The sequence below is a fragment of the Osmerus eperlanus genome, chromosome 22 (genome assembly GCF_963692335.1).
Source record: "Osmerus eperlanus chromosome 22, fOsmEpe2.1, whole genome shotgun sequence".
Lineage (NCBI taxonomy): Eukaryota > Metazoa > Chordata > Actinopteri > Osmeriformes > Osmeridae > Osmerus > Osmerus eperlanus.
The window spans coordinates 5,161,073-5,305,251 of record NC_085039.1 but is presented as its reverse complement, the minus strand read 5'-3'; the positions used below and the strand labels follow the sequence as shown (position 1 = coordinate 5,305,251).

General features: G+C 41.8%; 5 protein-coding genes across 9 annotated transcripts in view; 2 read left to right on the top strand and 3 right to left on the bottom strand.

Moving 5' to 3' along the window:
- LOC134008710 (heterogeneous nuclear ribonucleoprotein L-like) overlaps positions 1-31,197 on the top strand; it is a 56,912-nt gene extending 25,715 nt beyond the window's left edge. Inside the window, exons 2-13 of the mRNA XM_062448213.1 lie at positions 8,866-8,984; positions 11,648-11,885; positions 12,274-12,359; positions 16,285-16,381; positions 16,527-16,599; positions 23,358-23,429; positions 24,283-24,497; positions 25,919-26,040; positions 28,162-28,363; positions 28,644-28,701; positions 28,862-28,960; positions 29,874-31,197. Of these exons, the coding sequence (XP_062304197.1) occupies positions 8,866-8,984; positions 11,648-11,885; positions 12,274-12,359; positions 16,285-16,381; positions 16,527-16,599; positions 23,358-23,429; positions 24,283-24,497; positions 25,919-26,040; positions 28,162-28,363; positions 28,644-28,701; positions 28,862-28,960; positions 29,874-29,929 (1,437 nt within the window). The 3' untranslated portion in view covers positions 29,930-31,197. The remainder of the gene's footprint in view (positions 1-8,865; positions 8,985-11,647; positions 11,886-12,273; positions 12,360-16,284; positions 16,382-16,526; positions 16,600-23,357; positions 23,430-24,282; positions 24,498-25,918; positions 26,041-28,161; positions 28,364-28,643; positions 28,702-28,861; positions 28,961-29,873) is intronic.
- Positions 31,198-39,388: 8,191 nt separating this feature from the next.
- Positions 39,389-69,258, top strand: LOC134008647 (atlastin-2-like). Of its 3 annotated transcripts, XM_062448128.1 has the most exons (14): positions 39,389-39,505; positions 55,460-55,761; positions 57,884-58,018; positions 58,200-58,304; positions 58,387-58,437; positions 60,212-60,268; positions 60,413-60,505; positions 62,541-62,679; positions 62,759-62,886; positions 65,252-65,308; positions 65,499-65,570; positions 66,365-66,796; positions 67,237-67,251; positions 67,384-69,258. In XM_062448128.1, the coding sequence occupies exons 1-14, from the start codon at positions 39,433-39,435 to the stop codon at positions 67,492-67,494; spliced, it is 1,770 nt and encodes a 589-aa protein (XP_062304112.1). In that variant the 5' UTR covers positions 39,389-39,432; the 3' UTR covers positions 67,495-69,258. The 3 variants fall into 3 exon arrangements, with proteins under 3 accessions (XP_062304112.1, XP_062304114.1, XP_062304113.1); XM_062448130.1 differs by lacking the exon at positions 67,237-67,251 and having other exon boundaries at positions 68,019-69,258; XM_062448129.1 differs by lacking the exon at positions 67,237-67,251.
- Positions 69,259-72,453: 3,195 nt separating this feature from the next.
- Positions 72,454-81,212, bottom strand: eif4a3 (eukaryotic translation initiation factor 4A3). The gene is made up of 12 exons (XM_062448253.1): positions 80,930-81,212; positions 80,306-80,378; positions 80,136-80,202; positions 79,965-80,027; positions 79,726-79,858; positions 74,997-75,077; positions 74,726-74,867; positions 73,712-73,850; positions 73,342-73,457; positions 73,070-73,177; positions 72,805-72,932; positions 72,454-72,661 (listed from the first exon to the last, which is right to left on the bottom strand). Exons 1-12 carry the CDS (start codon positions 81,081-81,083, stop codon positions 72,645-72,647), a joined length of 1,221 nt encoding a protein of 406 aa, XP_062304237.1. The 5' UTR covers positions 81,084-81,212; the 3' UTR covers positions 72,454-72,644.
- A 919-nt stretch (positions 81,213-82,131) lies between these two features.
- srfa (serum response factor a) lies at positions 82,132-101,756 on the bottom strand. 3 transcript variants are annotated; one of them, XM_062448048.1, is made up of 8 exons: positions 100,885-101,756; positions 98,507-98,776; positions 86,923-87,175; positions 85,863-86,015; positions 84,536-84,646; positions 83,751-83,927; positions 83,236-83,291; positions 82,132-82,948 (listed from the first exon to the last, which is right to left on the bottom strand). In XM_062448048.1, the coding sequence occupies exons 1-8, from the start codon at positions 101,323-101,325 to the stop codon at positions 82,859-82,861; spliced, it is 1,551 nt and encodes a 516-aa protein (XP_062304032.1). In that variant the 5' UTR covers positions 101,326-101,756; the 3' UTR covers positions 82,132-82,858. The 3 variants fall into 3 exon arrangements, with proteins under 3 accessions (XP_062304032.1, XP_062304033.1, XP_062304034.1); XM_062448049.1 differs by having other exon boundaries at positions 83,751-83,947; positions 84,562-84,646; XM_062448050.1 differs by lacking the exon at positions 85,863-86,015.
- A 7,646-nt stretch (positions 101,757-109,402) lies between these two features.
- Positions 109,403-123,099, bottom strand: si:ch73-173h19.3 (uncharacterized protein LOC563864 homolog). The gene is made up of 10 exons (XM_062448247.1): positions 122,887-123,099; positions 122,178-122,268; positions 121,104-121,149; positions 120,667-120,990; positions 117,108-117,227; positions 116,794-116,913; positions 116,500-116,623; positions 115,783-115,975; positions 111,530-112,685; positions 109,403-109,854 (listed from the first exon to the last, which is right to left on the bottom strand). The coding sequence occupies exons 2-9, from the start codon at positions 122,256-122,258 to the stop codon at positions 112,524-112,526; spliced, it is 1,170 nt and encodes a 389-aa protein (XP_062304231.1). The 5' UTR covers positions 122,259-122,268; positions 122,887-123,099; the 3' UTR covers positions 109,403-109,854; positions 111,530-112,523.
- Positions 123,100-144,179: the final 21,080 nt, after the last annotated feature.

Sequence of the window (144,179 nt, the reverse complement as noted above, 5' to 3'; positions counted from 1 at the left end):
GGCTCCGAAATCAACATATGCACCTAATATCACTCGTCAGAGAATGACAGTTTACCCATGTATTAGCATTCTGGTTGGACAAAGCTTCAACTTCAAGTCCATTTAAATAGGTAAATATGAATACCACCAAACCCAACACATTTCAACAAATCATCTCAGCAGCAATAAACACACATATGTAGTACCTTTGCCCTTGACAACAATCGCAATTCAGTCTCTCTAACTAGTTCCCCTTGTATACACTTAAGTCCCTCGGACTGGCTCAATCTTTCTAATCACTTCTTCATAACCCTTTACATATTTCTTTAAACAACAGTAACATCTGTGAACTCCCACAAAATTAAAAATAAAACCATCGAACATTTCCAGACATAAACAAAAATATTCCTTAAACAACATAACATTTCCGTTTGAACACATAACTTTCTATAAAAGTTTCAATAACCCCGGGATTGTAATTCTTCAAATGAATACCGCTTTTATTGCCAAAACTGGCCTTTTACCAATTATCCTACCCAAACACTAAATTTCCAGCGCGTTATTCAACAACGAATCAAGCTCATAATATAGAAAATCGGTCTGTACCTAATTTCCAAATCAAGAGTATGGCAACTCACAATATTTTCTTAAGTTCGACAAAGAAACAGAAACACACATCTGTTTTCCCAAACAATATACTTCACAATTCAACGTCAAATTCTCAATAAAATGAGTGAATTTTTTTTTTTGCACTCACGTGTGGGCACTGCACGCAGAATGAGCTTCACTGAAAGAATCAACTTCCGCTAGGCTCAAGCGCATGCGCCTCTTTTCAAGTGGAGAATTCAGTCAAAGAATTAACATTTGCATTTTCAAAACAGAATGTCTCCGTCTTCAAAAACAAATGCCTTCTGGCGGTAATCAGACCGATGTAAAGTCTAACATCAAACATATAACGGTTAACACAGAGTTGTAAAACAATCGTCTCTCCTCTACCAACAGTGTCAACCGATAAACATTGTACGCCACCATTTCGAAACTCAACTTCCGGTCACGAACCCCTCTGATTTTGCGAGAGTTCGCTCACAATTTCCAGAAAACTTTCAACAAAGATGACACATCTCCGGACATTCACGTACATTTTGCTCAAATTCCCACAATTAAAGCACGCATTTTGGATTGACCTAGCAATTCGTGTTGGCCTACATGTTTTTTCAACAGCATGTCAACACGCTCTGCATCAGCTTTGACCATAGCCCACAACACGCTTATTCCAAACACAACAGGGACTCAAACCCTATGTTCCGGAGAGGACTTTAACCTTTCCTTCTTTAAAACACAATGGCAATTGCAAGTCAAGGCACAAACTTCAATCTTTGCGGGAATCCAAAGCAAATCTATAAAGATGGCAGATGTCAGAAGATATCTGACCTATCTCCATCCAATCAGAAAAAGCTCTCCAATCAGGCTAAAATCTATTCTTTTCTCCACCTAAAAAAAAATTGTGTATCTATTTCTCTCCACGAACCCATTTCGCAATACAATAAGGTCCTTAAAACAAAACGACTCCACACTCGAAAATCCACATTTATCAATCCATATTTGCATTTGCAATAAACTATCGTTACCATACTTTTGCTTCATGTAATCGATGTTTGGACAGGTCAATTCTGTCTCCAGACCATTCATTTTCAGAATTACAATCCATAAACGATAACCAACAACGGAAAATAAAGACACAATTACTCCTTTTCGTTTCTAAAAACAATTAAATTCCGACTTCCCAACTTTCAATGAAAATAACTGCACAATCTTAAAGTACAAATATTCAAACCGAAAAAAATAATTAAAATTTCGAAAAGTAATTAAAATTTTGATTTTTGTAATTTGTATATAGCTTGAATAATAGACACCATTAGTTACTCATACTTCTTTTAACCTCAAAAAACATATAAAACAAAAATGAACACGCGTGTTGCAAACTTAAAACCTCTACTTTGAAATTTCACAGGCCTATACTTCCTAAACTTTTTCTTTTCTTTGTTCTCCACCTTCAGGGACTCAAACCCTTTGTAAACACTCTCACTCACACAGCTGACTAGTATACTTTTCTCTCGGGACTTAGAATCACGTTTTGGCCGTAAATAAATAAGAACTGTTATGACCACCAAAGCCAATACAATTTCTCAAACTATCACTAACCCAACATATTCTAATCCTAGGGTCTCAAAAGACACATAACACGATATAACATGTGAATTTATCACCCTTTTGTGCGCTCGTCAGCACACTTTCCCTGCATGCTTTTTTACGACTTTCACGTAAAGGATAAGTTCTCCGGCCTTATCCGATTAATTTGTACGACTTGCACGTACAGGACGAAAGATCTTCTCCGGTCTCCGCCCTATTAATTTCGTACGACTTGCACGTACAGGACAAAGCTCTTCTCCAGTCTCCGCCCTATTACTAACTAAACCGAATTATTGACCATAGTCTAAACAACACACATTTAGACAACTCAAATTACACAGAAGCCACAAAAGAATATTTACCGGTTCTTTCAGGATCCCGCGTCAGTCAAAGCGCAACCAGTCAAGCACCCCCTCGAATCGGCCCCGCTTTCTCTGAAAATTTTGGATAGAGGTAAAGGCGGCAATGCCGGATTGATCAGATCACCTTTTCTAAGGGAGTCCTTGTCCGTGATACGCCGAGCAGGCGAGGATCCCCTTACGGGCCACCAAGTGATATGGAAAAATTCTAGCGGCACTGTGTAGATTTGAATAGTCAAGAGATGGCGGTTACAATAAATTTATTTTGCTTATACAGATCATGATTTAACAAAGTACTTTGTGATCAGTCATAACGAAGGAGGTGCTAGCCACAGGTCGTTCGCCAGAGTGATACAGAACAACCCCAAAACCCTGCCTTATATAAACTTTAGATCAAATGGTTATTCTGAACTCTGTGATTGGTCAGCACTGCTCAGTGACAGTGACTTCATATCAAGTTCCCACGGTTCTTTATTGTGGCCTCTCTCCCCAAACCAGTAGATAGTAAAACCACAGGGGTTCACCAGTCAAATGGTCAACTGTCCTTTGTGTGGGCCACTTCAAATAAGTCTACAGGAAGGGTCAGAGCAGCAGATCACAATAACAATACAGTTGAATCCACATTTGTCTCCAGACCAACTGTCTCTTCCTCCCCAGGTGACAAGAACTCTCTCAGGTCACCCAGACTTCCCGTCTCCTAGTTATAAAACTGCAAATGGCATCTCTACCAAATGTAGTTGACTCTTAATCAACTTTAGACTTCCGTTAAAACACATTCCTCATATATGAAACACACACATTATAACTGTATTCCAAAATTTCCATGACACTCCACAAAACACTTTTAACGACAGAGCGGCTTGCTTCTACCAGGTGTAGTAGTACACAAACTGGAGAGACTTGTGAAATTGCTCTCCTTCTCTCTCACACACATGTAAAATTACCACTGTCATATTTACAAACCTAAATTATAAATGCAACCAAGCTCAGAACCAATGTGCCTACAGGGCCATACTACTTTTTAGGGATACAGATCCATTCTATGACAACAACCTTAATAGATAAGTATGGACACACTGACACTCGTCACCATCTATATCTATCGATCCAGACCAAAAATATGTCCAAAGCACGGACCAGCACCACAAAGGCAGGATGATTTTGATGAGAATATGCTTTCACTCAACAAGGCTGAGAGCTCACTTGAAGAGAAAGGTGCCTTCTTTTGTATGCTAACTGTTAGCCACGGTTTCTTCAAAAACCACTCCACGTTAAACCTGCGGTTACTTTTATCAGCAGTTTGAGCGATGAGAATATCATGGCTGATGGGCACCACCAAGTCTCTTTACCTTTCTCCTCCAAATTAAGGGTTAATAGGGTATATATAAGTGTATATAACCGGTGCTCAAGTATGAAATCCACTTCATTCATTTTCTCAAGTTGTCTGGCGTTTGTGAAGCTAACAAGCTAGCTAAGACAATCTACCCTCCTCGCTCTTCTTGTCGACTAATGTTGGCGCCAGACAGACAGACAGCCAATCATGTCTGAAATACAAAATGACGCTGTAGTGGGGCTACCCATAGATATATATATCTATGGGGCTACCGGCTCTCAGCCCCACTTGGCATTACATTTGTGTGATCCACATTACATTACATTCTGAGCATGCGTATTAATACTTTCCCACATCCAATGTACATTGCATTGTGAGAGAGGAGCTAGCCCCACCAGAGCCCCACCTTCACGATTAGCCTACTACTGCGAACTAGTGATGTGTCGTTCGTGAACGATTCGTTCATTTTGAACGAATCCTTACAAGGACTCGGGAGTAACGAGTCCTCTCAAAGAGTGATTCGTTCATTTTCTCGTGGCCTCGCATCGGGACTGTTGCATAGGCTCGTCCAAGTAAACAGAAATGATTTGTTAATTTCCCAACTCGGTCTTCGGGTACGAGTCTTTGGATCATTTTTCACGTGACCTGCATAGGCTCTGTACTGGTAGCTAGAGGAAACAAACGATTCGTTCATTTCCCGACTCGGTCTTTCTACGAGTCTTTGGATCCTTTTTTTCACGTGACCCGCATTGTATTTTTTAGTAGAGGAAACAGTTTCCTCATTCCCTTGGAATGGCCGCTGTTTTAGTAAGACGTGAATGATATTCGCTCAAGTCATCATATTGACTGGTTTTGTGATTTTCACTTTACATTTACTGTTTAGTGCAGTGTAATTGTTTGCCGTGATAATTAAATGCTAGTGTGATAATAAATGACTCCCCCGTTGAAATGAACGAACGACTCGAAAAAAGATTCGTTCATTTTACTGAACGAGATTCAAAGAACCGAATCAATGGCCAATCTGAGTGTTTTCTTGTTTCTCGTAACGTAGCAACCATGGTAAACATTTCTAGCTTTCAGTTTCAATATGGAGGAGAAACTAATCGCCTGTGTGGCTGCATATCCAGTCCTGTACGATACGTCTCTGTATTTGTACAGAGACATTAATAAAAAGAATGAGGCCTGGCGCAAGGGTTGCCAATGTTGTCGGTGCTCCTGGTGTTTTTTTTGTACTTTCAAATTCAGTCTCGTCACATTACGTAACTTCGTTCTGTGGTAACAAGCTAGCTAGCCCGGCTGGGACTCCCTAGTCGTATCGCCAGATTAGCAGAGACTTCGAGTAATATAATTAAATGTTTTTACACATGTCAACGTGTATGTCTATTAAAAAACTTTTTTATAGGCTACAAGTTGTTTTTTGATCGATATTGCGAGTACGTAAACCCAAGTCTGCACACTTTGCCATGACGTTATATGAACTACAACAGTGACTTTAGAGAGCTACAACTCTGCATTAATCTGTCTGACACGCCCTTGAGTGTGCTGCACTTTGGTAAGGCAAGCGATGGCAAGCGATTTGCGTCGCTCCAGTGTGAACGCACCGTTAAAGTGTCAACGGAAAAAATTTGCTTTGTGATTAGCTTTGTGAGGGCCGCTATTTACCTCAAGCTGGCTTTGGTGCATTGCTGTCAAGGGTGGAGTTGACTGGTGCCGTTTTTAAGGCTGAGACCTGGCCTTAATAACGCTTTGAAGAAGGGACTCCCACACAATGCCCCACATAGGAACACCAAGTCCTGGAAGAGTAGATATTTCTTAAAATTGCAGTTGACATATTTAAGAAGGGATAAAAAAAGAGATACATAAGAGAAAGTGAGACAAATGAAAAGGATGGAGCGTTAGAGAGTGTTAGAGAATTATAACAAAGGAAAACGACAGTCCAGTGAGAGGAAGTGGAAAGAAAATGGGAAGTTAGAATTATAGATGTAGAGAATGGAAAGCCAAGGATATGAAAGTTCTGTGTGGTCAGAGAATGTTAGACATTGTTCTAGGCCAGGCATCAAATGGAGACAGCTCAGATATTTAGTGGAAAGCAACTTTGGGATTCAAGGAGTGCCTCCTGGTAATTTTATCCCTACAAAGAAGCACCCAAGTTCTTTCTTTATTCATGTTGTGCTTTCTGCTTCTGTGCCTGTCAGAGATTTACACCATAGATACATGTTTCACTTCCTGTCATTCTGGCAAGCAACATTATGATGTTTTTTTTCTGTTTTCGCTCTCCCTCTTCCTGAGGAAGATATTTGATTGAAAAGGTCTCACTTCATAAATATGTTCAACACTGAATTAAATTTGTCTCTAACAAAAGCTCTTCTCCCAAAATTGTTTTTATTTAGTACAACAACACTTTATTTTAACTCCGTAATTCCATAAATATTATTTCTTCACAGAATGGGGGATGGGGGGATGGGGGGGGCAAGAGAAAGAATGCGGTTGATTGAAAAAAACGAAAGAAAAAAAAAAACATCTCGCTTCAAGCACAGTTCCTGTCAGCAGGGATTCAATTTGTCTCTGTGTCAGAAGTGGAGCAATGTAGACTGGCATTGTTTTAGGGAGGAGAAGGGGGGGAGGCAGAAAGGATTGATAGGGGAAAGACAGAAGAAAGGTTTAGGCACTACAGACAGCTCTTGTAATGGACTGATCAGGGGGGTACGGGGGCCTCAAGCTAACGCTGCTGAAAAAAAGCAGGCCAAGTAATTGCTTGCTGAAAGTCCCTAGCCAGGCTTTGAGGAAATGAGGCAGTCGAACACCAAGTATGAGTTAAAGGAACTGAAGGCTTGATTGGAACTCAAGTCAACATAGTAACGCACCTTTTGTTTTGTTCTTGAAGAGCCTACTTAAAATAAAAATAACAATTTATCCCACCTCAAATTCTGTTTTTAAATAAATGGTTTATATCATTATATAGCTTATATTAAGTATACAATTTACTTTAACTACTCCCCTGGGGAGGACAAATAAATCCTAAATGTAGGGGGGTCAGTCTTTGAGAATAGCCAAATTAACCCTCGTGCTGCCTTCGGGTCACATGACCCAAAGGTTCATAACGAACCATCGTTGTGTTTACCCAATTTTACCCAATACAAAAACAAATTAAAATAATTTTCTTTTAACCTTTGCAATGTGGGGGGTCTGAGACAGCCCGACGGTTAAAAGAAAATGCTTCACTTTGTCTTTGTATGCGGTAAATCTGTCGCAATACGACGGTGGGTCACATTGACTGATGGGTCAGAATGACCCGAAGATAACACAAGGGTTAACAATGCGTGTAGTCTACCCTCCTCAAGCAAAAATATTGAGGAAATATTTTTACTGAAAATGTGGAAAGATGAATTCATCAAATCTTCTGACATTGCTTTATTTATTTGAATTGGTTGTGCACTGGTTGTGCAAATGTACATGTAATCACTATTTGCAATACTTTTTTGCAATATAATTTCAATTAAAGTTCCCATTTACAACATCTACCGTATTTTTTGAAAAACAAGTCACATTTTCTATAACCCGCACTCCACCAGAATGGGAGCTTTGTGTTTGTAAATCGGATTATAACCCGCACTGAAATATATGCCGCACTTGATATGGGAACAATGATACCAAGCAAAGCACAATATAAGTTTTTTTTGCTGATATAAGTGTTGAAAACTGGTCAACAAGGGCTTGTAAATGTGCTGCTACTTGAAAACTCTCACACACTTATTATTTAGTGCTTCCTTTTTCCTCCTTTTCTATCAGCGTCCCTTAGGGCTTTTAACTATTAGCATCCTTTTTTCACCTTGACAAAACTGTGACAGCAGTGTGAAGTCACTGCGATGTGGTGCGAAGAGCTACGATTTTGCAATCTGCTCTCTTAGCAGTACGTCACTTACAATGATATTGATTTTAGGTTGCAAAAACATTGTTACAAAGGCACCAAACCACTAAATGTAGTAGTTTAACTTTTGGCTTATCAACAGACTACCAATGCTCAAACCCCTGGCATTTATTTGTGGCTTGCATCTCAAAATAAGTTTGATGATTTTGTCCACTACGACATATCTCTCTAATAATGCCAGGAATCTGTTTGTGTTTTTTTTTTTTTTCTTATTCTATTTAGCATAGAATCTATTTCATAATTCTGTTTCGTTATTTAGAAGCAAATTCACTTTTACAACCGATATTCAGCTGCTTTCAAAGGGGCTGGCTAGCTAAAAGAACGACAAGATAAAGTGGATGTACTTTCAGTGTAGATCTGTGAATTTTGTTACGTTGATTTATGTGTTTACTGATGTCAAAACTGCCTGCACATTGCAAATGTACAAGCGCTGTATGGTAAATTAGGCCTACAATTATGACAACTGGCTCAAACATTGTGCATGTAATGACTTGTGTTATGAACTAAATGTGTAGATGTTTGTGGTGGTAAGACAATTTAACAGAGAACCAATATAGTACTGTGTGATAAACATAACATAAGCAATTTATAAAGTACGAAACAGCAGACAAACGAAGTTTACAAAATCATTTGCATGAATGTAGACTACCACAGCATTGGCAATTTGACTAGAATAGATGTGGAGGTTGAACAAGTACTTGAGAGATGACAGAGCATTTAAATTGTGATCTGAGAAATATAGGTACCAAAACCACTGAGAAGGACTGTCATCACCAGCGGCATCACAGGCACTGCACTATCTATCTATAATTTCAGAAATCTATGTGTCACACTGACATCATCGCGGACACTGTGCCCTATCTTTAATTCTAGGAATCTGTGTGTGTGTGTGCCATCACGGGCACCATGCACTATCTATAGTTCAAGGAAGCCGTAGTTGTGTTGTGTAGTTGTTTCACTGACATGTTAATCACCGACTGCATCACGGGCACAGTGCACGGTCTGTTAATTTTTATGTATTTATTATTTGCGTTTGTCCTATGACTGCAATGACTTAAATGCCCTCTGTCCTCTAGGACAATGGGGAGGATGCCCACAGGATTGCCCCCTCTTCAGTGGTCCACGTCCGGGGCCTCTGTGAGTCTGTTGTGGAGGCGGACCTGGTGGAGGCTCTGGAGAAATTCGGCAACATCTGGTAAACAATGTTTTGCCTCTTTTTTTGATATTCAGAGTCAAAAATCAAACATAGAAAAAGCCTCTGCTGGGAATCTTTGTATATCTGTATGTTTGAGTGTTTTTGAAGGGTCTATATTGTGTGTGTCTTATGGAATTTTCGCACTGTTTATACCAACATACTCACATGTGGTATACACATTTGAACATTAAAGATAGAATATGAGAACTACTCCATGACTTTACATTCACTTACCCTAACCCTTATTTTCTAATTTCTGCTTTAGTAAACCAGATACAAACTGTAACCAAAAACTCAATGTACTGATAAGAAATGTTATTCTACGCAGTCTCATCACCCTTTTATGGGTTTGATCAATGTTTGGACTATAAAATGGGATACGAGTGTTTGGTCTACTAGAATTACAAATATTTCTGGAGTATTTTTGTCTCCCATCAGCGAATGTTTATTTATCTTCTGAGAATGTTGGGAATCCATGTCAGTGCTATAAATGTCCCAAATACTTATTGAAAAACAACCCTTGGCCATCAACGACCATTAAGGGCTTTTAAATCAGTATCCTGTATGTCATGTAGAGAGGAACTTCACTTAAAGCGATGCATTTTATTTTCAGCCCATGTCCACTCACTAAATGTATTGCTTTTAACATCAGACTACCCATTTACCAAAGGGTAAACTGGTCAAGGTAGGGTATGTACATTTTGCAAACTTAACTATTTTACCATTTAAACCGTACTTTTGGCTTAAGTTTGAAAGGATATACCCCCCCCCCCCCCCCCCCCTTTAAAAGCCGCTCCTCCAAAACACATGAATGTGCTGCCTGTCTACTGCTGGGAGGTAGGTAGACAGACAAGTAGCCCACTCAATCATTGCATGCCGTCCATTCACTTTGTTCAGTCCAAATTAAATGATTGGTTGTGTTTATTACAGTCCTGTGACGCCCACAGATATCAGATTTATTAAATTTCACTGTCAAACCTTTAGATATTTTGGTTGCTATCAGGATTTGTAGTTTATTTCAGCAAATATGACAAAAAGTGCTTCTCAACAACATTACATACCCTGCCTTTAGCACCTTTAAACATATTCTTCATTTATTGAATAGGCCTATGTTAGAGAATACAAATGGAATGTGCAAAAACAATATGCGCACAAATATCCAACGACATCTCCCTCCCTCGTTTGTCCAACGTCACCTGATATTTCTATAACTCGGAGGTCACGGCTTTGAGGATAGAATGGCAGTTTGATTGCAGGGGGACTTGACAGTGTGGTGCTTAAATACCAGTCGTTTCCCGTTGCTGTAGTCAGAAATGGAGATCAGGCGAGTGTATTTTTAGGCCTGGTGCAATATCGATGAAGGTCCTTTTGAGTGCGCTGGGGGGTGACATAGTTTGACACACTGTACGTGAGCTGTCAGTTCAACTCAAGCAGATTAGGAGAGAGTGTTACCAGTGAGTAAGTGAGAGAGTTAATGAAATGCATACTATTTTGTTAACCATACAGAAAGGATTGCACTGGGCAATGAGTTACAGAGTTATTGAATGTTTTACAAACTACATTTGAAGTATAAGAGATTTTCAAGTCTATTGTTTATGCCAACACCAGGCATTGTAGACATCAGATTGTATGTTCAAATAAAGTCTTGTACCATCTAATTACTTTCCAGCAATTAGATGGTACGCTGTACTTCACTGTTAAACAAATACAGTTGATGAAGCGCAGGCATCTTGCCAGAGACTAGAGTACAGAAATATGATATTGCATTCTGCTTTCTCTAATCTTTCCCCCTAAATCGATGGGGTTTGGAGTTTGGTTGGGTGAAACTAATTCTCATACAAGCAAACACTTTTAATTTACCACCCCTGCTTTCAGTCTATAAGAAAAACATTAGGCAATTCAATGAGGGAATCAGGGATCTGAAATTGGAAATGGGCCACTGTGAGATACCGGCTGGGGTATTCAGTGTGCAGATAGTTGCTCGCTGTGTGTGAATGCTCTCTCTGTTTGCTGTGTTGAAAGCCGCAGATTGAATCTGAATACAGATTTTTTTTTCTGCTCTTCCAAATGTACGTTGCAAAATGAAGGCTGTAATTCCACAGTGAATAGATATTGTAGTATACAATTTGACGCAGGCTTGTTTAGTATAATTTATCCAATGCTTCAGTTGCAGGGCTGAAATTCAATGTAACTGATATGGAGGCATGGAAACTGTACATAGAGCACGCCCAACTCTGCATACAAAATATCAAGGTCAAAGGAGATTTTATTATTCTATGCGTATGTGGTCATGTGCATATAGTGTTAAACTCTACCGAAACATAAAAATGAAGATGTACTGTAGGCCTGCATCCAAAATACTAGATATTTTCAGTTACAATCAGTTACTGAACAGTGATGAAATATGTCTGACTAAGGTTTGATGTGTGCTGGGTGGTGATTCTGGAGCCAGAAAGTCAGAGCATGATAGATATGCATCTGCAGACAGTTTGTCCATTGCCATTTTGCAGTATAAGGATACTGGCATGAAGAAATTGGAAACAGAAATCAAGCACAGTTTGGAGCTTTGATATTACAATGGGACAGTAGGCCAGCCAGCCCACTCTTTGTGTTCACTCTTTATTCGCTTTCGCTGTCTTGATTTCCACCTTTCTTTCCGGCAGCTATGTGATGATGATGCCCTTCAAACGCCAGGCCCTGGTTGAGTTTGAGGGTATGGAAAGTGCTGACAAGTGCGTAGCGTGTGGTGCTAACGAGGCTGTCTACATTGCTGGCCAGCAGGCCTTTTTCAACTACTCCACCAGCAAGAGAATCACCAGGCCTACCAACTCAGACGACCCCAACAGTGGCAACAAAGTCCTGCTCCTGTCAATTCAGAACCCACTCTACCCAATCACTACTGTAAGTTGAATTTGTCTTCCTGGTTTGCATTCGGAGTACTTACAAAGTAGGGAAATGTGTAGAGGAGAAAATATAGCAGTTGATTATTTCATGGAGCGTTACGCTCGGTGGTTCTCATGATGAATGTGAAGCAACCTTTCCTCAAATGAGCAATGTTCACAGAAGAATGGGTTTTTAAGCGTATTTCAATTGGAGCGAGCCCTCTTGTTGCAAAATGTAAAAATGCACTTTTAAGTTTTTTGTGCAACTTATCATTCCGTCATGCTTGTTTTTGCGACAAAATCCTCTCTGATGTTGTTGTCCTTTAAGCATGGCATACTTTTCATTGTGCTTGTACAGCTGTCACTCACTTTGTGTGCATGTTTGTGTGTGTGTGTGTGTCTTCCAGGACGTTCTGTACACAGTCTGCAATCCCATAGGCAACGTGCTACGCATCGTCATTTTCAAACGCAACGGAATCCAGGCCATGGTGGAATATCCTTTACTGGAGTCAAGCTGGGTTGCATCAGGGAGGGGAAGTGTGTGTTTGTGGGGGTGTTTGGATGTGTGTATGTGTTTGTTTGTGTGTGCGTCAAAGGTATACAGGCACAGAATTTTAAGTGTCTGTGCTTCTTTGTGTTGGTCTGCTCGTCTTTGTATGAAAGTATGTGTGTGAACAAGGAGATGTCTGTCTTTGTGTATATTCTTGTGTATGAGTACAGCCTAAATATGTCAGCATGTGGTATTTGTCACCGGTGAGTTCGAGGGGCAGGGTGTCAGTCCACACGCACACACACACATACTCACAATAATAACACATTCTCTCTCAGGCAGTACAAGGCTGTTGAGAGGAGATGGGTTAGAGTTCCTCACTCCCACTCGACCCGGCCCTCGAGAGCTGGATCAGGAGTAGCAACACACTCCGGCCCTCTCATTCTCAGAGCTCCCTCATCAAATATGGATGTGCCTCGGCAACACACACACTTTCGGGGGGCGGGCGTGTGACACTGACAAAATGGGCCGATGATTCGGAGGACGCTCTTGAAGGGGTAAACACACCTGAAACGCCAGTGCCAACTCTCTCATCTCTCCCGGCCCCTGGAGGAGGTGCTCAGTCCATTACGGTACCTGAATCTGAACACTGTGTCACACTTACAGATGATTTAGTACACACTAACCCCTATGACAATTCTCGGTTGTGTGTTTGAACAGCTAAACAGTTCACCCTGTGTCTGACTCATTGTAAGAAGTGTATATGTGACTCTTAATAGTACTGTAATGTTGGGATGTACCTGAGTTGAAAATATGCATTTGATCAGATTAGCTGTAGCAACTAATGTACACATAGTACTGTAGGTACCGTGTTCTAGTTCAGACAAGGCAAGTTAGTGAGCACACCATATAGTGTGCGATCTCATGTAAAGTCTTTGCGTTCCACAGTCTTCCGACATTAAAATAATGTTAGACGATGGATCATTTTTTCATGTTTTATAGACGTTTAGCAAAGAGAGTTAGAGCGGTCTTTATTGACTGGATCTTTTTAGATGTTTCACTTCAGCCCAGAGGCAGCTAATTATCAACACTACGGTTGTACACCCCCAAACACACACTGTTCATCTCACTAATGGGACGATTTCAACCCCCAAGTGCCAGAATCGTCCAATAAGATGCGAGGAGGGGGGGTAAACTAAATAAAAGGATGCTTGAATCCCATAGTTCGTGCCCTTCGGATGTGTTCACCATGGCAATCTAGGTTACCAAGGGAGACCGTGCTGCATGCATCTGTAAATATGGCCAATTATGAGAACAATGGTGGTTTCATCTACTCCTGGTTCTCATGTATGCAAGACAATGTCCACAAAACACTTTCAGGTATAGTGCTTATCGGGTTCATTATTTATCTGACCTTATACACAGTGTAAATCTTAAAGCTTCAAAGCAACCAGGATTAGCTTCTCCATAATTTTTTACCAATTAACTTTCTCTCTTTTTTTCTCTCTCTCTTGGCATACTGTATCATTAGGACAACATGCAATTCTAGATTCATTCTGACATAGGATGAGCATACAGTAACATACTGCAGAATATAGGATGGCTCACCCAATACAGCGCGTACCACATGGACTGAGACCTTCCTGGATTCGATACCAGCCTGGGCCATTTCCTGTCGACTCTCTATCCCTGCCTCTCCTGTCAATCTCTAACTGTCCCTATCTAATTAGCAGTAAAATGCCAATAACGTCTTGAAGAAAGAAAACATACTATTTAGTGGCAAAATATTAAGGAGGAAAACCTGCTTGTGGCTGTACTAAATCATTTTACCAAGATAGTCTACAATGGAGCAGAATGAGCTAGTTGCATGCAATCTAAATATATCATAATGACAACAAAATGACAGCAATGATTAATTATTGAACTTCTTTATTGTTTGTAAATATGAGCTCACTCACAACATTTGTTTGTGTGTAAGCCTACAATAGCTTCAGGAATCTACAACCCCAATTCCAAAAAAGTTGGAACGTTGTGTAAAATAAAAAACAGAATACAATGATTTACAAATCTCATAAACCCATTACGTTATTCACAATAGAACATATAAAAACATGTCAAATGTTTAAACTGATGAAATGTACAATTTTAAGGAAAAAATAAGGAATTTGAATTTGATGGCAGCAACACGTCTCAAAACAGTTGGGACGGGGGCAATAAAAGGCTGGAAAAAGTATGTGTTACAAAAAAAACAGCTGGAGGAACATTTTGCAACTAACTAGATTAATTGCAACAGGTCAGTAACATGATTGGGTATAAAAAAAACTTAGAGAGGCAGAGTCTCTCAGAAGTAACAATGAGCAGAGGTTCACCAATCTGCGAAAACCTGCATCTACATATTATGGAACCATTTCAGAATAATGTTCCCCATCGTAAAATTGTGAAGACTTTGAATATATAATCATCTATAGTACATAATATAATACAATTATTCAGAGAATCTGGAGAAATCTCAGTGTGTAAATAAATTCTGCATGGCTGTGATCTTCAGGCACTACTGCATAAAAAACAGGCATGATTCTGTAATGGAAATCATTGCATGTGCTCAGAAACACCCTCCAGAACTCATTGTCTGTGAACACAGTTTGCTGTGCCATCCTCAAATGCAGGTTAAAGCTCTATCATGCAAAGAAGAAGCCACATGTGAACATGATCCAGAAACACTGCCATTTTCTCTGGGCTAAAGCTAATTTAAAATGGACTGCCAAAGTGGGAAAACTGTTCTGTGGTCAGACAAATTGAAATTTAATTTTGGAAACCTTGGACGCTGCGTACTCCAGACTAAAGAGGAGAGGGACCAACCGGCTTGTTATCGGAACTCTGTTCAAAAACTGCTTTTCTGATGGTATGGGGGTGCATTAGTGCCTAGTGGTCAGCTTGCACATCTGGAAAGGCAACATCAATGCTGAAAGGAATATACAGGTTTTAGAGCAACATTGCATTTGCTTGCATCCAGGCATCATCTTTTTCAGGGAAGGCCTTGCATATTTTAGGAAGACAATGTTAAACCACATCCTGCATCTGTTACAATTGCATGACTTCGTAATAGAAGAGTCCGGGTACTGAACTGGCCTGCCTGCAGTCCAGACCTTTCACCAGTTAAAACCATTTGGTGGATCATGAAACAAAAAATATGACAAAGAAGACCCAGGATCGTTGAGCAGCAAGAATCCTGTATCAGACACAAAAGGGACAACAGTCCTGTCCCACAACTACAGCAACTGGTTTCCTTAGTTCCCAGACAGATACAGACTGTTGTTAAAAGAAGAGGGGATGCTACACAGTGGTGAACATGGCCTTCTCCCAACTTTTTTGAGACACGTTGCTGCCATTAATTTCAAAATGACCTTTTTCTTTTATTGTACATTTCATCAGTTTAAACATTTGACATGTTTTATGTGTTCTATTGTGAATAACATCATGGGTTTATAAGATTTGTAAATCATTGTATTCAGTTTTGTTTGTTTTTTTACACAATGTCCCAATTTTTCTGGAATTGGGGTTGTATTCCAGCTCCCTACCATGAAATGAATAGGGCACTTTAAGTAGTATTCGTTAGACTATTACTTCATTTAGTCTACTAGAGATGCAATTTTGTAATTCTTATGCTTCATAGATGTCATAGTTGTATTGTATTACCTTATTTGCATAGCATTTTAATCTCCCTGCGATTATTTTGCGTAGCCACAAGCTAATCAGCTCAGTCACTGTAAACAGGTTATAGTTGTGTGCCTTTGTGGTGCCCTGCGCTGTCCTATTTCTCCCTTGATATTTACTTTGTCATTGTGACAACATGCTTGCCCTACTTTGTTCAGCGTATTTGAATTCCATTGAGAATCCCCCGCTTGCTCTTCCTTAATGGTGTCGCAACGTTTGAAACGGTTCAAAATGCCCAGAAGGCCAAAGCTGCTCTCAACGGAGCCGACATATACGCCGGCTGCTGCACCCTCAAGATTGAATACGCTCGGGTAAACATACACACCCATACACACGCTGCTCATACACACACACACAAGACGTGCTCTTACACACATACACACTCCACCAGGTTCCTTCCCTGTGGACCCCTAACACACATGCACTGTTGCTCTGCTCTCTCTCCTCCCCACGCAGCCCACGCGACTCAACGTCATACGTAACGACAACGATAGCTGGGACTACACCAAACCCTTTCTTGTCAGACGAGGTAGGACTTCTCCCTCTCTTACCAGAGTGTCAGAATGCAAGGATTCCATCAAAATTGTAAATGAGATAACCCTCTCAGGGAGTGTCATAAGAATAGTGTGTGGATAAAGCCATATACAAAACGCTCATTTTCAGAAATTCAACTCAATATGAGTACATTGTAGTGTGTATTTCTACATAATGTGCTATTTTGAATATATTTTCGAATCCTAGCCTAAGTTTTTTTTTTTGTGTATTTATTATGAGGAACTAGTATGGAAAGAAAAACCCAGCCGACCCCCTCATACCCTGGTTTGGTTGTCATTGTTGAATCGCAGTCAAAACCATTTCTAAACTCCTCCAACCTTCACACTTCTACAGAGGCATTATCAGTTGAAATGGGCTGTGACAAGAAATGAGTTACGCCACCGTGGTTTTACACGTTGCTTAAAGAGCTGCAATGAATCACAATTTAGCAGACTGTCTGTTAAGTTCAATTCACATCTACCTTTCCATCTTTCCTTTTTTTTTTTTTAGCTCTTTTAAATGAAACGTTACAAATAAACACTTGGGGTGTCATTCATTTAAATTTATATTACTGTACATTAATTGGAGGAGAGTGGATATATATATAGACAGTGTATTTTGTGGTTTCTATTCATACTCACACATTACCTTCTATTTAGTTTACCACTTCCTGTGCTTGACAACGCTGTAATTCGACAATTCTCTTTACATTGTCTGTCATTCACTATATATTGAGGGAACTTCACCAGCAACGGTGTGAAGGACAATTGTCTCTTAGAAGGGCTCTCGAGTAGCCTAACATATACAAATTCAACCTGACCTTAACCTTCCTCTTCAGACAATGCCTTAGCGTTTTAGTCTTCATTTAAAGGTGACATGACATGCTGTTTTTGGATGCTTTTATATAGGCCTTAGTGGTCCCCTAATACTGTATCAGAAGTCTCTTTCCCGAAATTCAGCCTTGGTGCAGAATTACAGCCACTACTAGCAGTCCCACAAGGAGCTTTCCTCAGAACACGCTGTTTTGGTGTCTGTAGCTTTAAATGCTAATGAGAAGCGGAGGGGCGGCACCATGCGCTAATGTTTACAATAGGTGCGTTCGACATGGACTGCAGCTGCATGAAACGACCGGCGAGAGTAGCCGCTTGCAGTCGGGGAGGAGTTGAAAACGGCTCTGTAAAGTCGGACATTCCAGCTTCTCGTGGTTTGCTGCGTTGACGTCAGTCATGGCCGATCAAGCGCTGTTTGCTTACTTTACTTTATTTATAATTAAACTTAGTCTTTCCGTTAGTGAAGAGGCGGACTAAAACCCTTTCTTCAACACATTTTTTATTCAATTAAACTGTTTGGTCCGGATTTGAGCGTTGGCGAAACTGAAGGTGTCAGAATAATTACAAAACACGAGTCAAAGTTGTCGTGTGTGAGTCTGGCCAATCATGAAATAGCTGTGTCGTCATTTGAACCCGTGCAGTTGCTCTTGAGAAAATGCGCTCGGCTACACAGCCGGCAGTTCTCGAATCGATCTCACGGTACTTTGATGGCTACGTCACAGTGACCTAGCCTCGGCGCCGTCTCAAGTCGGACAAAAAGTCTAACCAGAATTCACTGTTTCAAGTAAGCCGCCTGCAGCCGGCTGCAGCGCTGCATGAAGTCAGGTCATGTCGAACGCACCTAATGGATGTATCGCAATGGCTGTAGCCCCGTTGCTGTAAGATGCCTCGTATTTGCCCATTCTCATCTGATAACCCTGGTTTGCAGAGGTACACACTCATTTCAATGAGGGGAAAGGCGGATATCGCGCACGCCATAACACCAACAGCAGAACGGTTATCCAAATAACAAAGAAGTGTACAACACTCACGTTACAGCATGTGTATTCACACACATACTTGATGCTATCTACCTTTCCATTAGCGACACTAACTCAGCTGTTAGCTGCAGAGCTAATGTTACAGCCACATTCTAAGGGTAGCAAGCTAGGTAACCATATACAGTAAAGCTACAAAATGATATAGCGTTAGTTAACTTACTTGTCCGAGGTTAGTAGCTGGACGAAGGAGAGTTAGTACTGATCCAGAATTTAATTTCAGCAAGGCCAGTTTTGTATTGGCTCAAATTGAAGAAACAGTCGTGGCTGAAGTGTTTGGCGCACATACAAAACAAATGCGCCTACAACAGAAGTTGTGCAGGCGCATTTCCAGAGAAAATAAAATTAAGACACTGGGTCTTCAGAGGCTCGGATGAAGGAACTGTAAAAAGATTTTTGTTTTCCTTTGTACACCCAAACTGAGCAAATGTAATGTTTCGTTCGTTTGCAAGCCATGATGTCTCTCGAGGATAAAAATACTTGCACGGTCTTAGCTCAGTTTCTTATGGGCGGGTCAGATTCTCTGGGTGGGCAAAGCAGAGAGGGGAGGTAACCTTCCTCCTTGTGACGTCACAAAGAGGAGATTTTCAAACAGAGCAATTGAGCCTTCATTTTCTCAAAGGCGGAGAAGAACACCCGGGGCTTGGTTTACACCTATCAAAAATTCTAGCCACTGGGGGACCAAAGGCAGGCTAGAGGAACTTATATTAATGTTAAATAACCTCCTAAAGTGAAGTTTTCATGTCATGTCACCTTTAAAATACTTTGTCCATGTGCAAGCTGATTTTGATGTCAGTAACTTGTTTTTTCAGCACTCAGTTCTCCTGGTCTTTTGACCTCAATACTATACTAGACATACAGCACCGTCATGTGAAAACTATTATATATATTTTTATTTTATTCAGTCAGACAAACTGTTAAAAAAACATGAATTCCTTTAGACATGTCTAAGGAAGTCCCTCTGAGTGCACCAATGAACGAACATGCACACATCCAATCACATCCTTACAATTGGTCCTTTTGATCTCCTGATATCAGGCTACCTTTTAAGTGCTGTGAAAAGACTATGTTGAAAGACCCAAGATCCAATACCAATTTTCCTCCAGGTGGCTGCATTGCAACGGTTTTCCGAATGGTTTGCAGTTCGACCATTTTGAATGGACAACAGGAGCTTTTCGAAGCAGTCCGAGGCGCTTTAATCACAGAAATAAATAAACTCTGTGGCTATAATGATATTCATATGAATGGGGAGTGTGGGGGTCTTAATCAAGCATAAAACCGCATGAGGCTTCACCTTGATTAAACAGTGCTCAAACAGTGTGATTGACCAAATTCCCATTCTCTCCCCCCACAAATGGAGGGTAAACAGAGTCTTATCACCCGCAAGCCAGGGCTGCTTTCCAATCGATTGCTTTCCACCTCGCACTGGATATGAAGGTCTGTTTGACTTTGACGGCATTGAGGATTGCTCAAGTCCAGGTGGAAGATCTGCAAAGTGGCTTGACCGTTGTATGTGGGGTTTTCTTTATTGACAGTTGTTGAAGAAGACCAATGTAGCAGGCCAAATGCAAAAAGAATTACACAGTGTTGATACAACACTGAGTGTTAGTGTACCATCTCGCCGAGGATCGTGAACACATTTTCATTAATGTCTGTGTCAGTCAGGGCCGATATCATTGCTATAATATCAGCAAAGCTCTCAACATGTAAAAAAAGTGATGTAAAAAAAGTGAATTGGCAGTTTCCTCCTTCTCTTCAGCTACCGCCAACATTTCGACACTGTAGCATGCAATATTTCATTCATAGGTGCTGCCTATGAATGAATTAGTCAAAAGCAGTCGATTCAAGTTGAACCACCAATCAGAGGCTTTAACCCGCCCCCTGACTTGGTGACGGGTGACGAAAGATTTATTTTGCTGCAGCAAACACCGTGGATACTATGGAACGCCGAGTTAGTCCAAATTAAATATATACATAGTTAAATAAATACATAAATAAATATGGCTATGAAATAAACCCTGAAATGTATGGAACGCCGAGTTTGTTTAAATTAAATAGGTAAATAAATAGATAAATACATACATAAATAAATATGACTATGAAATAAACCCTGAAATTACAAAAGATGGCAATAAATATATAAATATAGCATCATATAATTATATAGCTGAATCCATTTACCTACATCAATAAATAAATACATTTATTTATTTCAAAATGAAGTTTTTGAAAAAACAAAATGTATTTATTTCATGGGACTTTTATTTCCTAATGCCACATTTATTTATTTTTTGAGACTTTTATTTCCTAATGCCACATATTTCCGAGCACCACATTTATTTCTGTGCTGTATTTATTTCCAGTCTCACATGCAAACTAGAGGGGCGTGGTTATCTTCAGACCAACGCAGCTGCAGAAGATCGAAGGCAGATAGGGACACCTAGATTCGGTATATGATGGAAGACATTAGTCGTGTCAGAGATTGCATGCTGGCCTTATAGATCAAATTGATCAGCATGGCTTGTCAGGAGATATTATTTTGGCACACATTGTAGATTTTGTAGAGGTACTTGGGCGGATAAGTGCTCTACAGAACATAGATATTGAAGTCTTAAATAGTTTGAGACTTATTGAGCACCGTGTTTGTGTGCAAGACGGCAAGTGTAGAAAGCCACAACAAGAATCTTGTGGCTATAGCCTATCATTTTATTTTGACTAATTAAACTAATTCAAGTCTGGTTTGGGACTTTAAGTCCAGCTTTTTTGAGCGGCCTTTATGGAACAGGCCTCAGACTCCTAAACTGCTCAAAATTGTCGTGCTGGTCATGTTTCCGTCACGACAGCCACTAAAAACACCTCAGCGCATTCGGTAATTCCTAAGTCAACCTCCCTAAGTGACCAGAAATTCTTGCAGTGACGTCACCTCAACATTTTCGAACGCGCTGAGAAGGTGTTTTTAGTGCCTATCATGTTGGAAACATGTCAACTGCCATTATTGGACCCTCTATATCCTTTTTTTCTTTTGGTACACTACCACTGGCCATCATGCCCTTATTGACATCAATTGGGGTGACCTTTCTATTTATTTTGGAGTGCTACAGTATGTCCTGCTGCAACAGTTTATTCAGCTTTTTAACATCTTATTCCAGGTTATGTAAACAAACTTAAACTGGTTATAAACTAGGTTTTGAAAGTAATTCAAAAGTAATGGAAAGTAATCAGATGACATTACTGAGTCTGGGTAATCCAAAAGTTACTGATTACAATTGTGGATGGGTAACTAGTAACTGTAACGGATTACATTTAAAAAGTAACCTACCCAACCCTGGTTGACGTTGTGACGTTAGCTTGTTAAAGCTCAGGTTAAAGCATGTTATTGTTCTATATTTTCTCTCTCAACTTTCTCTCCATAATTCTCTCTCTCTCTCCCTTTATCTTTTATCTCTCTTACATGTCCTCTTTTCTCTCGCGCACTCCCTTTTCTTCCTTCCTCTCTTCCTCCGCCACTCTGTCAGGTAAAATGAAGACACAACCTGCTGGCTCTGTTCGAGCTTCAAGGTTACATTGCGTTTAATCCCTTCCCCTCTCCTCCCTCCACCAATATATAATTTTTTGTACAAATATGGCAACCCACTAAGGCCCACCGGTTCCAGCCTGCCTTACTGCTCGTTTTGTAGCAATTAGCATGGCTCTGCATGAGCTCCCTCCCCCGTGCGCTGTCGTAGCCAGCGAAAGGGGGAGAGTCTGTTCTTTTAACTCAGCGATGTATCTTCAGTTCGTGTCGGCGTACCGGTGCACTTGTTCTCCGCATTGTTCCTTTCCGTCAGACGAATTCGAAATGATGTAGCGCCGACGGTTTGAGGCGTTGTGCTCGCGGGCTTAATGCTACACACACAGACGCACGCATGGACACATTATACACACACACACACAATTCACAAGGAGGCTTGTTCCATATCTAAAATCCCTATTTCAAGCCCAATGTTGAATGACCTAACGGCATAATTTTCCTTTTGTATCTTACTGCAGTTAAGAATATGATAGAAAAGCAGCAAAATGGAACATTATGAATAGCCTACTGTGCTTCAATCCACCTCCAACACCACCCACCCCTTTTTAAAAGGGGTGGGTGGTTTAAAACTCCTTCATTTTAGATTATGTTTATTTGATGAATAAGCAATGCCAATGTGGTAAGAGATTTTACAGTGTACAAAACGTGGCCTCCACATTTCTGAAACCATAGTCTATAGAGCAACATTAGGGAGCCTGACATAAAAGCAATCACTTCACTCTGGATGACTACATCATAGTTGGATAGCATGTATTTTTTTTCATTGTTAATTGTCTTTTTTCTTGGTCACCCTAAGCGGATTACTGTACATTGAAAGGAGTGATTAATATACCTTTTTCCAATCCCCCTCACCCCCCTCGTCTGGTCAAGGTTTCTTCCCCAGGCCATTGAACTGCAACCGTGACATTTTAACAGTCTCACATGGCCTTCTTGAAACCTTTGCTGTTTGCTCCTAAATCACTCAACTCAACTGAGGGAGTCATTTGCGTTTTTGTAGTGATTTGTGGGGCACAAAGTCAAATCCCAGTCTTGAACTGAATGTCATTAGTGTCATCAATAGCTTGAAAATATTGTTTGGAATGGGGTTGTGTGTCTCTCGTTTGTTTTATGATTCTTGTGTGTGTGCATATGTGTGTAGGTGGGTGTGTGTGTGTTAGTTTTTCTGACATCACCAAGTGTGTGCTAATAAAAAAAATTGTGCAGCCATTGTGTGTGCGTGTGTTTATGGATGGATGGAGGTAGTTGTGCCAATGGCACCAGCAGCAGTCAGCTCTCATTTGCCTGATTGTGCTGTGCTGGGTACTTTGTGTTGCAGAGCGAGGAAAAGGGAGGCAGCGACAGGCCATACTAGGGGAACACCCTTCCTCCTACAATGACAACGGCTATGGTCAGTGTATCTTTTCCTCTTTTTTATGTCCCCCCGCCCCCTCCCATCCTACCCCCACCCCCCTGGCCATGAATGCCGTTTTGCAGCTGGGCGGTGGCGTAGCACGGTAATTAAACTCCATCACCCAGAGACACTTGCATCTGGATGAAGAGGTTGGACAGAGGATAAAACAGAAGGAGAGAGAGAGAGAGCGGGAGGGTTACAGTCTGGAGGGAGACAGTGGGGAATAAATCGAGTGGATTAGATAGTAGCAAGGGGAGGAGAGGGCACAATGTAATGCTCACCGCCTGGTCTTGTTAAAATGAGCAAAACCTGCATGTGAAGAGTTGTGTGATATCAAAAAAAAGAACTGAAAGGGAAAACAGCCCTGTGATTTGACATTGGCCTACACATGTGGAAATGTGTTTCTCTTTTACTGAGGGTTTGTGTGAGTTGTTGGCATTGTCATCTGCATCCTACCTGTGTTTGCCTCTGCCTTTCATTCCATTTATCTTTTCCACAATCTCTTGACTTGCCTTTCTGTGTCTCTCACTATTAGTCTCCTCCACCTTTTCACGCCCACCCTCTCATCACATCCCTGCTTTGTCAAATCCTCCCCCGCTATTTCTTCTGCTGTCTCCCTCAGTCTTACAGTCTTTCCTTGCTGTCTTTCTGTCTTTCTGCCTTTCTCTCCCTGTCTCCCTGTCTTTCTCTGTGTCCCTGTCTTTCTCTGTCCCTCTCTCTCTCCCTGTCTCTTCTCTCTGTTTCCCTGACTCTGTCTCTCTTTCTCATGTGTTTCTCTGTATATATATATATATGTATGTATATAAGTCCCTAGCTCACGCTCTGCCTTGCTCTCCTCGTCTTGACCCAGGATCACACTGCCCCCTACTGCCCTTGCCAAGCAACAACAGGTACAAGAGGAGCTCCCACGACATGCCCGAAGTGGTGGCCTACCCGCTGCCCCAGACCTCGTCTTACATGAGCCACACCTCCAGCTCCGTCGCCATGGTGAGCGGCCTGCATGCAGCCAAGATGAACTGCACGCGCATCTTCAACCTCTTCTGCTTGTATGGGAACATCGAAAAGGTCAGTGGCAAGGAATTAATTAAATAACCTTTGAGACTATTACGTTGAATTTCAAAATCTATCACAGTAAGCTTTGTTTACAAACGCCCAATTGAAATCAAAATTTGATTGTGTTGTTTTTGGATGAACGGTTGTTGGAGCTGTTTGAACATGTCAGAGAACAAAACTAGAGATGTGAAGTCTTTATTTATATCCTTATTTAAATAAGGATATGGGGGTTACATTTGACATTTTCTTCATTTAGCAGATGCTTTTATCCAAAGCGACATACAAATAGTACAAGTAGTGCACAAATAGTGCGCCACACAAATAGTTATAAAGCTTTGATTGAGGATGCAGTGGCACCACCAGGGGGGGGGGCCAGAGGGGGCCACGGCCACCCTGATACAATCGCTGGACCCTCCACTGCCCCCCCCCCCCTTTTACTACTCAAAATATTAACTGTACCGGTATCAGTCTATGATCTCAGATAATTTGTACCATTAATTGTAAAATAAGAAACCAAAGTATATCCGTAAGCAATTCCTTAACTCTCAACAGCATAATAGAATTTCTGAAATTCAGATATGGCTTTTGATTTTGGTGTGCCACCCAGGGGCGTCGTTAGACCCTTTTTACTGGGGCACATGCCCCAGTATAAATCTGCTGTGCCCCAGTAAAATCCAAAGTTTGAGTTTTAACAATTTTCTTTATTAGTAAGTGCATCAATTTAGATTGGTAATAATAATCCCGGAAAAAATAAATGCAGTATCCCAATCAACGCTTGTAAAAGTGTTGATTGGAAAAGATTGTAAAAGTTTTTGAAAACAAAAACCGATGCACAAAGAATTCCATGGCAGCGCGCTCTTCTGAGCTTGCCAAATAGCCACTGCAGCACGCACACAGAAGTCAAGGTGTCGGTCTCGTCACACAAGTCATAATTGAGGTAGGCTAAGAAAACATTACAAAACTAAAGATAGTTTCTAAATAGTAGGCCTACTGCCTCATCTTATCTTTACTAAAACATAAAAACAATATTACATGAAGCTCAAAAAAACAGTATTTGCGCTCAAATGAATGCGGAAAAAATGTGCGCTCGCATTAGATATTTATGTCCCTGCCAAAGCTGATATCAAACTTGCGTCCCTGAACTGTTGTATAGTGGTAAGCAAGGGGAGTTTCTGTAGCCTAGTAGTGCATTGTGCACAGCAAGCTTGAAAGAAAAAAAAGGGATATGAATAGGGTCCTGTGCCCCAGTAGAGGTTTATGTCTAACAACGCCTCTGGTGCCACCCCAAGATTTTCAGTGGCGCCCTCCTGCCTACCCCTATGAAAGATTTCTGGGGACGCCACTGTGAGCGAGGCCCTAAGCACAGTAGAAGTGTTTCCTTTTTGACAGATTTGAACTGATGCCTTGGTTGGGGGGGTTACGCTTCTCCACAGGTTAAGTTCATGAAGAGCGTGCCCGGCACGGCGCTGGTGGAGATGGGAGATGAGTATGCGGTGGACCGAGCCATCACACACCTCAACAGCATCAAGGTGTTTACCAAGAGGCTGAACGTCTGGTGAGTGGAGCCGTGCAACTTTACGTGTGCTCCCCATGCCTCCATACACACACCTTCACAAACACAGGCCTTCACACACACGCAAACAGAAAATGTTTACTCCTCGACAGGTCTGCAAACACCTTTGTAAACCGAGATTTGTTAAAATGTTTGTTAACCGAGACCGCAGGTCGAGGTTTACAAACAAATCGTTTTAACAAATCGAGGCGACAAAGCGTTTGCTGACCTGTCGAGGAGTAAACATTTGGTTTCTTATATACTACAACAATACGTGGGAAGATCACAAATCAAACAGGTCGAATCTGGAGCAGACGCCATGTTGTCAGAGCAATCAGCTGCACTTGCACTGGTGACGTCACTACATCTCCAAGGCAAAATATCAACAACATCTATTCGTCTTCTGTCTGCTTCAGATACTTCTTTAAAACGGGAAGCGATTGCGGGGCGTTTGCGGACCTGTGCAAAAAACATATATATATTTTTTTTTTTTGCAATTTAGGCTACTTTGTTGCCGAGCAGATGCCACGTTGTTAAGGTCAATGGCTACATCTCCAAGGCAACCGCTTGTTGCTAGGTCCGTAAAAACGTTTATTTACCTCTGCAAACTTTCAGGAGGTATATAAACGGATTTATTAAATTTTAAGGACGTCTTCTGGACCAATAGGAACAGCGTATTGGTCCAATTATTACACTAGTATATAAGAAACAGACGTACACACACACGCAAACATACATACACATACACATGCCTCCATAGACACACACGCAAACGTAAATACACACACGCAAACGTAAATACACACACGCAAACATACACACAAATACGCACACTCCTCCCTACACAGAGAGGGATTTTTGAAGCTAGAAATACAGATGAGACAACAAGACCGCAAAATCCCACTGGCCTCCCCAGACTGGGCTTTTCAAAGGCTCGACGAGTGCGCTGTCCTTTGGAAATAGAAAGCTTCATCCATCAGAATAATTCATTGGTTTCAGCCGCGCATTTGGTTGAGTCGGGGTACGTCCACAACTGAAAAAACCCTGCCTCAAGGATTTCAAACAGCATTTCATTACAGCTGTGATAGGCTTGCATAGGCATACACACACGCAGACTTGCAAATACACTAAAATAGTTGTACACACATTCAATCCCACAATCCCACAGACATGTGAATACACACACATATAACACATGCCCCCTCCCGAACTTTGTCCTTGAGTATTTTATACACACATTATCTTCAGGGCCCTGCAGTAATCCATGTCTTATTTTGGTGTGAATGAAAAAGCCAGAAGGACATTTCTTAAATCTCCTGCCCCAAGGGGTGTTAGCTCAGTGTCTCAGTGTGAACACACACTCTCACTATTACACAGGGCATCTTTCTCCCTCTCTCTTTCACTCTCACTGTCTCTCTTTTTCTCTCTTTCTATCTTCCCCTCGCGAGACAATTTGTTTAATGAAGCTACCTAAGTATACCTACACCCTTCCCTCTTTTTGTATCTCCTTTCTATCACTCTCAGCCTGCTCATTCATCCATCCCCACCACCGTGTTATTTTCCCTTCCTTCCTTACGTCCTTCTTCTCTCCCTCTTTCTTTCTTTCTTTCTTTTTTCCTTCCTTCCTTCCTTCTCTTCCTTTCCTTTCCTTTCCTTCCTTCCTTCCTTTGCTCTCTCTCACTCTCCCCCCATCCCTCCCTCCCCCCTTCCTTCCTTCCTTCCTTAATCCCTCCCTCCCTACTTCCTTCCTTCCATCCTTCCTTTGTCAGGAAACCAAGTGTGGACCCAAAAGCAGACTCCTCTGATGCTCAAAATATGTGTCTTTCCTTTTTTTATTGGCAGTAGAAAATATACAAAAAGCAGAATGCAAAAGCATAACCGAGGAACTCTAATGTACACTGTGGCATGTGAGAAAAACTAAGCACAGAACTAAGAAACCAAGTGCCACTGAAAAAGCACAAACAACAAACAAGGCACAGGTGAAAACTATATGTCCTAAGGAGAACAGATTAACAGAACCAAAACCAATAAAACACAGCGAGGGCCTCTGGTGGCCAACAAAGGGTCACAACCCTGACATCCTTCCTTCCTTCTCTCCCTCCATCCCTCCCTCTCTCCCCCCAGTGTGTCCAAGCAGCATGCGGTCATCCCCAGCCAGGTGTTTGAGCTGGAGGATGGCAGCAGTAGCTACAAGGACTTCGCCATGACGCGCAACAACCGCTTCAGCAGTGCCGGCCAGGCGTCCAAGAACATCATCCAGCCCCCTGCTGCCGTGCTACACTTCTACAATGTCCCACCCTGCGTCACACAGGACCAGCTGCAGAGGGTGAGGCAGCTGTGTGTGTGTGTGAGTGTGTGTGAGTTTGGAACCAGAGCTGTTGAGGTGTGGCTCTGTGGCTCTCCAAACCAGTTTCATAAGTTGAGGGTTGACTAAAAATATATTTGGCATTATGGGGAATGGTGTGTATGCGTGTTCTACAAACCCAATTCAGAAAGCCACACTGCCCCTTTTGTTTGACATTTATAATAAATGTTGCCATCTAGTACCATTGTTATATATCTGCAATACTGATTAAACAATGTATGTATCCCCCCCCCTCCCCCAGTTATGTACAGAACATGATGTACCAGCATTCATCAAATTCAAAGTGTTCGACGCAAAACGTAAGAGCAAACTTTAATCTTATTTATGTCAAATGTTATTGAATCAAAGTATTATTGTGCTTGTGCCTGTAATAATGTGTCATTGGTACATTTTGAGGTCCTGTTGTGAAAAAAATCCTTATGTTCAAGAAAATGTGACAGATTTGGTCTTTCCTTGCAGCCAGCTCCAAAACCATCTCAGGATTATTAGAATTTGACAACAAGACGCATGCAGTGGAAGTTCTAACAGTCCTAAACCACCACCAGATCAGAATACCAAGTAAGTAGAATTGTCTGTGAATAAACACATTGTTTATTAATAATTTAACTTATTTTGCTGTCTCTGTCTGTTTTTTGTGTCTTTTTGTCACTTAAGAGGGTATAAAAGCAGGACATCCTTTGCATAAAGTTATTTTTAAATCCTCTGCTGAAGAAAGAAATTGGGTTGTGATGTTGATAAGTAATAATATTAGATGGATAGTTGAAATAAAGTGTAAAGTGTAGAGAATTCATGTCATCAGACTAACCTAACAAGTTTGGATGGTGAACAAAAGCCATAACAATGAAAGAAACATTGGAATTCAACACAGCACTGCTTTAAAATACCCCTACTGTAAAACGACTATTTCCACAAAGAGAAAGTGTTTCTTTAGCACAAAAAGACAAAGCCTTTAAAAGTCTTTCTAACAAACTATTGTGTGTTTTCAGTGTATTTGTTTGCTGAGAGGGGTGGAAATTAGGGTTTTTTGTTTCGAGTTTGTTTTCTCAAATAATAATGCCTTCTATATTACGTTTGTACCAAGCTCCTTGGTGGTAGACATGAGTTCAACTTAAAAGAAGAGGAAGTTGTGATTTTCAGGGGGGAAATATATATTTTATTAGCACAAACACCTTACTTATGCCTATTCCTATTTGGGTATAGGCTAAGTAGGCTGTGTGAAATAACAAATGTCTTCAAATACAGTATTAAAAAAGATAAGACCAGACTGAAATATTGACTCATAGCTTTTTTCTATTGCTATTTTTCCATTTCATTTGAGTGCATAGGTAGGCTATTCCTTGAGGGAAAAGGATTTTCATTTGAGTTTCATGGAAATGTAATTTGTTCAAGCTGTGGTGTTTACACTGTATCTCACTGGTTTCATCATCTCTTTTGCTCCATTTCCTTTTCATGTACCCTTGATCACCCTCAGATGGCTCAAATCCATACACCCTCAAGCTCTGCTTCTCCACCTCTTCACATCTTTGAGGCCACACATCCTAAACTGCCACCGTGCTATCCTGCTGTTTGCCAGAAACACGTGGAAAGGAGAATCAAAAAAAGAGGGGGACACCATAAAAAGGGATAGGAAGCAAGTCAGGACAGAATTTCGTTAAACCAAGAATGCCAAGGCAAACAAAAAAAAAGATGTAAGATCATTTTTTGGTTCCTACATCTGAACAATGTCAATGGATTATAGTTTTTTGTGTTTAGTTTTTTCCCAACTTGTTTACATGGACTACTCTGAGTAGTGGTTGAACTGATGGTTGTGTTCAAGAGGAAAGACTGAAAAGAGAACAAAAAAAGCCCCATAAGGCGGCGCCGTTGGACGCTACAGTGGATCTGATGTTGTTTTTGTTTTGTTGTGCTGACCTGACAAGAACCGAATAAAGACCTCTATCTTTTTTGTGCCCTACTCCACTGATAAAAGACAAAGTGACTTACCTACATTTCATTTTTCATTCCTAAGATGATGTCAATGGCTGGTGGCCAGTGGTGCAACTTTCAGAGCATTCTCAAAGTTGAATCTTGTGATGAGCGACCAGCGTTTTTTCTGGATAGTTTTCCTCTGGTGGTGGTGTGCCACTATCTACAAAACAGCTTCCACATTTGCTAATTTTAGCTTGGTCAGCTAAATCCAAAACAGGCCAAATGTATTTTCAAGTGGTGGAAATATCACTTCGGAAAACACTGGTACATTATGAAGATGCGTGTGCCTAACTCTGCAATAGAAGAGATTACTCAGTGCTTGTTAAAGACAAACCTGTGTTTTAGATCACAGTATATTGTGTATATATATGTATAGCAACTTGACTTTTTAAGGTGCACTTAAACAGAATTCAAAAGCTCATTTGCAGTTGAAACACGCGCTGTGAACGAGCAGAACATTTAAGGCCTCACCAAGTGCATCCGTAATCTCTATTTGTGTCTACGGTGAGCTGTGCCACTTAACAGTCTCATCCACAGGCCAGTATGAAACTGTGTTCAGGACTGAATAGAACATAGAAGGTTTTCAACAGAGATTTGCTCTGTCAGCAGAAGTGTACCATGTCAACAGAAGTGTACTCTTATCAAACAAGAGTGTGCGTGCTAAGTCTCACACTGACCTCCGTTACAAGCCATTTCTTACGAGGGTTGTGTGTTGTGTGTTCCCACTTGTCCGTGTTCCTATGTTTGTACTAGGCACATGACCAAACCACATCTGAAAGTCCACTGTGAGCATGTTCAGTCATTAAAACATTTGACAGTCAATAGACCATCTATCTAATCTATCTACATTCTTCATTCTTTCTATGAAAGGTTTAGGATGTTTTTTTGCTGTTGTTAAATTGAAGAAAATAATATATATACAGCTATGTATTAGTATGTAATACACAGTTGTTGGAGATGGTTCATAGCCCAACGAATAGACACATTTGTTGAAGAGCAGACATCTTCAGTGCTTTTGGTTGAAAAAAAATCTCCATTTATGGCTTAAAGGATAGGGTATATAAATGTCAACCATGCGTATATCTGCTGCTCTCCACCACTTGGAGCAACGTCACTTTGATGATCCAGGCCTCCGACTCACGCCTCTCTGGTCTTGACGGTCTGCTTGAGGAGTCTGTGGGGGTAAACACAGCTGTGTCATTGGAGGACGGAACTCCCTCAGCATGGTGGCTCGGTTCAGTGAAGCACAGGGGGCCAAGCAACAGACCCACATCTTTTTGTCAGTCAGTTAGAATACGCATGCTCTTTAACTCTTTAGCTCTATCAACCAACATGAGTCTTTGTCCCGTACTGTCTGGTATGGTTTAACTTGGTAAGTAAGGTTTAGCTTGGTAACCATAATTTGCAGGTTCTCATTCTGTCTCTTTCCAAGATCAGTCTAGCTTTCTGTCGATGATATTTTGTCTGTTGGCGACCATGAATTGTTTAAATGGCACATGCTTTTGTCCATACATTGTGAACGATCTTGTCATCACCTAAGTGGGCCAGTCACTGGGGCAACAGCCAGCCTGAAAGGCATGTTGGTATGCTCTAAAATGTGGAGGATGGATCTAGCTTGATCTTGCTTTCTCACCTAAGAAAGTTACTACAAAACATCTTGGGACAGGTATATCCTGCATGGTTATCATATCTGATCAAACTAAGAATGCAAGGGTTTTCAAGAATATTGAAATGCCTGTACTGAAAAAACTAAGTAGCAGCCAAATAGCACAATTTGCTATTACTTGCTATTACAATTTTCCACACTTCCTTGACTCTAAAAGAAAACCCATACCCATGTGGCTGCTGTCAGACACAGAGCTTCCTGCTGATACTTGAGATCCAGAGTACATCTAGAGGTTCCTGGTTCCTACCAAGGCCAAGTTCTGTGATGGACAACTTTACGTCGGTATGTGTGAGTGAGAGTATGAATGGGTGAATGAGAGGCAAACATTGTAAAGCGCTTTGAGTGCCGCTAAGGTAGAAAAGCGCTATATAAATGCAGTCCATTTACCATTTACATTGTGTTATTTGTTGTTCCGATTGATTTGGAAGTTGATGTGAAGCATTTGGTCAAATCTACCAAGCAACATTATTGTACAGTACTGCACAATTGAAATATACTCAAAAAATGCCTTCAATGAATGACATTTGACATAATATTTTATTTGTTATTATTTTAATTATCTGTATTCTTGTGACTTAACTCAACTAGTCTTTATTCAGGTTTTATACATATTGAAGACAAATATCCACAAAAACAATGCTATGTTTCTCTGTTTCTAGACAGACTTTTACCCTCCATTCCAATATTTCTACACTGCCTTGACCAGGGGGCTCAACATTTTTTTATTTCTGTGACACCATGAACTTAGTTGACCCATATTTTTTTACCACTTATATCTATTCACCATCATCACAGATGCTTCACATTACAATTCCTAAAATTAGAAATGCTGGCAAAAACCTTTATGACATATTTATTTATAGTTTGTAATTATTTACATTATGCCTTATCTCCCTGGAACTATCCCCTTCCAACAGAGATTCCAAAGTAAGCCTATCTTTAGCAACAGCCAGGGTCATGGGAGGTGAAACTCCTACAGGTTGATTTACATGTGGGCCACGAGCCAGACAATGTTTGTGACATGACTTGTCATTGGTGTTTACATTCCGTTGTTGCTGTTGAGATCCCTTCGCAGCGGAAGAGTGTCACACAACCCAAGTGTGTGCCTCCTCAAAGACCCTGCATCTGAAATAAGATTGGATTCACATGTGTACATTTCTCTGATATTTTTAAACGGCAACCCCATGTCACTTTGGATAATTGTATTTTGACAACCCATCATCTGCTGTATACTGCTGATAGTGTGTAGCATGGATGACGGCTGAGTATTTTAATTACAGTTTTGTTGTTTCGGGGTGGACCTCAAAGAAGATAAACGCAAAAGTGTTGGTTAGGTATTATGCAGCAAAGCTGATCTATTAAATGAGCTTATACATTCTAGAAAAGAAGGGTTAGGGTTATCAGCTTCACACGTTTGCAGCAATCATTTCAAATGTAAAAATGTTAATTGAAGAGGGGATGAATCTGAGTAGAATTTGTGTACTGTAGCTAGGAAAGAAAGAGAGAATGAGAGAGAGAAAAGAGGGATTTTGGCTCAGTCACCCGTGTCACAGAAACTCTCTCAGCTGTGGAACGCTGTGCCCTAGTTTTGTCAAAGTTGATTTTCTCCTGAGGGACATCATTTGGTAATCAAAGCAGAGACAGGAGGCTGACTACAGAGACAGGTAAAGAAGACAAAACATGTACTCTCTATTGCTCTCTTACTTGTGGCTCCTAACTAACAACAGATAAAAACAATGCTTTTTCAAATTTTAAATAACTATTGAATCACAATTTTTTAATGGTTGTCATAACAGATTTTAAGAGCTGTTGCTTTAGGTCTTTCTTTTAAAAGTGGAGTACATTCTCTGTAGCAACAATTCCCAGAGGCATCTTCACTCTACATATTGATTTGTAAGAAGTACACCTCACCAATTGGTTGTTTCTACTAAGCTCTCACATCCTTTTTCACATGTTGACTGCGCATGTAATTAACTTTTTTTTGCTTACTGTACACGTTTGGCACTGACCTTTCTCTCTCCTCATCCCTCAAACAATGTTCATGTAGCAACGCCATTAAAATTGACCAAGGCCAAAATACACTCCTCTGACCTACTTGAGCCATCCTAGCATATCTCCACCCTCGTTTTGTAATTAGGTCATTTTTTACTTCAACTCCAGGAGGTTAAAATAGTATGCTTTTGGTTTCCCGGTATATGTTTTATTGGGGATTTTTGGGGGGGATTTATTTCATTTTTATTTTATTATTATTATTATTATTTTATTTGTATCAAATAGCCCTATTATATTCCAAGAAGGTTTCAGAAGGTCTTATACATGGAACTTTCAAGATTAGTTTTTATGCAAACACAGTAGTAAGTGGACCGTGGAAATAGTTTACCTGTAGGAAATGTGTTGAAACACTGAACCCCTGGTCCATCATACTACTGTGTTCACTAGGATTATCTTGTTTTAAGCACGGTGTTACTCATGGGTAGGGCATTAGACTAATCTGACATTATACAAAACCCCTTTAAAACAATGATTTTGACGCTAGAGCAAGATACATTATGTATGAACAGGGCTCTCAAGTTTTATCAAAAGTTTGGGTACTAAAACCTTAGAAAACTTACCTCCGAATGACTGCGCCTCCTCCATTAATTATAGCGGGAAAAGTTATCCCTTACTTCTCAGCGTGAGAAATAACTTCTCAGCGTGAGAAATGCAAATTGTTGCGTAAGAGATATGGAATGCCGTTTGATTCCAAATTAAATAAATGAATAGATAGGTAGATAAATACATAAATAAATATGGCTATGAAATAAACCCTGAAATTAAAAAAAGATGGCAATAAATATAGAAATATAGCATCATATAATTTAGCTGAATCCATTTACCTATATCAATAAATAAATACATTTACTTATTTCAAAATGACGTTTTTGTAAAGACGACATTTATTTTATTTATTTATTTAAGACTTTGTTATCAATGTCTATGTTCTGTAGAGCAGTTTATCCGCCCAAGTACCTCTACAAAATCTTCAATGTGTGCCAAAATGATATCCCCTGACAAGCCATGCTGATCAATTTGATCTGCTAAGACCAGCATGCCATCTCTAACACTACTTATGTCTTCCATCATCTCTCGAATCTAGGTGTCCCGATCTGCCTTAGCTCTTGTGCAGCTGCTTTGTTCTGAAGATAACCATGCCCCTCGATCGCTTGCATGTAGGATTGGAAATAAATACAGCACAGAAATGAATGTGGTGTTCGGAAATATATGTGGTGTTAGGAAATAAAAGTCCCATTAAATAAATAAATGTTGTATTTACAAAAAAGTCATTTGAAATAAGTAAATGTATTTATTGATGTAGGTAAATGGATTCAGATATATAATTAATATAATTAATTAATATTAATATATTAATATATTATACTATATTTATATATTTATTGCCATCTCTTTCTTAATTTCAGGGTTTATTTCATAGCCATATCTATTTATTTATGTATTTATCTATTTATTTATTTACCTATCTATTTATTTATTTCATTTGGAATCAAACGGCATTCCATAGAGAGTGTGAGAAAGCATCAAGAAAGACTTGAGAGCCCTGGATAAATTAGCTGAGAAAAGGGACCCCAAATTTTGAAATAAATATTGGGGTGAAATTACATGGTTCCACTTTCTTGTTTTAGCTACACTCCGGGTTTTTCTAAACAGTTCCCCACCGAGGTTGGACATATTGCTTAATGAACTCCGATCAAAGACTCACCCGGCCTTCAGGTCATTAAGTGTAGCTAACCCAAGAAAGTGGAGCCACGTAATTTCCCCCCATTTTTATACTCAAACAATGATTTTCACCGAAAAACATACCAATGGAATTACAGTTAGGTCCATAAATATTTGGACATTGACACAATTTTCATCATTTTGGCTCTGTATACCACCACAATGGATTTGAAATGAAACAATCAAGATGTGCTTTAAGTGCAGACTTTCAGCTTTAATTTCAGGGTATTTACATCCAAATCAGGTGAACGGTGTAGGAATTACAATACATTTTATATGTGGCCCCCCCCTTTTTAAGGGACCAAAAGTAATTGGACAATTGGCTGCTCAGCTGTTCCATGGCCAGGTGTATGTTATTCCCTCATGGGAGTTTGTTATTTCATTGACAAGGAGCAGATAAAAGGTCTAAAGTTCATTTCAAGTATGGTATTTGTGTTTGGAATCTGTTGCTGTCAACTCTCAATATGAAGTCCAAAGAGCTGTCACCATCAGTGAAGCAAGCCATCGTTAGGCTGAAAAATCAAAACAAACCTATCAGAGAGATAGCATAACCAAAAACATTAGGTGTGGCCAAATCAACTGTTTGGTACATTCTTAAAAAGAAAGAACACACTTGTGAGTTCAGCAACACCAAAAGACCCGGAAGACCACGGAAAACAACTGTGGTGGATGACAGAAGAATTCTTTCCCTGGTCAAGAAAAACCCCTTCACAACAGTTGGCCAGATCAAGAACACTCTCCAGGAGGTAGGCGTATCTGTGTCAAAGTCAAAAATTAAGAGAAGACTTCACCAGAGTAAATACAGAGGGTTCACCACAAGATGTAAACCATTGGTGAGTCTCAAAAACAGGAAGACCAGATTAGAGTTTGCCAAAAAACATCTAAAAGACCCTGTACAGTTCTGGAACAACATCCTATGGACAGATGAGACCGAGATCAACTTGTACCAGAATTATGGGAAGAGAAGAGTATGGAGAAGGGAAGGAACTGCTCATGATCCAAAGCATACCACCTCATCAGTGAAGCATGGTGGAGGTAGTGTTATGGCGTGGGCATGTATGGCTGCCAATGGAACTGGTTCCCTTGTATTTATCGATGATGTGACTGCTGACAAAAGCAGTAGGATGAATTCTGAAGTGTTTCTGGCAATATTATCTGCTCAGATTCAGCCAAATGCTTCAGAACTCATAGGACGGCGCTTCACAATGCAGATGGACAATGACCCGAAGCATACTGCGAAAGCAACCAAAGAGTTTTTTAAGGCAAAGAAGTGGAATGTTCTGCAATGGCCAAGTCAATCACCTGACCTAAATCCAATTGAGCATGCATTTCACTTGCTAAAGACAAAACTGAAGGGAAAATGCCCCAAGAACAAGCAGGAACTGAAGACAGTTGCAGTAGAGGCCTGGCAGAGCATCACCAGGGACGAAACCCAGCGTCTGGTGATGTCTATGGGTTCTAGTCTTCAGGCTGTCATTGACTGCAAAGGATTTGCAACCAAGTATTAAAAGTGACAATTAGATTTATGATTATGTTAGTTTGTCCAATTATTTTTGGTCCCTTAAAAAGGGGGGGGGCACATATAAAATGTGTTGTAATTCCTACACCGTTCACCTGATTTGGATGTAAATACCCTGAAATTAAAGCTGAAAGTCTGCACTTAACCCTCGTGCTGCCTTCGGGTCACATGACCCAAAGGTTCATAACGAACCATCGTTGTGTTTACCCAATTTTACCCAATACAAAAACAAATACAAATAATTTTCTTTTAACCATTCCAATGTGGGGGGTCTGAGACAGCCCGACAGTTAAAAGAAAATGCTTCACTTTGTTTTTGTATGAGGTAAATTTGTCGCAATACGACGGTGGGTCACAATGACTGATGGGTCAGAATGACCCGAAGATAACACAAGGGTTAAAGCACATCTTGATTGTTTCATTTCAAATCCATTGTGGTGGTATACAGAGCCAAAATGATGAAAATTGTGTCAATGTCCAAATATTTATGGACCTAACTGTAAAATATCAACATCATAAATATATATTCTCATAAGCGATACTGCACTCCTCCCCCTTGGACAATTTGAACGTCTAACTCTATTCATGGATTGTTCCATGAAGCTTACAATTTGTTGTTGTTGACGTATGGCCAATTTCCAGTGCTGCCCTTTTCAAAGGATCCCTCAGGTGTAGTTGTGCTGTCCTATGAGTATACTTTCAATTCAACTCTTAATGCTGTCTAATGCCTCACTGATGGAGCCTCGTTTGTGTCTGTGTTTTTTGTGTGTGTGTGTGAAAGAGTCTATTTGGTGGGCATGTCTTTGCGTGTTTCCACTTGGGGCCTTTTGACATTTCTCACTTTGACTAAAACTCACACTTGCCCATGTCATGTATAGCACACATGGTGCAGGCCATCCCGAACCCCCAGGCCAGTGCAGGAAAACACGAGCGCTGAGTCAGCACCAGTTCAAACGGCAGCCATTATGTATTCTCCGCACAGAAAGGGCTGTGAAAACACCCCGATTCTCTCTAAGCAGGGTGTTATGTGTTTTTTCCCAGCCTGGGAACTGACATCTGCAAAGGTCAACCAGAGGGCGCTAAAGGTATCTAAAACATGTCATGTGAAATATATAATGGCCATGTGCTCCATGGATAGAGTAATGTGTTTATTGATAAGACTTAATGCTGTTTATTTATTGGTGGGATGCTGGATGTGGGATCATTCCACTGGACAAACTCTGGTGAGCTGTGGTGTCCCCATTAGCCCATTACAGAAGGCAAATACCACTTTGTGAGAATACATTTTTGTTGTTGAAAGGCGAATGAAAAAAAATGAATCCCCAGCTGAAATTGGAATACAACGGATAAAGTATTTGTACGGTAGGTTAAAACATCAAACTTACTGTGTCAGTTCACTGTTCTCTGGATATTCCAAATGACAGTGACCCCTCTGTTCTCTGGTCAATATTAAATGTTCCCTTCATGGTTCATAAATTGCTGTGACAAATGAACGTTTGCTTGACGTCACATGGGTTCCCACATCTATGCTTCACAAATTAAGAATTGAGAGTATGTATTTATGTTTAAGTTATCTGTTGGTGTACAGGACTTTGTAAGTAACTGAGGAAATCAAACCCTTAACACCAGGCCAAGCAATATTTAGGATTGCGTTAGGACCCTAACCCTAGCAAACCAAACTGAAAGTATTCCCAAATAACCTATACAGCTTAATATTAAATACATGTATTTAATAATGTACAAGGCTTCTAATTTCTTCTAATTCTATACTTTAACATATTAAAGCATAGTTTACAAAAATATTCAGTGCAAACAATGAAATTACAATTGGGCACAGTTTCTGGTAAAAGTTTAACATATTGTAAAATGTAAATGACCAAGCTAGACTTTTATGAGCACATGTGTTTGGCCTAATTTGAGGAAACATTATTTTCAAAACATGCTTTAGACTTATTGTTTGGAACGTTTCAGTAATCCCTGAATCCGCAAACCAAATTTAGGACCCGGCAGAAACCCACGGTCGTTTGAACTTGATAAAGAGGCAAGTCGGGAATCTGGGTTTTTTACGTCAGCTGAATTTTATTATTTTGAACGGGTCAAGAAGATGGCGGAGGAGAGCAGGTTGAAGCATCGGAATCACTCTCAGCAAAATTGCAAAAACAGCATCTTCGACGAAGGTGACCCATTCTTTATTATTGAGGGTCAGTAACGATGATGTTGTCAAAATGTGGTTGTTATATGGGATGAGAGACGCTAGAAACATGTGTTATATACTACTGGCTGAGCAATAGCGTACAGCCAGGCTACCGAAATGCAAGTGCAGACTATCCTGCCCACCTCATTACTCGGACTCGCATCAGTGAGGGTCAAAATATGAAATATGTTAGCACACTGGGTGTGATACTATGTTGATTGTGTGGAAGAGTTTCCTCTAATATTTATATCCTCTCTGGCATCACTAGATACTAGTAACTATGTCAATCCACTAAAACGTTACTCACCAGACACAAGCCAACGTTATGGGTGGCAGTAGTCTAACCATTTAAATAATATTACTGTACACACACTAAGCTAGGAAGCTAACGTCGTGCTTTCTTATTCTTTTCTTCTGAATGTTTGATGGATAACTCCGCCTGTTTAGTGATACTGTAGCAACGTAGCTAGCTAATATTTCACATTTGGTACAAGGAACGCTACTAACAGAGCACAACAATTTTTGGGGATGTATCAACTGCCTGCTCGTTTATCAAGTAGCGGTCAACGATGAATGCCATTCTGTCTCTGTCTAGCTAGCCTAGCTATTGTACTACAATAGCTAGCTAGGCTAGCTAGATAACTGATTATCATATATGCTGCTAGTTAACAATACATCCAGGTTCGATAGTCCTTTTGGTGCCAATTTTAGCTTGAGCTAGCTTAATGTTCTTAGCAGAAATGTTCTTATGTTTAGCTAATGTTCATGAGCATGGATAATGAAGGAATCGATTTGGGTAGCAACATAGCTGAAGGATAGCCAGAAAGCTAGCCCAGTCGACATTCAAACTTGCACAACGCCTTAGACGGATTGCCAGCTAGCTAGCTAGTCATTGTGCCGGTTAGAGCTAATCAACAATATTGTAGAATGCTTTGCATTCTTGAAATGCTCACGTCTTCAATCATCATGACTTAACCCTCTGCACCGCTGCTCAGCGACAACTTGGCGCTAGCTACCGTTGTGGGATCCTAAATGAATTATTATCAACAATATTATCACTAAGCACGTTTGGTTATTTGCCTGTTGGCATTTATCTGCCTTTGGCGTTTCTCATTTGGAATAGTTTGTCATAAATGCAAAAATTCAAATGAATGTTCTTGACATAGTCAGCTGTCAATCAAGTAAATCAATGCAAATGTTCACTAACCCCCCCACCCCTGTTGTTGTTGCTTACTTCCAACAGCTGTGTAACCGAGCCCAGTATTCCTTTACTCGGTATCATGTGGGGAATGTTTTGAACATTGACCCTCAGTTACATCTTTGGACATCTTAATTGGGTTGTTTTAGTTTCAAATGGCTTGGGGAAGTCATTCCCTGTTTTCCTCATTTGTTTTTTTTTTCAAGGTCTGGGGAGACCGATCCAGGCCAGTTTTGTGAGATTAAACAGAGACAGAGTTAAATGGTACATTAACATGTTTGCATGATGACCTTTGGCCTCTTTCTAGCCTCTATTGGCTGGAAACGGCAAATTAACCAATCTCCTTATCCTCCGGTATAACAGGCCTAAGCATTCTTGCACTTTAACCCTCTCAGCTAATGCGAATGCTGGAGGCTTTTAAGCTTGTACTGTCGACTGTCAACAGGATTGAGTTGTACTGTCAACTGTCAACTGGGGAGTCAGGTGGCTGAGTGGTTAGAGAATCGTGCTAGTAATCAGAAGGTCGCTGGTTCGATTCCCAGCCGTGTAAAATGACGTTGTGTCCTTGGGCAAGGCACTTCACCCTACTTGCCTCGGGGGAATGTCCCTGTACTTACTGTAAGTCGCTCTGGATAAGAGCGTCTCCTAAATGACTAAATGTAATGGCAGGGTCATTGGTCGAGTGCCAATCAGTAAATCCAGCACACTAGTGTTCCAGGTGTGCTAAGCACGTGTCAAACTCAAGGCCCGCCACATCATTTTATGTGGCCTGCGGGAGCTTAAAGGTCCCATGACATGAAAACTTCACTTTAGGAGGTTATTTAACATTAATATGAGTTCCCCTAGCCTGCCTTTGGTCTAGCCTGGCTCTGCCCTCCTACGTACTTCCGCTCAATTTGGATTTTGCTTCTGTACTAGGTCTGGGATTTCGGTGTATTAGTGGGTTTTCAGAAACAATTTTTTTTGTAGGTCCAATCAGCGAACAGAGGGAGTGGCTGAGAACAATGACGTTGATGTCGTGCATTAGTTTGAGTTGTAGTTCAGTAATGGCGGTGGAGAAAGATGCGATCGAAGCTATTCGGTATGTTGTGGCAACGCTGCCGAATATCCATAAGTTAAAGCCGGAGCAAGAACAATCCTTGCTGAGTTTTGTTGGTGGCCATGATGTTGTGGCCCTCCTCCCCACGGGGTTCTGGAAAAGTTTGATTTTCCAGCTACGGCAGCTAGCTCTGTTACAGTATTGGTGAAGGAGTTGGCTAAGGCGAACGCTAGCGATTGGTTATGGCAGGTCAGAGTGGCTCTGAGCAGATCCAATAGTTTTTAACTTCAACAGAGTACCCGCCTTCAAGGAAGTTAGCGCTTGTCAATGGAGCAATCCCAGACCCTCTGTACAAATCAAATGTACGAGGGTCTGGTTAGGACCAGGCTACCTTTGGTCCCCCAGTGGCTAGAAATTTCAATAGGTGTAAACCAAGTCCTGGGTATTCTTCTCCGCCTTTTAGAAAATGAGAGCTCAGACGCTCGGTTTTGAAAATCCCCAATTGTGACGTCACAATAGGGAAGGTTACCTCCCATTTCTCTGCTTTTCCTGCACAGAGAATTTGGCCCACCAATAGAAAAACGAGCTACGACCGTGCGAGCGCGACATTGGTTTTTCCTCGAGACATCATGGCTTGCAAACCATAGATAAAGGCCTTCATCAGAGAATGTCTAATATAGGGAGTGGAATAAACTTCCACTCTCGGGAAACTTCCGGGTTCTGAACTGGTTGCAGCTCCATGTTAGGCTGCTAACGAGCGAGTGTAGAATGGAGGTCTATGGAGCTATACCCCTCAAAATCCACTTTTCTCAGGATATAATTTTTTGTGTAGTAATTTTAATTCTGAATTCGAAAGGGGAGGCAAAAAAAATACACACTGCTGGCTGTTGGATTTTTTTTAAGTTGCCTTTCTGTTCTATAAAGCCTTTGAAAATGTCATTGACGTCATACACATCATACGACCAGAGCTACTGCTTTACGGCAAGCTCTGCAGGGTTTTACCTGGGTCAAAATGGGTCTTCGGTGCTCCAAAAATATATATATGTGTGTATATATGTATTCTTTTTTCTAATCAATGTATTTATTCCCAGGTGTTTTGCACCCCCCCCCCCCCTGTAATAGTCTAATAGCTAATATTGCACATATTTTCGTCCTATTTCCCCTAAAGCAATAGTTAGGCTACTTAAAGACACCTTACACTCATAAAGTATGCTCTAAATGGCATAAATACTGCCAATTAATAATTGACGTAACAACTTATTGTAAATGGTCAGTAGTAGCCTAGCCTATCGATTAAGGTAGGCCACTCTGAAGCATGTACACTGCCTGCTTCATTTGATCTTGATAGGCTAAGCATTCTGTAGCAAATAATAACAATAAACCCACTTTTTATTAATTAAAACTACTTCAGCATAATACTGCACCTAAAATACAAACCTGAGCATGGGCAGCAATCACTATCGAATCAACAGACAAATTAGCTAGCAGGGGAAGAATACAAACAACGAAAATCACCAGTTAACTTGATTTAAATTTGCAAGAACTATAGACTTATACAATAACAGGCTTAACACGCAATATCAACTGCGGTGTGAAGCGCGTGTCCGTGCAATTCTCCGACAAGCACTCTAACAATCACTGCTCTCAGACTGCCTAAAATGTTGTACAGCCTGATTTCTGATACCGTGGCGGCAGAAATATAGCCATAGAGGAAACACTGCACTATATATTATCATTCCAGGTTAAGAATACCAATGGAGGCTGCGTTGGAAATCGTAAATCAAACTTTTGTCAGCATTTTGAGTGGAAATTTCATTTGCATTTGTACAGGTGTATTCGTGCACGTCGGGCTGGCCCTCGCAGCGGAACGACAGTTTACTGGCCGCTCTGTCCATTCGCGCACCTCAAAGTTGCGTATTGATCAGACAAGAAGACACGCTTATCAACTCGATTACTATTGATCAAAACAGAACGAGGGTTCGGCTGTAGCCTACTTGAAACATACTATGGGGAACATATTCGCTGACATGCATTGCACGCGTGATGAACACAGCTTTTTTTTTTTTTTTTTTCTCAGACTTTTTTTTGCCTTTGGCGCTCGGGATTTGTCATTGGCGCTCTGGAAAACGGCGTTGGCGCGCGCCAACATTTTCTCTATGCAGGAAAAACCCTGGCTCTGGTCACTTCCTTTTTTCTCTCAAGGCATCGACAACACAGCTGACGGCTTAGGCTCTCCCTGTCAATACACATGCTAGAAAGAGTTTTGGCTTGCTAATGTTGTTGCTAATGCTCTGACATTCTGATTCCGCTTCGGATGCCATCAAGCTCTGGTCGTATCAGTCCTTCACTAACCAATCAGCATTCATTAGCAGAATGCTAGCGTGTTATGGGCAACAACGACTCACCCTGTAAGAAATCAAAAGGACATAAGTACTCGTTCATTCAACTTTCGACCTATAATCCATGTTGAACATGCAAAAACTACAATCTAATCGTAGATTTCTCAACGACAATCAGGCGAAAGAGACAAAGACGTTTAGCTCCATAGACTCCCATTCAACATGCACTCGCTCGCGATTCCACCCCCAGTGGAACTCTGGTGGAACTGCAGCCAAATTCGGTACAATGGGGCTTAATAGGGAGTGGCAAGGCTCTCCTTAAAGGCCATATTTATTTTATTTTTCCAACGAATTTGCGCTATTTGCTTGTTGGTAATAAACATTTAAACTTATCCATTGTATTTGATGTTGTTCGGTGTCACAAAACGGAATATAATACCAAAAAGTAACTACTTTTTGCAATGATTCTTCTTTCCCCCACAATGCATTGCATGACGTCACGTTGGGGAGACGACCGACCAAAGCCCGTTTAGAGACCATTGAAATCGATTAGAAATAAACAATAGGCTAGTACCAGAGAATGTCTAATATGGTCTCTGCTAGTACCATCAAAACATGGGACATCTAATCGGAAATGTGTTTACAACGTCGGGGAAAATATTTAATTATGGATGATTTTGGGGGGATTTCTAGGTGGGACTGGCAAGTTAGCCCATAGCTAGCCCATAGCTAGCATGATGTCTTCTTTCTAGATCTAGTTACCGGTAGTACTAGTCTACTTATCTGAACTACAGCTAACGACATGATTGTCTGGGACAAGTGGATTTTTTTGTAGGGCAGAGAAAGGTACCTGCCCCACTGGACAAGTTTAAACTCAAACAAAATAAAAAAGCACTGGCTTTTAGTAGCACTGGCCAGCTTGCAAATACTGAGGATAGCCTACCGAAGTTGAGTTAGCCAATGTTGTTAGCGATGCTAGCTAATGTTAGTTTGCTAGCTGTATATAACATTTCACTGGGTCTTGCAGCTGTTTGATTGACTGAAATTATTATGAAATGTTATTTCTATTAGCCATTTGCCAACTTTTGCAAGTCAAAGTATTTCCAAGCCCTGATAGTGTAACTGAGAAGACACAGTAATTCCTCTTTCAAGTAATAAGCCCCCGTTAAAGTGTTGAGCATTAAATTGGGACGAAGCTGCAATACAGTACATAACAGAAAGTGTTTCATTCTGCAGAAATTGTGTAAATGTTTAATGTAACAAATATATATTTTTTTATAACACCTCAATTGTTATCATTTGTATAATATTACAGCTCATCTTTGTTGGTCAAAGGCACAATCTTTACCCGGACGTGACTTTTGTGCATGGAAAAGTGAAACGTAAATGTAGGGCTACTTGTCCAAAGGACAAGTGCCTCAAAAATGTAATGTCAGGCCCTGAATGATCACTGTCAATATATGTAAAGAAAACGTTGACTTTCACTCGGTGCTATTCACTGACAGTAAAAACAAAAAATGTATATGTGCACTGCTGTTCGTAGACTAGCTCCAGAGATCGTTGCTGCGTTGCTAAATGATAGCAACTCACCAGGACACTTCACCAACTCTCCACTCATTCTCCTCGGACCATCCATTTAATTGGCTTTGACGGCCATTCTCGGCAATTCCTCATTTGACCTCATGTCTACTTGGTTCGAAATTATATGGCTGCGGGCCATCATACTCATTAGTGGTTTTTGCCACCTCTTCTTCATCCCAGTCAGTCGCCATAGTTCTAGTACTAGGCTGAGGCTTCTCTCCTCCACGACTCCCCAACGTGACGTCATCGTCGATTTGTGCTAATATGCTAATGCTAACACCATTTGGAGACACCATTTGGAGATATTTTAAATGATATATCTTGAGTGCTTCATGTACCCATTAATCAACAGTAGTGTTTAACCTGCCATATGGCCTTTAAACAGGCTCTGCTCTATATCTATGTTGCAAACGACCGAAGCATGGCAGTTAGCCCCGCCTCTTTCTTCCTCACAGCATTTAAAGCTACCAACAGAGAAACAGCGCGTCCTGAGGAAAGCTCATTGTGGGACTGCTCGTAGTGCCTGTAATTCTGCACCAAGGCTGAATTTCGGGAAAGAGACTTCAGATACAGTATTACGGGACCACTAAGGCCTATATCAAAGCATCCAAAAACAGCATCTCATGGGATTTTTAAATGGTGTATTGAAATAAATTTACGCTGCTTTACAGCATGCATTTACCATAAACTACATCTCTCTCAATGCATTTTCGATTGTTACAGCAAAGTGATGACATCCCACCTCTAGAAAGCAGTGTATTTACACATCAGTGTTTAACGCAAAGTTCCAAGTTTAACTGTGGGTGAAGGCGAGCATTGTTTGAATGACAGCACTCCAATGCAGCCGGTTCTGCAAACGTACCTCATGTGCATTTTCAGCCAAGGTCTTCGGGCATTCAACCAGTTGCTCTCGAACTTGGTTAGAGTACTCAGCCAAGCTAGATGCATGTTTCTGCTTCCCCTGACGACAATTTGGAGCCAAATTTGTGCATCCAATACCCAGACTACCATACTATTTAGTATGCCAGAGTACTGTTGTCACAGTACCCAGTAGTCGTGCAGAGCGAGTTTGAGTTTGAAAGAGTGGATTCAACATGCTTCATGGGAATTTTAAAATGTTGGTTGTGCTACAAGCAGTAAATATCTCAAACTCCAAAATATTTTTTTTTGCCTCTGTAAAAATGTTAACCCTGTTTTGCCCTCTTCTTTTGTATGCCCTAGTATGTTTTTTTAAGAGCTTCTTCCCCCCCATCGCACCTCTCTCCATTCAGGAGAGGGATGTCAACAAGCTCTTAACCCTTGTGCTGCCTTCGGGTCACATGACCCAAAGGTTCATAACGAACCATCGTTGTGTTTACCCAATTTTACCCAATACAAAAACAAATAAAAAGAATTATCTTTTAACCTTCGCAATGTGAAGGGTCTGAGACAGCCCAACAGTTAAAAGAAAATGCTTCACTTTGTTTTTGTATGCAGTAAAGTTGTCGAAATACGACGGTGGGTCACAATGACTGATGGGTCAGAATGACCCGAAGAGAACACAAGGGTTAAAAAAACAGAACCCCTGCAAAGCAGCTGGACCAGATGCTGTCTCTCCCTCCACAGTAAGGTACTGTGCGGACCAGCTGTCTCCAGTGTTCACGGACATCTTTAACACCTCACTGGCTGAATGCGTGGTCCCTGCCTGCTTTAAAACCTCCACCATCATCCCCGTTCCCAAAAAGCAGAGGATCACAGGCCTTAATGATTATAGACCAGTCGCCCTGACCTCTGTAGTGATGAAAACCTTTGAGCGCCTCGTGCTGACCCACCTCAAGGCCATCACCAACCACCTCCTCGACCCACTGCAGTTTGCCTACAGAGCCAACAGGTCTGCCGGGGAATCAAGGTGCTGGAGGATGAAGTGGAGTCCCATGTTGATGACGCAATTAACATGGGATTCCACTTCATCCTCCAGCACCTTGATTCCCCCGGCACCTACGCCAGGATCCTGTTTGTGGATTTCAGCTCCGCATTCAACACCATTGCCCGAGCTCTCCTCCAAGACAAGCTAACACAGCTGAGCGTGCCTGAGCCCACCTGCAGGTGGATCACTGACTTCCTGTGAGACAGGAAGCAGCGTGTGAGGCTGGGCAAGCTTGTCACGGAGCCCCGGACCATCAGCACTGGAGCCCCACAAGGCTGTGTGCTCTCTCCTTTACTCTTCTCCCTCTACACCAACAACTGCACCTCCAGCCACCCCTCTGTCAAACTCGTTAAATTTGCGGATGACACAACCCTCATTGGACTAATCTCCAATGGGGACGAGGCAGCCTACAGAAAGTAAGTTGACAGCCTGGCTTTCTGTTGCAGCCAGAATCACCTGGAGCTGAACGCCTGTAAAACAGTAGAGATGGTAGCAGACTTCAGGAGGAGCCCAGCCCCGACCATCCCCCTCATGTGTGACTCCCCAGTTAACACTGTGGAGTCTTTCAGATTCCTGGGAACAATTATGGCACAGGACCCAAGGTGGGCGGGGAACATCACCTCCACAATCAAGAAGGCCCAGCAAAGGATGTTCTTCCTTCGGGAGCTAAAAAAATTCAACATGCCGCAGAAAGTGATGGTCGAGTTCTACACAGCCATCATTGAGTCAATCCTCACCTCATCAATTACCATTTGGTTCGCTGCCTCTACTGCAAAGGACAAAGGCAGACTGCAGCGGATCATTCGGTCAGCCGAGAAGGTCATCGGCTGCGACCTGCCGTCTCTCCTAGACCTGTTCCACTCCAGGACCAGCAAGAGAGCATGCAAGATCATCACTGATCCTTCCCATCCCGGTCACCGCCTATTTCAGAGACTCCCATCTGGCAGAAGGTTCCGGGCTATAAAGACCAAAACCTTGCGCCACCTGAACAGTTTTTTCCCCACGGCAGTGGTGCTCACAAACAAGCCCCCTGCATCACACTGACTCTGGGTTTGCCATTTCCAATTCACTGCATCTTAGCCCTGCACATGCCCAAATTATTTATTATTTAATATTCTATCTTGTAAATCATTTGTCTTTCATTCTTGTTTTTGCTATTTTGTTATGTTATGTGTTTTATGTCCTATGCACCAATCACCAAGATAATTTCCTGTATATGTAAATATACTTGGCCATTAAAAAGAATTCTGATTCTGGTTAGGTTTCGCATTTGTAGTATGCTGCAAACCATAAAGGACATGAACAGTGATGTTTGCTAATTGGTTTCTGGTGATTGACGATTGTCATCTGCATCACATCTGCATCACACCTAAGTGTGTGTGTAAGTATTTCCAACGTGGCTGTCTACTTTTCTTGTCGCCAACTTTTAGCATTAGCTGACCCCTGCAGCGTTAGCTTCTTGTCTAGTGTTGCCAATTTAACGACTGACGCTAGATTTAGCGACGTTTTGCTTTTCAATGGAGATGACAAATCTAGCTGTGTTTAGTGACTTTTCAGAGAGCCACTAGCAACTTCTGGAGATATTTTTTGGGCAACACTGATTGTCTGACTCTGCAACCCGGTACCTAAGAAATTCTGGTATCGTACCATTTTTTGTTTTGTTTGAGTACCGACTTGATATCGGACTACCGTTTTTTGTGACAACACAACGCCAGATAGATATTTAGAATGGCAAATGCAGTATGCCAAAGATTTAAGGATGTCCTAATGCATCCGGGTGCATTTGGCTGTTTGCAAGCCAGCATGCTTTTCTGGCTATACTGACCCACAATCCTCAGCATAATGGAACATGGATCACATGAACTGGCCTACAGACATGACAAAGTAACAACAGCAGAGCTGTGGTAGCCCTCTGACAGTATGCTTGTATTTGGTCAGCTCCACGTTTTGTTTTTAGTTTTTTTGGTATCTCAAACGAAAAAAGTGTTGTACTATTTTTTTCTCAAGAATATAAAGATTTTGAGCTACTAACTGTTGACAACTGTATGAGCAAGGGGGTTAAAGTTCATGGTGAAATCTTGTGACAAATGCGTGTCCCAATTCTGTACTGCATGCAACAGTACTTATCTTTCAGTTCTTGCGAAATCAAGATGGTCATGTCCTCTGCCTCATCTTGCCACAGTATTAATGGCATCTGAATGGATATCGATTTCAGCCAGGGAAGTATTGTGCCACTGCTGTTGCTGTTTTTGCAGCACTAAGGTGTGTTCCAGCCCTAGCTGTATCCCCAGGGTTTTCCCTTCACGTAAGTCGGTCAGGCTATTGCATTTTGTACTTCTGTCGATCAATTTCTCATTTCTTGTTACTGCATCCATTCAGCGACGAAGTGTAGTACCAACCCTTTCCGTTTGAGTTAATGTAATGTGTTTTTTAGTTAATGTAATGTTGTTTCCTATTTGGGGGAGCATGTCTTTGTATTGGGGGGAGGTGAGCTAGTCATCCTATTTGGGGGGAGGTGAGCTAGTCATCCTATTTGGGGGGAGTTGACTCATTTGGGGGGAGTGTTTTCATTTTGGGGATGCACTCATGTTAGTGGGTGTGATTTGCACTTCAGGGCCACTGTAGATTTCTCTGCCTCTGCCATGTGTTTCAGAACAACGTTACTCAACAACGTCTCTCAATCATCTTTCCTCTACCTCCACTCTGCTCTGCGCTCAACTCAACTTTTTTTCTTTTATACTCAAAGATCTCCGACTTATTGAGTGGCGTAATAATCGTGCGACACAACGAATCGATAATGAAATTCGTTGCCCACTCTTTCAGGGCTCAACGTAAAAAATGTTGCCCCCCCCCCCCCTCCAAAAGTTGTAATTTAGCATTGTTACAACAAAACCAAAGACTTATAAGTTATGTTATTCTGTTAACATGTTTAAACATGTATTAAACACAACCTGGATATAAAAAGAACAAAAATGAAATCACATTTCTAGTGATAAAAAATTAAAAGGTAATAGTCAGCAAAACAATTGACTTTTAACCTCAAACATGACGTGCTCTCTTCCCTGCTGACAGCCATCTCTGCACAACTGTCAGGCTGAAACTGAAACCTCTGGTCTCTCAATGCTAATATATAAAAGCTTCCATAACATTTCATCAGTATGATACTGAGTACCCAAGTCGACACCATTCTTCTGCTGCAGTTCTATAGCCTGGGGGAACGGCTGGCCCGTCTTAATTACGTGATATGCCGTTGTTATAAGTCGTGCAATAACACGATGGGCATCTGCATTTAAATTCCTGACGAGCATGGTCAACGGCCTGGAAGATGGATTGTCCAGCGTGACAGCCAAGCGGGTGCGTGACAGCCAAGCGTGACAGCACCTGGTTTGCGTGACAGCCAAGCGGGTGCTGTCTGCTATTAGCATGGCTGGTCAGGGATTGTTTTTGAAAATTGTCGGTGCCTGTGTAAAAAGATCCACTTTTGTCTGCTTTAGACGGGAACATACGACAGACGACAGTGCATCTTAGTTACATTAAAAAAGTCACTTCCGTTTGAGCTCGTAGCTCTCCTTCACTTTATTGTCTCGCGACAGTTGTAAAAAAAAAAAAAAGTTTTAAAATGCTTTTTTTTTTTTTTTTTTTAATGAATGCTTTGCAGTGGCCCGATCGGGACAGTGAGTTGCTAGTTTAACTGTCCCGACATTACTTTTTACTGGCCCCGGGCCATCGTTATTGTCGAGCCCTGTCTTTTAATAATCGAATGTTATCGATTTTATCGATTCGTTGTTGCAGCCCAAGTTTTAATAGATGCTTGTATTCATTTTATGTATTTCTGTTTGTATGCATTAATGTGGATTCATTTCTAAATATGGCAAGTTTGGTCCTCCATATTCTTCAGTTCGTCACCACCAGCTTATATTAATACCTACAGGTGTGATTGCCCTTTAATCCTCAGCAACTCGTGCCATGAGAATATCTGGCCATTACCTTGAGTCTCCAGAGGCGCCTCTTTGGTTCACTGCTTGGGGTATTGAAAGCTGAGAGAACTTTTGTTCTTTTGTGAGTAGAACTTTTCTTTCATTGAACAACAAAAAATATTAAAAATGAACATGGCTTCAGTTTACCAAGTAATCAATATGCTAGGTAATGACAAACAGTGTTGGGAAAGTTCACTTTCTACATGAACTAGTTCAGTTCGTAGTTCACAAATTTTAAAATGAACTAGTTCAGTTCATAATTCAACATTTTTAACTAAGTTCACAGCTCCAAAAATGCTCTGTTGCAAGCTGTAATTGAAATCTGTCTGCAATACCGCTCTTGGCCTCTACGCAATTCGGCGCTCTCACACTTGCCAGGCATAGGGCTGAAACATTCAGACTGATGACGTTCAAAAACAACAGAACGTTTTATGTTTACGTTTATGTTTCTGGCAGACAATGTTCCCAACCAGCTGCATTCAGGGTATTGTGTGCCTTTATTTTCTGCCGCCTCGAAACTACAGTAGACCGTTAGATGGGACTTCCTGCTTTGCTAGCTTTCTATATAGTGCTTTATGACCTAGTTGGCTTAGACCTGAGTTGGACAGCTGTTGACGCTTCAGAGAAAGGGGAGGTAGGGTGGTTTACATTTAGTCATTTAGCAGACGCTCTTATCCAGAGCGACTTACAGTAAGTACAGGGACATACCCCCCGAGGCAAGTAGGGTGAAGTGCCTTGCCCAAGGACACAACGTCATTTTGCACGGCCGGGAATCGAACTGGCAACCTTCTGATTACTAGCCCGCTTCCCTAACCGCTCAGCCACCAGACTCCCCTTCATAGGTTTAGGCCTTCAAAATGGAAAAATGGAATGCGTAGAGGTGAAAATGTCCACTGCCACAGAGTTGGAATATGACTTTCGTCAGGGAACATACACGCGCAAACCGTTCAGTTGTTTTGAACTGCCCTCCTGTGTTTAGCGGGATAACGCTTGCTTTTCACGGACTAGCAAGGCATTCTAAATAATGCAGCAAGTGGGCCTCACTCCAGAGAGCTCCTATTCTGTGTGTGTCCTGTTGTCTCATTAATCAGTTGCAGGCAACATTGGCATCCACTGCAAATTCTTAGGTGCCTCTGTCAGAACTGATGTAGGCTACTATGGGAATTTTTTAGGGCATTTTTCTCTTAGCTTCTGATAGGAATATGCCCACAGTCATAAAAAGCTCATCATTCTACCAGATCATAAACCTGCAGGGCTTTTGAGGTGAGAGAGAATGTTCTAACTAAGCCATGACCTTCATCTGTCCGGTGTCTTCAGTCCATTCTGACCCTGAATGTCTGGTGTGTATGGAGGACATTTTAAGCAAGGTTTTAAGGCCGGAAAGTAAGATAGTCTGACAATAAGCGTCTTTGCGCACTTGTTTTCAGGCTCCTGTGTCCAGGCCAGTGTTGGGACGAGGTGTCTGGGACGAGGTCTCAGCGGACTTTGGCGCTGTCAAGGTTGGCTATTTATAGGGGAGTCTCGGAGTTGTACCAAGACCAAGCCAAGACCTTTGATAGCTGTGGTACGATTAAGCCCTTACAAGGCCTTACAACACTGCTTAGATCCTGTAGCTGGTGTTTTGCCTCAGAAAATCCAAGCATTTAGCCCTTTTTTGCAAATGGTTCAACAGTCTAGCTTGTCCTCCATTCGGAGTGGTGGGCTAGGTGAACAGTTGCTCAATGTCTGTCAAGCTTTGATTTGATCAAACGGGTCCAAGTCTCGCAGTAGTATTAGTCCCTCAGGAAACGAAGGGATGCCTATTTGGGTTCCTGCGGTCTAATGGTAACTGCAGTGTCATCATCAGCTGTAATGTGATGAGGGTGGCTGTGCACCCCTCATTATGGTCATCCCAGCAAGCAAGGTTTTTCCTGCGAAGACGAAATTTGGGCGTGCGCCTAAGCCGTTTTCCCGAGCGCCTATGACAAATCCCGAGCGCCTAAGGCAAAAAAAAGTGCAATTAAAAAATAAAGCTGTGTTTGTCACGCGTGCAATGCATGTCAGCAAATATGTTCTCAATAGTATGTTTCAAGTAGGCTACAGCTGAACCTTTCTACTCAAAATGCTGACAAGTTTTAACGATTTCCAACGCAGCCTCCATTGGTATTCTTAACCTGGAATGATAATATATATAGAGTGTAGGCACGAAGAAAAATAAAAGGAAATTGCAAAACACCTGGGAATAAATACATTGATTAGAAAATAAAGTTCTATGTGCTCGCTATAACTTCTATTGGAGCCGTCATCGCAATTAATCACTCGTGCAGTGCATGTCCATTATTTATGAAATGGTAAAAAAAAAGATGTATTATAAAAAAAGTGGTATGTCATTTACTTACTTTTCTTATATTTGCACACACACACCTATGGCAGCACACACAATCAGTATCAACACAGCAGTTGTGCTTTCTGTGGCAGCCAAAATATGGTTTTGTGGCGGGTCTGCAAACATAACATTATTTGAGGTAAGACCTACTGAATACTTTGATGCTTCAATTATCCTTCAATGCAAGCAGAGGGAAAGTGTATGTGAAAGAAAGAGAAAGACAGTGTGCTTGTACGGTTGCTAGGATTACCTGTAGGGTAAATAGTGCAAAGCCCTTTAATCTCCTTGGTATCTTCTGCCCAGCTGACCTGGTTGCTGTGGTTACAGATGATGGACCCCCCAGATACATAGATAAGGAGAGGGGCAGTAGAGGTCACGACCCCTCTGTCTCCGCCTCCTGAGAGCAGGTGATGTTGTTACAGGTGGAGGAGACTGAGGTGTGCAGAGTTCTGCAAGTCAGCAGTGATGGTGTTCCAGGTTACCTTCAGCACTGGTGGGTCAACTTCTCAAAATGACATACCTGGTTTTTTTTGGGAGCACCGAAGACCCATTTTGACCCAGGAAAAACCCTGAGCAAGCTGTCCTTGGCAGGACATTGAACTGAAGCCTGCAGACTGTATTATGAAGGAATTTGGATAGGGAGGGATTTTGATGTTGTGCCATGCAACTCTGTGTGACTTGTGTCTGCGTGTGAGAGAGATTAAGCCAAGGCGAGTTTTTATTTATTTTTTCATCTTCCACATTGCATCTCTACCCACTCAAACCAACATTAGTGTTGCTTTTGCCGACTCAGAAGCAGCAAACTTGTCAGCTTTGTTCTGACCACATTTTAACAGGAAACTGAGACATTTGTTTGCACCAAGAAAGCAGTTTCTCCTGTATCGTAGTGGCCTAGAGATCAGCCTATTCACTGTAGTGTAATCTAAAAACTGATATCACAATCATAAAACGTGAATCATAAGATGACGATTCCCAGTTGGTGGTTGTTCTGTTATATGGGCCATGGGGAACTTTTGACAACTCATATTGTGACTTTAATGGTCCACGCAGCTCACATATATCAAGACTCTGGTCTGCACCTCTGTGTCATTAACTGTCTCTGGAGGAGGGAACTGCTTACAGAATTGTTCCTACTAGTAGGTTTATTCAAATAAATATTTTATTTTCAAATGTTTTTTTTTATATATAAAATATGTGTTTGTGCTTTATTAGAGAGTTCAGTTCAATGTAGACAGGAAAGGCAAAAAAACAACCCTGGAACTGGGTTGGATTCAAACCCAGGCTGCTGCATTTAGGCCCTCAGCCCATGTGGTATACACTTTCTTGTGAAGCCCTCTAACATTGCTTGTAAAAAAGGCCACACAAACAAAATGAAATTTGATTTGACTTTCTCTGAACATGGTGTAATAATCCGCTAATCCTGGTAAACGTCTTCTGGTTAGGTGATTGGCCAACAGGCATGGTGGTCTTTTCCCATCGTCTCTAGGGGCTATTTGTCCATTCCAACACCTTTCTCTCCTTCCATCTGCTAGGTGGGCCCAGGATTGAAAATGTTGGCTCCAAGATGATGCCTCGGAGGGAGGAAGAGGATGCAGAGGAGGAAGGGTTGCTTCTGGAGGAAGAGGACACGGTTGTGGCCAGGCCGGTCCAGATTGTCGTGGCTCACGAGGATGACCACGATTTTGAGCTGGACGAGGTGGCGCTGGAGCGCATCCTGCTGCAGGAGCACGTCCGAGACCTCAACGTGGTGGTGGTGTCAGTGGCCGGAGCCTTCCGCAAGGGCAAGTCTTTCCTGTTGGACTTCATGCTGCGCTATATGTACAGCCAGAGCAAGGTGAGCAACCACACCTGCTTACTCCCTTACCCTTCACACCCACAGACGCACTGAAGCCATTCTTGGGGAGGGGAGGAGGGTGGCAGCCTTCGTGTACAACCAGATGACTCCCTTAGAAAACCAGAGGAAAATGTGGGTTCATATCCATACAAGAAAGCCAGATCAATTTATTAAATCTACTTGTTGTTAAAAACATGTTCACAGTCAGTGTTCTATTTTGAGAGTCCAAAACAACCAGGTAGGATTTAGAAATGCAGAAGTGATCAGTACAATTCTAGAGTTTTAGAGTTGGAAACGGGAGCCAACAATGCATGATGCCGCCCATGATGCATTTAATGATCTGTTATGCAATTTCTAGAATACCCAGGAGTGAACATGCAAAGAACATGCTTTGGTGTCTAGGAGCAACCTTGGGAATTGCACTTGCATCACACGTAGGCTAGGGTGAACTTGATTTTCTCAGTGATTTCTATACAGTTTGGAAGATCTAGTCTGCAAGATCTGGAAGATCTAGTCAATTTATTAAAGCAGTTCTAATGTGAATTAATGCGGGAGTCAGTTGGCTGAGCGGTGAGGGAATCGGGCTAGTAATCCGAAGGTTGCCAGTTCGATTCCCGGTCATGCCAACTGACGTTGTGTCCTGTGTCCCCACTTCACCCTACTTGCCTCAGGGGAATGTCCCTGTACGCTCTGGATAAGAGCGTCTGCTAAATGACTAAATGTAAATGTAATGCTTTGAGATAATGGGATAATGATTGTCGTGTTCGAAAAGATCCTCAAAGCCAAATTGTCCGTGTGCACGTACTTACAGGTTTTATGGAATTCTTCTCCAAATATATTATCTGTGAAGGTTTTCTGTGTTTCCCATTCACCTAAAGTGAAACTAATAGACCTGCATCACTTCAAGTTAACCAATGCCTTTTTCTTTACCAGGAACTAATGAGTTTCCCTCTGCCAACCTGTTTTTACAAAACTTTCCTCTAAACATCTCTACTGCCAACTGCTTTATTACTTTTCTGTGCTATGACTGTAATCCATTAGAGCTTTGCTTTTAATGCGGATTTTGCTTTGGTCACAATGTTTGGGCTGCGACCCGCCTTCGCAAGAACACACTGCCTTTTATTCCCCCTCATAAAGGGCGCTTTTGTGTCTCCCCTAGAGAGGTCTCAGTGGCGTTATCTTGGGATAACCATCCAAAATGCCCCTGAAGTATGCTAGCCAACACGAGGGCCTGGGTTGGGGGGATTGAGTCGGGACTCGCAACGTAGAAGTGGATCTTCATGGGACTTGTGTGTTTCTTGGACGCTTGTTCGCAGCTAGGTTATGAGTATGTAGGTATTAATTGAATGTATTCATTCAGCAGACGCTTTTATGCTTTGTGACATACATGGGTGTGGGACTTGATTCCAGAATACATGTACGCACTGAGCAGCATTTGAGGATAGAACTTGACTTCCTTGGCCTGAGCGGGATTCGAAACCCTCAAAGTAGTGCGGACTATGCAGGACACAGGAACAATGCCTATTAGTGATCAAGGTGCGTTGTTGGAAACAAGTGTGTACATGAAAGGGCTGTTGGCAAATCTCCACAGAAAATTTGTGTGGAATACACTTGTGTATTTTGACTGCTTTAGAACTTGTTTAGCATAGTGTAAAAACTTCCTTGTGGGCAACACAGCACTTTAGCATATAAGAGCAAGATGGCACCCATACTACATGAGAACTTGGAAACCCCCCAAACTCGGTTTACGTCACCTTAAAGATCCTGTAAAGTGGAATTGAAAATGATTTTTAAGTTCATCACACCACAGAAGAATGTGTTAACTACCCCCCCCCCCCCAAAAAAAAAAACAGGCAAATATGTTATTTTAATTAGGCTGTGAAATTGTGAGAAAATCACAAGTCTTCTCTGCTTGAGACTGGGGGGACATGTCGCCTGAAGGAGCTGAATCTCCGCCCCCTTGAATTTATTGAATTTAGCAACAACAGCAACACTAGCTAAATCAATTGCAGATATCAGAACAGACCTGAGTGTTTTATGTATTAATTAATTAATTTCTTTGCACACGTACTTTGTTTATGACCCACCCTTCGCATCAGCAGCATTCTTCTCCCTGTTTCAGTCGAGCCACTCTTGGATCGGAGGCCACGAGGACCCTCTAACGGGCTTCACGTGGAGGGGGGGCTGTGAGAGGGAGACCACAGGCATCCTGGCCTGGAGCGAAGTGTTTGTGGTGGAGAAGCCTGATGGGAGTGAGGTAAGACCTGGGCTGGGTTCCTCTGGGTGCTTCTACCTTGTACCAAGGAATCTCTTTGCATATGAAGGAGAGCAATACCATTGATGATATAGCAGATGATGCATACGGTCAGTGATGTATCATTGATGGTGTGCCCTGACAGGTGATGTGGTTGCAGTGTTGACGTGCTTGCTTTCCACAGGTCGCTGTTCTCTTAATAGATACACAAGGGGCTTTTGATAGCCAGTCAACCATCAAAGATTGTGCTACGCTGTTTGCTCTGAGCACCATGACCAGCTCTGTGCAGGTACAAACAACAACATTCTACGGATGCGCTTTAATCTTGTATTGTGTTGTAATTTGGGTTAATTCATGATGTTGTGTTGCAGGTTTACAACTTGTCTCAGAACGTTCAAGAAGATGACCTCCAACATCTTCAGGTTAGTGTCAGATTTATCTTCAGTATTGCATTGTCTGTGAGCTTTGGACTTTCAACACTGAACCAGTGACCTCACTGGAAAGGTACTATTCATGCATATGTATCCTGGTTCAAGGGAACCACCAACACCACCACACTTGATAATCCGCTTTATCCAAAATGTTATTGTGACTTGATGTTGTCATTGTTTAAATGCTAAGTACTTATAGCTGCCTATTCATAATTTTTGCACAGGCATATTGTAGACATGTTTGCACAGTTGTCAGTGTACATTGTTGTGTCCACTGTATTGATACAGAAATCCATATCTTTGGCATTATTATACCTTAAATATATTTGGGAGCATTTGTGCTAGGGCAAAAAATCGTAATGGTGCAACAAGTGCTGTCAGGTTAACGCGTTATTAACGGCGTTAACGCAAACCCATTTTAACGGCGTCAATTTTTTTATCGCGCGATTAACGTTCTTTTTGGCCTAGCAAACGTTGTCGTTTTTTTCACATGCTGTTGCAACAACTACTGACGTTAGAAAAACTACAACTACAACACCACACCGGATCTAGCTAGACCGGAAACAAAACAACAGGCACGCCGCACACACTTGTTTGGGCTTGCGAGCCGGCTAAAGAGTACTAGGCAAACGTTACGTTCTGAGTGGATGGCGAGCGCGAGATGGCAAAATGGATGCCAATAAGATTCTGAATGGAAAGTTTACTTTGAAAAAGTTGCCAAATAGTTCCATTGACAAGGCCAAAGTGATCTGTGATTGCTTGGTGCAAAAAAAACATTTGCACCAAGCAATCTGATCCACTTTTCCATGTTGATAAGAGTATTCAAATGAGAAATAATTGGACAAAAATAAATCAAGGGACATTTAGAATAGATAAAAACGTGCGATTAATCGCAAGTAAACTATGCGATTAATCACGATTAAATATTTTAATCATTTGACAGCAATAGGTGCAGCCTTTTTTAACTTCTTAAAATGCTCGCTAATTAGCCTGCTGCGCAGTATGTGCCTGCCGTGAGCTGATCCAGTGACCGGTCCACCGTTTTATCCAACATTACATAACCAATTAATCTTTACATTCCTAACTTTTAATGCAGATTTTAGATTGGTTAATATTAGCCATCAATCACTTCTTGTCACTGCGTTCCGTTTTCATGTGACAGAGAGCAAACTAGCGCGAAAAATGTTAAGCGCTTAAAAGACAATATGAAAAGAACAATGGAGAGCCAGAAGACCACATTTCAAACCCTAGTGGCAAGATGTGAAAAGCCCCAATGGTGGTGGTGTTTTTAAAAATAAAATTATTATCTGTAATATAAAAATAAAGTTCATTTCGAGCGCTGATTGCTGTTCAAGTTTGATAGGGATACCCCTTTAGTTGTATTGTATGTATTTATTCATAAGAGGATTTTGTTTGTGGTAACAATGCCCTCTCCTCAGGGATTCTATCTAATCTTAAATTATGGTGTTATTAATAATTTTCTGTTGTTGCAAAACCAATTAGAAAGGCATTAAAATTCCATAAAAAAGACAAAAACATTCAATTAACTGGCAGTTCAATTGACCTAAACTTTTGTTTGTCGTTTTGATCCCTCCAGGGCATCGTTATATGCATAATGCACTGCCTGACCTTCAGAAGTATCAGCAACTTTGAAGCCAAAATGAATACAAAATGATTAAGCCAAGTACCGCAAAGTAGTAGTTTGCCTTAATTCCGTGGATAATATGTCTTCAACCATGCTGACAAGGTGACTGTCTCTCCCCAGCTCTTCACCGAGTATGGAAGACTTGCCATGGAAGAAATTTATGAGAAGCCATTTCAGGTATTTTTTTGTGCTACCTAATCCTTCAGTAAGAATGAGTATCCTTGGTCATATTCACTCAGTTAAATAGCATTACTTTGATTTACAGATCTTTATCTGTGACCCAAATGTCATTAATCACAATGATGTCCTTCCTCCCATCAGACTCTCATGTTTCTTATAAGAGACTGGAGCTACCCCTACGAGCATCCCTATGGCTTAGAAGGAGGGAAGACGTTCTTGGAGAAGAGGTTGCAAGTATGTATTTTTCCACCAGTTTATTTATTTTTGCCAAAGTAACATTTTAGAGTGGGGAAACTCACTTCTCAGTATAAATACCTCCCACCCAAGCTAGCTTTTCGTTGGCATAGCTGGTTAAACCAGTGTTTATGGGAGCTGATCGTTGCATTTGTGAGTCGAGTTCACACCAGACCACCACCCCTCGCTCCTCGGCTTGAAGCAACGGCCCCGGTGGATGTAGGTGGTATTGCATTTCCGGTTAGGCACCCAGCTCGTCCGGACGTTTTTATTCTATTAACTCCAGTCCACATTTACAAAACTGTCTCCCCCAATTTTTGTTCGATTATCAAACCTGGCTCATACTACTAGCTTTTTCATAGAATTTTTTTTCCTGATTTTTGCAAGTTTGAAATCAATCCGAAATGGGTGAACTAGCACCCCATTTATTTGCTTACGTCAATAAAAGTTGCCTGCAAATGTGCTCGCGGATACGAACAGGGCACGAGCAGGTCGTGTATTGCATGCCGCACTATCTGATCAAAATGACAGTTCTCTCTACAGTCAGAGCTCGCGCAAGACGGTGGAACGTGGAGATACCCTTTCCAAAACTTGTAAGGGCGAAATAGTTTGTGAAAGACCCAGAGAAACACAAATATCCGACGAGGCAAAATCCCAGACAATTTTGGAATCCCTGCCGGATGCTTTTTTTAGGTCTCGAAAAGAGGACATGTCCGGGTAAAAGAGGACGTCTGGTCACCCTATGTTAAGGCGTGAGCATAGATTGTTGACATGTCTATCTGGAGCAAAGACAAAGATTAATACTTTAACTGACAACCACAATAGGAAATGATATATTTTGAATATATTGAAAACAAATTTTTGTTCTTTTTTTACTGTAAAGTTAAAGCGAATTACAATAAAGATGACTACTACTACACTCAAATCACAAAGAAAAATAAATACATATGTGGTGAGTTCCAATCAAGAATATCCATATATTTAGCCCTATAGCCTATTTCTAAAAACCAAGTGAAAGGAATACTATACAGTGACAGCATACATTTCCGTAAAGTTTGCATCATGTCTCTGATTCTTATCGGACTTGTACCCCATTCTGCCACTGCAATGCCTTAGCTCACACACTCGCGACCATATCAGAATCAGAATTCGGTTTATTCGCCATGTATGTTATACAAGTCTATGCATTTACATTTAGCAGACGCTCTTATCCAGGGCGACTTACAGTAAGTACAGGGAAATTCCCCTGAGGCAAGTAGGGTGAAGTGCCTTGCCCAAGGACACAACGTCATTTTGCATGGCCGGGAATCAAACCGGCAACCTTCTGATTACTAGCCCGATTCCCTAACCACTCAGCCACCTGACTCCTATGCTCGTGACTGGTTGTCGCAAAGTATGACGTGTACAGCTAGTTGCAAGCGTGCACGAGTCTCGGAGCTAGGAAAAAGGCGAGCCAGTGTTCTACGCTAGACCGGAATAGCCGGAACTGGAAAGATGGCGCGGTCCATTTCGCGCTCTCGCTTGCCTCACTGTGCCACTGAGCACTTTTCATAGCAATGAATGGGGATGCCATCTTGGAAGACAAAAGTAGCTGTGTCTACTATTATATAAGTCTATGGTTCCCCAGAAAAGGAGATGGGGAGGCTCTACTGGCGAGCGACACCATTACACCTGTTACACTCACATTAGGGGCTGAAGCAAGACATTTGGGCTCAAGTCACTTCACAATGACTTTGGAATAAGAGTTGTCATTGTCCCGTGACATGTGACACGGGGATGTGCTAAGGGTCTGGTAGAAAAGGAAATCTTGACTCATTGAGCCAATCGGCAACCTAACTAGCCCCTGATGCCAGTTGATAATACTTTTTGTTGTGGTGATTAATTTAATTATCATTTGATGTTATCCTGCATCCAAGTCTCCACTTTTAATTTTTTATTTACATGGACCTAACTTTTATGGTGTGTGTGTGTGTGTGTGTGTGTGTGTGTGTGTGGGGGGGGGGGGGTACTTTTTGTTCTTGTCTCGTGTGTCTAGGTCAAACAGAACCAGCACGAAGAGCTGCAGAACGTGAGGAAGCACATCCACTCCTGCTTCTCCAACATCAGCTGCTTCCTGCTGCCCCACCCTGGTCTGAAGGTGGCCACCAACCCCCACTTTGATGGCAGACTAAGGGGTAGGATCAGGTCCATTGCAAGTTGAACATCAACGGGTGATTTTAATTTTTTGTTACATGTTTTTTAAACCTTTCATAGATATCGACGGTGAATTCAAGACGGAACTTGTGAATCTTGTGCCAACTCTGTTGTCGCCGGATAACTTGGTGGAGAAAGAAATAGGAGGATCGAAAGTCACTTGCCGAGACCTTGTACAGTATTTTAAGGTAAGTCGTCAACTGTTTGATTTATAATATTGGATTTTGCAACATGATTACTCTGCCTTTTTAATACCGTATTTTTCTGAAAATAAGCCGCATCGTGTACAAGCAGGGGCAAGTAGACATGAGGGCAAATGAGGAATTGCCAAGACCTGATGGCCGTCAAAGCCAATTAAATGGATGGTCCGAGGAGAATGAGTGGAGAGTTGGTGAAGGGTCCTGGTGAGTTGCTATCATTTAGCAACGCAGCAACGATCTCTGGAGCTAGTCTACGAACAGCAGTGCAGTCCAGTCCCCTCATCAATTTCACCAAGTTTCATGTCTCCATTTCAAACCCTCTAGCGCCACCAATGGGTCAAATTTGAAGGTGTGTTTACACAATTTACTTTTGAACCACATGCCTCATTTTCGAAAATGAGGTATCGTCGTATTCCCTGGATCAAGACGAGTCCAACGCAGGCTATGAAGTCATACCCAGTTATATAGATTCTCCGCCTTTTGAATGTTAAGGAAAAGCGTTTTTTCGCACCTCCTCCTACAGTTTTTGTTGAATCTTCTTCAAAATTGCCACATATGATCTTCAGACCAAGCCTCACAAAAGTTATTATATGGATTTTTGATTTTCAAAATAGTTTGTTAGTTACAGCCAATCAAATTGATGTGGCCGCCATTTTGATTGAATGACTAAAGTTTTTTCGCTATCTCTCCTATAAAGTTTGTCCAATCTTCACCAAATTTGGCACAGATCATCTTCAGACCAAGCCTCACAAAAGACATCACATGGCGTTTTGATTTTCGCAACCGTTTGTTATTTACAGCCAATCAAATTGAGCAACTGATCTGGAAAAAGGGAAGTGAGGTCATATCTTAACCAATCTTTGACGCAATGACTCCAAACTTGGTGTATGGACTCAGGACCCTCTTAAGAGGTCTGAGACAGGCAATGTCATTTGAACTCAAGGTAACACTACAATAGGCAGGATTGTGTGTTGACCAATAACGGTTGATTTGTTTGTCTTATTTAAGTGATTCATTTGGCTTGTGATATCTTAGTAGATCCGGTGTCTGACCCATGTTAACTTGTGATACCAGCCGAATTGATGTGCCGCCATTTTGAATGAATATAACAATTTTTCGCTACCTCTCCTATAAAGTTGTCCAATCTTCACCAAATTTGGCACAGATGATTTTCCTCACAAAAGACATCACATGTTTTTTTGATTTTCTAAACCTTTTGACTGGAACAGCCAATCAGTCGTCAACCAAGCCACCATAAAAGTGAGGTCATATCTCAGCACCTCTTTACTGCATTGACACCAAATTTGATATAAGGACTAGGGACCCTGTTTTAAAGAGGTCCAATAGGTCATGCCATTTCACCTCTAGGTGGCGCTGCAATAAGCAAAAATTTGCACCAATTATCACAAACGTTTTCACATGGTTTTTGATTTTCAAAACAGTTTTTACGGTAAAGCTGATCAAAGTTGGCGATGAAGCCGCCAAAACAGGAAGCGAGATCATATCTCAGGAAAGATTTTCTGAATTGACATCAAACTTGGTAAAGGTGCTCGGGACCCTCTTCCAAAGAGGTCCACAAAAGGTTGTGTCATCTGACCGCTAAGGGGCGATTCCCTGACGCATGTTAACTTGTGATACCAGATGAATTGATGCGGCCGCCATTTTACGTAAAAAAAAAAAAAAGGTTTTTCCCTATTCCTCCAACAAAATCAAGAATTTCACCAAATTTGGCACAGATTATCTTCAGACCACAATCACCTTGACATGTCAACATGGGACTGAATTACAGCTGTTTAAACTTGGGCCAAATCTGACAACCGCTTGCCAGTTGAAAAACTGCTTATATTTTTACACAGTAACTGAACACAGTAATTTCCAGCACTGACAATAGCTCACTAGGATAAATTGGTGTCCTCACAAGGGCAACGTTAAGAGGTTTGAATCCAGCCAACGAGCCTGCCATGTCACTGGTTTTCTGTTTAGCGAGACTGTAAGCCACTGCAAAGGAAGCCAGGTACAACGCAGTCGCTAGCTACCTGTAGTCAAGCTGTATATAGTCATGGCAATCCTCACTCAAACTATCAAAATTATTTTAAATTTTCGAAACGGTTTGATCTGGTACAGCCAATCAAAATCTTCGGCAAAGCCGGCAAACGGAAGTTGGGTCGTATCAGCAAATCTTTGATGGATTCAAAGCTGCATTTACTCAGAACCCTGTTCTGAGGATGTCTAAAAAAAAAATTGTTCATTTTACCTGCTTGGCCACCTCATTGCTGCTTGCAGCTATTTTTCAGTTTTTGAACGGCTTGTTTTTAAACTTACGATTAACTATTGGATTGTTTCTCTGGATTAGGCATACATGAAAATATACCAAGGTGAGGAGCTGCCTCATCCCAAATCAATGTTGCAGGTAATGAACAAGAAATATATAATCAAACAACCATTACCATTTCGGTGTTAAAACATGAAACAGGATTTGGCGTATTATTACATTAATTTAAATCCTGTTCTGAGAACCCTTTGTGACTTATTCAACCTGGTGAAAACATAGATGTATATAGATATGGGTGAAAAGGCTTCTATTTTCTTGCCATAACTAGGCAACAGCTGAAGCCAACAACCTAGCAGCTGTAGCTGGAGCAAAGGACATCTACAACAAAGGCATGGAACAGGTAATTGTACAATTTACTTCTGCTGTTATATTTTTATTTTTTAAACCATGATATTTATTTATTTTTATTTATCTTAGGATTTGTAAGCAGGCAAAGAAGTATTTAACACTTTTTGGCCTAAAATATATTCACCACGATTAGAGAGATTCAATTGTTCAGTGTTCATTTAGAAAGTAATTAATCATTTTGTGTTCATGGTCATTCGGTGGTGAAACTGACAAGGAGAATGTGAAAGTGGCAGTGTGACAGCCTTGTGTAACCCCTCAAACCTTGAAGTTGTACTCTGACAATCTTATAGGAGGGATCATATAGAAATGGCTCCCCCTAGTGCTGTAACATTATACCACAAGTCTACGTATGGGACTGAGATTGACTGATTAGTGGACTTGCTTGCTGTAAAAACATACACTGTCACAATAAACAGCAAGTGTTTGGAATCACTGGTTCATGGCTTTATCAAGAATAGTCTTTAGACGAAAGACGATTTTAAATGTGTTTTTAGTACCTACTGTGTTGCTGGAATATGTCCATTTGGACTGTTCTCTGGTAAGCATAAAGGTGACAATGCAGCTGCATCCAAAACTCCCTGAAGAGATTCAGCCAAGTGTTTTTGGACTAACAATGTTTTTTAACTGCTTTGGGAGACAGTAGAACCATCAGTCCCTTGTAACCTTTACAAATGTATAAGGAGTAGGGTCCAAGTGCTTATAAGATGACTTTGTAATTAAGTGTTTGAGCGTACACTAGTATCCCCCCACGAACCCAAAACTAACCCTACCTCCACCCTCCGGCAGGTGTGCGGCGGAGACGAGCCTTACATGTCTCCGGTTGAGCTGGAGCGTCGCCACGACGACCTTAGGCAGGCGTCGGTGCGGCACTTCAGTTCGGTGAAGAAGATGGGTGGCGAGGAGTTCTGCCGACGCTACCAGGAGCAGCTGGAGGGCATGCTCGACGAGGCCTATGCCAACTTCACCAAGCACAACGACGGCAAGAACATCTTCTACGCGGCACGCACGCCCGCCACGCTGTTCGCCGTCATGTTTGCCATGTACGTGGCATCACTCATCACCGGCTTTGTGGGCATCAGCTCGGTTGCGACCCTGTGCAACCTGGTGATGGGCATGGCTCTGGCGGCGCTGTGCGTCTGGGCCTACGCCAAGTACTCAGGGGAGTTCCGCGAGGTGGGCAGCGTCATCGACCAGGTGGCCGAGACCTTGTGGGAGCAGGTGGGTCTGGTCAGTTTGGAATGCGGCGTGTGTTCGGAGAAGGACATCTGCATGTGTCCACTTCCATGTCTATTTGAGAATCTGCTTTTCATTTGATGTCACCAAATAAGATGATGGGTTTATCTTCCTTTCCTCTCACAATGGGGATTGCGTGCCCTTCTTTTTTACTGGTGATTATCTGCTCCTGCATCTCACCCAGTCTACGTAGACTCTTGTTCAAAGCACTTGCTCGCATTCACACCTTGTTTCAGTTCACTTGATTTGTTTCCTCCTCTCTGTGACCATAAGTGATTCACCAATCTGCTCTTCAGATCATAGAGGTTTACCCATTTACTCCAAACCCCTTTCAACTTCTGTGTGATATTTCCTCTCTTTTCCACCTCTAATTTATACCACACTTTCTCTCTCTCTCTCTCTCTCTCCCTTTTGTGCTTGCGTAGAGGACTCCCCGAAAGGTGAGCCAGCCATCTGGAAAACACAGGATGACTTGTAGCTCGGCTATTCATTTTTGTGTGTGTAAACAAAACGGTGTTTAAATCTCTCTCCTAACATAACGCCGCCACCCCCCCTACCCTCCCTCCTTCCAGGTGTTTTCCAAACTCTTTGAGGTGGCAAGAAGTCGAGTCACACTGGGCGCCTTGATACCAGCCCAGAGAACGAGACTGGCCTCCAACAACAATGTCAAGAAGAAAAACTAGCTGCGCCTACTGTCCTTCTGCTCAATTTCAGATTACAATTTTTAGGACTATAATAATATATTATAAATATTTCTCTCCCCCCCGTAGATCATGGTTCCCATGCCATGCTGGTCTAGATTAAAATATATATATAATTGTACACTTGGTTCACAGCAAATGTAGAATACAGGTTGGCACTTTGTTTTTTTAATCTTTTTTTTTTAATAGTCATTCCATTTTCTGGGGATGGTTTGGGTGGGATTTAGGGTTGTATAATAGAGGGAGGGGAGGTCAATATTGTTGTACTTAAAACCACAAAAATCACAGGTGGCGCGTCTGTCGTCATCCGTTTCTGTTGGCTGAGTGAACAACATGATTGTGAATGAATGTTCCCATTTACCTCCTTTCTGTACTTGTTTTGTTGTTGCCTGCTGTCTACTGTGTTTTTTCCCATCCCATCCCATCCCCCCCCCCCCCTCTTTGTCTGACGCCTTCCTTTCTCTTTCTCTCCTCTTTGTGTTCCTCACACGGCTGTTTCTCTCCAGGTGTTGAAGCCTCTAATGTGATCCTCCATGTACTGATCGCTTAGACTGACTGTGTTCAACTCCTTGAAATTGCCTGGGTGAGCAGGTGTCGCAGCACACAAAGTTAAAGACTTAACTGAGCGGCCATGGTGTGGCGCTCGTAGTACCAAAGTTTACAGCTTTACCCCATGTTGTCTAATTGGTCTTATCCCTTGGCCCACTCTTAAACAGTGGTGCCCAATGATGGGAAGGCATTGTGAGCAGACCCCAACTACTTCCTCCCTGATCGGACTGCTGATTGGATACGTGTGTGTCCCGTTAGACTATGGAAAGGTGTCCTCAGAACGGTTTTGCTGTAGTTTGTGTGTTTTGTCTGGGTTAGGCCACTTTTTCTATATAACTATTTAAATATAACTATTTGCTGTCAAATGTTTTTCTCTGACCAGCTTTTTTGTTTCTTTGCTTCTATTTCTCAAGTGAATGGAAATCAATGTTAGAATCAGTTGGCGTTTTTAAAGATGCCGCATTATACGCTTTGTTCTCTTGATATTTTCCACCACTACATAGACCTACCCACAGAAGTAAACACTACTCTTTAAACCGCATCCCCATCCACAATATTGCTGAGTTCGAAATCGACCCTTTACCCTGTAGATCGGAGACCTCTGAACTGGCTTCAGCAATGGCATCAATTTTGCCCTCTTATTGGCTAGGATAGTTTAGCAACTTGCCGTTCTTGACCTCAAACAGACGTGGGTCTGATTGGGTAATGTCGATTCTCGGGGGTCCATTTCAGAATTTGGCATACGTGTCACAACCAGCTGCTTTTAAGGTGAATCATTGTGTATATTGCCCTTAAATTTTTGAACTTAGAACTATCATGTTTTTTTTTTCTTTATTCCATCCAGACCATTACCGCCAATGTGTGCTGTTTTGTACAGTTTAGTTTTCTAAAACTCATCATGGGGCATGTGTATTAAATATACATATATAAATAAATTTTCTATACCTTTTTTGTAGCTGGAAGAACAATGGTTTCGTGGTAGGCCACTGTGCAGTTACTGTATGTAAAGGAATGCTTTTGTGATGTGTACATGTCAATAAAATCATTTTTATATATATTTGTAATCTACATTGAGCACTGCAATTCCACCCCTGCTGGCAAAGAATGTTTATAATCTTATTTAGTCTTTTGTTGCATTTTAAAGTTATTTTCGTTAATTTATTTTTCAATACAAGATTAAAACAATCTCCAACAATACCGGAAGTGTTGTCTCCAAATTAGAGGGTTCAATTTCTGGGAAAAGTAAGTGCTTGTGGCTGCTGCAACTAGGGAAGTTTATTCAACTTCAAATTAGAGGGTTCAATTTCTGGGAAAAGTAAGTGCTTGTGGCTGCTGCAACTAGGGAAGTTTATTCATCACTACATCACCTCCAAACCTATTTCAATTAATATCAAATACATATATGTATGTGTACCCCTCTTGCAATATGTTGTGTACTTGTCTATCTAGAGGTCCAGATAGACAAGTACACAACATATTGCAAGAGGGGTACACGCAAACATGCATACATACTGACTACCACATATTGCATAAAGGGAATGTACAAAACATACATACAAATGTCCATATTGTTCAAACATTTGGTACACTTACATTTTCGTGCTACTAAACGACATACTGACAACTGAGTATGCAATATACATTTGAGGCTTTTTATTTAACGATCATTTTGCTACCTACATGGCTCAAAATGGTTGGAAAGATGCTTTTGATCCCTTTTTTTTCTTCAAGAATTATGTAACCAACGTGATATAAATACATAGCCGAACTTGATAGGAAAACCCTGACCACACTGTCAAATCATGAAGATGTAGACATCTTTAAAGTGTGATAAAAATAGAAATATGTAGCTGATCATTTCAGATTTATTTAGGACAGATCAGTGAAGATGGACATGGATTTGAACACCGTGGTAAGGCCTCAGATAACATGATACAGACACACCAGGCCCCAACACAAAATGTAAACGTTAAAAATAAACATTTTAATTCTAAATGCAGGGGGCCCGAGTTGCCCACCAGATAAGCGTGTGCACCATGTAGTCTAAGGCCACAAAATCTTGGCCTTGGCTAAAAGCCTGGCTCAGCTGGGCTTGAATCTGTGTGGGGGGCCCCTGCATGTAAGAACCTCCCCTTCATGCTTTCTGCCATACTCTCAAATAAAACATGAAGATGCTGAAAATACATCTTTAAAGTGCTTTTTTAAAAGATACATTTTAAGTTTGCAGAATATTTTTTATTTACTTGGAACAGATCAATGAAGATAGAAGATGCCATGTAAGTTGAGTGAGGCCTCAACTTACAGCTACGAGGGCCCTAATATGATTACTTTCATGACTACCACTACAATATCTCCCAGGAGACAGCAGAGAAGTTGGCCATTATAGCTTGTGCCACTAATAAAACAAAGTGGGATGTTTTAAAGATACATTTGAATTCTAAATGAAGGCTACTGTACTGACTTTTACTGTAGGCTTTATTGGTAGCATGCACCGGTTTGTGATGTGAATGTATTAGTTTGCTAGCGTTAGCAGCAAAAACCATAAAACGTAAATATTTCCGAAACCATACAACAGAACCTGCCACAACGGGAACAAGACACATTTCATGTCTGTGTAGTGCAAAAACTGATGGACGAGTTAGGGTGTCTATAATATGAAAGATAACAGTAGTGTGCCTTACTGAGAGCAAGCACACCAATAAGAAAATACCCCTATTTATGCCAGTCAGTCTTGGAATGGCCTAATCCAAAAGTCATGTTTAGTTGACCTGTAAAAATAGCCCCAGTTCCGAGGTTAGTTACCAAATTGTTAGTCATGTCATTGGTGGCCAAGCAGCAAAGCCACCTTAAGTGTTTTACCTTTTCTTCTTATTATTATTATTATACATTATTATACTTCTTCCGCCATGGGAGTCTATGGCAGCCCCTGGTCAGAAGTTGTGAAATTTGGCACACTCTTTGGGGCCAGTCCCCTCATCAATTTCACCAAGTTTCATGTCTCCCATTCGAACCCTCTAGCGCCACCAATGGATCAAAGTTGAAGGTGTGTTTACACACGTTACTTTTGAATCATATGCCTCATTTTCTTAGAGGTATTGTTGGATTCCCTGGGTAAAGACGAGTTCAACGCACTTCATGACGTCATACCCAGTTATATAGATTCCTCACCATCTTGAATTTTAAGTAAAAACTTTTTTTGCTACTCCTACAATTTTTTTTTGCTACTCCTCCTCCAAGCCTCACACAAGTTATCCCATGGAGTTGTCAGTTTTCCCAACCGATTGTTAGTTACAGCCAAATTCAGCAACTGATCCGGAAAAAGGGAAGTGAGGTCATATCTCAGCACATCTTTACTGCATTAACACCAACATTTGGTATAGGGACTAGGGACCCTGTTCTAAAGAGGTCCAAAATAGATCATGCCATTTCACCTCTAGGTGGCGCTGCAATAAGCAAAAATGTCAAAGATCAAACATCGCCGATCAAACTTGGTACCCTGTTCCAAAGAGGTCCACAAAAGGTTGTGTCATCTAACATCTAGGCCCTAGATGTTAGATGACACAACCTTTTGGGGGTGATCCCGTGTCTGACATGTTAACTTGTTATACCAGCAGAATTGATGCGACCGTCATTTTACGTTTTATAAAAGTTTTTTCCCTATTCCTCCAACAAAATATATCCAATATTCAGCAAATTTGGTAAAGATTATCTTCAGACCACAATCACCTTGACGTCAAAATAGGACTGAATTGCAGCTGTTTAAATTTGGGCCAAATCTGACAACCGCTTGCCAGTACAAAAACTGCTTATATTTTTACACAGTAACTGAACACTAATTTCCAGAACTGAGAATAGCTCACTAGGATAAATTGGTGTCCTGGCAAGGGCAACATAAGAGGTTCAAATCCAGCCAAAGCCAATGAGCCTGCCATGTCACTGGTTTTCTGTTTAGCGAGACTGTAAGCCACTGCAAAGGAAGCCAGGTACAACACAGTCGCTAACTACCTGTAGTCTAGCTGTATATAGTCATGGCAATCCTCACACAAACTATCAAAATTATTTTAGATTTTCGAAACGGTTTGATCGGTACAGCCAATCAAAATCTGCGGCAAAGCCGGCAAACAGGAAGTTGGGTCGTATCTCTGCAAATCTTTAGTGGATTCACATCGAACTTGCTGCATTTACTCGGAACCCTGTTCTGAAGATGTCTAAATTCTACCTGCTTGGCCACCCTTATTGCTGCTTGCAGCTATATTTTTAACTAACTGTTCATTTCACCTTGGACACCATGAAAAGGCATCAGACTTCTGATACTTTATGACTATATGCAGCATATTAAAAACTGATTTGCAGTGCGTAAAAATGTTATAGGGAAAGTAACAATCGAAAGGGCAACAAATCTTTATTTACAAAACTGATAGTACAGTAAGTATTTCCCTAAAAATACAAGTCATAACAATGAGACTTCAAAGTTCCAAAATTACTATTAATAATAAAAAAAAAAGACGCAGGAGACAGGAATTCAAACAGTAAATAAATGGGGTCCAAGCGAAATCAAAGCTGTAGATGGGTTTGTTGTCGCCTTAGATCAAATCAGCCACTGAAAGACAAGTACAAATTTTACAATTAACATTGTGTTTTGTATACAATGAGCATTCCCCCAAATTCATGTATGGACAATGTTACATTACTTTGTAAAACAGTTACCGTTTTAAGAAAAAAAGTAGAAAACTGCTGATTTACCATTCATTGGCATTTCATCGATCTGTGTTGAGTAGTACTGCTCAATATCACGGAGGATACGGATGTCATCATTCTTCACAAAGTTGATGGCCACACCTTTACGGCCGTAGCGACCTGATCGGCCAATCCTGGAATTGGAAAACATTTGTAATAAATTGCTTAATTTATTAAATATTGAAGAAAAAAAATAGCCCTGACTTGTCTGTCTTGGAGACTCACTCAATGACTGTTCCAAGAATGTTGAGAGAGGGAGTGCCGAACCTACCTGTGGATGTACAACTCTCTGTTGTTGGGCAGGTCGTAGTTGATGATGAGAGACACCTGGGGAACGTCCAGACCTCGGGCCCACACGTCTGTGGAGATCAGCACTCGGCTACACACAAGGAGAGCAACACGTTAGAAAACTTGCCTCGACCTGGGTTGTCTTCTAGGCTGTAAACAAGCCTGTGTACAAGACATTTTTTATCCTCACAAAGAGTTTGGTTCAGAGGGGGTCTCTAGCAGTAAATGCAGTGTATTTTCAATGCTGTGCGTTACCTTGCCCCAGATCTGAACTCCTTCATGATGGATTCTCTCTCCTTCTGGGGCATGTCTCCATGCATGGAGGACACAGTGAAGTTGGCCTCCCTCATCTTCTCTGTGAGCCAATCAACCTACCGTATGAAGAGTGGACAACAAATCCATTCAGATCAAGCTCATCCAATTTGACACAACACGAGAAAAAATAGAAATGTACGTTATTTTTGCCAACACCGGCACGCTGTAGATTAGAATGATTGACTATTGACACAAATTACCACATTTGTGTCAATAGAACCAACTACTGTGCTCACAGAGGATTGGTCTTACATGAGTGATATAGTAATTAGTGATATATGAATTGAAATATGACAAGAGTTTTGCAGACCTTCCTCTTGGTGTTGCAGAAGATGACAGCCTGAGTGATGGTGAGGGTGTCGTAGAGGTCACACAGGGTGTCAAACTTCCACTCCTCTCTCTCCACGGCCACAAAGAACTGCTTGATGCCCTCCAGTGTCAACTCATCACTATGGGTCACACACCATAAAAGGGTTCAGTCTTCAGGACCAAGTAATGAACACCGCACTTAATAAACCACCCATAACAGGATAAAAATAGCGACCATTTTGGTCACATATTCTCCAGAAATGTATCTGTTCGAACCGTAAAAGATGTTCTGGAGCATTTGCGCGAGTGCAAATAATCGTTATGGTGCGACCCGTTTTAATTATTTTACCAAACGTTCGCCAATTAGCCTAGTGCACAGTAGTTTATCCAACTTTACATAACCAATTAAACTTGATCTTTATGTTCTTAACTTCAATGCAGATTTTAGATTGGTTAATATTAGCTGTCACTGTGCTCTGTTGTCATATGACAGGGAGCTAACTAGCATGCAAAATAGATCTATAACAATCAGAATCAGAATGGGATTTATTCGCCATGAAAGTTTGCACAGACAAGGAATTTGCTTTGGCAGGAAGGTGCATACAATAAACATATAGGGACCTAAAATTTTAATATGTGGACAATATACTAAGGGTACTACATAAGCTAGCAGTACTAAGTGGAATTAGAATTAAATAAAATATATAAAAATATAAAAATGTTAGTTGTGGCGCTCCTTAATATGTCGGTGGGTGCTCCTAAAATTTTGCGGATGCTCCTAACTTTTAAAAGTGGGGAGCACCAGTGCTACCAAGTAAAAAAGTTTATTTCGAGCCCTGCACAAGCAAGACAAATTATTTGGTGTGGGTGTACCTCTAAACAAAACAAAACTTGTTAATTAAGAATTCCAAGTATTGAAAGTCATGTAGTGTCTTGGTGGCATTGGTTGTTCAAAGCCAATGCCCTGACAGGAAGGAGAGCTGGTGGGTGAACGACAGCGGTCGGCATTACCCACCGTTTGACCAGGATGCGGATGGGGTCGGTCATGAACTTGTTGGTCATCTCCAGAATCTCATGGGGAAGCGTGGCACTGATGAGGCACACCTGGGTGGCAGGGGGCAGGTAACGATACACGTCGTAGATCTGTTCTTTGAAACCTGGGACGGGTTGGTGAAAGGTCAAATGTCTCGCAATGCTAGTTTTGAAATGCTGATACATTGTCATTCAAGTTTCAGGATATGAGGATTGTCAATGCCTGGAGAGAATGGAGAGCTTCTGCCTTGTACCTTTGTTGAGCATTTCGTCAGCCTCATCCAGAACCAGCATCTTTATGGCACGTGTCCTCAGGCTTCTCCTGCGGATCATGTCTGAAGGGGACAGGAAACAGGAAACACTGAGTCTCACTGATAAGAAGTTTGCTGGCGACTTACATCTTTGTAATATCTTCCCTAAAGAAAAAACTATATGCATTTTCTGAATAAACAGCATTGGTCTTGTCTGCAATGATACTACAAAATACAATGAATATATTTGTCTTGAGTAGCCGTTCCATCTTTTTGCTTTTCTATGTTGATATAGAGGTAGCAAAAGACCTGGGGCCGGTTGCACAAAACACCTTAAGTTTTTTCCTTAAATGTTCCCTTAAAGGTGACATGACATGAAAACTTCACTTTAGGAGGTTATTTAACATTAATACGAGTTCCCCTAGCCTGCCTTTGGTCCCCCAGTGGCTAGAATTTTCGATCGGTGTAAACCAAGCCCTGGGGGTGTTCTTCTCCGCCTTTCAGAAAATGAAAGCTCAATTGCTCTGTTTGAAAATCTCTTACGTCACAAGGAGGAAGGTTACCTCCTCTCTCTGCTTTGCCCGCCCAGATAATCTGGCCCGCCCATAAGAAACTGAGCTACGACGGTGCAAGTGTTTTTATCCTCGAGACATGGCTTGCAAACGAACAAAGCATAACATTTGCTCAGTTTGGATGTACAAAGGAAAACAAAAATCTTTTTACAGTTCCTTCATCCGAGCCTCTGAAGACCCAGTATCTTAATTTTATTTTCTCTGGAAATGTGCCTACACAACTTCTGTTGTAGGCGCATTTGTTTTGTATGTCTGCGCCAAACACTTCAGCCACGACTGTTTCCTCAACTTGAGCTAATACAAAACTGGCCTTGCTGAAATTAAATTCTGGATCAGTACTAACTCTCCTTCGTCCAGCTACTAACCTCGGACAAGTAAGTTAACTAACGCTATATCATTTTGTAGCTTTACTGTATATGGTTACCTAGCTTGCTACCCTTAGAATGTGGCTGTAACATTAGCTCTGCAGCTAACAGCTGAGTTACTGTCGCTAATGGAAAAGTAGATAGCATCAAGTATGTGTGTGAATACACATGCTGTAACGTGAGTGTTGTACACTTCTTTGTTATTTGGATAACCGTTCTGCTGTTGGTGTTATGGCGCGCGATATCCGCCTTTCCCCTCATTGAAATGACTGAGTGTGTACCTCTGCAAACCAGGGTTATCAGATGAGAATGGGCAAATTCGTGGCATCTTACAGCAACGGGGCTACAGCCATTGCGATACATCCATTGTAAACATTAGCGCATGGTGCCGCCCCTCCGCTCCGCATTAGCATTTAAAGCTACAGACACCAAAACGGCGCATTCTGAGGAAAGTTCCTTGTGGGACTGTAGTTCTGCACCAAGGCTGAATATCGGGAAAGAGACTTCTGATACAGTATTAGGGGACCACTAAGGCCTATATAAAAGCATCCAAAAACAGCATGTCATGTCACTTTTAAGTATTTAAGGTTTTCTCCTTATCTTTGTCTTATAGGCTACTTAAGGATTCCCTTAAAGCGTAGAACGAAAGCCCTTAGCAAACAAAGTAAGGAAGAAAACTAAAAGGTACCTCTGACTTATTCTTTACCGCAACATTGCCGAGTTTATGGAGATAAATTAAGGCTATTTATGCGTCGGCTACCGCTGTAAGTAGCTAGACTCAGGCCGGTGAATGCAGAGTAACTGTTGATCTCATTTTGATTTACACAGTTAAGGCCGAATTATACTTCTCCGACTCCGTTACGGACAGACGGACGGACTCGGACGGATTGGTTGAATTTATAGTACTCTGAAGGCTGTGGGTGCTGAAAACACTTCACTGCCAGAAGAGTAGGTGGCGCTGCACTGCGAAAAGTCGGAGCAAATTTACAAATTAGCCGTTTCATCAATAAAATACGCACATTTTCAGCAACTACACTGCCCATTTCTCGTCACATTTTAATTCAGATGCTGATTTACATGTACTGTTTAGCTGAAATATGAATTGTAAAAACTTACAGCAATGGTGGTCAAAGGATTCTGTTCGTCCTGTTTATCACGGCAACCCCGCCCCCGCCCCTGACGCAAGCGGTTCTTAATACGGACCAATCACAGCCAAGGGGTATCCGTAAAATGACGGACGGACAGACGGATAGTCAGGAAAATCAGGAGGTGCACGTAGAGCTCTCCGAGGGGCTCGGAGAGGGCACGGAGAGGGAATTCCTCGTCGGAGAGGGCGTTCCCTGTCTCCGTAAAAACGGAGAAGTATAAATCGGCCTTTAGAAGTAACTCCCACTTAAACGTTACTGTGTAGCAACAAGACCTACAAGTAAAGTTGATATCACCCGTTTTATTTGACTCCCTCCTGTAATTGGTTCTCTCTTTTTTGGACATAAGTCAAATTATCATATTTAGGTTCCTCCGGTAGGAGGGAACCTATTGTTATTGTTGGTATTCTTATTATTTTTCTTCTCCTTGCGCCCCAATATCTCAAAAAGTCCATGGTCATAAATGTTCTAATTTGGCACATTGATACTACATCCAAGTGGGTACCCCCACACCAAATATGGGCCACATCGGACCATAGGGGGCGCCACAGGCCACGCCCAAAAGTCCGATTTTCAAAGTGATGGCATTTCCACCCCATTGCTCCAATTCTTCTGAAACGTGGTGGGCATGCCTCATTTTTCATGAGGAACAAAAAATCCTCAAGGACCCATAAGGTCCGCCATGATGGATTTTCCTGTACTGTGATAATTTGGGAAAACATTCAAAATTCCTCTTCTCTTGAACCAAAGGTGAAATTGACTTGAAATTTGGTACAGATATGTATCATTGACGTATTTAAAAACGTTACTTAAGGCAATTGAATCAAGTACAAAATGGCTGAAATAGGTGTATTTATGTAAATGTCCACATTGCCTCAATATATTTGTGTCACTAAATCAAATGTATTTTTGAAGGATGGTTCAAACCTAATAAGCTTTAAGGTGACATGCCTCTGAAGTACCATGCAAAGTTTCACCTTGATATGTCAACATATGACTGAATTACAGCTGTTTGAACTTGGACCAAATCTGACAATGCTCGCCACTGGAGAAACAGCTTTTTTTAATTATCCAGTTATTGAACTTTGTGTATTCCATGCCTGGGAATAGCTCAATTGGCTGAGATGTTGTGCTGGTAATCAAGGTTCAATACCAGTCAGAGGCATAGTTTTTAATTTTTTATTCTGACCAAACGGTTTCTAGTCTCCCGATAAATCCTCCGGTTGTAAAACATAGCAATGCGTGTTTATTTGAGCCCATCACAACACATCTGTTTAGCGAGACTGTGTAAACCACTGCAACACAAGCCAGGTTCACCACAGTAGCTAGCTACTTGTAGTCTACGCATGGTAGAGATAACTCTAATGGTTTTCTCTAATGAAGTCAATTGATTGTTCAGGTGGATCCCTTGCCTGTTGCACAAATTCATTTCAGTAACCTAAGCCAGGACACATTCCCACTGATGCTAGGCATGATTTAAAATTCCCTTCCATGACAAGTTATGGCACTCCAGACAACCTGTTTAAAAAAACGATGAGAAAGTTATTCTTTACAGCAGCAACCCAGTCATCTCGTTGTCCCGTTTTTATAGGAAATGTACAAGCAGTTTCAACTTAGGCTGAATCTAACAACACTTACCACAGGAGAAACAGCTTACTTTTTTTATACAGTAACTGAACATGACAATATTCAACACTGAGAATAGGGCTGGGATGGTGACCTGTAAAGTATAAGTTTGTAGGTTGGAATCCAGCCATAGTCTTTTGGCCTGTCATAATTTTGATTATCTGTTTAGTTCAACAGGATGACATCATTCTGAAATACGATGCACAATTTCATGCAATTTCACCTTGAAATGTCAACCGTTTCTTAACCTTTGTCCAAAAGCTGACCAAAGCTAATACTCTGCCCTTTCTATTCATACAATCTCAACAGTTGGTATGTAGCAGAGAGGATAGAGAGACTGACTTGTAACCTTATGCTCATGAGTTCAAATCCCCATTCAGCCTGTTGTTGGCCAAACATGAAGTAGTTTTGCTCCCTTGTTGTCCAACTCTCGATCTTCTGCAGTTTACATGTTTATAATATTTTGCCATTTTGCGAAGGAACCCGCATCGCTGCTTGCAGCTATATTTTTATTCTATTTCTTGAATTGACCGCTTCACCAAACTTCTTGAGTTTATTTTTGTTGCAATTTCGTTCTACATTCGTTGTTTTTTGTTTGCAGTTATTTGTGGATCAAATTGACTTTTTAGTATGTGTTGTATTCCTGTAGAAGCACAATATTTTCCTCCTCTGACCAATTTGGTTTTCTTGCCTTTTCCAATTTTATTTCCTTAAGTCTAGCTAGAGCTAGCTCTAGCTTTTGTAAGGTGATGCACTAGCGATACAACTGAACAAACACAGTCTCCGTGGAAAAGGTCAAATTTTACTGCTGTAAAATCACGTTCAATGTAGTAAATCCCTTAACATTTCACCTTAGCTAAGGAAACCATTTAAGGGATTCTGTGCAACACCCTTAAGTAAATCCCTTAGTTAAGGAGAAATGTACCCTTAAGTGTCATAATTAAGGAAAAAACATAGTGTTTTGTGCAACCCGCTCCTAGTTAGTGGTGCTGTCTAGTTACTGGAACCGCCAGTCTGGACTCACCAAACACTCTCCCGGGTGTCCCAGATACAACGTGCTGGCCATAGTCCAGCTTGCGGATGTCTTCACCCACGTTAGTCCCTCCGATGCAGGCATGACACTGAACGTTCATGTAGTCACCCAGCGCAAGGAGGACCTGGTGAAAGAGTCATCAAGTTGCAGAGTTGAAATGGAGTCCTATTGAAGATGTAATCCATTGCACAGGATGACATTCGTGATAAGATAGCAGGACATCCACATACCTTTTGTATCTGTCCAGCCAATTCTCTGGTAGGAGCCAGGATCAGAGCTTGAGTTTCACGCACCTGTAGAACATAAAAAATATATATATTTTAGCATATTGTGATTGGTTCCGTATTTATGAGGAAAGGTGGGCGTTTTTTTATTCATTACAATAATTACAACAAACATACCTGAATATCGAGACACTGCAGCACGGAAACACAAAAGGTAGCCGTCTTTCCAGTACCGGACTGAGACCTTAGCAAGACCAAGTGTGAAACAAATGTTGATCAGTATGGTTTCCAGTCAAAGTACTGTATAAATGAATGTGGTTGTGTTGTGTAGTTGGGCCAGGCCTTACTGTGCAATGACATCTCTGCCTTTGATGATCTGTTTGATTGCTCTCTGTTGAATGGCTGATGGTTTCTCAAAACCTAAAACAAATTAAATAATAATAATGGAATAGTTATTCACTCATTTCATGGATGCGTGTTTTCTAAAATAAGCCAAGTGCTGCTTGTTCATTTGAGCAGGATATAGATAAGTCATCGCTAAATGTTTCCCTCCTCCACAGACTTAGGTGTCTAAAAGGCTAACTGGCTAGTTGTACTTTCAATTAACAAAAATACCTAGGAGTTATTGAAGTAAATTATTTAAAGTGAAAAGCTAGTGTGCTAGTTAGTTTCCTGTCTGGTCAATATTAGCTAGCCTATAGCCAATGATATAAGTAACGTTAGCTATCAGCGACTAGCTGTCAGTTACTTAGCTTAGTGCTACACTTATAGCTTGAAAACAATGTAGCGAGAGCTTGTTAGCTACATTGATAGGCTAGCTGACTTTTGCTGTAAACGCAGAACGAGGTCATTGGCTACCATTCATAATCCAAATATTTCGCTACGATCACTGTGATTTGAATTTAACTAAATAGTCAGGGTATTCTACAAGCTCCGGGCCTGCTCTACCCAAGACAAATCCCCGAACTAACCGTAAGCGTATATCCCCCGGAGAAGGTCCTCTCGTAGGCCCATTGTGTCGAATGTAGGAGTAACATCGACCTCCTCGCTGGTCTCAAACTCGATCTTGGTCATGTCTTCCTCCTTTAGAAGTCGTTTTCTACCGGATACTGGGGCTACAGCCATGACTTTAGTGACTTTAGTGACTTTATTTCCAAAATACCACCACAAACCACAACTTCACCAGTTCACGTTCTGAGATGCGATGTCGAAAAAAGACCGCCGCATGTGTCGCTCTCGTGACGTCGAAAGCAAGGGACCAACGTATGACGTGTTGAAAAGAGGGTGGTGGAAGCATAGACGTATGTCTATGGGTGGAAGCATAGCTCCCTCGGCTTCACCTCCACGCTACGATTTCCTGCATTTTATTACAAATGTCGATGCAAATTAAATTCTCTAAACATATCAAAAGTTATACCTCCCAATATTAATTAAAAACTTAACGAAAAGTTGTTTCTCTAAAAGTACATTTATTACACATTTAAATTATGTACAGTTATAGTGATAAGATATATAAAATATGAAAAAACAACCCAACTCATTATATGCTTTAAAAGTGGTTGAAAACATGGTGATGTGCATGTGTATATATGCCTGTGTTCCAAGCAGTCCAGCAAAGTGAGATATGGATATTGATGGTGTCTGTCATTAAAACTTCCCCAACACACTTTTCTGTAAATGATCCTGAACTGAATGTTGTCAGTATTCCATTTATTCTACATAGAATCCTTGTGAATTCCACTAAAATAACGTTTTATAAATTATGCTAATGAATCTCCTGATTCATCCTCTCCTGAAATATTTTTTAACTAATTGTGGTAAGAGAATAACATCATTTTACTTAAATGCAGAACCCAAAGTAATACTTCATCAGGGGGGAAAAAACATCAAAAGGGTATTGCAAAGTGATGTATTGTACAAGTGCATTTGGTGACCCTTTTACAACTTTCAGTGAAGTATTTCTATCCTACTAGAAGGCAGTACCCAAGTAATAGACTGGGTACCCTGTCGTGCATGTCATGGGCGCATAACATCGCAAACAAGCCTTGCTTTACGTTACCATCCTAACCCCCACCCCCTTCCCTAGTTTTGATGGTTGGGACAGTGTTAGTTCACTCTTGTGAAGCCAGCTCCAATCAATTCCACAGATACAAATACATACAGTAGACAGTAGGTCTTGGTCATCTATATTATAGACATATTTATGAACTTTCATTAATCAGGCTTTCAATACATGTTACAGTATGCATTTATTGGCCTATCTATCATGTAGATCAGTTAATCAGATATATAGATGACTGGATCTATGGTGGTTTTTAGTCCAGGACAGAACACGCAGATTAAGGTGATGGGTTTCCCTAAACAGAAGTCTCAAAGCCATTTGGCACCAAAGCATCAAAATAAAATAAAAAGTAAAACAGAAAATATTTACCCATAGAATTCAGTAATTGGCATTATTAAATTACCATTCATTTGCAGTAATACCAAAAAACCAAACAGACAATGGGCTTAAAAAAAAGAAATACATTCATGTGCAAACTAGAATGAATTAAGCAATCAGTTTACCTGTACAAAAAAAGCTATCATGCACTCTCACACACATCCTTGAATAAAATGTGACAGCAGCACCAGCAGTGTATGCGTGTCTCACATAATTAATCGACTGCAAAGAAAAATCACCACAAAACGTATGTTACATCTATACAAAGGAAAATGACTGTACCTTAATGTCAATCCTAATTCAACATCATGGTAAATATGTGAGTGTGTGTGTATCTTTGTGTTTGTTATAAAACCAATATAGTTGTTGTGAAAAGGCAGTAATAAATAGGGTTGGCAAAGCGTCAGTGATCCCCTGGTGTGAGTGTGTGTAAAAAGCAGTCTATTGATATGTGGACAGGTCAATCGTCCTTTGTGTGGGCGTCCAAATTGACCACTTGAAGCTCTGTTAGGTTGCTAGTGCTGCTGCTCGACTGCTGGCCAATCACCATCTAACATGGATAAAAAGACGCGGGTTAGTCCTACTCACCACCTATCACAAACAACCCTCCAACCAATCTGACACACTCTTTTTTTTTTTTTAAGTAAGCAAGTTCACAAATTTAGGAACTGAGGGATTTAGAAGATAGGAATAAAACAAATTGACTGAGCTGGTGTGTCATGTAAGGTAACATTCCTGCTTCAAACAGTAATTCCAAGTGAAAAGTCCAAGTGATTTATGTTAATTCAAGGGTTACGTGTTGTTGTGGTACAGGCCAAGCTGAGCGGGCAGTCTCACCGGGTGTAGCTGCACTGCCCCTGGTGGCATTGTGAGGAACACCTGTGGAACAGCACCTGCAAACCAACAAAAGGTGTCATTTTCATTGAAAAACATTTAACAACCCGAACCTCAATCCCCTGACACAGGAAGTCAATGTCTTCTGTCTAATGCAATGTGTTTTCTATCAAACTTTATGAAGATAACTTCCCTCAGCAAACAAACTTTTTTGTTAATTATCCTTAACTGAATGTTTTCAGTATTGCATTTCTTCTTTAGATTCCTTGTGAATTCCACAAAAGAACGTTTTCTAAATTATGCTATTTGTAACCTCTCCTGAAAGTACTATCAAAATAATCCTTCATTGGGACCCATAAATCCAGGATTTGATCAAATACAGGAATAAATATACAAGACAACAAACAATTACAAGTATGAGATTGAATAACATTTACAGAATACACCCAAATGGCCTAAATCGCTCGTTGTACACCCTTCATCGATCAGCTGTTGCTGTAGCTCTGTGGCTGGCTCACCGGCGTCATGGGATTGTGCGTGGGAGGCCTGAGAGAAGGTGTTGAGCACGGTCAGGCCTCCATCGGAGAGGGAGGGGGTGGGCGTGGCGTACATGACCGTGTGGGCACCGGGGTACATCATGTGACCCGCCACGGAGGAGGGCACAGATGATGTGACAATGGTGGTGGGCAGGCTCACTGGAGGAGGAGGGAAATATGTTTGATTCAGCCTGCAGCTGAAGGACCCGTTTACAAACATGGACAACCAAGACAGCAATTCAACTTTTTCATTTGTCAGAGACCACAGCTTTAAAGCAGATCTCTCATCGCTGTTTTATATTTGGCCTGCAGATGGTGCTGCTGCTCTGATGACAGTTGCCCTATGACCATCGACGCTAAAGCCCTGTTGACAAAATTAAAGAAAGTTGCAAACCACAGTGGGGGCAGAGTAGGATCGTCAGGGAGTGAGGAAACAAATATAGCACAGCATGCCAATAAATTACAGTGGTTTTTGGGAAGCAGAGCTTGCACCTTGGGGAATGTTAAATTAGTTTCATAGTGCTGGCTAAAATAAATTTAAACTATCGCCAAAAAGTAGTTTTGACTCGCTCTCACTACCAAAGAACATGCACATTAAAATCTGTGTGGCTAGTAGATTCTGTAGACAAGAGCAGTTCAGAGAGATATCAACAGTCAGGTCTGTACACAAGGTGTATGTCTGTACTAGTAGCTGGTGCAGGACCTGTTGATAAGTATAATGACACTAGAGCCATGGGCAGTGCTATCCTCGTCCTCCAGGGGGTTACCTGTGGAGCTGCCAGTGGTGTGACAGAGCTCAGAGCTGCTGTGGCTGAGGGAGCTCTGCTGGCTGCTGGGGTGTACATGGATGGCCTGGAGCTGCTGGGGCATCCCTCCTCCTAATGCACAAACACACACACACACGTTTATGCATACACGCACACACACACACACACACACGCACACACACACACACACACACACACACACACATATACATACACAACCATACACACACACACACACACACGCGCACACACACACACGCGCGCACACACACACACACACACACACACACACACAGTTTACTTCAGCAGCAAGGTCAGCATTACAAATGAACACACCCAGATCACATGTTTAAGTTAAGCCTTGGATTGTAGTTTCTTTCAAAATATATCTCAAGTTATTTTAGTCTGAGAGTAGGTTTAAAAGACGTTTCTGAGAAACATTATAAACTGTACTGGTGACATGCAGAAAAGATATACAAGGCATTATTTACAAATAATATACAAGGCATTTACTGAGAAGGTCACTCTTGCATACTAACACTGTTAATGCTGCGTAATGAAGCCATATGCCCATAGGTGGGCATGAACACGACCACCTGTTAAGACTACCATTGGGTCTGAATGAAGAATATACAATTGATAAATTAGTACTATGTAACATGCAATGTTTTTAGTCTATATTCTCTACAGCACAGGAAAATTGAGTTCATGAAGGTGGGCACTGACAAACATAGAGAAACCGAGAAATACTTTTTACTCATGCTCTAAAATACCTTGGGGTGCTGGACTGCATGTGAACCAAGTGCTCCTTTCCCCTGTGATAGCAGCTGCTAGCTTGGGGTAATACCAGATACGAGCAACATACATACACACAGACCTGCTATACACACTCCCCCAACCCTCTTTCCTGAAATACCCTTCCTAGTGCACAAGGCCTCCCATGTCCATTCCATTCCTCTCTCATGGTTTTCTTCATTCCTTTCTTCCTTGGACAAAAAGGTTCACTGGTTTCATGGCATTGTCTTTGTCACCCTTAAAACCCTGATAATTTTTTTTTTTTTTTGACCTGTGAACAACTAATACCAAATTAAAAAAATTGGGCTGTGATGAACCAGCCTCCTGTTTGGAACTAGATTCCTGTTTTTTTCTTTCTTTCTTTCTTTTCTTTCTTTCAAGTCTATAAAAATGACAACCAGACGGAAGCCTGAGATGCAGGGGTGGGGAGGGACAGGGGTGTGTGAACGTGTGCATGCAACAGGGACCAGGATGAAGACAGAGGCAGGTATCACCACCACCCCACCCCCCCTTAGACAGTAAAGCCCCTGACCTGTGAGCGAGACGGTTGCGGGGAGGCGGAGGAGTGTTGCCTGCTGGCCCTGCTGAGCGTGCGTGGTAGCGATGCCGGCCGGCCCCAGGGGCCCCTGGAGGGCCTGCAGCTGACTGAGGGGGATGGTGTGCGTGCCGGGGGGAAGCTGAGCGCCTGGAGGGGGGTGGGGCAAGGGGGCGCGCAGTGAAGTTAGCCACACACAGCTTTACACACAGGTGTTTAGGAAAGAAAGGAAGAGAGAGAGAAAAAAACAGAATAAGGCAGAGACAGAGATAAAAGGGAGAAGAATTCTGAGATGAAAGGCAAGCGTGGCTTGGAATCAAAACTCAACGGCAAACACTGAAGCCTGCACTCATAGTAAAGGCGAAGTAACTCGAAACCCAGCAGAAATCAAAAGGCCAAAGGAACATATGGCCACAGACACCACCAACAACGAAGAAACACTGTAGAATGTGCATGTGCATGGACACAACAAGGCACAGGCACACTATTAAACAGCCACAACAACAAGCACAGCCACAGATACAACACAACAGACACAGCAACAGCCACACAAGATCCAACAAGACAGCCACCACAGCAGCGACACAAACACAACTACACAGGCACAGCCACATAGACAAAACATCTGAACATCACTGTCATAAAAAGCTGCAAAACACAGTCTGGGCCAAGAAAACGGCATGTAGTTAACACAGACGTCAATCCACTTCTCCCTGCAGCAAAGAAAATCTCACCCAAACCAACTTGAGAAATCCTTTTGACAAATCCAGACTCTTTTCCACTAGTAGCACTGGTGCTACCAACGTTCTTGGTTTCTTGCATTTGGTCGCACCAGCACCGGATTTGGCTGCACATTTTTGTTTTGGTACAGCATGGTATTAAATCAATGACCTCACACGCACAGCTGCATACATAATTAACATACCCTAGTTTTACATGGATGTTTAGACAGACCACGGCATATTGGATGCAGATTATGTCATTTCGGACACAGTCCGGAGCCCTGCGCAGAAACGAGATATGAGACCCCCCCCCCAGAGAGAAATGGTTCACTCACCGGACATGAGGGTGAAACCTCCGGGCAACATGACGCCTGCGGGCGCGGCCGAGCCCTTGAGCACCGTGCCGTTGGTGCTGGTGCTGTGGGTGTTGATGCCGGCTGAGACCTGCCAGCAGGTGGCGGGATTGCTGTTCTGCAGGTGCATGGCCACGGCACTGGAGGAGGAGGAGGGGGCAGAGGAGGAGACAGGCAGGGGCTGCGCGTTGATGCCACTAGGCAGGTTGGCCACAGTGAAGGTTGGCTTCATGTCCTGGGAATGGGAGGAGGAGAAGGACAATTTGACAGGATTTGGCCATCAGTCAAGATGCATTTCCATTATGAAAGTTGTGAAAACGTGTTGCTTAAACCGGTGCAGGAATTTGTATTCTTTTTTTCCCTTCCATGATTATTCATAATAATGGGCCATAATTCCATTGGAAGAGACCAACTGAAACGATATAGATCACCTCTTTTTAGTTGGCATAAAACAAAATAAAACAATCACATGGCTTGATGAGTTTGCCAAAAAACAAAATCACAGTGCTGGCATGCTTGACTTCAACACAAGCATGGCTTACCTGAGGCAAACAAATTCTCTCAAACTTAGCAAAGGACACTGACTAAGGCCTAATCCCAATACTCTGTTTTAGGATGTCATAATTTCTTAATCAATTATGTAAGCCGAAAATATTACATATATGGGACTCTCTGGATATGTCCGCCATTGTTGCAGGTAGCGCAGTATTCACATACCCCTAGGTTTCAAGTAAGCTCCCGAGCTTACTTGGTTTTAAGGGGTGTATACCCCTTCGTGTTAGCCCTACCCCTCGATCAAAAAGAGTATTGGGACACCACTTACTCTCACGGGAACGCGCAAAACTAAGGGCTAGGGGTAAGGGGTAGGGGTAAGACAGAGTATTGGGATTCGGCCTAAACCCTAACACGACCAAGACTCATCTCCAACAATTGATTATCACAATGCTAAATGACAGCAACAGCGAAAAATATCTAAGTTGCTAGTCCCAGAGGAGAGTTGGGAAAGACTGGGTGGGAGGTTGCAAAAAAAACAGCACCACAAAGCTCCTGGAATCTCAGCTGTTCTTGCAGTAAAACAGGTGCTCGACAAGGTTAAAGGTCATGCCTATTTCGAGCGCTACAATGTCTGTGGAGGAATCTACAATGGTTGGGTTTGTGTGGTATCAGCAGAGCCTGTTTAAGGAGAGCCTGTCCACTCCCTATTAAGCCCCATTGTACCAAATTTGGTTGCAGTTCCACCAGAGTTCCACTGGGGGTGATCACGAGCGAGTGCATGTTGAATGGGAGACTATGGAGCTAAACGGTTAAATTTGTCTCTTTCGCCTGATTGTTGTTGAGAAATCTGCGATTTGATTGTAGTTTTTGCATGTTCAACATGGATTATTGGTCGAAAGTTGAATGAACGAGTACTTATGTCCTTTCGATTTCTTACAGGGTGAGTTGTTGTTGCCCATAACATGCTAGCATTCTGCTAATGAATGCTGATTGGTTAGTGAAGGACTGACTACGACCAGAGATCCCGCTTGATGGCATCTGAAGCGGAATACAAATGTTAGAGCATTAGTAACATTAGCAACAACACTCTTTCTAGCATGTGTATTGACAGGGAGAGCCTAACCTGTCAGCTGTGTTGTCGATGCCTCGAGAGAAAAAAGGAAGTGACCAGAGCTTACCGTAAAGCAGTATCTCTGGTCGTACGATGTGTATGACGTCATTGACATTTTAAAAGGCTTTTTAGAACAGAAAGGACAGTGACAGTCACAGAGTCACTGAGAACTGTCACTGAGAGTGACAGTTCTCCCTATATTAGACATTCTCTGGTATCAGTGTTCATGAATGTGTGTGTGAGAGCACAATGTCATCTAACTGTGTATACTCAACATCTTGTAGTCCAACATGACCAAGAAATCCTAACCTCAATGGCTTGTATTCTTTCATGTCACGGGTAGGGTTTGGTATCGACAACTGGTTCCATTTTAGAACCAGTTCCAAATTCCTTGTCTGTGCAAACTTTCATGGCGAATAAAACCCATTCTGAATTTCCAAGAACCTTAGATTCGATAAGACGCGCGCATTTCAATTAGGGGTGTTCCGATCAGGATTTTTGGGGCCGATCACTAGAAGCAGTATCGGGGGTCTATTTGAAGCCTTATATTTATCATGTAGCATTATCAGAATCAGAATTCGGTTTATTCGCCATATATGTTATACAAACACAGAATTTACTGTGGCAGGGAGGTGCAAACACTAAACATATACGAATCTTAAATTAAGTAAAGGTACAGAAGTTTAACTATTCCTAAAAACTAAACAATCTAAGAATAAAACTATTTAAATATAAAATAAAATGTATATAAAAAAGTACACAAAAAGTACACAAAGTATATGTAAAATATATATAAAAAAGTCAATTTAACTATTCTTAACAACAATGTATATTAAGTATAACAATGAAGATATGATAAAATATTTGAAATAACAACTGTTTATTTAGTGGCAGGAAACATCCATCCATCCATCATCTGCCGCTTTTCCGGGGGTCGGGTTGCGGGGGCAGCAACCTAAGCAGGGAGGCCCAGACTTCCCTCTCCCCGGCCACTTCCACCAGCTCTTCCTGGGGGCCCCCGAGGCGTTCCCTGGCCAGCCGAGAGACATAGTCCCTCCAGCGTGTCCTGGGTCTTCCCCGGGGGCCTCTTCCCAGTGGGACGTGCCTAGAATACCTCAACAGGGAGGCGTCCAGGAGGCATCCTTATCAGATGCCTGAGCCACCTCAACTGGCCCCTCTCGACGCGAAGGAGCAGCGGTTCTACTCTGAGCCCCTCCCGGATGACCGAGCTTCTCACCCTATCACTAAGGGGGAGCCCGGACACCCTGCGGAGAAAACTCATTTTGTCCGCTTGTATTCGTGATCTCGTTCTTTCGGTCACTACCCACAGTTCGTGACCATAGGTGAGGGTAGGAACGTAGATCGTCTGGTAAATAGAGAGCTTCGCCTTTCGACTCAGCTCCTTCTTCACCACGACGGTCCGATGCAGAGCCCGCATCACTGCGGACACCGCACCGATCCGCCTGTCGATCTCGTGCTCCTTTCTTCCCTCACTCGTGAACAAGACCCCGAGATACTTGAACTCCTCCGCTTGGGTCAAGATCTCCTCCCCGACCCGGAGATTGCACTCCACCCATTTCCGGTCGATAACCATGGCCTCAGATTTGGAGGTGCTGATTCCCATCCAAGCCGCTTCGCATTCGGTTGCGAACCGCTCCAGTGAGAGCTGAAGGTCACGGCCCGATGAAGCCATCAAGACCACATCATCAGCAAAAAGCAGCGACCCGATCCTGAGGTCACCAAACCGGAACCCCTCAACGCCCTGGCTGTGCCTTAAAATTCTGTCCATATAAGTTATGAACAGAATCGGTGACATAGGGCAGCCCTGGCGGAGTCCAACCCTCAACGGGAACAAGTTCGACTTACTGCTGGCAATGCGGACCAAACTCTGGCACCGGTCGTACAGGGACCGGACAGCCCCAATCAGGAAATCCAGTACCCCGTACTCCCGGAGCACCCCCCACATGAGCCCCCGAGGGACACGGTCAAACGCCTTTTCCAAATCCACAAAACATGTGTAGACCGGTTGGGCGAACTCCCATGCACCCTCCAGAACCCTGCCGAGGGTGTAGAGCTGGTCCACAGTTCCACGGCCAGGACGAAAACCACATTGCTCCTCCTGAATCCGAGGTTTGACAATCCGACGGTCCCTCCTCTCCAGAACCCCTGAATAGACTTTCCCAGGGAGGCTGAGGAGTGTGATCCCCCTAAAGTTGGAGCACACCCTCCGGTCCCCCTTTTTAAAGAGGGGAACCACCACCCCGGTCTGCCAGTCCAGAGGCACTGTCCCTGATGTCCACGCGATGTTCAGGGCTCGACAATAACGATGGCCCGGGGCCAGTAAAAAGTAATGTCGGGACAGTTAAACAAGCAACTCACTGGCCCGATCGGGCCACTTCAAATTATTGATTGAAAACAAAATTTGCATTGTAAAAGTTAACATCCTTCATATGTTTTGCTAAATGCATAAATAACTTCAGCTTGTGGGGCACACAGTTGGCAAATCAAGAGTTGAGTAGTGAGTGACGAGTGGTTGTCAAATTGTAATTCTTTAATCTCGATACATTTTTTAACAACTGGCGCGAGACAATAAAGTGAAGATGGCAGCAAAGTAGAGCTACGAGCTCAAACGGAAGCAACTTTTTTTATGGAACGAAGATGAACTGTGTCGTCTGTTGTATGTTCCCGTCTAAAGCAGACAAAAGTGGATCTTTTCACAAAGGGAACAAACAATTTTCGAAAACAATCCCTGACCAGCCATGCTAGCAGACAGCACCTGGTTTGCGTGACAGCTAAGCGGATGGTTGACAATCCATCTTACATTTACATTACATTTAGTCATCTTCCAGGCCGTTGACCATGCTGGTCAGGAATTTAAATGTAGATGCCCATCGTGTTATTGCACGACTTATAACAACGGCATATCACGTAATTAAGACGGGCCAGCCGTTCCCCCAGGCTATTGAACTGCAGCAGAAGAATGGTGTCGACTTGGGTACTTAGTATAATACTGATGAAATGCTATGGAAGCTTTTATATATTAGCATTGAGGGACCATAGGTTTCAGTTTCAGCCTGACAGCTGTGCAGAGATGGCTGTCAGCAGGGAAGAGAGCACGTCATGTTTGAGGTTAAAAGTCAATTGTTTGGCTGACTATTACCTTTTTATTTTTTATCACTTGAAATGTGATTTCAATTTTGTTCTTTTTATATCCAGGATGTGTTTAATAAATGGTTAAAAATGTTAACAGAATAACACAACTTGGAAGTCTTTGGTTTTCTTGTAACAATGATAAATTACAACTTTTGGAGTTGTTTCAAACCCACTGGCCCGGTGGGGCCAGTGCCAATTTTTTTTAATGTTGAGCCCTGGATGTTGCAGAGTCGTGTCAACCAAGACAGCCCTACAACATCCAGAGCCTTAAGGAACTCCGGGCAGACCTCATCCACCCCAGGGGCCCTGCCACCGTGGAGCTTTTCAACCATCTCGGCGACCTCAGCCCCAGAGATAGAAGGGCCCCCCCCAATGTCCCCAGACTCTGCCTCCACGTCGGAAAGCGTGTTGGTGGAATTAAGGAGGTCTTCAAAAGTATTCCTTCCACCGATCTAGGACGTCCCCCATCGAGTTCAGTAGCGCACCATCCCCACCATATACATCGTTGACAGTGCACTGCTTCCCCCTCCTGAGTCGCCGGATGGTGGTCCAGAACCTTTTCGAAGCCGTTCGGAAGTCATTCTCCATGGCCTCGCCGAACTCCTCCCACACCCAGGTTTTTGCCTCCGCGACCGCCACAGCCGCATTCCGCTTGGCCTGCCGGTACACATCAGCTGCCTCTGGAGTCCTACCAGCCAATAAAGTCCGATAGTCCTCCTTCTTCAGCTTGACGGCATCCCTCACCTCCGGCGTTCACCACCGGGTCCGAGAGTTACCGCCGCGACATGCACCGACCACCTTGCATCCGCAGCTCCGGTCAGCCGCCTCAACAATGGAGGCCCGGAACATGGCCCATTCGGACTCAATGTCCCCGCCCCCCCCCCCGAGACATGATCGAAGCTCTCCCTGAGATGGGAGTTTACATTTACATTTAGTCATTTAGCAGACGCTCTTATCCAGAGCGACTTACAGTAAGTACAGGGACGTTCCCCCCGAGGCAAGTAGGGTGAAGTGACTTGCCCAAGGACACAACGTCATTTGGTTGGGAATCGAACTAGCAACCTTCTGATTACTAGTCCGATTCCCTCACCACGCCATCTGACTCACCTTAGGGGGAGTTGAAGCTCCTTCTGACAGGGGATTCTGCCAGCCGTTCCCAGCAGACCCTCGCATTACGTTTGGGCCTGCCAGGCCTGACCGGCGTCTTCCCCCACCATCGTAGCCAACTCACCACCAGGTGGTGATCGGTTGACAGCTCCACCCCTCTCCTCACCCGAGTGTCCAAGACATTCGGCCTCAGATCCGACGACACGACTACAAAGTCTATCATTGAACTGAGACCTCGGGTGTCCTGGTGCCAAGTGCACATATGGACACCCTTATGCTTGAACATGGTGTTTGTTATGGACAAGCCGTGTCTAGCACAGAAGTCCAACAACAAAACACCGCTCGGGTTCAGATTGGGGGGGCCGTTCCTCCCAATCACGCCCCTCCAGGTCTCACTGTCATTGCCCACATGAGCGTTGAAGTCCCCCAGGAGGACGAGGGCATCTCCGGGAGGAGCCGGAACCTATCTACCTCGCGCACCAAGAAACATGTTTAACATATTCCACTCTCTTTCTTAGAGCCGCTTTTTAGAGACGCAACATAAACCATAGCAGCCTATGCTGGGTTATTGATAACCGCGAAAATGTGCAAAATGACGTTGTGTCCTTGGGAAAGGCACTTCACCCTACTTGTCCCTGTACTTACTGTAAGTCGCTCTGGATAAGAGCGTCTGCTAAATGACTAAATGTAAATGTAAATATATATAAACAAATGTAACTATCCTGCCGAATAATAAATTACAAAAACAGAATAAACAGTCTTTATAAATAAATAAACTTTAGACTATAAAATCTGCAACATAAAAAGGCCATAGCCAAAATATTGTTTCACATTTTTCTTTGCATTTAGGTAGGAGATAAAGGACCATGGGCAAGAAAGTGCACAGCAAGAAAAAACTTAAATAAATAAAAATCGTCTCTTTTGATCGGCCTTTATAGTGAGTACCGATCTGAGTATTTAAAATGATTATTGGCAGATAATGATCAGCGACGGAGCGATCGGAGCACCCTTAATTTCCTCACTTCCTAACTGAAATGAAAATGAAACGAGTGGGGCCGCCGAGATATTTTGTGGTGAAATATGGCCAATAGAAATGAATGGATGGATGTTGAGGATTAGAGCGTAGCAGTCGCCATAGGCACAGACAATCTTCTGGCAACTCCAGCTTTGACGTTCTAGGATGTCTGAAATCTATTGAGTCTTGATGAACGTAGGAGATAGCTAGCTGAGTGTGTTCCGATAATATGTTAGCTAGCAAGCTGCAGAGCTGTATCAGCAGCGTTCACATTAATTTGGTAGTTGATAGCTGCACGGTCGGACACTACACACAGATGGAGCGTCTCGCACGTAAACGTAACAATTTTCCCAGAAATTGGAGGTTACTATACCCCTATTCCCCCTTGTAATTATTTCCATCTCATAATTTGATATCAACTTTGGATGCTTTTTGTATTCGTATAGTAGTAGCCTAAAGGATAAGATAACAGGCCTACAAATGTTGAATAAATACAGAAAGGGTGACATGTTTAGTTTTTCACAGAAATATCAATGGATATTCTCCTGTCTATTTGCACATCAGAATCAAAGCTAGCTAACATTATATTCTTTTTTTCTCTCTCCAAAAACATTACGGGAATCGGAACCAAGATTCAATAAGAACCAGATTTTAAAACCAGAATCGGAATCAGAATCGATCAAATGTAAATGATACCCAACCCTTGTCAGGGGCAGTGAGCTATGAGTTGCCAGTGCATTTGAAGCCGAAGTTTCTAGAACTCTTTGATAAATATTGTGTTGGTGCAAGAACAGGACCCAGACAGTTGTGCCCAGACTCTCCCACAGAGATGGGAACAAGACCAACATCCACCAGCAAAGTTTGGTTCAGCACAAACAGCACAGTAGGACAAGGCACACAAGTATATAGTATAGTTTGACATTCTATGACTGTCATTGTCAATTATAGCCAATTACTACACTGTACATGTCTGTAAATGACCACAATAGTCTGTATTTGTGGCCACACACAAGCTACATTGTAAAGAGGCAGATGTCCGCAACATGCCCTTGATATATTATTAGGCTTCCAGGCAAATGCCTGTAAGGTTTAAAACTCACATCTTGCTCCACAAAGATGACACGTCTAGGATTTGCTTGAGTCAGCGACTAGGGAAAGTGGTCAAAGCTTGAAACAATGCATAGTTGTAATTCTGGGAGAATCTAATGTTTCCTTTTACGCTTAAATCATGCCATGTTATCCCTATAAAAATACTGACAAGTATTGTGTGTGTATAATGTAAGGGTTTGAAGTGTAGTTTAAGCTGAGCTATTCAGTGAGTGGAGAGTGACGAGAAAAGCTATGTGGTCCAGGTGGCGCAGAATGGGTCTTACTGAGACAGCTGAAGGAAAGGGAGAGGAGGGAGAGGAGCTTTAACCCCTCACATGCCACATACAGTCTGCATTTTTACACCTTGTCTATGAGTAGGTGGCAATAAGACCCCAGAGAAAGTTGACAAATGTATACTCTAGCTTATCATAACGCTGATGTTGTTATACTGTTAGTATAGGTTGACCTTTCAGTGTTTTCCTTTTTTTTGCAGTGCGGGCAGGTCTGACCGAACAACAAAATGCTGCCAATTAATAACTGATGTAACAACTTATTGTAAATGGTCTGTAGCCTAACCTATCGATTAAGGTAGGCCACAAGGTAGTCTGCTGAATTTGATCTTGACATATAGGCTAAGCATTCTGTAGCAAATAATAACAATAAACTAGGGGTGGGCGGTATACCGGTATGAACGCGAATACCGGTATTGCATTGTGCAATACCGGTACCAAACAGAAACACTTGATATTTAATACTTTTATTAATATATCGGGATATCCATGATATGGATTTTGCCATATCATGGATATCCCGATATATTAATAAAAGTATTAAATATCAAGTGTTTCTGTTTGGTATAAAATATAAGTTTTATACCAACCCTAACTGCCTAGTGGGCTAGTTCAAATTTGTATCTTTTACAAAAAAAAACATGCAGCATGCGCTGCACGCCTTGTCCCAGCCAATGAAAGTCAACAAACAAGCTAGCGCAACTCCGAGGAAGCAAACATTCATATGAGTAAACTGCTTTTGTTGGCAAGTGTAAGCAAGCGTTAAGGCAGACATCCCAAGTCTCCCGGAAGGTCCGGGAGTCTCCCGCATTTCAATAGCGGCTCCCTGACGCCCGCAAATGCTGTACAATCTCCCGGAAATTTCGAGCGAGCGAGAGACTGTCTAATGGTCATTTCTGGTAGAGATAGGTGCATATCGCGCGTCCTGATTGCATCTGGGGGGGGGGGGGGAGCTACCTCCCGGAAATGAGTCTCTGCAGGTTGGGATGTCTGGTAAATGATGTCTGAAAATAAAGCCAGTGTGGTTGATTTGCCAGACAAATTCGTAAAAAGGGGGGCCTCTTCTGTCGTTTGGAAATGGGTTGGTTTCAAGTTATCCGACATCGACCAAAAAACACTACTCTGTAAGTTGTGTCGTCGAATTGTGCTAGCCAAAGGTGGAAACACTAGCAATCTTTTTCACCACCTGAAAGCTGTGCATGTGCGCGAAAATGAATTTACCAGAATGCGTTTGACAAATCCAATGCCAAGTTGGTTAGAACTGTGAAATGTTTATTGTAAGCCAACATAATTGAGTATTCAGCCAAGTAATAATTGTTTATAGGTAGAGCTAACTCACTACAAATATTTCACAGAGTTTTCTTGCGATCCCATAAACGTAGCTACTGTTGAACTCGTAGGCTACTGTTGAACGCGTAGGCTACTGTTGAACGCGTAGGCTACTGTTGAACGCGTAGGCTACTGTTGAACGCGTAGGCTACTGAGAAGTCGCTCTTCCGTGGCAATTAAACACAGCAAAATTTGGAAAACTCATGTGACACACCGGAGTTACCCAATGCAAATCCGTCCGAGTGCGGTAGATTAGCCGCTGCAGTGCGGATTGCATTGTCATGACATTTTAAGAATAACTAATATATTGTGATATATACCGATACCGTCAGTGCTTACGAATTATACCGTGATAAACATTTTAGGCCATATCGCCCAGCCCTACAATAAACCCACTATTAATTACATTATCTTAATGCAGTGTTACCACTTCAGCATAATAATGCAACTAAAATACAAACGTGAGCAAGGGCGTTCAGCAATCGCAATCGAATCAACAGCCATGTGCAGAATACAAACAATGAAAATCACCAGTTAACTTAATTTTAATTTGCAAGAAGTATAGACTAACTGACAACATAAGTTACACAACTTACAGTTCTCAAGGACGTTCAGTGGCGTGCAGTGGCACAGTTCACCCGCTCGCGGTGTGAACCGCATGGCCGCCACAGCAAAATCAACATAGAGGAAACACTGCCTTTAGTTGAATTTGTGGTTGCACAAGATGACTTGGACCTAATTGGGTTTATGCCAAATGATTAAATGAATTTGGCCTGGTACAACGTATGCAGATGACTGTTAAACAACTTATTCTTCAAACTAGTTGGTGAGAATGGCAAAAATAGTCCAAAAAGCTTTCCAATGCCTGAAAAAGAGCTATGTAACCCCTTTGAAAGTTTTTTTTTTTTTTACCTCCCTCGATAAACATTTGCTGTGGATGAGTTGCGTTCAGAGGCAGGGGAGGAGCAGAAACACAAACACACGCCTAAGAGGCCCTACAGCTCACATCCTGTCAGGGAATCCCATAATGGTCCAACCAATCTAAATGCTTATCTCAAAGAGCAAACAATGGGAAACGGGGTTACGAGGATTGCGTTCTGGTACTGTGGGTCCTACGTCCCAACACTGTTTAATGTCTGACTTTCTAAATGAAGGGTAGTCTACCTCTTCCAGACTTCTCTTGTTTTGACAGTGACTGGGGAGTGTTTGTCTGGCTGCAGTGCTCTGATTTACAATGTCTCGGCCTGCCCTTGTTCTTGGGTGACCAGCTGCAGTGTTTCTGCCCGCAACCAAAGACGTGACTTGACGAGAACCATCCTGCGTTCGCAGTGGGGGCCCAAGCCATATCTCCTCATTGGGAATATCTCTCTAGCACAACAATAGGCAAGAGATAAGAAATGGAGTCGCTGACATCTCATCATTCCTTTGCACCACCAAGACGAATCGCCCAGAAACAAAGATTTAGGCTGACATCACTGTACACCCTGCTCATAAATGTGAGGCATGTTTCAGTGAAAATAAGGGTCTCTAGAACACAGCTGCCGCTTATATGGAATGCAACCAGTCCTCTGCCAAGAGAGCCACTGGAGGAAACCATACCATATATGGGCAGAGACTCAAATCTTATTTTTATCAATGTACGTCAAACCTTTCCCGATGTGTTTGTGTAAAAATGTGCATGTGTCTGAGGCCATACTATGGACCTTACCATACACGAAAAACAACAAAGCAAATTGAGAAACTTTGGTTGCCTGTGGTAGGGTGTAGGACCGGTATTTGGCAGTAGTGTTGCCTTTTGAGACATCACACACTACTGTCATTGCTAAAGCCTTTTCCCAATACAACATGAGGGGACAGAGCTACTGAGCACACAGTATCCACAATGCATTGCTACATGAAACGTTGACCAACTAAGCATCGCTTGGAAGATGGGCCTACCAGGCCCTCTAAAGCATCCTCCGACATCGGCCAACTCACCTTGGCAACTTCTGTGCAGCCGTCGGCCTCCGACACCTGGTAGGTGAGGTCGGTCTCCTCGAACCCCGTGGCACTCATGCGCTGGTCGGTGGACGGGTCAGAGCGCGGCGGCGAGTCAGGTGAGTTGAGGCAGGTCTGAATAAGGGCCTTGCCCGTCTCACTGGTGATCATGGGCTGCAGCTTGCGCGTGGCGAAGGTGTACACGTGGCCCGTCTCACTGGCCACCAGGAGGAGCACCTGGGTGCCCGTCAACGTGGAGAGCTCATACGCCTACAGCAGGGGAGGAGACATGATGGGGTTTTGCTTCTTTCTTTTTTTATACACAAGGTGCATCCCTAGTGTTTTCACTCCGGGTCGAGTGCAATTTGTAAACCGTGTTAACACGCTTCGAAATCATTCACGCATGCTTCCTCAAGCTACCCGTGTTTTCTTATGGTTGGAGCTCAATGGGTGCTAGATTACTCCTCAAAAGACCAACTTGTAAGCAAAGAATATGACTTCTGTCGATGTAAGTAAATTGAGTGTGGGGGGAGAAGAGAGGGAGCTGGATCCTGATTCGAACTTCTCTTCTACAAAGGCTTATGGGTTGATTACAGCGAAAGTGGGCAGAGCTCCCATCCATAGGCAGCAATTCTTTGAAAGCTTTTAACAGGATCTTGATGAGCACAAGCTGTTGTTTCCCAGAGTAACTCACCACCAAGCACAGCAGTGTTCGCCAACATTGCTGGAATGAGCACGTTCCACCAAGGGGCATTATGGTTAGAGTCAGAGGGAGGGGACCGGTTTAGCTAGAAGCCATTGGCCAATTATTTTCTCAATGTAGTCATTTCATTCGACAACAGTGATTGTAAATCTGGAATGTCCTAAAAAAAGGAAGGTAATGATATGAACAAGAAGATTAAAGAGAGAAAATAATATTCCCTCTTTGGGGTGGATGTGTGGTCACTAGAACACATACACCTATTTTGTGTTGCAGGAGGAGCACAGAATATGACCTATCTATAAAGCCCTATGGATGCATTTTCGTTTATAGTTGTTGCTGTAGCTCACAAGCCCTAAAGAGCAACTAGTGTGTTACTATGGTAACAGACAGTTACCAAAGTAATGTATCCTGGAGACACAATGTTTGTACTCACATTCTGTATAGATGTGGTATTCTGTATATCTGTGTATATATGGTATTGTTTTATCTAGAATTATTATAGTAATACGTGTGTGTCAAGGACCTGTCCTCTCATTCATTACAATGAAACTGGTTTGGAAAGTCATGAATTAGGCTGAGTAAGTGTCAGAACGGCAGACATTTGATCCAAATGTTTACTATGACAGTATCCAACCTAGGGTTTATTATAGCGGCATACTTAAAAAAAACAAGGAAGGAACCTTGTGGTTGCCTAGGCACCCAACACACCATGTCTGTTCTGCTGGAGGGGGTGTACGTTGGCGGTGTAGAAGGAACAGTAATACCATCACGTCATAAACTAGCACCAGGCTTCTTGGGGGCCCACTCCCTCTCCCTCTTTTTATGGGGGTTTCCTACCCAAAAAGGAGTCCTCCTCTCCCTTACTGATATTGATACAGACCCAGTATGAACCATTCTGGAAATGTATTTACTTCTGTAAGTCACACAATAAAAGCAATCCTTGCCTCGAATAGAAGGTACGTGGTGTTCCATGAGACCAGTGGTAGAGCTTTAGTAATGTCTTATAAGAAGTCAGTTTCGACTCAAGGTTATAAAGCATCCATCCACACTTTTGAACCTGGATAGTTTCTTTATCTCAGACTGAACTCCCTCTAAACCGCAGGCCTGTATCGAATTTTCTGACAGGGTTATCATGAAGGAGGTTATATACATAATGACTCAACCAAATGCAAATAGCATTTTACCAGACTTTGTAGGGCTGCCTTTTTTGACAAGTGGTTTTGGCTGCATACATTTGCATTATCAAACATTTCACTGTTCTTTTATGGGGCCCTACATTATAGACACAAGTGCAGCATCGAAATGTACTTCAGTTTTACATTCAAGTGGTTCGGCTTTACTTAGAAAACCTGAGTTGTTTTGTTTCTTATTAGTATTTTAATTGCACGTATTGCAGATGGTGTGGCAGGAAGCTCATTCTTAGAATGATGTAGGCCGTTTGAAAAATACTTAATACTCCTATGTTAATAAAACGGGTAGCCTACAATCTGGACACAGTGCATGATACGGTGCAGGTATTGTTATGGTATAACCGAATGGGGTGGTGCCTACGGTTGTCAAGCAATGGCAGGTGTGTTGGTATCCTTAATTGAATGGTGTCATTGAATGTTGAATAGTTGGACGTGGCGCATAGATAAACCAAGGGCTGTGTGGTGTAAACCACTCTTTAACTCACCTTCTTCATAATACCAGTCTTCCTTTTGCTAAAAGTTGTGTACCTCCGAAGTTTGTTGTCTATGAATTCCATCTTTATCTTGACACGCCCGCGGGTCTTCTTGCCTGGCTTTGCCCCTGTTGCACCTCCGGCGACTCCACTATAACCTCCAGGCAAGCCCATCGACGTTGCTGGTGATGAGCCGACCTCCATCTCAGCCCTCTCCCGCTTCACCCCTCTTCTGTCCCCGGCTGAACCCATAGTGTCCTCGTCATCCCCCGAATCGGACTCCTGGTCAGAACCACTGAAAACCACTTCGCTTGGGTATTCTCTGTCTTCGAATCTACCACCTTCGGGTAAATTGATTCCAGTATTTGTTCCGGAGGTATTCAATCCAGTCCCATTGCCTGGTCGCGCGCCTCCTGCTCTTGTGCCCATTCCTGCCCCGTTTCCCCCCAACATTCCAAACCTGTCTCCAGGCCTTCAAACCTCCGCGCACGCAGTGATCAATCGTCCCAATGGTCGATACGTAAATAAACGGCGACACTTACATGCGCAGGAACCTTGCAATCTGGAGAAAGGTAGCTAGCTGACTAACGTTACCAAGCTAGCTAAATAGCTGAGAAACAGTGACATACAGCGATTACTTTAGCAACAAGTAAAGCCTATCTTGCTCTCTGTCGCGCGCTATCAGTGTGACATCAGAATGGAAACACGAAGCTATACGGAGAGAGATCAAATGAAAGTCCATGGGCAATCAGTATGACCGAACGCCTGTTTATAAAATATCAATTACAGTTACTGTACAAAGTTGTAAGGTTGTTTTTGCCTGCTAATCAATCAAGTCCAACCCCCCTATTTTACAAACTACACTTCTTTCCACATAAGGAAATGACGAATGACACCCTTTGATGTCACTCCGCTACAACATATAGCTCCCCACAAAAATGTTTGTTGTTCCAACATACCATAGGATAGGGCTTCTTCTATGCATGCGTTATGGTTTTAAGTAGATCGTTTATTGTATAGTACAATGACTGATTATCATAAATATAAATGCGCCCTAATTCCAAAAAGGTCTATGTTCGTTCGCGCATGCATTGGAACTACTTTCCTCCATATAAAGACACACATTTCCTTTTATGGAAATGGCGCTCCTTATTTGGTGAGTCATTGCTCCAAGCCCTACGCCGAGCCGTCAAACTTGCCCTCCCAACTCGGCTGAAAACTTCTTAAACATTTGACTATATTGTAGAATTCACACTCCGTTAAATCCCAATTGAAAATTAAGAATAATACATGTTTCTCAAATTAGTCTTTTGTTTATCACTGAGACTGACACTCCACAAAGCAGTCTAACTACAAGCAACGTGCAAGTGAAGACGCTATTTTCAATCAGATGGTTACTTTCATGCACTAAGAATTAAACAGTAAAAGAAAAGAAAAAATGCCATGCCGTATTTGTAAACATTGAGTTTGGACCCTATCGATTTTATATTTGGGACTCATGCTTTTTAAAGGTCAATTAAATGGAGGGCAAACATGCAATCAGTAGAGTATATATTAGAATACAAATCTGCATTGTGGAGTTTGAAGATCATTTGTTTTAATTTGTATATAAATTAAATTATACCCTTGTGTTCAGTCACGGGCAGTAAAACAAATAGCCACAAGATGTCACCATAAGTCAACATAATTTCCACAGTAGTTTCCTCCTTGTATTTGATAACTACTGTGCATGTTATTCTCTGTTCCTCCTCTAAAAGTTAACTTTAAACGCATAGCCCTACAGTTCCAATGTTGGTTGTGTGTTAACTCCACCAAATATCTAACACAAAAAAGACATTCTCTTACAGTTCCTGAAAAAATTTCCCGGTGTGTCGAACAGGAAGGTATTGTACGCTACAACTTCATATTGTACTGTTTCAACATAGGCCTACTCAAAGGTCAGACTGTCACTCAGGCCAAGGATAGCTGTTTATCCTTGTGTGTTTTTGGCATGGTATTTGGTGATGCCATTTAGGCCTACATTAAATTAGCATAGAGTTTACAAGAGTATGGCAAAATAGATGATAATTTGTAATGAGTAGACATCTAGACAGTTTACAGTGCATAACTGCAATGTTGTGGCCAAAATGATTGACTACTTGAATTTTAGTAAATTTATAGACTGTATTCCAGAAGTTAAAAAGAAATACAGATACAATTCCAGATGACATTATAGGGGGTTTAATATTGGCCAAACAACCAAAACTGTCAGTGTATTGCTTGTTTTTTTGTGTTTTGGCCACTAGATGTCCTCATGCCCGGCTTGCTCAGCCGTAATTACGTTATTGGATTCACCTGGGCCTCGTTCTGCTAGGTGTATTTAAAGGGGTGATTGACTGGGTTTTTTTGGGTATTTCACACTGTTCCTTAAGGTCTCCGAATAGGGTATGTATTGGTTGGGTTGAAACTGGCCCGGGTGCTGTTCTATGCCCCTTGATAGATCCTCTAAAATTTTCCCGGGAAAAAACACTAGCTTTTCTCCTTTTATGGTATGCTCATTAATATTTAGATGAGGTGCGCGCTGATTGGTTGGTTTTCAACGAGTGAAGCTGGGGAGCAAAAACGCAACATGGCCAACTGCACTCACTGAAACACCGAAGGTGGAGACTTGAAATAAAAACGCGCAAATAAATCTATTGTGTCTACACAACACTGTTTTCAACAGATTGACTAGATATCATTTGAAATGATAACGTTAGTTGTTTCCACTTCTGTTGTCGAAGCAAACTGGATTGACTTAGGTGGGTAGAACGTTACAGCTTATAGTAAACCAAACTATATCGTGATTCAACTCAGCTTCAGTTAGCTAGCTCTAGACATCTTGCTGAAAAATAACCTGACAAAGATCTGGACAAACATTTATCGTGAATTGTAGATTTACATAACAACACAGGTTATTTGAATGAAACAGTAAGGAACATGAAACAACGTTAGCCCCATTGCCAATAAACTAGGCTAAATCATCACACATTCTACCTATGCTCTTGCGTTAGCAAGCTAAACTAGTTTACATGCCTACAGTGTAGGTGTTTTCGCTATCTAGCTGTTCTTGCATTACTTGCAAATCAGCGTTAATAAAAATCAGATGAGCTAGAGTCGACTAACATTGACTAGACGGGCATGGCTGATGTTTGTCTATACCGTAGCGTAGAAGATCCCTGTGCAGTTCGACCCTTGACACATTTGCGCGCACCATTTCACCAAGGACGGTTTTGAAAACCTGGGACAATGTCGCTAAAGCAGGATTTGCTATGAAGCTGTTGCTGAAACAGCTCACTCGCTACCCCTCTGACAGTTACTGCACTGGATGGAAGACCCATGGGTCCCGGGAAGGTAACCCTCCTTACCTCTCCCCTTCGCCTCTCTATTCACCAACACCAGGAGGAGTTGTGTTTCCACCTGATACAATCTCCAGAGCTCCCTGTGATCCTCGGCCATCCCTGGCTTTTTCACCATAACCATCACCTTGACTGGTCCACTGGCGCTATCCTCAGTTGGAGTCCTGCTTGTCGTGTCCCCTGTTTGGGACAGAGGCCCCCTGACCCTATTCTCGAGTCTCAGGATCCCCTAGACCTATCTCAAGTCCCCAGTCAGTACCATCAACTTGAGGCAGTCTTCAGTAAAAAGAGAGCCACCTCTTTACCCCCGCATCGCCCTTATGACTGCGTCATCGAACTGTTCCCGGGTACCTGTGCCCCCAGAGGCCATATATTCTCCTTTTCTACTCCTGAGCGTGCAGCTATGGACAGTTACAATGAGGGGGCTCTCGCAGCAGGGATCATTCGGAAGCCCACTTCTCCTGCTGGGGCTGGTTTTTTCTTTGTGGGCAAGAAGGATGGGGGCCTTCGACCCTGCATAGACTACAGAGGCCTCAACAAAATCACTATCCGGAACCGTTACCCATTGCCGCTTATGGCCTCAGCCTTTGAGATACTGCAGGGAGCCTCCATCTTCACCAAACTCGACTTGCGCAGTGCCTACCATCTTGTGCGAATTAGACAAGGTGACGAGTGGAAGACCGCATTTAACACTCCTACCGGGCACTATGAGTACCTAGTTATGCCCTTTGGCCTCACCAATGCTCCTGCAGTTTTCCAGGCTCTGATAAATGACGTCCTTCGAGACATGCTCAATCAGTTTGTATTCGTCTATCTGGACAATATTCTAATTTTCTCAAGATCCCTCAGTGAACACATTGAGCATGTAAATAAGGTTCTTGGACGCCTTCTCGATAACCACCTTTTTGTCAAATCCGAGATGTGTACATTCCATGCGACCCAAGTACAGTTCCTAGGATTCAGCATTAAGCCCGGCCATATTCAAATGGATCCCCAGAAGGTCCAAGCCGTCACGGATTGGCCCACTGCCGCGTCTGAAGGAGGTGTAGAGATTTCTTGGCTTCGCCAACTTTTACCACAAGTTCGTTTTGAACTTCAGCTCTGTGGTGGCTCCCCTATCAGTTCTCACTAAAGGGGATAAGGCGGGCTTTTGCTGGAGTCCCGAAGCGGAGTCAGCCTTCAATTAACTCAAACTCCGCTTTACTACAGCCCCCATTCTTGCTTTCCCCAACCCAGACAGACACTTCGTGGTGGAGGTGGATGCTTCGGATGTGGGTGTTGGAGCAGTGCTTTCCCAGAGGGCGAAGGACAACAAACTTCATCCTTGTGCCTTCCTTTCACACCGTCTTACACCAACAGAGAGGAATTACCATGTAGTAGACCGTGAGTTACTGGCTGTTAAACTGGCGCTCGAAGAATGGAGACATTGGCTTGAGGGGGCCGAACACCCATTTCAAGTGCTCACCGACCATCAAAATCTGGAGTACATCCAGCAGACCAAGCGGCTCAATTCCCGTCAGGCACCCTGGTCTCTATTCTTCAACCGGTTTCAGTTTATCTTATCCCATCGCCCTGGCTCCAAAAACCTTAAACCTGATGCTCTGTCCCGAGTACACGCAAGCAGTAACCGAGAAGATCCCATCACATCCATAATCCCGAGCTCAAAGATCGTGGCCCCCGTAAAATGGGAACTTGAAAATACAGTGAGACAAGCCCAGACCCGGGAACCAGACCCAGGAGTATCGAATATCAAAGTGGATATCAAGACCTTTGTGAACGCCTGTCCGACTTGCAATCAGGGGAAGGTCTTGCACCGCTCACCTCAGGGGTTGCTCCATCCTCTCTCCATACCTCGAAGACCCTGGTCTCACCTCTCCATGGACTTCATTACTGGACTCCCGCCATCCCAAGGTAACACCACCATTCTGGTCATCGTTGACAGATTTTCTAAGGCTGGCAGATTCGTTCTCTTGCCCAAATCGCCCACGGCTAAAGAGACCGCGGAGTTGATCATCACCCATGTTTTTCGAGTTTTTGGCATCCCACAGGACATTGTTTCTGATCGGGCCCTCAGTTTTCCTCTTGATTCTGGCAAGCATTCTGTCAACTTCTGGGGACAACTGTGAGCCTGTCTTCCGGATACCATCCTGAGTCCAATGGCCAAATGGAGAGGTTAAACCAGGACCTAGAAACCACTCTGAGGTGCATGGCTGCCAATAATCCATCACCTGGTCATCCTTTATTATGTGGGCAGAGTATGCCCACCACACCCTCTGCTCATCGGCTACGTGCATGTCCCCCTTCGAATGCCAGTTTGAGTATGCTCCTACGCTGTTCCCTGACCAAGAAGTGGAGGTTGGAGTTCCCTTCGCTCAGCAGTTCATCTGACGCTGTTGTCTGACTTGGAAGAGGGCTCGACACAAACTGCTTCGAGTCTCTCAGCAGTACCAATGACAGGCTAACCGTAGACGCAGACCTACCCCCATCCTGCGTCCCGGACAGAGAGTTTGGCTCTCCACAAAGAACCTTCCCTTACGAGTGGAGTCCTGCAAACTCACACAGCGGTTTATTGGGCCTTTCAAAGTGGCAAGGAAAGTCAACCCTGTTGCTTACCGTTTATACCTACCCAGGTCTCAAGATTAATCCTACGTTTCATGTCTCCCTTTTAAAACCTGTTTTGTCTTCCCCTTTTGCTCCAGCAGGCAAACCTCCCCTTCCTCATCGCCTCGTTGGTACACAGTCCACCGCATACTGGATTCCTGTTGTGTGCAGGGATCACGTCAGTATCTTGTGGAATGAGGTCCTCATTCCCGGCTTGCTCAGCCGTAATTACGTTATTGGGTTCACCTGGGCCTCGTTCTGCTAGGTGTATTTAAAGTACTCTGTCTCATAGCTGCCTTGCATGATGTTTAGGTGTTCTGATGCCGATTGCCTATGTAAGTTCCAAGAGTCATTGTGTTTTTTTGTTGTTGCCTGTGGAACATTTTCGTGGAACGTCCTTTTGGGACTGGTTTTGTTTGGAATCCTACTTTTTGCTATATTATGGACTTTTGCTCCAATTGATTAAAAACATTCAGCATCCCCAGTTCTGCGTGCGTCTCACTCTTGGGTTCACCATCCTCCAGGGGCTCAAGAATTGTGAGTCGGACCCTCACACGGGAGATCCGAGTTCGAGTCCCGGCTCTGACACAAAACTAATTCCCCTATGTTTTAAGGAAGATAGGAAACTGAACAGTTTATTAACATTAACCAAATTATGCCAATACCAATGGAAATTGCAGTTATTTGACTATGGGTTAAATCAGAGCAAGAATGGTCAAAGTAAGGTTAAAATTAAATATATATTTAATAACATTGCAATTGAATTCAATCAATTACAAGGCAAACTTGTTACAAAATGAACGCTTTAAATCGTATCTACTCTACCATGATTATTGTAAATCAAAGAGAGAAAGCAAGAGGCGAGGGAGAAGGAGTAGGACAAGCTAGAGTTGAGATGAAGAATCCACAGAACAATGCTTCACAATTCCTTTTATACACAAGATAAACCAATCAGACCACATTTTGACCCTTACTTATCAACATATGACTAGCAATGCAACAGTAAGTTACACAATGAAGTGTGAGACCCATCAAGCAGAGACTCTGTCCAGCAACGCCAAAAGATTTTAGCATATGAGAAGTGGGGGCAGTGTGACACCCAGCCTGTTTGACAAACCTGTCAATATATTAAAAGAGAAAGGCTCATTTCAACATGTTCCCTTTCCTGCACACATTTTCTGTCCCTGTTTAATTAACTGAAAGTTGTTATAATGATCAGTTTTATTATCTGTTTATTAAGTTAAGTTTCTGTTTGAACAACCAAGGTGTAGTCTTAGTCTATTTTACAGGTTTATCTTATGGTGAAGTTTTTTAATCTTATCTTATATTTTGATTTTTCATTTGACAAACATAATGTAATGTACATTTATACATTTGTAACATTACATTGCAAACTCCCTCCTCAGGTATGTATAGAGGCCACCCGCACCAACAAATTGCAATTTTTTTGTTGGCATAGCTGGTAGTGGTCGCGCTTGGGTGTTGGAGGTGACGGGTTCGATCTCAGGTGCGGGCGAACGTCGGCCAAGTATTCTTCCGATGGGGGCGCGGCCACGTCTGTTACATATGTTAATAGACAGAGAGTTGCTGTCTTTGTATAGTAGGGACAGATAGGAAATGCAAGATGTTAGCAAACAAGGAAGTGTAATGTATCTTTTATCTGTAAATGTCAACTTTATTCTTACATACTGTGTGTTGCATTTACTATACAGGGCCAACATATTTTCTATATGCATGTATTTTATTTGGTTAAAGGCTGAAAGAAACATCAGGCACATATGTGAATGGGCTGTTTTTACACAGATAGACATAACATTTGTTTGATTCGTTTTTCAGAACAGAAGTAAGACATTCAACTTAACATTAAAGCCTGGCCAGATACATGTTATTCTATTGTCATTTTAATGTGTGTACCTTGAATCCCTTCAGAGTATGTAACATGCTTGCAGTTACTCCTAGACTTGCTTACTCCTGGACATCCTGCTAAAAGAATAGATCAATACTACTTTATTGTGACATTGCTAATTTCAATAAGGTATTGCAAGTACTTGAGTAAGGTACTTAGGTTGCACTGTATGGTCTGATGATGCATCATCTGTTCACCAATTTGGTTTAATTTACTTTCAATTAGCAAGCATAATGTAGATCAGATTGATGGCCAAAGAAAGTTAGTTGCACTAACTGGAAAGTCAGGGAAGTAATTTACTGGCACACAGAAATATGTTAACCCTCGTGCTGCCTTCGGGTCACATGACCCAAAGGTTCATAACGAACCATCATTGTGTTTACCCAATTTTACCCAATACAAAACCAAATAAAAATACTTTTCTTTTAACCTTCGCAATGTGGGGGGTCTGAGACAGCCCGACGGTTAAAAGAAAATGCTTCACTTTGTTTTTGTATGCGGTAAAGTTGTCGCAATACGACGGTGGGTCACAATGACTGATGGGTCAGAACGACCCGAGGAGAACACAAGGGTTAAGCAACAGCTCCCCTGCATACATTCGCACACAGCACTGCCAAGGATTTCCTGAAAACAAAACCATTTTGAGTCTGAGGAATGATTGCTTTATTCCCATTGGACAGAGGTTGCTGAGCAACACTCGAATGGATTCAAAAACATTCAATTTTCTTATTACTTTGAAACTTAACATCTGAAGCATTTCACAATTCTCAAAATCAAAACCAAAAACAAGAAAACAAATCCAATTGGACTATTTAAAGAAAATTTGTGTTGTCTTATTCTGTATTGATGTATGTGTGTAGCAACAAAGAAAGCATAAAGTATATTTTAGTAATGTTATTGTTAGTCAGTGATGTGCTAAATCAAATCCTTACTCTAGTATTTTCTGTACACGTGTGTTGGTTTTCACTTCAAGCTAATCTAATCGTTCATTCCCAAAGACCCAAAGACACACATTTTCAAGTACAAATATCACCCGATTTCAACTCAGATAATCCATCAAAGCAAATTTACACATAGGACAGTTCAAATGAAAACATGCTCACATACAGTTAGGTCCATAAATATTTGGACATTGACACAATTTTCATCATTTTGGCTCTGTATACCACCACAATGGATTTGAAATGAAACAATCAAGATGTGCTTTAAGTGCAGACTTTCAGCTTTAATTTCAGGGTATTTACATCCAAATCAGGTGAACGGTGTAGGAATTACAATACATTTTATATGTGCCCCCCCCCCCTTTTTAAGGGACCAAAAGTAATTGGACAATTGGCTGCTCAGCTGTTCCATGGCCAGGTGTATGTTATTCCCTCATGGGAGTTCGTTATTTCATTGACAAGGAGCAGATAAAAGGTCTAGAGTTCATTTCAAGTATGGTATTTGTGTTTGGAATCTGTTGCTGTCAACTCTCAATATGAAGTCCAAAGAGCTGTCACCATCAGTGAAGCAAGCCATCGTTAGGCTGAACAATCAAAACAAACCTATCAGAGAGATAGCAAAAACATTAGGTGTGGCCAAATCAACTGTTTGGTACATTCTTAAAAAGAAAGAACGCACTGGTGAGCTCAGCAACACCAAAAGACCCGGAAGACCACGGAAAACAACTGTGGTGGATGACAGAAGAATTCTTTCCCTGGTGAAGAAAAACCCCTTCACAACAGTTGGCCAGATCAAGAACACTCTCCAGGAGGTAGGCGTATCTGTGTCAAAGTCAAAAATTAAGAGAAGACTTCACCAGAGTAAATACAGAGGGTTCACCACAAGATGTAAACCATTGGTGAGTCTCAAAAACAGGAAGACCAGATTAGAGTTTGCCAAAAAACATCTAAAAGAGCCTGTACAGTTCTGGAACAACATCCTATGGACAGATGAGACCAAGATCAACTTGTACCAGAATGATGGGAAGAGAAGAGTATGGAGAAGGGAAGGAACTGCTCAAGATCCAAAGCATACCACCTCATCAGTGAAGCATGGTGGAGGTTGTGTTATGGCGTGGGCATGTATGGCTGCCAATGGAACTGGTTCCCTTGTATTTATCGATGATGTGACTGCTGACAAAAGCAGTAGGATGAATTCTGAAGTGTTTCTGGCAATATTATCTGCTCAGATTCAGCCAAATGCTTCAGAACTCATAGGACGGCGCTTCACAGTGCAGATGGACAATGACCCGAAGCATACTGCGAAAGCAACCAAAGAGTTTTTTAAGGCAAAGAAGTGGAATGTTCTGCAATGGCCAAGTCAATCACCTGACCTAAATCCAATTGAGCATGCATTTCACTTGCTAAAGACAAAACTGAAGGGAAAATGCCCCAAGAACAAGCAGGAACTGAAGACAGTTGCAGTAGAGGCCTGGCAGAGCATCACCAGAGACGAAACCCAGCGTCTGGTGATGTCTATGGGTTCCAGACTTCAGGCTGTCATTGACTGCAAAGGATTTGCAACCAAGTATTAAAAGTGACAATTAGATTTATGATTATGTTAGTTTGTCCAATTATTTTTGGTCCCTTAAAAGGGGGGGGGGGGGGGCACATATAAAATGTGTTGTAATTCCTACACCGTTCACCTGATTTGGATGTAAATACCCTGAAATTAAAGATGAAAGTCTGCACTTAAAGCACACCTTGATTGTTTCATTTCAAATCCATTGTGGTGGTATACAGAGCCAAAATGATGAAAATTGTGTCAATGTCCAAATATTTATGGACCTAACTGTAGGTTACCTCAAGGGTCAAGAAGTTAGGAAGTATGAACAGACATGTATGATATCTCTATTAGATACAAGCCAGAGCTTTAGGCCTGCAGAGACTCAACTACGGCTCCAGCACTTACACATCTAACACGTCTCAGCCCAGCATTTACCCATCCAAAATCTAATTACAGACCTTTGTCCAAAAGGAGATTAGAATTGGATTGGCTAAACCTGTAATTTACCCACATCATCACTCTTGGCTCAGAGGTAACCATTTATGTGTGTGTGTGTGTGTGTGGGGGGGGGGGGGGGGGGGGGGTTGTGGAACCAAGCACAATATTGCCAAAACTTGACACTTCATTGTTTTTAGAGATGCCTAAATCTACAACACTGAACACACATGTACAATTCTACAGTTCTAATAAATGTTGAAAAATTCATTCAAATTTTAGGATGCATATAATAATTGGTAAATCTACAAAAAGCACTTAGCAGACTAACTAAACCACCCTAGTGGTTGTATTATTCTCAAACTCCCACATTATTGCTGCACAGTCACCTGTATTTTGCGTTATCTTAGAAGTGTTACCCGCTAGAACATCTTATGGTAGCCATACCCTGTGATACGTCAGAGTACCTCCAAAAAGTAGTCATACCTCACACAATTCTTCAAACGTTTTTAACCACAAGGGGCAAAAAGAGCCAGAATTTTCCAACAAATCAAATCTGGAAAAATATGTTTCTGTGTTTGGTTACACTGTAAGTGTTGTGTTAGAAAATACAAACAGATAATTCGCCAATTAATAGTAAATCAAAAGGTTTATCAAAATTGATATCTTTAGAAAGCTAAGAAAAAGCAATACAAAACATTGCTTTACAATTATTTAGCTGTGCTCTAATCATTTAGTAATGATAAGGTGAATTTATTGAGATTCAGCCCTTTCTATTTTGATCTTGATCAGTAGAGTAAGCTGATATGATATCAGTAGGCTACTTAATGAATACAAAAAATGTCTTAGAAAGCATAGGGTCCAACGATGATGGTAAGCCGCAATAGAGAACTGGAGCGGTAGTTAAGGACGTTGTTCTGGGTGACCATCTCCAGATCTACAACGTGCTCCCTTGGACCAGTCAGTGGCTTTGTCATCACTAGCATGGCACTGACGTTGTTGGAGCGCTGGAGTGTTGAGGGTAAGAGAAGTAGTATGTTAGTTATAAAGCAACTGTACAGACAAATACAGGGACACACTAGTAGTCTCAGGATGCATCTTTCCTTGTGTACAATGACTAAATGCTCCACTAAATACATCTTTTCAATGATTGTTTAAAAAATGTAATCGTTCCTTTATTTTCCACTTTGAAATGTTTGTCTGAAACTTACCCAGTCGGTAACACTTTATTTAAAGTCCATATGCATAATGCATTATGCAGCATTATATATGTACTCGTAAGGCATTACAATACAGTAATAATACAGTATAAGCATAGTTTTAGAGACTTGTAGACACTTGTAAAGCCTCATGAAGACTCATGATGTTGTATACCAATTCATAATGCTCAGTTACACAGACAGACACACACACAGAGATTCCTAGCATTATTATATATTGGGTGTGCTTGCCTTCGGCAAGGGCACAACCTTTGTTCTCTCATATATATTTATTGGAATGCTGCTTCAGCATTCCAAGTATTGTTCTTTGAATCTTTATTCAACTTCTTAAAGGCCATATGGCAGGTTAAACACAACTGTTGATTAATGGGTACATGAAGCACTCAAGATATGTATATCATTTAAAATATCTCCAAATGGTGTCTCCAAATGGTGTTAAAGACCAGCTTTTGTCGTTTTTGGTGTTAGCATTAGCATATTAGCGCAAATCGGCAATGACGTCACGTTGGGGAGTCGTGGAGGAGAGAAGCCTCAGCCTAGTACTAGAACTATGGCGACTGACTGGGATGAAGAAGAGGTGGCAAAAACCACTAATGTGTATGATGGCCCGCAGCCGTATAATTTCGAACCATCAGGATCAGGAGATACCTGTCTGAGCATTCCACCCAGCTGCTAGTCCAAGCACTTGTCCTCTCAAAGTTGGACTACTGCAACTCGCTGCTCGCCGGTCTCCCAGCATGCGCAACCCGCCCTCTCCAGAGGATTCAGAACGCGGCGGCCCGTCTGGTCTTCAATCTACCCAGACGCTCCCATGTTACCCCGCTCCTCATCTCCTTCCACTGGCTTCCCATCAAGACCCGTATCAGATTCAAGACTCTGGTACTAACCTTCCGAGCGGTGAACCGGACTGCACCTGACTACATCAAGTCTCTCGTCCAGCCTTACCCTCAGACTCGTATTGAGAGACTTGTTTTTTCTACAGGTACACTCTTGCACTCTTGTGGGGAGTTTCATGTTGTTCAATTGTAACTTGTTTAACTGCATGCTCTTATGGTTCTTCCCTTTGGCACTTATTTGGTTTTCCACAATGTATGCTTCATGTTTTGGCTGCTCGCAATGCTTGGGGCTATCTCGTTGTTATGATCAGTGACCTATGTTCTTTTGTAAAGCTCTCTCTTGGAAGTCGCTTTGGATAAAAGCGTCTGCTAAATGCATAAATGTAATGTAAATCCACCAAGTAGACATGAGAGGGCAAATGAGGAATTGCCGAGACCTGATGGCCGTCAAAGCCAATTAAATGGATGGTCCGAGGAGAATGAGTGGAGAGTTGGTGCAGTGTCCTGGTGAGTTGCTATCATTTAGCAACGCAGCAACGATCTCTGGAGCTAGTTTACGAACAGCAGTGCACATATACAACTTTTTTTTACTGTCAGAATAGCACCGAGTGAAAGTCAATGTTTTCTTTATATCTAGTGATAGTGATCATTCACGGCCTGACATTACATTTTTGAGGCACATGTCCTTTGGACAAGTAGCCCTACATTTACGTTTCACTTTTCCATGCACAAAAGTCACGTCCGGGTAAAGATTGTGCCTTTGACCAACGACGATGAGCTGTAATATTATACAAATGATAACAATTGAGGTGTTATAAAAAATGTATTTGTTACATTAAACATTTACACAATTTCTGCAGAATGAAACACTTTCTGTTATGTACTGTATTCAGCTTAGTCCAAATATCTCTACAGACCGTGCAGCTAATTTAATGCTCAACACTTGAACTGGGGCTTATTACTTGAAATAGGAATTACTGCGTCTTCTCAGTTACACTATCAGGGCTTGGAAATACTGTGAATTGCAAAAGCAGGCAAATGGCTAGTAGAACATAACATTTCATAATAATTTCAGTCAATCAAACAGCTGCAAGACTCAGTGAAATGTTATATACAGCTAGCAAACTAACGTTAGCTAGCATCGCTAACGACATTGGCTAACTCAACTTCGGTACAGTAGGCTATCCTCAGTATTTGCAAGCTGGACAGTGCAAGTACAGTAACATGGCATTTTATTGGCTGTGCTCACGCCTTCGGCGAGCACAACCATTGTTCTCTCACATATATCTTATTATTATTATTTTCCCATCCCTAAGGATCAGTCAATATTTGGACTACATAGAAAACGGCGGTGTCAAAATGTTCGTTTTGGTCTCGATTGCGGTGCTTCTATTGGGATTTACGTTCCGTTGCACGGTTTAGGCTGTTAGGCTGTGCCTAAACCGTGCAACAGCTCGTTTCCCGATTTTGGTTTTCTTATTTCAAAACGAAAATCCATTGGCCGCAAAGTACACGGACCGGGACGGAATAAGAAAACCAACATCGGGAAACGAGCTGTTTCTTCTTTATGGGCCCGACCAAAAATACAATTAAAAAGCCTTTAAATTATATCGCGATTCGGCACAAAAATGCGTCGGCCCACCGGGCTAATGCCCGCTATGCCTGATGGCCAGTCCAGCCCTGCCCCTAACTATTAATTACAATAGTTATAATGGAGAATGCTCCATTATAACTATTGTAATTAATTAAGAGTACATGTAAAATGCTGTATAATGCGTTATGCATATGGACAAATAAAGTGTAACACTTGGTTCTGCAGCTGTGGAAATGTGCTACATGACCACTTGAATAATTTGATTTAAGGGAGTCAGGTGGCTGAGCGGTTAGGGAAGCGGGCTAGTAATCTGAAGGTTGCCAGTTCGATTCCCGGCTGTGCAAAATGACGTTGTGTCCTTGGGCAAGGCACTTCACCCTACTTGCCTCGGGGAGAATGTCCCTGTACTTACTGTAAGTCGCTCTGGATAAGAGTGTCTGCTAAATTATCTCACCCTGAGGAAGAATTCTCCTCCCTCGTTGCCAGACTTGATCCTGAAGTTATTGTGCATGTTGGGGTAGACGCTGGTGGCCTGGATCTGGAAGATGTCTGCTGGTACGGAGCGTTCTGAGGTGATGCTCATGTATTTGTACACAATGGATGGTGGAAGTCCCCGGCAGATGGATGGTGACTGGCAGCTGCAACGACTGCATACATAGAGCCATTATAGTTTTTGACCACATAGTGGATGTGGTAGTGGTAGGTTGGATTGTCTTTTTGCAGGTGAAGATTGGAAACATACCGGAGCAAGCTAATGCTAATCTAGAATGGTGGGTACATTTGTTTCCCTGGATGCACAAAAAGGTGATAGAGCTAATTGATCAATGGGCCTTAAAGTTGTACTACTAACCTTAACCATACTTGTTACCCTAACCATACAATTTACATAAACATTTCCATTAGTTGTGTAGAATTGCACAGAATTTGAACTTTGAAATTGTTCATCTACAACTCACACTTCAACTGCAGGATCTTGCATAAAAATCCATTGTTCTTTGTAAACAAATGGGAGTGGCCGCAAAGGGTAATTGGGGTAGGTGCAACTATTCACTACTCACGTAATCCTAATATGTTGAAAGACCATAATTGACTATTACATTCAACCTGAAAACAATCTCAAAAAAGTGTTTCAGCACAGCAGTCTTGCAAAACGTTTTTCTTTTATTCTTACCCTTCTCCTGTCTGCACGTAAGGTTCATGGCAGGGGTTTCTAGGGTAGCACCGGAAGCCTCCAAAGTAGTTCCAGCACATCTCATCTTCTCTGCAGTTGTGTCCTGTATCACACTCATTTATGTCTGCCCATGAAGAGAACATGTCAACAATTTCACATCCTTAATCCCAAAAGTTTGGTGTTTATATATATTAAAATCATTGAGTCATTGAGATTCACTGCTGGTGTTGCAAGATTGGTTGGTTGGGCTTGGTTGAGATTTAGGTATTGTGCTTGTTGCAACAGGCCCAGTACCTTGGCATACTCGGGTGCCTTGGAGTTGGTATCCCTCAGGACAGGCACAGACATACCCTCCAGGCTGGTTTACACACTGCCACTGGCACATGTAGCTGGAGAAAGCACACTCATCGATATCTATTCACAGACAAACATTTAGGGAATTAACTTAAAGGCCTGTATGAGATATACACATCATACATATTTAAGTCCAATTTGTTTAACAAAGTACCAAGTGACGAATTTCTACTGCATCTATACTTTAAGATAGACCCCATGCTCTAACCAGATAATAACATTTTCTACATGTAAAGTTACACCACACTCATTACCTTGGCATGATACTTGGTCTGACACTAACTCATAGCCTTGTTCACATTGGCAGATAAAGGAGCCCATGATATTGTAGCACTGGTGCTGGCATGGATTGCTATCCTCACACTCGTTGACATCTGCAAAGCATTGGGAGCAACCAAATTAGCTGGATGCAAAGACTCGCAAAGTCTTTGGGATTACAATGCTTTGAAACGGAATAGTATTTTGCACTATAGTTTGATTACAATCTTGAAATGTAAAGAGAAATATTCTACATTAACATCTAGAATATATAACAGTTTTATGTAAAAAATGTTTGTGATAGGTTGCACCAAAATAGACTTCACACTCCAGACCACCAAAATCAGGGAGTCAGGTGGCTGAGCTGTTAGGGAATCGGGCTAGTAATCAGAAGATTGCCGGTTCTGTTGTGTTGTGTCCTTGGGCAAGGCACTTCACCCTACTTCCCTCGGGGGGAATGTAACTGTACTTACTGTAAGTCGCTCTGGATAAGCTAAATGTAAATGGCAGTGAGTTTTATGTTTTTCTCTGAAAGTGCTTGATTACATAAATCATGTCCATCATTGTCTGCTGCACTCCCCTTTTGCACTATTATGTCACATTGGAGAAAATATACTAGGTATTGGGTACCTTCAAATTCACTGTCTGTTTCTTAGAAATGATTTTGTGATCTGGCCAACAGGGTGGGTCTCGGAGTGTATCGGGCCGCGTGAAGTAATCCATTGCTTAGTGCAGCCCAACATGGCAACCAATGTGTGTATGTGTATTTCTCTTGAACGACTAATCCAAACAACTTCACACTCAACTATGCACATCCTTGGGTTCTGAGCAATATGCCTGCCGAATTTCACTCACGTCTGCTAAATGACTAAATGTAATATGAATATAATATTCTTATCTACACTTTTTGATATTTCTGGTCCAACAGAGACAAATTTACTGAACAGAACACTGACAGTGTTCCTTAGCAGCACCTTCTCCTGGGTGGTCTACAGTCGTAGCCAGGTTGGTTAACATACTGTATACAAAGTGCTAAAAATAGTGGCACTTTCAGTTTTGTATACAGTGACTCGGATGTGTTACACGTGTGAGAGAGAGAACACTGAATCCATCCAAAGCTTGGCTCAGAAAAAAGCAGCAAGAAGTTGAGCTCAGCAGCGGTCTGCCTGATGTAACCCATTTGTGACACAGGGGCTATAACCACGATGTGAAAATGATGTCATACTGGAGGCTGTGTAAACATATTCCCCCCCCCCACACACACACACACACTCACACTTCTTACATACACAGAGACACACACAATACACACACACACGGTGATACACATCATTTCCAGTTAACAAAGCCCAGGTGACCCTGCTTTTGGCTGGTGGCAGCGAGGAATAGTACAGCACTAGCTAATGGTCAAAGCTGACATCCACTTATCCATACAAGAGGGAAAATATGACGATGGCTTCCCATTCCGCTTTTTCCAGGAGATCACTTTAGATTGCTGTTATACATGTCGACAGAGGTGAACCAATAGGCACAATATGCACACTTCTATGATCCCAGCTACAAAGCAAAACTTAATTACTGTGGGTGCATTGGATTTGTGTGATGTCATGGAAACCATTGAACAATCCAAAAAGAGTACTTGCATAATGTGTGTCAGGCAAGCAGTCAGGCAAGCAACATCACGTTTCCTTCAAAGAATTTTAAGAAAATTCTTGCTATTAGGAACTGTCAGAATCTGTCAGTGAAACCTATACTATTCTGTACAAGGCAAAATGAGTGAAAATCGTAACTGTGCTCTGTACTGTCTAACACTATGAACATACTCCCAAAAGCCCCCAAATGTTTCTAACAAAAGATGAAAAGCTCCCCTATGAAGCGGTGCCTTCATGAGACAGTGGTCTGACCAAGAACATTTTATGCCACTTTGGTGTCAGAATGGTTAACCACAAGACAACAACTGTGAGACCCCCATTCAAATTTGTAAACATGGAGATGTGAGAAATGACCGGTTTCACAAGTTTTGTGAAAAACCAGCCTGCCTTTGTCCTGAGTAAGCACCAAGAAGAATAAAGACAGTAAACATAACTTAGCCTTTGAAGTCTGAGATCAAATCAGAGACCTAACTACTAAAGACTATGGCCCAGTTTCCCAGACATGGATTAAGCCTAGACATTTCTCTTACTTTCTTTCTCTTACTTTAGGACTCGGCTTAATCCATGTCTTAGAAACTGAACCTATAAATTTAGAGTGTATTCTGAGTACTTGGGGTTTGAAAAATTCTACATGAAGGGGTTAAAAAGCATACAGTAATCTGTTTTAACTATATTGGTTACACATTCTTATACATTTTCTTGTTCTAACACTTAACTGACTCGACAACCTAGCTAACAACCCATCAAGTAATATAACAGTCACTTTCAACTTAAAAGTACCATTTATTAACAATTGAGATATTGTTAACTTTGTTAAGTCTAATTTGATCAGTAATGCTCAACATTAGTTTTCTTTGGCATTACTATGCTGTTGAAGGCAAACGCACAATAAAGAATCAAATAAAGCATGGTTTATTTAAGGTATCTTGCTGGAAGGAGTACATTGTTAGATGACTCATTTCCAATACTTTCAAGATGTGCTTGCCAACTGATGTGATATCATATAAAATAATGACTGGTTTGAATTAAGTATTTTTTGCAAGACTCTTCAAGAAAGAAGTGCCTACTATGCGAAACGTCTGTTACCTCTCAATAACGTTGTGCACTGAACACCACTAAAATTAATAATTGGTGTTTATCTCTTGAGACATCCCTGTTTACTTTGTTCTGCTTATTATGTCACCAGAAACTATTGTAGCAGACTATGACATGCACACTGTACATCTGTACTTCAGCTCTGTCTGTACAAACTAATTCTTGATATGCTTGTTAAGCATAGTACTGTCTGTCTTGTATCTATGTGAATGTGCTATAGAATAAAAACTCTGAATCTCTCTTAGGTTATGATATAGACAACACCAGGAGGAATGCTCTATTCCCATGAACCTACGTTGTTTGTAATCATGTACAGATTTAAATACTACTATACCATCATAGTTTGACTGTAGCACTTTACTGGGTGTACTCACACTTACTTTGCATACAATCCAGTTTGAGCAGTTCATAAATTATAAAAGACACATTTAAAGGAATTAAGTGTTGTATCGCAAGTCTAGGCCTATCTGTTGTTGCCAAACACAACACCCAAGTATAGGATAGCCCTTCTTATAAGTGATACAATAATGAAGGGAAGGGAAAAAGCATGGTTTTGGAATGTGTTGTTGGCTACCATGTTCTGTCCCTCAGCTGAGCTTGGCTGTCACCCCATGTCAACTGAATGGTTTATGTAACTGCAATTGTTTGCCTCCCTTGCCAAGATTCGGCGTGTTGCAACTTGACCAAGAGAGCAGAGCAGACGCACACTTTTACAAACTCGTCACACGCAAGAAACACAATCCCACACATCGACACTCACACATTCAATGTATAGGCCTACATTGTATAGTTCACAGCACAGTCTTACCTCTGCAGTAATTGGTCTCATCAGCCATGAAGCCCATAGCACATTGCACTGGTGGAGAGAGAGCAGCGCCGGCTCCAACACTGTATCCAGTGCCCCCTCGGCTTCCGCTACCAATCGGTATGACCCTCTGAATTGGTAAGGCTGGAGCCTCCACAGGAGGCGACGGCAGGTCGCGCACATCATCCATCGCAGCCGCAGGTTCATCCTCTCCATTGCTGACGATGATCTGGGCATTCTGGGGCAGGCAGAAGTACCCACCAAAGTGGTTGATGCATCTCATGCCACCTTTGCAGGCGTCAGGCACTGTCACGCACTCGTTGATGTCTGAGAGTTAAGAGTCTGTCATCAGCGTCTTCCGCAAAGGCAATGGTAAAACGCTACCATGTGAGCCGGAAGGAGAATGTTCACTGGAGGTATAAAAAAACGGATGGCCTTACCTTTGCATTCTTGTCGGTCAACATCAAACTCATAGCCATCGGTGCACTAATGCCAGAAAAAGATTGTTAGGTATCTGGCATTTATTATACTCATTTCTTATGGTGACAGAATGGCAGAACACTAGATTGATTCACTGATTAAACAGCTATGACCCTTAAGTACGAAACTGATTAAGCATGGCAGTCACTATAGGACCATAAAGACACAAACCTCAACTTCAGGTCATTATAATCATGAAGTAAAACAAAAGGAAAAATGGTCCCCAAACATAACTTTGGCCTACTGAATTGTGAAAATGTTAGGTTACTGAGTGGGTGATTTACACATTTGTTATTCTGCTCTGTGGCTCTGTTTCCCGACTGGTGGATAACAGGAAATCAGACAGACAAGCCATTAACAACCTGGAGAACACCTGTGTTTTCACTTATCCCCCCAAAACAATGTGTTTAGTCTGTCGCCATCCAGGGAGGAATGTCTGCGCGCCTGTTCGCCGACCATCTGACTCATGAGGCTAGACTAGAGAGACAAGCTCCGGCCCGGCCTCAGCATGGGCTCGAGGCTCCAGTCTCATATGATTAACCTCCATAACTCATCATCAGCTCCGACAACAACATCAAGTTACAACTGCCGACTACCGATAAGTGCATCCTGGATTGGTGGAAACTCTTCGTATAAGTATTGCCACTCGCAAATACTTTATACTGTCATTAGTGTAAATTGTTATCATTTGGAACTCAGAATAGCAGTTGTAAAGTCTGTTTGCTTTTTTTATTGTTTGTCATGTCATAGAAAGAATGGTGTCTTTTATTTGAGTGTTTTTGTCTAATTCTGATGGCAAAACAGTTATCCTTTATAGAAAAAATAATATACCCTTTTTGTTCATCTAGTAGTCTCTCCATTCATCTATCCATTCATCCATACATCCACCCATCAATCACACTTACTTCTCCATTTACTTATTCATCAATCAATTTCTTCAGTAATTATTTAACAACTCACTCAATCCTCATTCATTCATTCAATTTAGAGGCATTGTAAGCCAGTGCATGGTAGATGTTGTGACTGCCACTTGCCGTGTATGTGACAGGTTCTTCAACCTCCTGGGACACAGCAATGTTGATGACAACACTCAAGCACAAATACATCCACAGCATTTTGTTATTCCTTCAGATAAAGACAAACGGACAAATATGAGGTGAATAGAATGGAGTCCAAGGAAGGATGAACATACCTTAACCATTTGTTGGACCATGGAAGTCCATTGAGCTTTACAACACTTTAACACATCATATAAGTAAATTTTGGGCTGACTCGTGAACAATAAAACAACTTCAATCAAGCTCCATCCGGTGTGCAACGTCATATTTAGACGGATATAATTAGGCTATCAGGAGAGAAAAGGTTTGCATGTACAAACGTCTATGACATAAGGCCATATTTTCATTGGCACGATTTGACCCCCCTTAGCCACACAGAATTATCGAAGAGAAATATATTTTCTCTGACAGCGCATGCACATTCCATCATGGTTGCTCGTTAAAGTGTTACTTTACAAATGGTTAAATGATAACACATCCTTATCACTTGTAGGTTGTCACTGTCTGCAAATGATGACGCCAATATCAAGTAGGCTAGCCTAATAGCTGAGAGGTTACCAATTTATTAACCTACTGAATTTATGCTGCGCTATAAATCTAGGAAATAGCATATCCATCAAATCTATTGCTTTTCACTATAGTTTGAAGCCCACTGTGCGCAATGAATATCGTAATTAAGTCTTACCTCGGAAATGCTGCCAGTGTCTTGCAAATTGTTTATCCTCAGGAGTAACCTGACAACAGCTACAGTAACGTAAAGCTATCCACTATCTTTGATAGTGTGACTTCTGCATAAATGTCTATCGTTGAAAAAAAGGATAGAGGTGGTGCTCTAAGCACTTCAACATCCGAGGGATTTTTGCAATGTCAAGTACAAACACTAATTTCAACAGTTGCACAGAATAAAACGTGTTGACCCCCTCTACTGGTTATCCGACATGTGGCACCACAACATAAAGCTTGCCAGACAGACAAGGCCCTACGTTAAAGAAATGTATTAGACCATCGGTTCCCAAACTGGGGTACGCGTACTCCCAGGGGTACTCAAAGTGGTTCAGGGGGTACGCGGGGAGAACATTTGATTTGCGTTTTCAAAGTAAAAAAAAAATATATATACATTTTCAAACTGAGCTATAAATAGACATGAAATGTTAAATAGTCTGAATAGCCAAGTCGCATTGCCAAAAATACTCATGTATACCAATATTCAGCAAAATAATTACACTGCGAAAAATAGCTACAGGTAGTGACGTATAGTAAGACTTTTAGTAAGTAAGACTTTATTTATATAGCACTTTTCATACAAGAATTGCGGCTCAAAGTGCTTTACATAAAATCAACAAAACAATAATAAGTGTTGATCTAAACTAGCCGCACTCTATCTGCGGTCTCTCGAATCCATCTTAGATCCGAGCTGCCACTTGCAGTTTCTAATACACAAGACAAGACAAGGTAAACATGAGGAAAGAGGAGGAAAAAAGGCAACACCCAGACAATGCTCCTAGAGGAGTACAGTGTGGGAACAGACAAAAACCTCAGCACATAAGTACAACAACATTTACAAAAACAGGCGAAGGCGTTGGATGGGGGTGGGGGGTGGTGATATCTGTAGTAGGTGAAAGTTAATGTGTGAGTAGGTCTGGGTTGGCGCCCTCGACCTAGGCCACAATCAGTCCGATTCTCCCTATGCAGATTGTGTTGGCCAGGAGACATCCTTGGTCATGACCCAGGCAGAGACCAAACCACAGATGTCGGTGGGGGGGGGGGGGAAGGGAGGAGCAAGATAGTCTCGCTTCAGCGCTCTCCAGGGGAGTTGTTTTCCAGCGACGGCCTTGGCCAAGGCCTGTGCTGGTTACGGGGCCGAAAGTGGATAAGATTGGGGTAGTTGTTTTGACGAGTAGCCGCACTCAATTTTCACGTCCACCCTTCAGGAATGTCTCCATGTCCTCCATCTTCCTTTGCAGAGCCGCAAACTTATCCCTGTTAAGTTCACAGTCTGAGCTCCAACAGCTCTGCCCAACGTATAGTCAACAGTCACACCGGTTAGCTCCCTCGTCAGAATCTCACTTGCTGATGACCTGTGTAGGGAAGCGGGAGCTGCACGAACATGGACAAGTGTTTGAAAAGAGTTAATCCCCCGTCCAGAGAGACACCATTGGTTTCTACCAGTAGGCCTACAATCGAGCATTAACCTGCCGGTGACAGCAACCCAGGTTGCTCTTACGTGTTCTTGGATCAGGGCGCAAGCAGCAGTACATTTGTTGCTAGCCAAGCTACTAGCATTGTGACAGTGAGTCTGATGCAGAGCTTCGACCTCCTGGTCGTATTTATGGAAGCAAATCGTGACCAAAATTAAAATTTAAATGCATTTGCAGAAATGCTTTTTCATTTTAAGAATGTGTATGCATTATTTGACTCATAAATGAAATTAGTAATCAATCATCCTATTTGCATTTTAATTTTCTTCTTCAAGAGTGCTCAATCTTTCACTTAAAGGATGACATGCTGTTTTTGGATGCTTTTATATAGGCCTTAGTGGTCCCCTAATACTGTATCAGAAGTCTCTTTCCCGAAATTCAGCCTTGGTGCAGAATTACAGCCACTACTAGCAGTCCCACAAGGAGCTTTCCTCAGAACGCGCTGTTTTGGTGTCTGTAGCTTTAAATGCTAATGAGTCTAATAAGTCGCTCTGGAGAAGAGCGTCTGCTAAAAAAAAAAAAAAAGACTAAATGTAATGAGGAGCGGAGGGGCGGGCACCATGCGCTAATGTTTACAATGGATGTATTGCAATGGCTGTAGCCCCGTTGCTGTAAGATGCCTCGAATTTGCCCATTCTCATCTGATAACCCTGGTTTGCAGAGGTACACACTGTCATTTCAATGAGGGGAAAGGCGGATATCGCGCGCGCCATAACACCAACAGCAGAACGGTTATCCAAATAACAAAGAAGTGTACAACACTCACGTTACAGCATGTGTATTCACACACATACTTGATGCTATCTACCTTTCCATTAGCGACAGTAACTCAGCTGTTAGCTGCAGAGCTAATGTTACAGCCACATTCTAAGGGTAGCAAGCTAGGTAACCATATACAGTAAAGCTACAAAATGATATAGCGTTAGTTAACTTACTTGTCCGAGGTTAGTAGCTGGACGAAGGAGAGTTAGTTCTGATCCAGAATTTAATTTCAGCAAGGCCAGTTTTGTATTAGCTCAAGTTGAGGAAACAGTCGTGGCTGAAGTGTTTGGCGCAGACATACAAAACAAATGCGCCTACAACAGAAGTTGTGTAGGCGCATTTCCAGAGAAAATAAAATTAAGACACTGGGTCTTCAGAGGCTCGTATGAAGGAACTGTAAAATATTTTTGTTTTCCTTTGTACATCCAAACTGAGAAAATGTAATGCTTCGTTCGTTTGCAAGCCATGATGTCTCTCGAGGATAAAAACACTTGCACGGTCGTAGCTCAGTTTCTTATGGGCGGGCCAAATTCTCTGGGCTGGCAAAGCAGAGAGAGGGGAGGTAACCTTCCTCCTTGTGACGTCACAAGGAGGAGATTTTCAAACAGAGCAATTGAGCCTTCATTTTCTCAAAGGCGGAGAAGAACACCCAGGGCTTGGTTTACACCTATCGAAAATTCTAGCCACTGGGGGACCAAAGGCAGGCTAGGGGAACTCATATTAATGTTAAATAACCTCCTAAAGGGAAGTTTTCATGTCATGTCACCTTTAATTAAAATGAAAAAGAAATAGGCTAGACATTTGAGATTTAAAGGTGACATGACATGCTGTTTTTGGATGATTTTGGTCCCCTAATACTCTATCACAAGTCTCATTCCCGAAATTCAGCCTTGGTGCAGAATTACAGCCACTACTAGCAGTCCCACAAGGAGCTTTCCTCAGAACGCGCTGTTTTGGTGTCTGTAGCTTTAAATGCTAATAAGGAGCGGAGGGGCGGCACCATGCGCTAATGTTTACAATGGATGTATCGCAATGGCTGTAGCCCCGTTGCTGTAAGATGCCTCTAATTTGCCCATTCTCATCTGATTTTATACTTTTACTTGAGTAAAAAGCTTGAATTGATACTTCAACTTCTACAGAAGTATTTGTAAACCCTAGTATCTATACTTCTACTTGAGTAATGAATGTTAATACTTTTGACACCTCTGATTAGACGATGGATTGCAGATTGAAAACGTATTTGCCTATTTTTTTCTCTCTCTCCGTCTCCGTCTTTACACGTCGCTGTTTCACACAATGTCCAACAGATGGCGCCAGTCTCACAGATCTTTAAACCCAGAGCAGAGCCAGCATGGAGAAGATTTTTTAAATATTTTATTAGCCACAAACAACACAGGCATCACAGACACTGAAAATGTTTAGATAACTAATTGACAGTTTAACTAACAGGCAATATACCCCATGTGTGAAGAAAGCGTACTGATATTCAATAAAATATCAAGGTACATATTAGTCTTGCAGTCTTACTCCTGCAGCTTTCTCCTCTTCAAATTCAGAAGTCTAATGTACAAAGTAAATTGCAAGACTGTACTTACATTTCAAGGATTAAAATATTTCTTTATAGAATTGTCATACATTTTGTGCTGTGTCTTTCAATGCTGAAGGCAATGCATCAAGAACTGATGGCCCCTCGACATTATCCAATCAGTTCCTGATGCAGTATCATCAACATCAGAAAGTGTCTGCATTTAATCCTGGAAACTGGTCTCCATATTGGCTTCAAAAATACTAGTGAATACAATACTGTCCACATAATGCATATTCTTGCACAGATAGAATTCAAACTAAATGACCTGACTGATAAAAGGATAACCTAACAACAAACAAAACAACACACAATAAAAAGAAAAACATTTTCAGTTGAGCAACAGTACAGGGGTTTTGTTTCCTGATACACAGCTCAGTATTGTAAAAGTATGTAAGCATACACACAACATCATCGCTGACTTTTAAACATACTTGCCGTCTCCCCACTATCCTGCCATCAGCTTTATACAGATTGGTGCAGACGATGAATACTGCTGTGTTTAGCATAACCCCAGTTGCCACCGTGAGAGAGAGCAATAAGATGCTCACAGTTGCCAGCTGAGATTAGGCCTAAGCATAGCCATACACTGATGGGCATTGGCCAAGATAAACATTCTTACATTATGATACTTGCATATTGGGGTGGGTATGGGTGGGGGGTCTTGAGAAATGCCTGTGGCAAATGCACACCTCTTCTGCCAAATTACAATTTTCAAGGCACCAGCATGCTTCTGAGGATAGTTTTGCTTGGTTGGAGAAATATGTTACGTGTTATTCACACTACTAGATATTTACCCCTCTGTGCATAACATACGGGCTAAAAAGGCCTCTCTTCTAGACACTGATGTCATTTTGAACCATTCCTAAGGTAGGAAGTATGTATACAAACGGTTTAACTGTAATTGTATTTTCTGTGCGATCAAAAGGCGTATGAGAAGACAGATTGCAGAATCTCTGCAGGTTATTGTGAGAGAGTCTATGACATCACAGTTGCCTGCAGAGATTACCCAGTCTATCTCTAGAGCCTGAGGACCCTGGTTGAGGCGCCTTACTAACACAGAAGTAAGATGGTTCAATTATTGATCTTATGTTTGTCTACAGTCTAAAATAAAGCACACATAAAACTCTTCTTTATTTCATGCTAGCTGGCTCATTAACATTTAGCCTCATCACTTACTCATCTACTTAAAGTTTACCAAACGTAAGCAATCATTACAATGAATTCCAAAAACTACTGCCCTAACAATTTCAATTATATTGGATCATAGACTTCAAGAGTGGCTGCATCAATTACAGAAAACATTGTACAGGGTTGCACCAACAAAATTCTGAGAAGGCGAAGTTTGTTGACAACCAGCCTCTATAACTTGCTCTAACAATTTGCTCTGTCTGTCTGTCTGTCTGTCTGTCTCTCTCTCTCTCTCTCTCTCTCTCTCTCTCTCTCTCTCTCTCTCTCTCTCTCTCTCTCTCTCTCTCTCTCTCTCTCTCTCTCTCTCTCCAACCTAGTAGGATTGAGAGAATCCTGACAGCTGAATGAGTTGACAAGTACTACAACAGTGCCATCCACAGACCCTCATGCGTAGTGTGTGTATAAACATTACATTACATTGCCCCTCCCTAGCACAAACACACGCACAGCAATAGAAGTGTTCCATAAACAAAAACTAGCTCTAATCCACTCAACCCCTAAACTACGAATAACAAGGCTGTAGAGAAGATCAGCTAAATCTGCCTCCAGCTGGTAAAAAAAAAAAAAGCATCTACCCCTCGGTAGCAGCTGGCGCGTGCCCCCTTGTTTTTTTAGAGAGATACCCTCCCCTATTTCACCCCCTCACCCCTCATCCAGAAGGTCCACTCATTACCATGGTGATTGGGGGTCCCTGTCCTATTGTCCGAGCGTTAGTGGTCGTTGTATCACGTCACCTTATAGAAGTCATGGCCCTGGCCTTTTGACACCTCCAGACCCCTGTGACAAAATAAGAGGGAGAGGGTACAAGGAAAAGGGGAAGAGGGGGAGGGAAGGAGAGGGAGACACACTTTTAGAGGATGTGTTTGGCAGACCGAACAGACCAACACAACAGATTGTAAGCATTGTGGCAAAGCTTATAAGGAAGTAAAAAACAAACAAAAAACTAGTTTTCAGTTGTCATACAACACATTTACTATTTTCAGAATTATGAACAACAGTACATGTATAGAAGTATGAATAGAAGTATGAGCAGAAACATTCAGCTTGATCGCATAGGAAAGGTGCCACAAACATCTATGTTGTATGTGTCTCAATTAGATGAAGCAGATCTAAAAAAAATAAAATAAATGTAAACATTGAAATCTAACCTATATTGTTGTTCTTTTGTCCATTTTGTTGTCAGTTTTTTAGTATTTTTTTATAACAATTACACCTTTTATACAAAGGTAAAACAACCGACTCAGGCAAACTGATCAAAGAAATCTTGACTTCATGCAACAAAATGCTATCTGTGTGAACTGAACTGATATAAAATTCACGTACTGACTAAAATTTTGAGTGACTATTAAGAATTCGGTCTAGTAATAGAGCATTGCTTATTCACTCAATCGACTGAGTCTTTTTGACAGACCTTGCATGGTAAGCTATGAGCCCCACAGAGAATAGCAGGACCCACACGCTGAAGACCATCTGTCAAAACGATGGAGCTTGCCTTAACTGCACTTGCCCCCGCATGCTTTAGCCGAAACAGTAAACGTTATAACATAAAGCATATGCATAGCTTGTCCTGCATGAGTGACGTTGACTTTCCAAAACAAGGAACGTGACAAATAAAAAAAAATCAATGGCTAATGTTTTCAGTTGAAGAATATACCCCTCTGTTCAATTATGTTCAATTATTTTTAACGCAAATGGTTTAAACAAAACAAAAAAAATGAAAGCCTTGAAGTTTTACTGAAGAATGGATAAAAACTAAAGCTCAAAGCTGTGTTCATAAATATTTTGTCATGTATCCCTGTGACAGCTACCGCAGTGCATTCAGAGATTTCCCCAAAACAATTAATAATTAACAAACATTGTCCTGAGCATCCAAAAAGTGCACTATAAAATTAAATATACCATCATTAAATCAATAAACATTTCAAATCCACCGCATGGTGTGAGAACAACGAACACTAAAAACCTCCAATGTTCAACATTAATGGCACTTTCTATAATTGGAAAGGGCATGTGATTGTTTCTCAAGCAAAGGAATTGTGCCCTTGCAGGGTTTTGTGCTGCTGCAATTTTCTTTTTCTTTTTTTGCCACCTTGTCTTTTTCCCATAGAAGTAAGATGAACCGTGTCGGTTGGTCACTCTCAAAGGACTACTGTACAATGGCCCTTCCATGCGAATTATGAGGAGATGGAGGCTGAGACGTCCCTCCTGGAGTGATGATTGTATTGTTTGGTTGGGGCCATCAGCAGGGTGAGGAACTGAACTGGACCGGAGAGGTGTTTGAAGGGGGGGCCTAATACACCCCCCTGCTGAACACCCCATAACCTCCGAACGAGCTCCAAGGCCAAATCCCAAGACCTCAGGACTCCAAGTCCACAAACAATTACGGTCTACATGAACAAAGATGACATTTTTAATTTGTTCCAGCTCTGAGGTTACGAGTCTTTTCTGGCTGGTAACAAGGGAAGACGTGGAAAGACAATGCTTCAATTAGAGCGAGTAAGACTGGCAATGGATACTGAACTTGGCCCCCCTCTGGTGGTCCATTGTCTTGTTATAGAAGACAGAAAAAAATGACAATATGATTTGATTCTGGTACTGTGCACTCCAAAAGCCCTAAGACATGACATGGAGGCCTACTAAGACTAATTGCTCTTTTTCTCTCATTGTGCTCACCAGTTCAACAGTAAGACACATTGTCTTTTTCACCCCTCATCATGCCACATGTATTCATTAACTTTTTTTATCAATGGAAATGGATGTTCTAAGTTTAGAATCATAACTTAATACTATTGTCAAAAGCACACATTGAGTTTGTTTGTGAGGCTCATGCTCCAAAACAGTCAGAAGAGTGTTGGAGATCTCATAAACATGATTTATATGAATTCTGCAAATTAACCATTACATGTTCTTGTTGCAAAGTAAATATTAAATCCAGTAGTATCCATGCATAGTACAGACATGTAGCTTTCCTGTCAATAGCTTCTCAAACACAAATAATGACTGTTAACGAGAGATAAAGCTGCATTAGGTCTCATTTCATCACACTGAACACCCAACCAAAATAAATCGTTACATTACATTCGTGAGTGTGTAGGTTTAAGATTTAGTTCACATTATGCAAGTCCACGTCAAACCAATATAAAATCACCTACAAAATATTCTTAAACACACAGTTTCCTTACCTTTCCTTTGTTTCTACAAAACACACGTCCCTAATGCCTCCATACGGCTAACTTCAACAGGCTTGTTCTGGCCCTTAAGCAAATGCTATATGTGTCCAGAAGCTCTGCCCCGAAGTATACGCACAGAGCATGTGTTCAGGATTACCATCCCAATCACCAACCCCACCCTACACAACTCTGCATCTGACCACTACCAACAGACCAGGCCTACCTCTTCCAATGTCTTTCCAATCCAATCCAGTATTGATCTATCAGACATGCGCACAGACAGCAGCACACATGTGCACAACATCATACACAGACACACGTGCGCGCGCATGTACACACAGGTAGTGTGCACACAGCAATTGATCAACACACATAAAACATTTTATTATTGGTTTCAGTCTGGTTGAACAGTATAACTGACGAGAAAAAGGTATGTGTGCATGTGTGTGTGCGCGTGTGTGTGTGTGTGCGTTCATTTGCTCTTTTCCCATGACTGGGTTTGGAAGAATGTGGTGTGTTGGTGCTAAGGGGTAAAAGGTCCATACGACCAATAGCCAGTTCAGGCGAATGGAACCGCAGCTCGCTCACAACACCTTTACGTTGCACTCTGCCAAACCCCATGTGTATGTTTGGTGCTTGACCAAAGCAGGCAGCACGATGCACATATCAATGTTCTGCTGTAGGCCAACATTTTGGATCACACACCCTTCTCTTTGCTAGCAGAACTCTCACCTGTCCTACCGAAACTCTTTAAAATTTCCCCCAAATGAACATTACAATACCAAAGAGTGGAGTCAAATAACGAATTTGTGTAAGACTGTAAAAAAATTGTATACAACATCCCTGATAATGTCAAATGAGGTAGGTGCTGTAACTGAAACATACATGGTACATATATATATGTATATACATATACATATACCTAGTAGGCACTAGGTTGGTCACTGATTAACTGCTGTTGTTTTACTTGGTAAGGGTGGGATCATCTTATCGTTGACACCACTACAGCCGGTGACCTTCCCACAGCTCACACTTTTGAAGTCTGAATGTTTGTTTTGGGTATATCATGCGCTGAGCTCACATAGACAACCCCACCGACTTGTAGTCCCCACATGGGCACCTGACAACTTCCCAGGGGCCCTATATTACACAACACGACTGCAATACACCATACTTCATCATAGTTTGGCCACTGCATTTTCAGAAGTTCTGTTTAGGAACGATAAATGTTGACAGTCAGATGGCCGAGCGGTTAGGGAATCGGGCTATTAATCGGAAGGTTGCCGGTTCGATTCCTGGCCATGCAAATTGACGTTGTGTCCTTGGGCAAGGCACTTCACCCTACTTGCCTTGGGGGAATGTCCCTGTACTTACTGTAAGTCGCTCTGGATAAGAGTGTCTGCTAAAAGTAAATGTAGTGCAGTGAGTTTTATGATTATGTTTTTCAGTTTTCAGTGCTTGATTACATAAATCATGTCCATCATTGTCTGCTGCACTCCCTTTTTGCACTATTATGTCACATTGGAGAAAATAGACTAGGTATTGGGTACCTTCAAATTTACTGTCTGTTTCTTAGAAATTCTTTTGCAATCTGGCCAACAGGGTGGGTCTTGGAGTGTATCAGGCCGTGGGAAGTAATACATTGCTTAGTGCAGCCCAACATGGCAACCAATGTGTGTATGTGTATTTCTCTGGAACGACTCATCCAAACAACTTCACACTCAACTCTGCACGTCCTTGGGTTCTGAGCAATACACCTGCCGAATTTCACTCACTCATACAGTGCCGAGATCTCAAGATAATCAAGCCAGCCAGCCAGACAGACAGACAGACAGACAGACACAGACACGTGGACAGATATTGGACAGACACACAGATATTTCTGCATTTATAATTAAATTGTTTTCATGGTGAAATCAAAGGAACTTTCAGAGACATAATTCTAGTAGTCAAGAATTTCTATCACACGATTACATTCAGTGCCACAGGTTCTTACAAAGTGTGATGTTAAAAAGTGCGATAATTCTATAAGGTGTAGCATTATTTGGGGGTATGTTATTAAAAAGGTATTTCTCTAATGTTTTTTTTTTATATATAGTGATACTTTCAAGTGAGACTATATTTCACAATGGTGAACTATTTTATGATGTACTATCAGTAATGGTAACATGCTCCCCTCACATTCATTTTAATAGGGGGTACCAAAATTGCTTAGCATGATGAGGAGTGATTGATCGAGGAATCCTTTCTTCAATACCATTTTGAGTGATCCTGCCCTCTCCTGGCTTAAACTAATTAGCCTCTGGCTTTCTGTGACCCTTTGTGACCTTTGGCATAAAAGGGAGTAAAACTGAAAGATGACCACAGGCCTGGCCTTAGAAGCCTTCTGTTGACCACACACACACACACACAAACACACACACTATTCATGATACTATTAACCGTTCAATGTTAGCAACTGAAAAGAATGGGAGGCTTGAAGATACAATTTGCAAACGGTTTGTGCTCCCCTTTAATTGAGTGGGGAAGTGTGCCACATTGTTTAACAAGTTCGGTGAAAGTGAAACGCAAATTCTGTCCTCAACACACACGCATCCACCTACACTTAAACATAGTATTTTTCTCTCATGCCCACACACAAACACAAATTTTAAGCAAACACGGGTGGAGAAACAACTGCAATGTTTTCAAAACAATGTTAAGCTCCAATACTAATAGATTTAGGTTCATAGTTATAGTACTGAATGACTGTACTATCATGGTCCATAGCTTGTGCATGGCTTTGAAAGGCAGTGCCAGTCATGTGGGGTACAGCAAGGATGTACACTAAGGCCAATCCCTCTCACTAGCATGGGCAACTATTTGGTTTTGTTAATATAACACATGGTGTAAAACAGAAGAATATGTTCACACTTCAGGTTATGGAGCCCCAAATGGAGCCCCAATCATCCACTACCATGCCCAACTGAGAACATCAAAACAATGAAGCAATGTTTGGGCTCTCTGTCTTCATGGCAAGATAAGACTGAATTAAACAAAAATAACTTTGCTAGACTGCAAGTCCATAATTTGTAACAAAACCAACAGGTATTGGACATACAGGTATTGGACATAAACCCACTGTTTGCCTTCACCTTGGGATCTTGTGATCTGTGTGGAGTTATGGCAATGTTGTGACAAGTACGACATCAAGCTCCCAACATTGCACAGTGTAATCCACCATCTCAATGGCCAGGTGTCAGTTTGCCAGTCTGCTGGTGAGCAACAGAGGGAACCTATGTTACAGAGAGGCCATGGCGGCCAGCGCTACGATGTCTTTTAGCCATCATTCCCCGATACAATAGCAAGAGCTATCTGCATTTGTGCACTTCGCATTTTCAGTTTTACAAAGCTCATTGAGGTACAACTTTAATACCTCTACTGCTTTGCACTGCACAATTTCCAACCACAAATTGTTCTAAGTTGTTTATCAAAAATGTATGGTTTAATTATGTTTCCTACAAAATAGCAAAACCATTTATTTCATATTGAGATGCAAACAAACCAACAGCAATGTAAAGGGTTATTTTCTCAACAGAGAGGGTGTCCATCTTGGCACCTATATTGTGCACAGTTGGCCATGTTTCTCGTCCATGGTTTATTTAGCATTTTACCATGTATTTAGAATTTTGACTTTTGAGTTTAGCCCTTCAACCCTTTGTCTTATCGTTGTCTTCCTTAATAAATCAGTTTTTGTCAATAATTTGAGGTATTTTGTAAGACCCAGCAAACATTTCAGAATGGTGGCCACAAAAGCTCAATAAAAAAATCAATAAAATAATGTGCATCAGTTAACTACTAAACACTACAAATTAAATATTTAGATCAGACACACACTGCTTGACATGTCAAATACTAATTATACGTGAGATATTTCACGCATATACTGCATCACATTGTATTTATAATCTCACATCAGAACAACAACATTGCTTTCATCCACTGATATAATTAGTTGGACATATTTTTGCAATTTTTTTCATATTGTATATTTACTACACAGTGTTGCTCTATAGTGTCAATGTCCTTTGAGTGACAATTAAATACCCCATTATTGTCTTTTAAGGTACTTCTTCTACTTTTAAATGTTTATTAATTACCATGATGGCAGAAAAGGTAGCTCCAGTGGATATTCACACCATTTTGACAGCCGATGCATCACTGCAATAGTATAAGACAGACAGATTTAAAGTTGATAGTGGACTTAAATAGTCTGTAAACTGTAGCTGTATTCTGTAGGTGAATCAAAAACTTCAATTGACACCAATTGTGTTTTCTTGTGTTTGTTTTCAGCTAGTTTGACTAACTGGAGGACTAACTAGGCAAAAGAAAATGCCAGTATGTTGTAGTTAAAATGTGAAAACATTTTAATCAAAGATTTGATTAAATATCTATGAAAATAAACATATTGATACAGAACAGGATATAAACATCACCATTGTATTCATGCCTTCACTAGCTTTTGGGATCTTGAGTAGGCCTATGTTTTTTGCCACATTGTGTTATCTCACCTGTTTTCACCAAGTTTAATTACAAATTGCATACAAACGTCAGGCACAGGAAGTTTAATTGTAACTACACCAGAGAATAACTACAGAGAGGGGAATGGAGGAGGAAAGAAATAGGGGGTACCTCTTCCATGTAGCACAGTGGGATGATGTGACCAAAACCAGAACAGGTGACTTTCTCCAGTGGTCCACGACGACACAAATTCGAAGGATGACAGGGAAAGACAGGGGGATAGTTGAGAGATACATAGAGGGAGGGATTGGAAGGACAAGATAGCGAGACAGGGGAAGGAGAAAAAAGGAGTGCTTCAAGCCCCCGTCCTGTTGATGCTCCTCTCCAACAGCTTGGCAGTGGGTGGGGGAGAGAGGTGGGAGGATCCCTTAGCTCCTCCCCCAGCTGTCTCCTCCAACTGAGTGTGTCCAGTGCCTGAGGGAGGCTGCCTCAATCTTCCCCCTATTCTTTGCAGCTTAAGCTGTCCCAATGTACTGATCCTGGGACAGATATTATGATCTCAGCCATCTAAAGGTTTAGTTTACACATTAAGAGTTCATTTGACTTCAACTCTGAGAGGTAATTTGGAGGAAAATGGAGGGACAGTGACCAGTATGGTTATCCACTAGTTCTCCTAGTCTACAAGGTAATCTACAAACGTAACAAATATTCCTCAGTAATGTTTGTTTGTGTGTGTGTTTGTGTGTCCTTGTACACCCAACTGTACACAACTAAGTGTTCTGTGAAAAATGGGGGAGTTGGAGAAGAATGATACAACATAATCACTTGAAGAATACACGATACCTACCTTGTTTCCACCCTTTCTCTATATCTCTCTTTCTTTTCACCCATTGTCTGAGTGTTCATGTTTTCATTCACCTCTCCCCCCGTTACTGGATGCACGTTACAAGACAAGAATGGATTTGTGCCCTTTTTTTCCTTTTCTTTTTTTTTTGCTATAAAATGAAATGTTTAAGAAATCCCAAAAATGTATTTAAGATGCTACAAAGTTGTCCCACCTTTAGTGTGTCAAGAGCCAATTTACAGATCATGTTAATAAAAAATTAAATAAAAAACGCTGACTATTATATAGGGGGGGAAGAACTGCTGACTATTATACAGTGTGTGTTTGTGCGTGTGTGGGGAGGGGGAGGGGGGTGTTCCCCAAAACACATTTAATGAACTCATCATTCCAATTGGTATATCCCCTTTGGTCATCCTGTTTCGCCCGTGTGACAAAAATGCTGCCTCCCCCTCCCTCAGTTACGACGCACTAAATTCTAACAAATATATTTTTTAGACGCTACACATGTTATACATCATTGGAAAGCTACGATTCTTGTGCTTCCATTGAAATAAACCAATTCAAGATCAAGTCGCAATAGCAAGCAAAGTCAACGTCTTTTTCCGGTGAACATTCCTTCAACAATGCCAAAGAAAAAAGTTTTACTCACCCTAAGTGGTTCAAATAGGTCCAGGTGTGCAAATCATGCCATCAAAACTTGATCTGCTTACAGTCCCAAGGGTTCAAAGTATCTAACCATGTAAAGTAATTCGTCCAAATACAATGTTTTACGTTCATGAATAGCCATTATCCTTTGTTTCATTATGCAAGTTAGCCGACGGAAGAAACAACTTGTTCACATAGAAGTGTTCTTTTCTCCGGTTAGCAACGGAGTATTTACAATATGAAGGCATCAAAATGTCCGTTGAACCCTCCCCTTTTGATTGACACCTTGTTTGACCCAATAGGAGCTTCCATGTCCCGTTGACAGCCCTCTAAAGCCAACTAGGTCTGTGTGTCCGGGGGGGGGGGGGGGCGGGGGGGGGGCGGGGGGGGGGGCAGGACGCACAGACCTAGTTGGCTCCCCCCCGCCCCCCCCGCCTAGTTGGCTCCCCCCCCACCACACTCGTTCTAAACAAATTTCTCGAACTGACTTCGACTGGCTCTGAAATTTGCTCGTTAGCCTTGTAGCTGACAGCTAGCTGAAAATGCCAATACCTCATTTGTATGCGTCTGTGGAGCCTTCAAAATAACAGTCGATTGCGCAATATGGTTGACAGAATCAGTGTTCTTTGTGCGCCAATCCTTGGAATCAGATAAAGCACTCCAATGTGTTCATGCTTCAGTTTTTGTGTTTCAGTAATACTAATTAGGGATTTAGCTATTATATATGATAGTTCTAAGTACCACCTTTCATTAGAGATAACAATTATGAAAAAGAATACCTTTTTATCCTGAGTATTTGACCTTGGTTACAAAGGGTCATTTTGGAGTCTCCAAAAGGCCCTTTTAGAAAATGCCTGGATGTACTCTTATGAAAACATGTGTCAAATATAAATATATTGTGTTATTATGTTTGACTTTTGATTTGAATTGGGTAAGGCTTCAACCTGTGGTCCAATTTAGTCTTCCAGCTAATACCTACCACCTCTAGGCCTCTTCAGGCCTCTGTTTTCAAAACAAAATCTAGGCGGAATAGAAATTTTCACTTTCCTTGTGTTCAAGCTTCTATTACTCAACACTAGTAGGACTGACAGGGGTCCTGACAACAGGGGACATAACTTCAGAGTGTCAGCTTTCAAAAGAGATCATTTACATGCATGTACTCCAAATGGTTCAAGAACAGCTTCCAATTTACTTTGGGTATGCTGTTATTGTTTTTAGGCACATTTAACAGGAGGCTTCAATGCATATCAATAAATATTTCCAAAAAGTAGTTGATGTACTAAAACAAAGTATTAACTCTTACATATCATGGGTTGGAGCTACTTAGGGCTACAAACAGTTAGTCGGTTAATGGTAAGGGTAGAGCTAAGGCAAGGGCAATGGTTAGCATATCAAAAAGAAACACTGTAACAAAAGAACATGCACTAGGCTATTCATAAGACAACGGATAAATATTTGAGTCAAATATTTTGAAATCCTTGCCATCTCTTCTCTACTCTCAACTGGACGTTGTACAAAACACTTCTAATAAATTTAAAGGCTTTTGTGTTCTGAACACCTTTCCATTGCAGAGGCTTTCCCTTTGCAGGCCTTATATGGCTGGTATGAAATGACTTATAGCAGGTTTTGCTTGCTCAATAGTAGGTAAATGGCCAGTTCCTGTATGCTAATAACATGTTAATGTAATTACACTTTGCCAACTGACCCCCTTCGCGCCCTCCTTCCCCAACGACGACGCTCCTCGTGCACCACACAGGGGCAGAAAGCACCCCCTGTGCTTTCTGCCCCTGGTCCGCAGGACCCTCGAGGTCATCCAGCAGGAGGGCACGTGTGCCGGTCTCGAGGGATCCAGCCCGGGGTCATATGGAAATGACTGCAGGGACACTCCAGCTCCCCTGGCTGTTACATAACACTGGTGACTGTGCAAAACTAGATGCAGAATTTGCATCCTCCATTTAGAGCAGCTGTCTTCAACCGTGGTCCACAGAGCCTACTGTCCTGTATGTTTCCCTGCTTCAACGCACCTGATTCAAATGATTGATCATAATAAGGCTTCTGCAAAGCTTGATAGCGACCATTCGATTGAATCAGGTGTGTTGGAGCAGGGAAACGTCTAAAACATACAGGACAGTGGGCCCTGAGGACCAGGGTTGAAGATCACTGATTAAGAGCCTTGAGTGTTTGCACAAAAATGTATTGTGAAAAAGGTTCTGTTAGGAAAGATGCCGTATGGTAAACATGCAGTATTAGGTTAGTTTGTTCATTATGACAAATATATTTTATATACTTACATTTATCAAGAAGTTTCCTACTGGAAATCTGGGATCTGAGATTTATATAAATGTTCACAATCAGTTAGTTTGCTGCCTGCCCCAGTCTCTCTCCATATTCTTTCACCTGCTTGACAATTAGTAAGAACTAATTGAAAATATATTTGGGCAATACTGATGTACAGTATAATGTGAAATGACGAAAAGTGCATTCACAAATCAGTATGCATAGATCTATTTTAACTAACCAAGGTTACTGTTGGTGGACAAAGTTGAATGTGTGTCAGTAGAATAGAAAGTGGGAGGATGCATGGTGGCAACAACACACCGCCGGGGTGATTAAACGGATTTCGGCAGGGTCTCCGTGACAAGCACATTAGAACACCTGACTGCACCCCCCTCTTAGGAGTCCCTGTGCGTCTCCCTCTTTTCACAATGGCTGTCGGGAGAGAGCAAGGGAGAGGAGAACCAAAGGAGGGAGGGATGAAGGGAGGGATGATTTGTTGTCGGACCCCTGAGCGTGGCATGGTGAGGAGCACAAAAGAGAGGAGAGGAGGGGGTCGGGCATGGGCTGCACCATCTGCTGTCAAGCCGGTTGAAACGCAGGGTTGTTGTTTAGGGGTGGGGTAGGTGTGTGCGCATCTATGTGTGTGTGCATACATGTGTGTGCATCTATGTGTGTGGATGCATACATGCATGTGTGCGTATGTGTGGGTGGGTTGGTACATGGGTGTATTATCAGGGCCAGTGATGGATCCCGCACAACTTAGACACACACCTCATCCCCATCCTCCCCAAATTACACACAACCCCCTCGCTGGGTAATCGGCGGGTGACGGCCAATTCCCTCTTATTTCCTTGTGTTTTCTTAGTACCGCAGTAATTAGAGAAATTACTTTGTCTGGCCCAGATTAAGTGGTGAATGTTCTGCTGTCTTTTTAGCCTTCGCTCTCTCTTTCTATCTACTATAGTATTATCCACAATGCTTTCTGTTGATATTGATCATTTTGATTGACCATGTGCTTTTTTCTCTCAAGAACATTATTTTTCATTTTTGTTCAATCAACTTACATCTGTACAAATTATCGTAAGTCAATTCCAGTTGTCTGTCTTTCCATATGTTCCTGATCATTTGCCATGCAAGTTTTCATGTGAAAGAAGATTAATGAGGTCATATTGGACCAAACAAGGGCCTGTACTGTGTAAGACATTGTGTAACATATTGTCATCTCATAATTGTCACACACACACATACACACTGGGTCAGGGGCTCCAAGACCCAGCATGATACCTCAGGCATGGCGATGACAGAGGCCTCTTGGGATGTATGTTCTCAAACCCCCCAGCACTCAGTCACGCAAGGGTGAGATTCAGTTGCTTTGATTGACAGTAACAACGAGGGTCAGCCTGATTTGAAAACAGTCAAAACAAACTACCTGCCTGAACAAATCATCAGTCAAATGAAAATGATCTTTTCAAGTCTTTATTCAATAACATCGCTATTGATTTTGCACATTTGGCATAAACAAACCTTGTTTCTTGAGAAGACAACAGTTTCCAGGAAGGAATAGTTGATTATATTTGTCTTTACCCGGTCCTTGTTACGTTTAAATTACATGAGTAGTTTGATGGGTTAGTAATACTTGACTGTACAGTGTGCATTATACAGTTTAATATGCAATTTACATGATTGAACATGTGATAAATATAAAACTGGGTTGTGGAACAGCCTGTAACAGTCTACTCCTAAACACTTTTGCAGTAAGGCTCTCTCCTTTTGGTGTGTAAATACAGATGGGTGACAGATGAAAGGAAAACCCTGAAGAAATGAGTGGAAAAACATAACAAATACAGATGCTTCCTGGTACAGTTCAATTCAATATAATGTTCTATTGCGTGTAACAAAATGTTGAGCATGCCCAGTTGACCTCAATTTTAGATCAAGATGGTAACTGGGAAAATATCTGAGGAAGTGACTGAGAAATTGTGGTCAATTGTGGTTATAGGTGCACATTAGATGACCGTGATGTTTGCAGATCTGTGCGAGCATAAACATAAAAGTAACTCTTTACCAGGTGACTGAGAGTGTCAGTGCAGGATGTGACTGTGTGAGCAAGAACAGTCCATCAACAAATGCACGGAGAGGAATATTACGGTTAGGTTGTTGTGAATAAACCCCTTATTGCAAAGATGAATGTACATTCGAGAATTCAGAAGTGCAAAACACTGTAGGTGCTGGTGTACAGAGATGTCGGACAAAAGTGACATGATCATCTGAGTCATCCTTGTCCCCTTAGAAAAGAGTCAATGCAATCATAAGTTGATGCAAATCCAGTATAAAGTTGATCAGAGGGGGAGTATCTTTATCCTGTCATAAAACAGTTCAATCCCGATGGGAGTGGTGTCTTCTAAAATGACAGTGCCAGAAAGGTTTGATGAGTTTTTAATCACATGCATTTGCAGCCAAAAGATCTAAACTCAATTGAACACCTATGGGAGATTTTGGACCTATGTGTTAGACAGCGCTTTCCACTATCATCAAAACACCAAATGAGGGAATATCTTTTGGATGAATTACATTTCATTCCTCCAGGAGAGTTCCAGAAACCTGTAGAAACTGTGCATTGAATCTGTTCTGGCATCTTAAGGTGACATGTTATGATTTATTTTTTATTTTTTATTAATCAGTGGCCAAGCTTGTAACTAACTGTTTATAAGCTCTCTTCAGTCAGCTCTGAGACTAAAGAACTGATTTAATAAATGGCTATTTGTTTATGACAGGATAATCCAGATAACATTTTTAAATGTATTATTTTGTCAATGGCCTATACTGTTTAGTTGATATGTATGTATGTCAATGTGGATAATTTGGATTATAATGTAAGTGTGTGGAGGACTTGGCAAACTGGACGCACAGTATCTCTGTGGAAGTGACCGGAATCCTCATGACTGTGCTTATGGCACCACCTAGAGATCAAATTGGAAATGTCATCATCATAAATGTGAATGTGGTTGTGGAGAAAGCTGTCCAATGAGTTGGTCCATAATCTCCCACTTGAACATGGTGAAGGATGACCAGTGCTTATGGGGTTTGTACTTTAATAATTACAATGTAACAACAACAAAGTAAGGAGATAATTATAAAATAAATGGAGACCATAGAGTTGGGCTATTATTTCTAAAATACACCTTACTTTAGGAAGTTCTGGCTGTCTATTACAGTTTGAAATCACATCTTGCATTACTGGTAAACAACACTACAACAAAATGTAAGCATGCCACTCATTGTGGCTGGTAGATTTTTTCTTGTATTTTAACATCCACTTGAGAGGCAACACATTCTTACAGCTAAACAAGTATAAAATGTGGGATAATAAACTTGGTGTCTGTTGGACATTTCATTTTGGCAGATTGTATCAGCCCTGTGGCTACCTCTCTTTAAACTGACATTTATCAACGCTGACCCAAGTTGAACACTGGATTTAGGCACTTCACCCTACTTGCCTCTGGGGAATGTCCCTGTACTTACTGTAAGTCGCTCTGGATAAGAGCATTAAAGACAGTTATTTGGTTAAGAGCACAAAATAATAGGAATACATTAATACAATGATAACATTTTGTAAAGCTATTTTATTTCATAAGTATTAAGTGTTATTTCCTAATTGCTTTTGCCTCTAAAGTATCGAAAGTGGCTATTACTACCCACAAACCTTTTTCGGCAATTTCTATTCATTTGATCTAAAAGCAGTTAGGAAATAACTTACTGCTCAGGTGGAGTCAGGTGACTGAGCGGTTAGGGAATCGGGCTAGTAATCTGAAGGTTGCCAGTTTGATTCCCTGCCGTGCCAAAGGACGTTGTGTCCTTGGGCAAGGCACTTCACCCTACTTGCCTCGGGGGAATGTCCCTGTACTTACTGTAAGTCGCTCTGGATAAGAGAGTCTGCTAAATGACTAAATGTTATGTAAATGCACTCACTTCTATTCTATTTTTTTATAACATAATTATTCATTAGTATGCAGTGGCATAACGATATCTCTGACGTTGATAACAAACCAAACCGTTTCAAAATCGGTTGAAAATTGAGCAAGTTATGGTCATTTAAAAAGTACATGTAACATCAACACAATGTTATGGGTGAGCGAGTTGACTGTAGCAAGATGGCCGCCATGTGCGGACGTTCTAGACTCCGCCATCTAGTCTTGATATCAAGCCCCCACCCCTCGCCCCTCGGCTTGAAGCAACGGCCCCGGTGGATGTAGGTGGTATTGCATTTCTTGTTAACTCCAGTCAACATTTACAAAACTATCTCCCCCAATAATTTTTGTTCGATTCTCAAACCTGGCTCATACTACTAGCTTTTTCATAAAATAATTTTTCCTGATTTTTGCTAAATTTGAAACCAATCCGAAATGGGTAAACTAGCACCCCATTTATTTGCTTACGTCAACAAAAGTTGCCTGCAAATGTGCTCGCGGATACTAACAGGGCACGAGCACAAAAGTTCACATTGGCCGATAGCCGATTTACCTGGAGCTGAATGAGGCATATTGAATGAGTACAGGGAGAAATGGCTTGAGTTGCCTGCCCTGTTGTAGCAAGTTTAGCAAATGGTTGTCACACATACATGAAATGTTGTTAATTGTTAAGTGTTTCTACCTTTTCTTATTATTAGGGGCCAAGCAGCGAAGCTGCTTAAGGAGGAAACCTATTGTTATTGTTAGTTTTATTATTATTGGGTGTGCTTTGCCTTCGGCAAGGGCACAACCTTTGTTCTCTCACATATATATTATTTATTTATTTTCGACCCCCTAA

Excerpts from the sequence above, each read along its gene's own strand:
- si:ch73-173h19.3 (XM_062448247.1), bottom strand. The coding sequence starts at position 122,258 with ATGCTGTGGATGTATTTGTGCTTGAGTGTTGTCATCAACATTGCTGTG. Across the intron at positions 121,150-122,177 it reads AAGAACCTGTCACATACACG|TGCACCGATGGCTATGAGTT; the intron begins GCAAGTGGCAGT and ends TTCTGGCATTAG. Across the intron at positions 115,976-116,499 it reads TACGTGCAGACAGGAGAAGG|TCGTTGCAGCTGCCAGTCAC; the intron begins GTAAGAATAAAA and ends CTATGTATGCAG.
- eif4a3 (XM_062448253.1), bottom strand. The coding sequence starts at position 81,083 with ATGGCTGTAGCCCCAGTATCCGGTAGAAAACGACTTCTAAAGGAGGAA. Across the intron at positions 79,859-79,964 it reads TGGCTGGACAGATACAAAAG|GTCCTCCTTGCGCTGGGTGA; the intron begins GTATGTGGATGT and ends CTCTTTCACCAG. Across the intron at positions 74,868-74,996 it reads TGACGAAATGCTCAACAAAG|GTTTCAAAGAACAGATCTAC; the intron begins GTACAAGGCAGA and ends AACCCGTCCCAG.
- srfa (XM_062448048.1), bottom strand. The coding sequence starts at position 101,325 with ATGTTGGGGGGAAACGGGGCAGGAATGGGCACAAGAGCAGGAGGCGCG. Across the intron at positions 86,016-86,922 it reads AGGTTTCACCCTCATGTCCG|GCGCTCAGCTTCCCCCCGGC; the intron begins GTGAGTGAACCA and ends ACCCCCCTCCAG. Across the intron at positions 84,647-85,862 it reads CGCAACCGTCTCGCTCACAG|GAGGAGGGATGCCCCAGCAG; the intron begins GTCAGGGGCTTT and ends TTTGTGCATTAG.
- LOC134008647 (XM_062448128.1), top strand. The coding sequence starts at position 39,433 with ATGGCGGAGGAGAGCAGGTTGAAGCATCGGAATCACTCTCAGCAAAAT. Across the intron at positions 58,305-58,386 it reads CCATGACCAGCTCTGTGCAG|GTTTACAACTTGTCTCAGAA; the intron begins GTACAAACAACA and ends GTTGTGTTGCAG. Across the intron at positions 65,571-66,364 it reads ACAACAAAGGCATGGAACAG|GTGTGCGGCGGAGACGAGCC; the intron begins GTAATTGTACAA and ends ACCCTCCGGCAG.